The sequence below is a fragment of the Schistocerca gregaria genome, chromosome X (assembly GCF_023897955.1).
Source record: "Schistocerca gregaria isolate iqSchGreg1 chromosome X, iqSchGreg1.2, whole genome shotgun sequence".
In the NCBI taxonomy this organism is placed as follows: Eukaryota; Metazoa; Arthropoda; class Insecta; order Orthoptera; family Acrididae; genus Schistocerca; species Schistocerca gregaria.
The window spans coordinates 231,445,517-231,589,695 of NC_064931.1; the positions used below are offsets into that span (position 1 = coordinate 231,445,517).

Here is a 144,179-nt window from a genome sequence, read left to right on the forward strand (position 1 = left end):
AGCATTCACAAGATAAATCTACCTTTTAAAACTCTATTCACTCGTTTTCTTTCTACCTCAACCTTGTAAAATAATTTATTATGATATAAAACTGCCAGATCATAGAATGTACACTTGCATTTGCATTGCACATGTCTTTTCTACAAGAATGGATGTGTTTACATTTCATTAACAGTGTTCAAATTTGGCACGTAATGGCCACCTACAATGTCAATGCACATGTAGAAACATTAAATATGAGCATAGCAAATGTGGACTTAAAACTTAAGACAAATTAGTTTTTTAATTTCCTACAATTTAAACTTAGAATACGATTCTAATTTCATAATAGATGAAATGTGACAACCATACAGCTTGCATCCATATCTCTCGGTCGAGTTATATTGGATTCTCATGTCACTGGGCTGGGGAAAACCCCAAAAAATCTGACAATGATGGAGGCTGCACCCATATCCTTAGGTCCATCATCTTGAATCACCATCTTCAATTTTGACATGGTAGAACTATGTCCATATTCCTTGGTCCACTAGCTTGGATTTTTTTAATTTCACACCAACAGAACAATGGCCAGTCTTCGATTCTGACATCACACAGGCTCCTTTAAGTTCAGGCATCTTGGATATTATTCTTAGGACAATTGAGATAGGTCCACCATCTTGGATCCTTGAATGTCCCATAATTTTGGGCGTAGCACAATCGGGCTGTTTTGAATTTCCTGCCTTGTTTCGAATTTCTCTCCGTTTCATACATAGGAAAATAAACCTGTGACATCATAGTAGTGGAGGAGGGGAAATCTGTCAACACTGGATGGTGACATCATGCAGAGGGGGGGGGGGGGGGGGGAAATCTGGCAATAGAGCAGGCTGTGCTCAGATTGGTACTGCCCCCTCTACTCAAGAGAACTATGATTTGTGCAGAATCATTATCACACAAATTTGCAAATTTGAGACACACAATACTGTACTGCTTTTCGACATAAAATCTCTGATTTTAATAAAAAGTGAAAAGAGAACAGAAATTTTGACATTAATCTGTTTTATGTTGGCATCCGGTAGGTCACGACCAGGCTGACTATTTAAAGTCTGGTAACGTTTTAAGTTCTATAAAAGTTACCACTGATTTGTGTACCACTTTGTATTGCTATCAACACCATACACAAATGGGCCAAAACACTGTGACTACCAATTTAATAACGTGTTGTTCCACTTTTCAAACATAATACAACAGAGATTCTGCTTGACATGGATTCTACGAGCCCTTCACAAGATTCCAAAAGTATGTGGCACCATATGGTCTACAGACAGGTCAAGCAACTCCCACAAATTACAGGATGGTGGTTTACGGGCACGCGGCTGGCGCTCGATATATATCCCAATGGGCAAAGATCAGGCACATTTACTGGCCAAGACATCAATGTGAGTTCACTATAATGTCCCTCAAACCACTGTACCATGATTATGACCTTGCAATACGGACAGTTATCCTGCTGGAAAATGTCATCGCAATAGGGGGAGACTTCAAGCATGAAGCGATGCAAGTGGTCCACAATAATTTTCACATAGTTCACTGCTCTCATGATGCCTTTCGTTACCACCACAGATCTCATGGAAGCTCAACTCAATGTATCCTATAGCATAACTCTGTCCTCACTGGCCTACAACTGTGGCGCAGTGCACGTTTTGTGCAGCCATTCGCCTGGATGATGGCGTATAAGGACCCAACCATCATTCTGATGTAACAAGAAATGCGATTCATTCGACAAGCGACACGTTTCTATTGATCCACGGTGAAAACTCTGTGATGCTGTACCCACTGCAATCAAAACTGACAATGTCGCTGGGACAACACAGGAAAACGTAGGAGTCATATGATGTAGCTCCACGTTCAACAATGGCCTTTGAACAGTGTTCTGCAAAACACTTGTGCCTGCACCAGCATTGTACTCTGTCGTCAGAACTGCCACAGATTGCTGCCTATCCTGGATTACACAGTGGGGGATCCTGTAACCTGTAAATTTTATAATGAGACGTGACTATACGCCCAACTCGTTATTTTACCGTCTTTCCTTACTGCCTCGTGTACCACCACCAGGAGGCAGTCATCCTCATAGTTGGCAGTGGTCATAATGTTTTGGCTCGTCAGTGTATGTCCCCAAGCTGTAAGGTTGCCTCCATGACTCCAGTATGGCCATACAATGCAGCAATAGCAACTGTCGAATCTTCTCGTTTTCTCTGGTCAAGCAGACAGGCAGGTTGTCCTGGGTACACAGAAATAACTCCTGTCGTACAGCAGCAGTCAACACCCCACCATATTTATCTTACATGGCTAGGTCGTGATCTCCACCAATAATTTTTTGTTAATGGCGAAAATGTGTTATTCCTCTCTTATCATTGAAGAGAATTCTCCAACTCTCTTCTGCATACCTTCTCGACTATTTTGTTTAACTTACACCATTCTGTTTAGTCTCATATGATGTGTACTATTCCAAGACCTGTTTCAACTCTTTCATATTGGGCGACATCTCTAAGATTAACAAAGTGCTCAATAATATGATCTGGCTTTCAAAATATCTGTAGTCACAGTCACCAGTAAGTCGACATCCTATTCTGTTTAGATACTTGGGATAATACTTGTGCCCTGTTAAGAAACTGGATCATACATTTCAGTGGTAGAATGTACCTCATTTGAAGTTTCTCCTGCACATTAGGAAATAACTCATAGATATGTCGTCCTGTTGTTCCTGCATCCTAGTCCTCTGGATATTCTCGCATTGTCCACAGGCTTATACCTCGTTTGGTGTTTATTCTTTAGTCTAATATCCCTGTCACTTGTTCTGTGTTACCTCTTCTTAACCATTACTTTGATCCCTTCTTTCTGATTACTAGGTCTATGGACATACTGCTATGTAGTGGTGTAGAACTGTAGTGTCACAGATAGCTCAGTCTGCTAACTGGACATCGCCCCCGCCGATACCACAATTCAGCAGACGCCGCCACTTCCATACTGCTACACTTGTGTGCCAATAAGCTGGGAGAGGAATATCCTAAAGGAAGCTTCTGCAGTTTCACCAACTGCCTACAGAGCAAGGTGGCGCATTGGTTGCCACACTGGACTCGCATTCGAGACGACGACAGTTCAAACACATATCTGGCCACACAGATTTAGGTTTTCCATGATTTCCCTAAATCGCTCCAGGGATATACTGGGATGGTTGCTTTGAAAGGGCATGGCCAATTTCCTTCCCCATCTTTGACACAATCTGAGCTTGTGCTCCATCCCTAATGACCTCGATGTTGAAGGGACATTAAACCCAATCTTCCTTCTTCCTTCCTTACCAACTATCCAATGACAACAGCCAGAACCAAGCCATTGGTCTCTGTTCCATAGGCTTCCAATCGACACAGAAACATGGCTCTTTGACAAACTTAGCCCTTGTTAGTGGTTTTATTTAAACCCACAGGTCCCAGCCATTATCATTTGGCACAGCTGAGCCCTGCTATGGTGTACAGCCCGTGCCACTCATCACCGTACAATGATGCAGCTTCGTGTGCCATCTCCAGGTCCATGTACTACCAACTGCAGTCTGCCTGAGCATGGGCCATCAGCCACCTAACGCCTCGTCCATGGTTGGCTGCAAATAAGTTCCAGTCACCTCCGCGCCGACCACCTCCCGCCACCGCTCTGTGATTTGCAGTTCCGTGTTCATCATCCAGTTAGTCCCGTTAGGTCCTCCTACCTTGTGCTAGCTACTGCCTGAAACATCACTGCCAGCCGCCTTTGTCTGCGTGTTGCAGATGCACTGTCCTACATTTATTTACGACAGTTAACAAAGATTTTTTGCAACAGAATGATTGCCTACATCGTGTGCAGCTCCACCCCCTCCAGCAGAGAAGCACTCACCCACACCTTCGCAAAGTAAGACCCCATTACTCTGAGGCTGTAATAGTGGACCAATAAACGCCAGAAATGACGAGGTTGCAGCAGAAGTGACAATCAGCATAAGTTTTCAAGTAAGTGCCGACTTAAAGTTGTTTTTGGGCCTGTAGGTTGTGTTTTTCCTTTCCTTTCTATTTTACTCGAGTTTTTTGAAGACTTGATGGTGGAGGGATGAGAAGTTGCCGGATGCGCAGTCCTTCACAGACCTTCAGGAAGGGTTAGTTGATCGTTACAGACGAAAGAATACATCTTCTGTGTATTATCACAAACAATTTAATGGTATAGTGTAAAAAACAAGGAGAATCGGTGGAAAATTTTGTTGATCAAATCAGAAAAATCAGTATTAATACAGACAAATTGATGTCTGATGATTGTGCCAACAAGGCCGTTCTGCAAGAAGCAGAACAATGGGCTCTTGATGTGCTTCTATGGAGTCTGTCGGCTGAGATATCATGAAATGTGTACATACAATTCCAAAAAGCCTTGGACGAAACAGTAGTAACTGTAGCAGCTTTGTCTGGAACTGACCTGGTGACTACACCAACGGAGAAGCGAGTATTTTTTAATATGGACGTTATATGTTACAGACGTGGTTCATTGGGTCACATTCAGTGATTTTGTAGGAACGTTCGAAAGTGTCCGCAGGCACGTGGAATGTACCCTTGTTTTGTAAATGTAAATTCATTTAGTCTTTAGTGCAGCAGCTGCTCATTTGCTTTGTTTTGAAGACAAGCGTCCGTTCGAATAGTGAGCCATTTAGGCCATCAGCTGTCACCTGTTCACATCCCCACAACAGCAAGTTACGGATTTACCTTTTGCTGTGTTTTCCTAGTGGTATATTTCTCAAATTTCTCGCGTTTTTCTGTTTAAGAGGTCTAATCTTGCGTTTTAAACTGTGAGTGGACATTCAAGCAGTCCATAGCAAAGTTTTCATTTCTTCTGAACAGCCAGCTACACAGCTCATTAAGGCATCAGCGTCCATTGGTGACACGTCAGGAGGGTAGAAAGTTACATATCTAGGTACCTGTCTGCTTTTATAGTTTAGTTCTTCAGTTAATCTTGATATCATAGGTAGGATATGTGCATGCTGTGTGCAGAGGCAGGAGAAGCTGACCAAAGTTTATGAACAACTGAATGCACTTATGGTTGCGATCAGCCACCTTGAGGCTGCTGCCTAAGGGCTTGGCAGTGGCGGGGAGTCTGACATGTCGTATGGGACATTTCAGGTGTCACTTGTTTCGCCCACAGGCTCTGCTGCCGAGGAACCTCCTAGTGTACCTCACATGGTGGATTCGCTCTCACAGTCGGGTGAATGGCAGATAGTAATGCACTCGCATCACCTGAGGCAGAGAGCCAATGTGGAGGCTGGCCATCTGGCCTCATCTCTTCGCCCTGTGAGTGAACAGGTGGCTGTTCCTTCAGCAGGGTCTGAGCAGACACACATGGGCAGGGGTTTGCTAGATATTGGGAACTCAAACGTTATGGAGTGTTATGGAGCCCCTTAGGAAGATAGCACTGAGGGCTGGAAAGAAACCCAAAGTGCAAGGTCTGGCAGAGGGCCTTATCTGAGATGTGGAGGAGACCTCACCTGCAGCTATCAATCATGCAGGATGAAGTCGTCTGCAAGTTGTGGCTAACATCAGCACCAACAATGCCTGTCACATGGGTTCTGAGACCATCCTCAGTAAATTCAGACAGCTGGCATAGATGGTGAAGGCAGCTGACCTAAAGTGCAGAGTGCAAGAAGAGCTCACAATTTGCAACCATGTTGTAAGAGTTGATTGGGGTCCTTTGGCTTGGAACCAATTGGAGGCTTTGTCGATTCTGTGACAGTCTTGGCTGCAGATTTATGGACCCTTGTTATCAGGTGAGGAATTGTACGGCTCTCCTTGATAGTAGTGTGGTGCACTACTTTGGTAGCAGAGTACCTGTGGAAAGCAGATTTTTTTTTTAGGCTAGTCAGTAGTTTCAGGTACTCTGATAAGCAAATAGCGAAATCAGACCGTGTTCAGTGTAAAAACGCTTAGCCTGTCAAAATTTATCAGTAAATTATTGAAGTATTCATAAAAAAGTGCCCAAATATACTGCCCTCCAGGAGAGTTCTGGCGCTCAAATTATTCTTGGGAGTAAGAGCAGGCTGAAACCCCAAGTGGAAAGCTCTGAGATATTTAGCAAATCATGCAACGTATGTCGGAAAGACAGATTACATCATAGGAAACGGAGTGTTCACTGAGCTGACAAAAATATTGTCACTATTGAGGTCAAAATTGAGTGTGACAATGAGGTTATCTGGTCACGTATAAAAGGTCTAGGTGAAACCAAGATAATTACTGGATGTTTTTACCAGCCACTCGACTTCGCTGTGATGATTCTAGAGCCATTCAAAAAAAAGTCTGGTCATTAGCGTGTAAATGCCTAGATCATGCAATACTAGTCAGAGGCGACTTTAGCCTACTCAGTGTAGACTGAGACATCTATGGCTTCATTGCAGGGGGTGTAGAGAGACAGTTTTGTGATGTGCTTTTGAGCACATTATCCAAAAACTACCTTCAGCAGCTAGTTCAGTAGGCACGCAGACGCGCGTGTGCGTGTGTGTTTTTTATACTGATGAAGGCTGTGGCTGAAAGCTTTGTGTGTTGTGCCTGTCTGCAACTTGATGTGTCTTCTTTATGGTATGTAGCAATCTGTTTTTCACTACATTGCTGATATTCCTAAATAAATAGTTCATAATCCTTACCTAAAACTAAATTTTTTCTGGACTTCCAAATCTCTATGATAATCTGAAGTATTCTTGCTCTCAAAAGGTGTTCCAATCACCTAGTAACCTTCAATCACTAAGCAAGTGCTTTTGCATAAACTGTTAAGTAACTAACTGGTTACAAAAATCATGACTAACAGCACCAAGTGGTCTGTCGAAACATTACCATCAACAATGTATCACTAGTAATTTAATTATATTTATGATAGTATGTTGATCTAAAAGCTGCTCAAAGACCACCTATTACACATGTTACCTAACCCACAGTGAGATTAAAAATGAATTGATGAGCTGCTAGCTGTGCATGTGTTTGAATTTTAAGCGACGTGACACACTGCTTTAATTTGTACATGGTTTGAAATCCAATACTAACTAAGCAAAATGTTAGTGCCTGATTGAGACTTGACCACAGCACTGATTGTTATTGCCGATTATAATAAAGAGATGTGATTTAACACATTTTAGCCAGTATCCACTAGCAAATCTGAGCTTGAAATTACATGACAAAAAAAATTTTTAACTGGACTGGGACTCCTATCCAGAAACTGTTGTTCCTGTTAACTAACCGTGAAATATGTTAAATATGGTTTCATTCCCAAGTAACAAACCTGAAAGTTTAATTTACAAAACAAGTATGAAATGACTTAATTTGTGTGTTGGACAGAAATATGAACCCAGCACCTCATCCCATTGTTATGTAAGGGCTATTAAGTGCCAGATATAGAATTTTCTGAACAATAACAAGATGTCTGAAACTGCAATTATGAGAAAAACAAATAATTTCTGCCTTCTCAGGATTCGAACCCGCCACTTAGCGCCATTGTTTTCTAGCCACAAACAAACATTAAATATAGGTTTCTTTCACCAATAGCAAGAGGTGGCCAAGTCTGAACTAGATGTGACATGACAAAGAGCACAATGATGACTGGAAATCGAACACCACACATATTGTCACTGACTATGCATGAAGATATTTTAACTATCAAATTCTTTGTCACCATTAGCTAGGAGTGATAAGTTTGAACTTGAAATGAAATGACGAAAAGCTCTGTGTATTTCTGGGAGTCGAAACTGTAATATATATTGTTACTGATAATTATGAAGAGATATTAACAATCGAAATAAATTTCCAGCGACACTTAGCTGAGCTCGTTCTAAAGCCTGAAAGAACATTATGGAAATTTTTGTGTCAAGCCAGGATTTTAATAGTGACATGCACATTACATGGAGAAATGGATGAGTTTGGAATTTTAAGCAAATAACTAATCGATGGCACTGTGTTGTAAGGAAGGGATCAAATCCACGAGAGAGAAGATCCGGCTTCAAGTCCTGAATCAGAACAAATGTAATCAACACCTCAGGCTTTGCCACTTATTCCTCTATCATGACCCAACCTAACCCCTAGTTGCTAGTGAAGGGACATAATGTATAATGTGAGCCTGGAGCCATGGTGGAATTGTATGTTCTTCATTTGGCATAGCCAGGGGTAAACAGGCTCTACTAATGCCTATTAAGAACTTTGGTCCAAAATGGGAATCAAACCCTGGACCTATGTATAACACCCTAGCATCAAGCACCCAGACCACTGAACTTCACATATGGCTGCATCATGATTTTGTAGTAGCAGAGCTGTGCCACACAATGAGAATACTGACTTCCTGGTTCTCTGAAATGGATTAGTCTGGCCAACAGATTCATTTTTTACTCATTCGAATCACCATTAACCAAATTCCACAGCTACCCACTGCATACGTTCAACCTTCTTTTGTAATCACTGAAATAAAATCACATAACAGCCAGCTATACAAGCTGCTAACACTGTAGGATGTGTAAGTTTATCAGGAAGTGGTGTCTCTCACTTGAGCTACTCTGATGCAGTGCCTGTTCATGGTAAACTTCACACTGTGCAAAAGAAAATCTCAGTTACTGAACCCAAGTCTTCCACAATTTAGTAAACCACAACTTGCAGGTCTCCTGCCATTATCAATCTGAAACTTCCTGACAGATTAAAACTGTGTGCCGGACCAAGACCTGCCTTTTGCGGGCAACTGCTGTAACAATTTGGACCATGTAGAATGACAGTCAAAATACAATTACCAACGATGTTATATGTACCTCAGTCAACCTTAGACAATATACACAGAAGTAGCAATCCATACTCAATGTTTTACTGTAAAATAAAAATGCATAATGAAAATAATGTAACCTACATTGTACCACAGGTCATTCAATAATAGCTGAAATAGATCTGTAGTGAAAGGGGGAGAAATAAACATTAATATTACACAGCAGCAAGTCTGGAAACTCCTTATAAATATGACTTTAATACTATTCCTCATTTTTGCAGACCATTCACTGTAATCTGTCTGAAAAAATCATTAGACAAGGTATAAAGATTGGTATATTTGCTGCTTCACCTGAATTCATTTCTAATTTCTAGTACATGTAAGCAGTAGCTTTCATAATACTCATATATTTCCTGTTAACCACTTTCAAACACATGTAACTCACTGTTAATTGCATAATATGCCCACTTCCTCAACACTGTCATTGCTTGTCTGTCCTACAACATGTTGTTGCATTTAGTTGGCAGCTGGTGACTTAGAGATATCAATTTTGATCTCCATCTCCTGCCAATATTTGTTATTGTGTACTTAAGAGTTCTGAAAAATTCTATGACTTTTCTTGTCAATCAACACTGTATTATTGTGGTAACTTTGCTGTTCTCTACAAATAGATGTGCTTTACATTCAGGATGCAATTCAGTATCTTTTGTACTTTCATTGAGTGTGTGTAAAAAAAACCTGCTTTCAGTGTCAAGTACTGGCTTTGACTGGCACCCAAATAGATGAATTTGGTACATAAGTATGGTGACAGCATGAAAAAACAGCAGAGTAGTCTTCACTGATGTCAAATGGTGTGATGGAGATTAAATAATTGTCTGTAAAATGCTGACAGTCACTGACTGAGTGCAAGATCTGGAAAGTCGACACGCAAAACTTCTGCACTTATTTGTAACTTACTTCAAAATAAAATGCTTCATACAATTTATTTAGTTTATGCTGCTTGTGCCTATGGGAATGCTCTGTACATCTTCCCTAACTCCTAATTACCTAACAATAAACCAGATTGTCCTTCACCCCACAATTTTAAATTGGCCTGCATGTGGAAGTAACACATTTTAGGTCATTAATATAAAATAAAAATATTTATTTGCAACAAAAAATTTAATTGTCTCCAAGTTTCAACATTATTAACACACAAACACACAAGTATTAACATTTCAGTTTCCTCAAAGCCTGCAGAGAACAGGCTACATTATGAATTCTTGCACTGCCCAAGCATTCCTGATTGGTGTAAAACACAGCATACTGAAACAAAATTAAGATTTGATATTAGGTGCTACATAACACAGAAATTGCAAATGTCATAACAGTTAAAACAAAACTAAAGTATGTGGGTGGCAAAACATATTAAAAAACTATCAAAGGTAAAGGGGAGCAGCAAAAACACATGCTACACTTAACAGCAAAAAAAAGTGGACCACTGCTGAATGCAACCAATGTAACATAGCTGTGTCACAGGTTCTCCAAATGCCGAAACCCTGAGGGGTGCATTCTGACTATACACAATGGTAAACACACTAGACCACCAGAGAACACTGCTCATTATGGCAGTCAGTCCAGATGTAAAGAAATGCTAGAAAACATGTTATTAGAGAAGACACAGTCCTCAATGCTTGTAAATTAAACTTCTATACAATAAGTGACACTACAGAAATCTTATCCCACTCATTAAATGACATGATGAGTTTTTGTTTGTGATACAAATTTGAACCCAATATTTACCAAACAACGCTTACGTGTCTGATTGAGACTTGACTAGGCATAAAGAGACACAAAATATTGAAGGTTCACCAGCATCAGTTTGCAAGGCCGAGTGTCCAAGCCTGGAAATAAATCATGACATGTTTAGCGTTGTACCAGAAACCCCATGAAGCTTATATTGCTCCTGAGAAGTAACCATGAAAAGTATGTAATAAAGTGCAACACATGAGTGTGAAACATAATGAAGAAAAGCTTTGGTGATGGGCAGGGAGTAGAACCCTGTACCCATACAAATTGTTAACGAAGCAAAATCAGACATCAGATATTAAATATCTTCACCAACAGCATGAAATTGGAACCTGAAATGTCAATACAAATTATTTCCGATTAGCACGGATTTGAACCTGGCACCTTTCGCGAGTGCTTGTAGGTGCAAATAGATGTGAAATATTTATTGTTTCTTCACCAGTAGCAAAACGTGCAAATGTTTGGCTCGAGGTAATGCAGCGAATAATACTGTGCTGTCTGGGACTCCCACGCCACTCATATCATCATCGGTGACCCCACACAAAAAGGTGTCAACTATGAAATTCTCTTTCACTAATAATTAGGATCACACTGTTCATAGAGACCTGGAGGAGTTTGGCATCATGACGAAACAACTAAACGATAAGACAGTATCATCTCTAAATGTTTAAATCCAGAGAAAAAATTGGAATTGGACCTCGAATCACTGTCCAGTGATAATATTTTCAAAATCTCAAGGTCACTTAAAATTTAAAAAATGAAGGTCCTATGACCTGACATGATGATTGGTTTGTGAACTAAAATGATATCACTAGTGTAAGAAAGCTTACTAGAGACAGAGTTTCTGCAAGCAGCGACTTCCGCCTCTGATAGCCAAAACTAATCCAACTCTGTTCTAGTCCGTAGCAAATGGACATGTTTAATGTTAAATTGGAACCACGACACAGTCCTGTGTTTCTTATTTGGCATTACTGGAGGTGAAGAGGGTATGTTTGTGGCTGTTAACAACTGTTACCCCCAGCGGGAACTGAACCCACACCTTAGCCATTACAAGGAATTTTCAGTTCAACCAACCAACAAATTTGACGTGTGTTAGCATCATATTTTTTGTCATAATGGGGTATGCAGCACATGGTACAAGAGGTGTTGACTTCCACTTGAGCTGTTGTAAATAACCTATTCATGGTCTAAAAGTCAACGTCATGCAGTGCGACCACAAAGCTGCCACATCGAACCCATCATTTTCCTTTCTTTTTTAGGCCGTATTCCATCTGTCTGCTAAGAGCATCAGTCTGACAGAAGATTAGACAATTTTGTTCATTTCCTAACCATCCAGTAATAGAAAAATATTGCAGAAACATGTTTGTGATAGGGATCACAGGTGTCTTTCATGATAAGACCAATTTCAGCACCTTAGCCAGCGGCTGCGTGATAGAGACCGATGTCCGCCTATGTCATTGTGACGCATTGGGCACATAGGCTATGACTCCAGCAGACTTTTCTGCACTCAAATTAGCAAGTATAACAACATATAATGTTGCATATGATATAATACTATGCTTCAGCATGCTCTGTGACGGCTTTGTATGGCATGTAGCTGTAAGCATATTTAACTGTGGTCTTATTTTGTTCAAGTTTGTAGTATAGCTCATGCAATGACAACTTGAATATTTCTCATTTTGATGTTATAAGGAGCATCACTTATGCACTAGAAAATGGAGTCTAAAATTGAGTTAAGTCTAACATTTGAGATATTGTGTTCCGTTTGTGTTTAATAAAAGGGTGAAAGCAGTGGAAGCAGGTTGAAACACATGTGCCCGGTACGGAGTGATTGCTAGTGGGAAAGCCAAGTTGTATTGTTTCCAGTACGACCGTTCTGAGAGAGGCGAAAGTCGCTGCTTGCAGAAACTCTGTCACTAGTAAGCTTTCTTACACTAGTGATATTATTTTAGTTCACAAACCAATAATAATGTAAGGTCATATGACCTTCATTTTTAATTTTAAGTGACCTTGACATTTTGAAAATACTGGCACTGGACTGGGGTTTGAGGACCAATTCCAATTTTTCTCTGGATTTAAACCTTTAGAAATTATACTGTCCATCATTTTGTTGTTTTATCATGATGCCAAACTCCTCCAGGTCTCTACGAACAGTGTGATCCTAATTATTAGTGAAAGGGAATTTCATAGTTGACACCTCTTTGTGTGAGGTCAATGATGATGATGTGCATGGCGTTTGAGACCCAGGCAGCGCAGAATTATTCATCATATTACCTTTAGCAAACATTTGTATGTTTTGCTACTGGTGAAGAAACAAATATTTCATGTCTATTTGCACCTACAAGCACTAGCGAAAGGTGCCAGGTTCAAATCCCTGCTAGGCAAAAATCATTTGTATTGTCATTTCACCATCCAATATCATGCTATTAGTGAAGATATTTAATATCTGCCATCTGACTGTGCTTCGTAAATTTGTATGGATACTGGGTTCTACTCCCTGCCCATCACCAAAACTTTACTTCATTGTGTTTCACACTCATGTGTTGCACTTTATTACATACATTTATGGTTACATCTCAGGAGCAATATAAGCTTCATGAGGTTTCCGTTACAGTGCTAAACATGTCATCATTTGTTTCCAGGCTTTGACACTCGGCCTTGCAAACTGATACTAGTGAACACTTAATATTTTGTCTCTCTTTATGCCTAGTTGAGTCTCAGACATGTAAGCTTTGTTTGGTAAACATTGGGTTCAAATTTGTATCACAAACAAAATCTCATCGTGTTATTTAATGAGTGGGATAAGATTTCTGTAGTGTCACTTATTGTATAGAAGTTTAATTTACAAGTATTCAGTACTTTCTCAGCTGTAATAATGCATTTTCTGTTATTTGTTGCATGATGGTATTGGTTTACATCTAGACTGATTGTCATAAAGAGCAGTGGTCTCTAATAGTCTTGTGTGCTACCCATTGCATATAGTGAAACATCTGTAGTGCACACAATGTAGAGGGCCGGCAACACAGCTATGCTGTGTTGTTTGCTTACCGTCAGATGCGGCCAACACATTGGAAGTCAGGGTTGGCCCACTTTTTGTGCTGTATAGTGTACATCATACATGTCTGGAGAACCTTCAACTTTGTAAAAATGATACAAAATCAAAATGTACTTAAGTACAATATACTGAGTTATTAAGAGGTGTATGAGGGCTATATAGCACAATTTAAACAATAATATTGCAATTGTAGCTGCTTCTACTGTACATATGCATCACTGAAGTTTAACACAACAAGATTGGTGTATTTCAAAAAATACAAAAATGTTTTTGTAAACTGGATTCTTTGCAATGCAATGCTTAATGAATTTCTTGGTTTCACATCTCTCACAATTGTTTCTTTTTTTAATAATGGCAACAGTAATCAGCAGTAATGCAACTAGGGGAAGAATACAGTAAAATGTTTGGCAAAGATAGAAAAACTGAACGAACCATGGTCCTACTGAAGTTATAGACACAGTACTTTCATGATATAAATTAAGAAGAGAATGAAACAATTAGTATTGTGTGAGGGGTCCCCCTATACTACTAATAGGTTTTCTACTTGCACTATTTTGTGTCATAGTATCCCATTAAATGATAACCATAGACTATATTGTGTCCTTTGTCACTGTTGCAGCACAATGCTAACCTGACCAGAAAGAACATTTTGTTATACATACACAAAAATTGAGTAATTTCGATAAAACTGAACCGTCAGATGGCTTGCAGAGTATGGATGTAGATGTAGAAAATGTACATGATGCTCATAGCATAACTGAAATTACAGTCCTAAAAAATTTCCATAAAAATTAATAATCATAATACTGCACAAGTTTTGTACAGTCTGGAACTTGCCTGCTCTCAAACTATAGTCAGTTGGTGACATACTCTTGATTTAGTAACTTTCAAATTAAGCACCACACACAGAATTTTTCCATTTGGGGAAGATTTAACAGATACTTGACTTTATATTGAGACCATATGATTGATGTTACAAAATGCCCATTGATATTGTTGAAGCAGTTCTCAAGTCTACATCAAGGACAGAGATATCAGTGTTATGAATGACAGCAACTCAGCCAGTAAAAAAAGTTCATATTATGTTCAGGCAACATATGAGCCGCAAATGAGTCAGACAGTAGTCTTCCAAGTTGACTGCAGCACTAAAGGAGAGGGGAGGGGGCAGGGGGGGGGGGGGAGAGGGGGGGGGGGGGAGAATGGAAGCTAAGTAAATTTCAGTGTCCTGTGCTCAAAAGCAAGTCAGTACCAGTTTCTGTGTTTTCAGTATCTGCATTTTTGGTGTTGTTTCAAAAGGAAAGATTAGGGTTGAAGTATTTCTGACAATGATGTCATTAGAGATGGATTTTTGTTTTGCTGTATAATCTTACAGCTGTTTCGTGTGAAACAACAAATTATTTCATTAAGTATACTGTTGCTGACTAATTTACCAAAATTACTGTTGCATTTCAGTTGGAGACTCTTTAGTGCTGCAGTCAATGGTTTCCTGCTATGCGCATTTCTTATCGCTACACACATTGGCAATAAGCTAACTTCAATGAAGTAATACAGCAGCACTTTTCATGTGATTGAATTACAATCTGTTTGTGATTAGGAATTACAAATGCAACTACAGTAAAACTACAACTCTATTAGAAATCGGAAATTACAATGAAGACAATTGCAGTAGGGGAATTACAGTAATAAAACACACTTGGTTCTCTTGGCATGTAAAACTTGATGTGGCAAGATACCTGAGAGTGTTATTTAAAAGGATGTCATGATAAAATATTTTGAATATCTGCATTACAGTAATATTATCAATTAGAAGTGTCATTTCTGATCATTTGGTATCTGAAATTTATGGTACCACTACACAAAAGTAGATACTAGGAAATTACAGAGAAAGATAATTCAGTGATTTAATTGAAACTTATTTAGTTTAATGGTAGAGTCCTCATGAATAACACACAAGTCAGAAGTATGTAATACTGGATAAAAAATTTTGCTCTGATTAAATGTGTTATAGGTTTAAATACTATGATTAAAATTAACAGCCAAGTTCAGGAGCAGGTTTTCCCTAAAATCAACCAGCTAAGTTACAATGAAACACAAAGAACAGAAAAAATACTATAATTTATAATAAACTGACTGAAACTAGGATTCACTTGCAAATACATTGTCTTAAACATATGTCATGATGATTTTACAGGCATTGACAGTACTGTTTCTGCAATGTGATGGTCTTGACAATTTTTTTTTTTTTGCACCGACACACTTTTCCACTTATTTATTTTCACGCTATCAGGTCATTGTTCACTTTTCAATGAGAGCAAGTGAACACTGTCGATGGTGTCTTGCAGCCAGCAATGCCACCTGACTAAACTTCTCTCCTTTTATCTCTTATTTCCTCTGCTTACTTTTCTTGTTCCTCAACAATATTTTTTTCAACATTTTCTTTCTCAGATCTCCTGTCTTTCCTCCTGACTCTCTTACTTGTTTCTTTTCTGTCAAGCCTCCTCAGTATGCTTTCTTTCTAATGTTTTCTAGTCTTGGGCACACTGCTGGCTGACACTGCCACCTCACCTTCCAATACTGGATTCATCCTGGTTTGATGCTTGGTTGGTTTAAAAGAGGGGGGAAGGGACGAAACTGCTAGGTCATTGGAGAAAGGAAAAACCACAAGAACGACGGAAGTCCAACAAAGACTTAAATGGACAAAAGGGGACAAGAAAACCACAGAAACACAAGAAACAGGTAGAAGAGATTAAAACGACAAAACAGATTACCATGGCTGGCTGATCATCAGAATGAAAAGGTGAAGCCAGCCACTCTGCAACACATTAAAACCTCCACCCTAAAAGCACTAGGGGGGCAGGACACAGAGAGACAAAGGACATGCGATAAAACTTAGATCAAATGATAAAACCCACCCTCATGAATAAAACATAAAACTAAATCAGCCTATGATGCATTGTCAGATAAAATTAGCAGCAACGAGTCTGGTAACCCGAAATTTTGTTGCAGCGCAGTCAAAGTGGAACAGTGCACTGAGGAGGAAAGGGGGGGGGGGGGGGGGGTTGTCTTCACAGTGCAGGAGGTAGCCGTGGGTCGCTCAAACGTGGCCAATGTGGAACCAGCAGAGAACCACAGAGTCCCTAAGAGAGGCCCGCATGGAGGACTGGCACGCATTTGTAGTCTCCTTAATGGCACACAGTTTGTTTTGCATACTGAGACTATGCCATTCCATCTCCCAAAGGCGAAAAAGCTGGTTGTGTAAAAACGAACTTAGGTCAGTTATTGGAATGCTGATCTCCACAAGCGGTTTCCGTGTAGCTTGTTTGGCCAGCCTGTCATCAAGTTTGTTGCCTGGGATTCCTACGTGTCCTGGAGTCAACACAAACACTACTGAACGATGGGACCGTTCCAGGACATAGATGGGCTCCTGGAGGGTCGATGCCAAAGGATGACGAGGGTAGCAGTGGCCAATAGCTTGTAGGCTGCTCAAGGAGTCAGTACACAGAACAAACAACTCGCTAGGGCATGAACGGATATGCTCGAGAGCACGAGATATAGCCTCCAGCTATGAAGTGAAAACACTGCAGCCACTGCGCAAGAAATGCTGTTCAATATGTCCTCCATGGACATATGCGAAGCCGACATGACCATCAACCATCGAGCTATTGGTGTAAACCACTTCATGGTTTCGTTACATATCAAGAATCGAGAGGAAGTGGTAGCAGAGAGCCGCGAGGTAAACTAAGCCCTTTGGGCCATGTGAAAGGGCCAGGCAAAGCAGCGGCCTAGGTGTACACCATGGAGGTGTACGCGAATGGACCTTGAGTATAGATGGGAAAGGTAAAGACTCCAGTTCAGATAGAAGGGATCGGGCACGAACTGCAATTGTAAGCCCTGACATGGGCCACCGATGCGGAAGATGAAACACTGGGTGGGAAAAGGACACGGTAATTTGGATGCACAGGAGAACTACCAACGTGTGCAATGTAACTGGCGAGTAGTTGCGCACACCTGACCTGCAATGGAGGGACTCCAGCCTCCGCAATGGAGGGACTCCAGCCTCCGCCAGGACGGCACACGTCTTTGGGCCAAAAACTGGAAGCCGTGGGCTAGAGCCCATGACAGTGCCTTGTGGATAGCTCACTGCAGGTGCCGCTCAGCAACACCAGTACCGGTGGAAAAGTACGAAATGCAGAAGTTGTCTGCATACAGAGATGGTGAGACAGACGACCCTAGAGCTGCTGCTAGACCATTAATGACCACTAAAAATAGAAATACACTCAATACAGAGCCCTGTGGGACCCCATTCTCCTGGATTTGGGGGGGGGGGGGGGGGGGGGGAGGGACTATGGGAGGCACCAACTTTAACATGGAATGTACGAAGCAACAAGAAATTCTGGATAAAAATCTGGAGCGGGCCTTGGAAACCCCACTCGTATAATGTGGCCAGGATACGATGTCGCCAGGTGGTGGAACACGCTTTTTGTAAATCAAAATTACGGCAACAAGGTGTTGGCATCTGGAAAAGTCTGTTCGGATGGCAGAATCAAGGGACACAAGATCATCAATGATAGAGCTAACCGGACGAAAACCACCCTGGCATGGAGCCAGTAGGCCACGTGACTCCAGGACCCAACCCAATCACCAACACACCATACATTCCAGCAGCTTACAAAGAATGTTGGTGAGGCTAATGGGCCAATAGCTATCCACATCAAGCGGGTATTTGCCGGGTTTGAGCAGTGGAATGATGGTGCTCTCTCACCATTGTGATCAAAAGATGCCATCACACCAGATCCGGTTGAATATCATGAGGAGGTGTCACTTGTAGTCAAACAAGAGATGTTTAATCATATGACTGTGGATCCAATCTAGTCCAGGAGCTGTGTCAGGGCAATGTGCAAGGGCACTGAGGAGCTCCCACTCTGTAAATGGGGTTTTAAAGGGTCCACTGCAGCGTGTAGTGAACGAGAGGACTTTCCCTTCCATTCGCCATTTGAGAGTGCGAAAGGCTGGGGGGTAATTCTCCAATGCAGAGACACGAGCAAAGTGCTCAGCAGTCACATTTGTGCCAGTAGATAACATGCCATTTATGTTAACGCTGTGAACATCTGTTGGGGTATGGTATCCAAAAACTCGTTTGATCTTTGCCCAGACTTGGGAAGCTGACATATGGCACCCAATGGTCGAGATGTATCTCTACCAGCACTCCTGTTTCCGTCCTTTGGTAAGCTGGTGAATGCGGGCACGGAGCCGTTTAAAGACTAGGAGGTACTGCAGGGAAGGGTGCCAATCATGCCACTACAGAGCTCGCCGATGCTCCTTAATTGCCTCAGCGACCTCCGGCGACCACCATGGGATTGTCTTTCACCGGGGGTACCCTAAAGAATGAGGGATCGTGTTTTCTGTCACAGAAATGATCATTGTAGTTACCTGCTCAACAACCGCATCGATGTTACCATGTGGGAGAGATTAAACAGTGACAGCACAGGTGAAAGCGGCCCAGTCTGCCTTGTTTAAAGCCCATCTGGGCAGGCATCCATGGGCATGAGACCAGAGGAGTGACAGGAATATGGGGAAGTGGTCACTACCACAGAGGTCGTCATGTGCTCTCCACTGGATAGATGGGAGAAGGCCAGGACTGCAAACCGAGAGATCAAGGGCCGAATATGTGCCATGTGCCACACTGAAACGTGTGGGGGCACCTGTATTTAATACGCAGAGGTCGAGATGTGACAGTAAATTTTCGACAAATCTGCCTTGGCCAGTAAGCATAGTGCCATCGCTCAAGGGGTTATGAGTGTTAAAATCTCCCAAAAGTAGGAAATGTTTAGGGAGTTGATCAATCAGTGCAGCCATTGCATTAAGGGGTACTGCACCATCTGGGGGAAGATACACGTTGCAGACAGTTATTTCCTGTGCCATTTTAATCCTGACAGCCACAGCTTCAAGAGGGGTTTGAAGGGACACAGGTTCACTGCATACCGACTTCAGGACATAGACAAACTCCACCTGACACTCTGTTAGAGTCACTACGGTTCTTATAATATCCCCTATAGCTGCAGGGGGCAGGGTTCCGCGTTGCCTGGAACCAGGTTTCCTGGAGGGCAATGCAGAAAGCAGGTGTAAAACTTAATATCTGCTGCACCTCAGCTATGTGGGGGAAAAAACCGCCCCACTTCCACTGGAGGATGACATTATCGTGAGGCTGCACGTCCTGCCCTCTGGGCAGTTGATACGAGCAACAGGACCGAGAGCCTCCGTTCACCACTCCCCACATCCTCAGAACTCGCCCGTTCAATGCTCACCCCATCGTTCTCGACTCTAGCCAGAGCGTTGAGAAAAGCAACTCAGGTATCACTCTGGTCTCTGCGGTCTTAGATCACGCAGTAATACAGCTCGCGGCTCGACCTGCTTGACTCAGCGCCTCTGCGTCTTATTGTAGTACAGATTTTGAGATTTTAGGTGTCTTCGGAAGGAAACATTCACTTTAAAAATATATGGCTTGCGATGTATTTGTACGAGGTTAATGAAATTTTAATACATTATAGCCAAATATATTGTTAATGTAAATCTCAAGTTACAACATTTTCCGATCACCCAAAAAAAAGTTCTTATTATTTTCGTAACTAACTTTTTCTTATCACAGCATAAATATATAACAGAAATCGTGGGTTCGTTTTGAAGGTCTCTTTCGTGGTTGTAAGAAGCTACAAACCATTGCGATCATACAGTGGGGTATGGATTTTATACGTTATCAGCATGTTATCGTTATCAGCATGCTATTTTAGCTTTGTAGCCATTATCACGTGCAAAGGTGAAATATTTCTTACATATCTGACATGTCTGAATGATTGTTGTCACAATATTACAATCATTCAGACATGTCAGATATTTTATGACTATTTCATCTTTGACCATGATAATGGCTACAAAGCCAAAACCACGATATTGCAAAATAAATCAATAATCAAAAACTTTGTCATATCGTGGAAATTTCAATAAACAATACAAAATTCTTACTCATTATATGTGTTACTTCAAAATAGGATCAAATAAGATCAAAATACAGGTATAATACTGGAATAAAGCAAGTTTAAAGGGCAATGTGCCTTCCATTATTTTCTGTTGTGAATGAGTGGTGAGTCATGAAAAAGAGCTAGTTCATTTCAGGGAGTGAACAGTTCTGATCCGATCTCTGAAAAGAACAGTTTTGCTCATCTCTAGCATTACGCACACAAGGAGGCAGGTTATGCTTCAGGGTCACCTGCTGCCACTGATTGAGTATTTGTAACCATTTCTATGGTGGATGAGGCATCAGTGAGATGCAGGTCCACAGGGGATACTAAGATCTCCACCTTATCTTCAGATACAGAATTGGTAGGGAGTAGTGGTGTTGGGGTAATTCTTCCTAGTTTGCTTGCTCTCTCGCTTCTCTTTAGGGGCTTGCTGGGAAGATTTCTCTGAAGCAGCTTCAGGCATGGAGGAAGACCATGAAGCTTTTCATCCAGCAGCTGTTGGCTCCTTGAGCCACTGGCGAATGTCTGCCGTGGCATTAGTGGAGACCTTGGGAGAGAGGGCCCCAATAGACCCCTTCCACATGAGAGGAGCTGGAGGAGGCTGTTGCTTCTCTGGCATGGGGGTGGGGACCAATGTCCCCTACATTTGGAGGGGCCTTGCTCCCAAAGTAGGTGCTTTGGGAGCAACGGAGGAAGATTTGCCCCCTACCACCAAGGGAGCGGATGTATTCTGGTGGCCCGGAGGGTCAACTGTTTGTGGCACAGAGTGAGGAACCACTGGCACTTGGGACAGCAATGGTGATGTAGCTGCAGCATGTCAATATCAACAGAATGGGGTTTAGTCTTTCCAATTTACATTTAGCCTCTGTGTAAGTCAACTGGTCCAGGGTCTTGTACTCCATGATTTTCCGTTCCTTTTGGAGCACTGGGCAGTCGGCAGTCTGGCAAGCAGGGGGAGTGGTGCTCTCCACAGTTGAGGCAAGTGAGAGGAGGTGCACATGGAGTATCTGGGTGCAGTGGATGTCCACAGTCTCGACATGTGGCGCTGGAAGTGCAGCAGGAAGATATGTGCCCGAACTTCCAGCACTTAAAGTACCACAGGGGGGGAGGGACGTATGGTTTAATGTCACAGTGGTAAACCATCACCTTGACGTTTTCAGGCAATGAATCACCCTCAAAGGACAAGATGAAGGCACTGGTAGCAACCCTGTTGTCTTTCGGTCCCCTGTGATTGCGTGCTGGATGAAATGAACACCCCGCCATTCTAAATTGGGGCGCGGAGCTTGTCGTCAGGCTGCAAGAGAAGATCATGATGGAAAATGATCCCCTGGACCATGTTGAGGCTTTTATGGGGAGTGACAAACACGGATATCACCCAGCTTGTCACAGATGAGTAACACTCAGGATTGGGCTTGGGATGCTGTCTAAATCAAGACTGCGCTGTTTCGCATCTAGGACAGGGCTGCCACTTCTCCAAACTTATCCTCTAAGGTGTTCAATGAAAAATTGAAGCTTCGTAGGTAGAAAGGAGTCCCCATCAGTTCTGCTACAGACTAAAAACCGAGGCAAATATGGCTCTCCCCCTTCTGTATCCCTACGTTCCTCCCATGGTGTAGCAAGGGAGGGAAACGATTTAGTGTCATACCACTCGGCATTGTATTCAATCTTGCCCTTCTTAGAGACTGCTGCTGCTGTACGATCACCAGCAAGAGATGACTAAGTGCGCTTCATTGCGGGTCATCCCACCAAAGCAAAGGCCAACTGGCATGATGGCCGTTGCCGGGAGTCCTGGCGCCCCAGAAAGACAGGAATCTACTCCTTGGCATACATGGGGACTTTACAGCTCAGGCATCAGCAGTGCAATCCCTGTGTTGTCAGATGGCTACCACCAAATGGGTACATGACGGCCCCACACAACAGACTGGCTACCGTGCTGGATATTGGTCGCAGAGAAATACAATATTGTCATGGGGGCAAAAGAGGACAGGAGAGAACGGAAGAAGATGACATACCCCGGAAAGTGTCCTCAGCCAAATAGTTGAATCGGAGGTGGAGATGCAATGCTGTGACAAGAGATTTGAAAGTGGCAGGCCAAATCATAGAATGGGACCTGAAATCATAGGGCCAAAAAGTGAGAGACTCCTTTTAGTCACCTCTTACAACAGGCAGGAATACCTCAGGCCTATTCAAACCCCCAGACCTGCAGGAGGGCCTAGTTTGAAGCTTTGCTTCATATGCCATTCCTAACACCATCTCCACATTACTCCACCTGTCACTATAGATCAGTAGAAAATGTTTCTAATATCTGAATGTTATGCAATGGCTAATGTTACTAGGCTATAGGAGTCAATGTAGCTTCTTTTACCCCTTACCTTTCTTTGTCCTTGGTTCTTTATTTCTGTCAAGTAATGTTTTGTCTCTGTATGTTGGTCTAGGAAGCTGACAAACTTGTCATGTTGAAACCTGCACTGTGGATTTTTTTACATACCCACTGATAATAAACTTAGAAAAAAATGCATACACAAAAGAGGTGCTGTTAACACAAAATGGAAGTCAGTCATGCAAGCACTGATGCATCAATTAAATGCAGTCAAAAGATAACAAAATATATGGAGAGAAATACAAATTTTCATCTATAACTTTCTTTCCAAATTGGTATAAACTGCATGCACACAAAAATGAAATTCGTAGCACATTTACAGCACGAACATAAAGGATGACAATTGACAGCTCTGCAAGTAGCAGACATATTTCCATATTTTTACAGAAAACTGGGCCATAGTTAGGACTGAGTCTTGTATAATATCAGCGTATTTTGAAGTGTTCTTCATATTTAATCATATTTTGAATCTGGAGAGAGGAAAAAAATAGGGTGATAATGCTTTCAACTTCAGAATATCACAGTGATAGTCTGAACACTGCATAAATCTGTCAATAGCAATTTTCCATTCTAATGTTCGGTAAAATACATTTCACAGACACAAAAATTCTCAGTCTGCTGTTAGAAGTACTTTCGTCGTACTAGATGAAACCTGCACTATCTGTACATATTTGTCACTGTGAGTTCAAAATGCAACTGATAATGATACAGAATTTTTATTACCAAACCAAGAATCTAGAATAAGGTGTTTGTTTTCAGAAAATGGGAAAAAGCATGGAAAATGAAAAAATATAACATAGTTATTTTGCATTTTTCTGTCTGCCGCAAAACGTTCTGTGCAGAACAATACTCTTTTCACACACAGTGGAACGTTTCTGGTCAATTCTTGAAAGTAAACAAATAACATAGTTAACAATGAACCATCCAGACCAATCACGGGTATTATTGTGTATGAATGTGTGGGTGCAGACATGAACACAGTTATCTTTATGTGTTTTTCATCTTTGAATTAAAGCCTTATTTTACCCTGCATTTCATTTTTAAAATTAGACTGTTCTCTAATGTACACAAAAGATTCACTAAAACCAATGATATTATTCTTTGCATCTGTAACAGTCACCTTACAATTGAGCCAGCAGCCTCACCTCAGCTAGCACAACGTCTGTTGTGGCTAGTACTTGGATGGATAACTCCCTGAATACAGCATGTGCTATTGGCTGCTTCCCCTTTTACCTTTATAGCAAAGGAGATGAGGGTGGTGGGCTAAAGTCCCTGATCACCAGTCTTTGCGCCACTGTCCTGGATGAAATTCCAGATTTCTCATACAGTGAGGGCATGTAACAATGTTGTTGTTGTTGTTGTTGATCTGTCTGTCTCATGGGAACATTAAGCTCAGAGGCACCACCAGTGCTATTTGAGAGTAGTAGGCTATGAACCCGCATTGGGTTTGTTGGTTGGTTTGGGGGAGGGGACCAAACAGCAAGGTCATCAGTCCCCACAAATCTAGCACAAACATGACACCGTACTCCTGTTACAGTCACCTACACTTACCAGATACGGTGAAACACACAACTCTTGACTTTCACAAAAGAAAGGTGCCAATGTGCACAAGGGATAGGAAAAACTCTTCAAATTAGGCGGCTGAACCTGCTATTCAGGTCCCCCAACCAATCATGCCATATGACTTTACTTTACAATTAGATCACCCAATGCTCTATCTTTGACATGGTAATTTTAATTTCAGATTCTTCTTTTGGAGATAAATGTTAATCAAATGCGGCAATACCACTCACAACTTCTTCAGGAGTACAACTATCTTTAGTTTCTTCATCAATTGGTGAGTTTGCAATCTGTAACACTGGGTGCTTCAATCATTCCTAATTGTATATCTACAGTATATAAAGATTCATCTAAAAGTTTAACTACCTTTCACACATGACATAATTTTCACCCATTTTCTGTTGATAGCTTCAGTTGGTGTCTGTTACATATATCCACAGCAAATAGCAAAACATTCACAGTGATCACATCACCTGTATTGTATAATATTTTTTTGAGTCATCGGTATGGTTAGAATGAAGCTTCAAACATTTACCAAAAATTAAAAGAAAGTAGAGCAAAAAATGAATACTAGTATCTATTTTACACAAGCCTTGGATCAAGTTCACTCTTCAAAGAGCATCATGCTGGCTGGCTGCAATTCACCGAGCATGAGCAGTGCGTACGCAATAACAGTCGTTCATTATATCCATGTGTCTCCATCTCTTAGTTGCAGATGCCACGACAGAAAATAGCAGTTTTCTCATTTTTTAAGTAACTTCCAGGGCATATTGGCATGTGAAATTCATGTGTATTTCAGGAGGTGATAAGTAGCAGCAAGGAAAACAATTATGATAGTTATTGATAACTAACAGTGGCAAAAACTTAAGACAGTTTTCAACAAGACATATCAGACCATTCCCTTGTGAGACATTTCCAAATAAGTTACAGTAAATCAGCAAGGCCCCATCGTATTTTCAGCATGGTTAATAAATTGTGGGGAAGCGGTGTATCATACACACACATTGAAATGATTTGTTACAGTAAGTAATTTTCATCAACTTCAGTTTATCTTGAGGAAGTCTGCCTCAGTCATGACTGCACTATTCTTCTCATCAAAGACTCCAATTAGATTCCTCATTAAAGGAAGGTTCTTCTCCATATACCAGTTCCACAAATAAGAATTTTTTGTACTCTGCCTGGCAATTTCTTGATCATATTGTTTTACAACTTTTGATCATATTGTTTTACAACTTGGTCTGTTTCACAGATTAAATTATCTTCATCGGCTTACATGTTTTACCTTCATCTATTCTTAATGGTGTTACCAGCTATAAGGTGTTGCATGAGCAATGTGTGTGAGGTATGTTTTTGTAAACTGTTTATCTTTCATAACAAACAACTATCTGCCACATCAACATTAGCTGTCTTACCATGTAAAACAACACAGAACTGTCCGTTATATGTCCATGCAGTTTAAAGTTCACAATCGATTGTCAGAGGAGTATTACTCATTACAAGAACTTTTAGACACACATTTAATGCATGGTGCAACAGGATGTAGTGCCCAGAAAGTTGAATGAATATAAAAAGGAATGTTCCACAGTATTATCATCATTGGAAGAAATTTATGATCATGGCTACAAATGTACAAGGAACTTGTTTGCTCAGGCCATAGAGAGCTGGCCAAGAAACAGATATTCCTTCCAGACATTTGAGTCCTTACCTCAAAGTTTCCAGATTAGGATAGGATAATCTTATCATCAGTGCAATTTTAATCATACAGACTTGGGACACATCGTATATAGAGTAAGTTATTACACATAAGATAGCATTTCTAGTGCAAAACACTACCCAATGCCCTGAGAAATAGGTAAGTGCCTTACCTGTCCTGGTGTAAGTGCTCTCAGACTTTCTGCAAGTTGTATCAGAACATCGTTTTTGTTGATAAATGAGACCTTGCATGGAGTCAGTGGTTTTGTATGCTGGAAACGGAACATACAATTCAACACTCCATTTTTCCTTAGAGATTTTGGGACTGAATGAATCCAGTTCATTCCAGATGCCAGCATGAATTTGGAATAGAGACAGGGATGGTCTGTACCTGCAGCCTGAAAAAATCATTGGTACAATAAGCACTTTGGAAAACATTAAACATTGGTATGTTATCACATGATCTTTACATATTTTGTATTCTGATGGGAAGTTCCTTTTACATATGAATGGTTCCATCAAAAGTCTAAAAAGGGAGGAAATGAAACTTGTTGAGATCCATAATCCACATAAATTAAGTTCCTGTCTGTTAAACAAGCTCCGTCGCAGAAGACAGCTTAGAGTTGGATCTAAGGGGACTTCATGGAAACTGCATACAAAAAAATGTCAATAATGATTGACTACAAACATTGTTAATAAAAGAAAATGCTTAAAATTTGATGACTTAAGTGTGCTCAGGTGCACAAACCTCTACAAAAATTATCAGAACAATCTCAACCTGAAATAGTTGTATGAATGTTGGGTGAGGTGATTTCTCTGTGGCAAAGCATGAATAATGCATCAGAGGTGATTGGTATTTACTACAAACAAACGTTGCAGATCCTGACATTATTGTATAGATTAATGTTCAGTACAGCAGCCTGAGAAAGAGGGAGGTGATGTAAACTCAGATTTGTGTACCACAATAATAACTGTTGGACTGGCACACAGGTCAGCTTGAGTATGATTTTTAACTATTTTCTTGCTGACCCAAGTGCAGAGCTGATCTCCAATCTCTACCTCAAAAAGTTATACGACAAATACAAATAGAACAAAGCTCACAGTATTCATGGGAAAGGCTATACACAGGACTTTCCTCACAAAGAAAGGACACCTGGCCGCAGAAAAAAGAAATATAATTACCAAGGCCAGGAAGAGCAGTTGTCTATCATCAGTGGTGTCTGTCCTGCAGAACAACTATGTAAATTAGAAAAAATGCTGTAGACTTGAATCTGGTGAATGGTAATGAATCATGACACCATTATCACACACTTGAGAATGTATCCCAGAGTAAGTACACATCCAGGTAATCCTTGGACCTAGAAATCCCATGCTGCATCAGATACAAGTAGCCATGTGGTCATTAAAATACTATAGTGGCTTCCACAGGCAGCTATGTCAATGCAAGGTCCCAAATCATTAACACTATGACCAATAGTATGGCAGATTTGAATTTTTCCATGGTCCATTATCGGATTATCACAAAGATGGTGGAGTTGCACTGATGTTGCCTGGGAGTCTACTAAGTAGTTCCATGGATGACTGAGTAAGTGAGCAATTAATTTGATGTGAAATAATACTAACATAAATCAGCATAACACAAAATCCCTTCAACATACAGAAACCAGATGTATCATCACTTTAACAATTGTGAAAGCTAGTCATTCAACAACCGGTTTCTGTAGTTCAAGCTGATAAACAGTGTCTGTCTGAAGGTCGATTTCTGACCGAAGCCAAAGCTGATTAATCAGCTATCACCTTAAACTTCAGCTGAAGACAAAGCCGAAGGTTTTTCCCCAAGAAATTCCATTCCAGATTGGCAAAATGTGAATAAAATAATGATTTTTTTAAATATAATATAAACAATTTAATGAGATGATTAAAATTATCTTGCAAACTGTCAGAAATAACAACACTTTGGAATAAGGTCCATTATATTATTTATTTACTTAAAAAAAGTACTTTAACAATTAAAATTGGAAAAATACATAATAAAAGCCAAATGAATATTAACTTTCCATTAGCATTTTAATATCTATCAATGAAAAAATTAATAAATGAAGTTAAACAAACTTATGTAGTAAGCTAAAAATATGAATTTGCCCACATTTACACCCATCACCTTCAACTGTCTGTCTGCATATATCTGTCCCACTGCACTGAACAATTGTTCACTAGGAACACTAGTGGGCAGAGAAGATAAATATTTAAGTGCAATTGGGCCTAGATAAGTACATGGACTAGAACCCCAATATTCATAGGTGTCGACATTCCTCAGAAGCAACGGTTCTTTTAAATAACATGTTAAGATTTTCTTCACCATTTGTGACTGGTAATGCAAGTTTATCACCTGAATTCCATAAATCATCACCATTTTATGAGGATGCATATTCGATATCTGCACCTGACGCTGAACAGGAAGGGCTAGGCTCATCAATATCTAAGTCCATACGAGCTATTTGACTTGACCTAGACCCATTCTGTTGTAGAAATGATAATATTTCAGTCTTCATGTTCTCCGTTTCATCGCTAGTCCAATACTTCATTTTAAAACATATCTATTAGTGTTGCAATCAATAAATGTGGAGTATTTCTTGCATACGAAACTCTGCTGTTAACAGTCTCACACAACTGTGTCGAACAGTTTTATGTTTTCAGTACCTTCATCTTTTGTAGTCAATTTTGAATTAAGCATGACAATCAATGGTATTATTAAAGGTACTGATGAAGAGTTACTTGAAATATCAAGTGTTGCTTGATGAAAGCACTTAAGTACTATCTATCTATCATACAGTAGCTCATTTGTATCCTTTTTCTGCAGTTGGGATTATTATCCCACTGTGTTCTGACGTGCATAAATTGACAGCAGTTTTTTGCTCTATGAGTCTTTCCAACATTAAAAAAGTACTATTCCAGTGGGTTTCTTCATCAAGAATCAAAACCTGTTAGGGTAACTCGCATGTTTCTTGAAACTTGTTTGAATTTTTTTTTTATTATTATTATATCAATTACAGCAGTGTCTTTGAATACATCATCATGAATAACTAGCTACAGCATATGAGCTATGCATCCAATATAAGCAAATTTTCCACAACACATGGCTGCTTACATATTAAAAGCATTGTCACAGATACCCATGTGGATTTTATTTGTTAAATTAAATTAGAGAATAATTTGGTTAAGTTTCTGTGAAATATGCTGTCCTGTGTGATCTTGTTTCAAGACACTTGTTGTCAGTATAACTTTTTCCCTTTTGGGGCCTTTAATGAAGTGTGTTGTGCAACTCAGAAATGAGCAGGTCTTTGTTGGATTACTCCATATGTCAGTGGTAAAGCTGCCCATCCAGCCTTTTCTAAAAGTAGTACAACTTTCCCTTTTCCATATATTGCTGGCATTAAAGTCATTCTAAAGTATTTCTCAGACTTTTTTCTGTACCTAGATGGCGTGTCAGGGTCAGTCAAATTGAGCCTATGAAAAATCTCCTTCAACAACATTGTATGGCAGCATGTCAACGATAATGAGATCCATAACATTTTATCGATTCACAACAATATCAGATGATTATCAGGCCATGGCAGAGCTACTTCTTTTCTTCTTTCCTTAATTGTGTCTGGTAAAGTAGACTGTTTGACTACCTTTTCGCTTATGAAGAGTTAATTGTATCTAGATCTTTTTCTGATCAAACTCTAGTGTTTTTCATTTGTCTTACAATAAGCTGACCATTCACTTTTATGAGTTTTCGACAAATGATTTTTAATATTTGTAATGGTCTGTGTTTTTGTTAAGGCAGTACCAAGAGACCGTGATTTACTACATACTTTACCAGTTGCTTTGTCACTGTTTCTCCAAAAATATTCCCAGATGGGGTTTAGTCTCACAGGAGCCATTATGTACATTTCAGAAAAGATAATAAACAAATAAATCTTTCAACAATCACACCAACCACCTCTAGCCCCAAACTAAGCCGAAGCTTGCACTATGGCAACTAGACAGCATAATACACATACTTAAATACAAAGAAAAATCCATGCTACTGATGTAAATGCTCATGCTTATCACACCCATATTTATCCGTGATATTCGAACCAGCAACCCCTCGGCTTGATAGTTCGGAGCGCAAACCACTAGACCAGGACACTGTGAATATGAACTTTTGATTAATTAAAAATTTAAATCCATGCACTAATAAGGGTTCGGTCACAGTGCAACTGATGTCGGTCATCAGATTATTTTCGACAGATGTCAACTGATATCATTGGTTGATTGTGTTGTTACAGAGCTTTCAACTGTATTGGTTGATTACATGGGTTTCCATGTTTGCTTTGAATCAGTGATTGTGGTCTATGAAATGTATATTCCAACTTTTTTTAGCAAGTTTTACACTAAAATACAGATTAATAAAGGCAAGGCAATTCGCAATGGTGAATTTATTCCTACTAGAACAAAAAAACAGAAAATTTTGTGTGCTGTTTCAACTTCTCTAAAATTACAAATTTCTTGGGAAATTGAAAAGTTAATTTATTATTAGTATTTTTTTTTTCCACATACTGCTCAAACGATCTGACCAAATAAAAAAGTGTAACATCTGAGTATCTGCTGTCATTAATATATAAGTATATAAAGATAAAGAAAAACGGAACTTCGTATTTTGGTGCTTCGAGTATATAGAACAGTAGAATACGCAATACGACACATATCTGTCACACACAAGCCCTCTTCTAACCAAATAAATGCTCTTTGGTTTAAAATTAACAATCTTTTTTTGTCAGTTTGCAGATGAATTGTCATATTACGACTTAAAACTCTTCATTCCTATGTGAACAAGGACATAAGATCCTAACCTTACAACACATAAATGTAAAGGGAGACAAGAAGAATATTTTGAGCAGCCCATGCATAAAAATGCATTTATTTTCAGAAATTAATTAGAATATAGTGCCTACGCCTGCAGAACAGTGCCAAAAATATGTTGCAATAAATCAAAAATTATGGTTCCAAAATGCAGCATAAATTGTTGTTTCTTTAGTGTCAGGGCCAATACTATGATATAAATATCGTTGAGCTTAAACTGAAAGACAACTAAGGAAATGTAAATAAAAATGAGTAATTGTGTAGTTCTTCAGTGTCAGTGTGTGCCCCTCTGTATGTGATGTATCTCTAAGACCTGTGAATATCAACTGGGAACAATGACCATGCTAGAAGTCATAGCATTTAGAATACTGACCTGTATACTTTCTGGTAGAAATTTTCCTTTTTTAATTTTATTGAAAATTAAAAAAGAATGTTGCAAAAAATACCTGCAAGTTCTAATTTACCCTGACGTGAGGAATGGGCACCAGCTATGTTAAAAATCGAACAGTATAAATACTAATACATATTTTTTTCTGGTAAAGGTTAAACAGGGTACATTTTGAGATTTTTTTTAATTCCAAAAAGAAGACACACACACACAGTCTTTCAAACATTGTTCCTTCTTTGCCATTGCTGTTGGTGATAAGCAAATATGATGAGAGTTGAGACGATCAAAATGCACATGTCCAGCTTCGAGATATATCGCATGTATATACCCTGTAAAGTTTTTCTAGTTTCCTGGGCTGAGACATACACATGGTCACAGCCAACGTAACAAAGGTCTTTTCCAAGTATAACTCCTCCTCTTATGATTTTTGAACAGTGTATTCACTATTACTAGCTGAAATTTATTGCAGAACTCAATTAGTCTTTCTCTTCTCTATCCTACTACCAAGCCCATATTCTCCAGTATCTCTTTCTTCTATTCCTTCCCCTACTTTCGCTGTCCAATATGTCATGATTATTAGATCGCCATCTCCTTTTACTTACTGAATTACTAATTCAGTGCCCTCATATACACTGGTGTCCAAAATTAAATCAACAAACAGCTATTTTCCCATGCTGTGTCTAATTCATGATATAATTATACAAACTGTCAACAGATGTCAGTATGATCATGTTCTACATGGAAGATGGCATTTCAGTCAATGGGAAACCACATCAATGATGACGTCAGGGCAACCATCAAATGCAGAGTGTTTGGTGGGTAGTCCTACATCCACAGTTGCTGTGAAAAAAGTCACAGACTGTGCAGCACTGCACAGAGAAGATGCCTACCAGAGTCTCTGCAGTGGAAGGCCATAGGAATATCAGAAGCAGGACAGTAGCAAACTCATGTGGCCCAATGGCTTAACAGGAATTGTTCTGTTGTTTCTCAGATGTGGTGGCAGTTTACAGAGACTGAAACTGTATCACGAAGACCAGGACAGCACCGACCACATGTGACATCAGAAAGAGAGGACCGTTATGTGGCTGTAAAGGGCATGATGGTACTGCCTTAGTACTGCACAGCAACTGGCATCTGTACTCACAGCATCCACCGGATGTGTTGTATCAAAGCAAATGATGTAGAGAATGCTTCAACAACTTTATTGTCAGAGAGCTGCTGTATGTGTGCCTCTGACGTGTTTTTGCGAAAGGGAACGTCTAGAACGAAGTTGCTCAACATGCCACCTGGACAATCAAACAGTGGACAAAAGTTCCTTTCATACATGAGTCCCAATTTGGTCTGGAGAGTTGTTCTCAATGGACTCAGATCTGAGGGGAATGTGGAGCATGATTTCGAGATCCAAACATTGTGGAAAGAGACTGATATTGAGGAGGATTGCGAATGGTGTGGGCAGGGATGATGTTGATCACTCAAACATCTCTTCATGAAATTGTACAGGTGACTCAGAAAAGTTTAACTGCTGAAAGGCATCATGATGAGGACTTGGGGCCTTATGTATGGTTGTTACAAGGTGCTGTGTTCCCAGACTTTGTACTGACGGATGCTAATGCTTGACCTCATATAGCACGAGTAGTTGATGTTTTCTCGAAATGGAATGTGCTGCGCGCATTATGTGGCCTGCTTGTTCTCCTGATTTGAATCAGGGATGCACCAGGGATACAAGTTGCAATATGTCAGCATCCACTAATCACTCTCAACGACTCAAGCTGCTCCACAGGAAGAAGGGCGTTATGGCCTCAACATGACACTGATGACATTATTCACAGTGTGTTTCATCACTGTCAGGCCTGCATTGTTGCCAGGGATGGTCACACCCCATAGTAAGCACATCAACCAGTTGTCAGAATGTGTGTGCAAATCTGTTGAATTGAAAAAATCTAAAAACATTTTCATCTACTATTATGCATGTTGCAGCTATATACATTCTGTATTCTTTACATTGTTCCTACTTTGCTATCAACTGTTTATACTGATTTGTGGCAAAATAAACTCAATCTTGCAAAATTTCCATTTGTGCTTTAATTTTCGACGCCAGTGTACTTTCTGTGTCTATTGACATTCTGCTTGTATGGACATGTACACCTGAAGCATAGTTGTCATCTTTCGTTTGCTGTCAATTCTTATGACAAAAACCCTATCACTGAACTGTTCGCAGTAACTCCTGTCTTTTCGTTGTGCCTGTCTGCAGCTCAATGTCTCCTCTATATGATTAACCGCAATAATCCTTTTCATAATATTGTCTCTAACCTACATTCCTACTCTACTGACAATGAATCCTACTTCCATTATACCATTTTCTGTTGCTGCTGCTGCTGCTGCTGCTATCATCCTTTATTTGTCTAACCAGAAATCCTTATCTTCTTCCCATTCCATTTCACTGACACCCCACCCCCGTTCTGCACTGTATCTACACTCAACCTCTGTATTCGCCTTTCCAAATTTCTAACTTCCCTACCATGTTCAAACCTCTTACATTCCATGCTCCTGATCATAGTATGTTACCTTTTCATTGGCTGTTCAATCTTTTTCTTATGGTTAGCTCCTCCTTGGCAGTCCCTTCTTGAAGATCTGAATACAAAACTAATCTGGATTTATTTTATTTTATTTATTTTTTCCCAATGGAGAGATGATGACGGCAATTTTCGATTATAGGTCATGTGTCCTGTGTACACACTCTGAGTGTCTTTAATGTAGTGGTTTCTGTTGCCTTCTGCACCCTCATGTCATTGATTATTGCTGATTCTTCTGTCTTTTAAGGGAAGTCTCCCATCTCAAAGGCAAAATGTTGCCCTGAAACTCGATCTGCTCCTCTGCCCTCTATGAAAAGGTTGTTGGCAGAATGAGAATGACTCATGTACCAAGAGTCTTCGACCACCATTGTTGACAATTTTTATTCAAAATTTAATTAGTGGCAAAGTTCAAACTTGGAACATTTTGGTTACTCAAGATAGATAGATATACCCTGGCTTATAGCCAGGTTGCTTTTACAGAATTAGCAATACAACCAAATCTGTCTGATAAATGAAAGTAATCTCAGTTATACTATGAGATCACTGTCCAGACATGCAACTTTGAACAGATGTTTACAACTAAACAGCAACATCTCACTACAAATATCAAAAATTCATTGACATCAAGCTATCACATCATATAGAACTAATTACTCAGTGCAGAGGTTGGAGGGCTTACACCAGCCAGCATTTCCACTGGGTGTTTATGAGTAAAGTATGACTACTCCCAAAGGTCCAGTGTGGGCTGTAATTATCGTACGGCAGCTAATGTGTTAATGCAGAGCCCATTTATGCCAATTGTAGCCATTAGCCATCGTGTGCAAATCTGTCACTGTACACTGTTTGTATGACATCCACACTTTAATTTGACAAGCCACAAGCTGACTGAACAGTATGGCTATCGAGAAGACAGACCGTACACTGTTAGTGAAACTGTTTTATGTGAATGGCAGTAATTACAGTGCTGCATTGAGAGAGTATCATCACCTGAAAGATCCATGTCATTAAATAGTCTAAACAATATAATGAAATTCGAAAACACGGGTGAGCTTAGTGTGGTACCTGGAAGAGCAAGGCGTCCTATCCCAGTGAAAGTTTTTGACAAGGTTGCTGTTGCTGTAAATGACCATGCAGCATGTGCCTGGGTAGTACTACTGCTAGTGCAGTGTTGACAATAGTCCATCCCATCATCAACAGTATGGAAAGTTTTGCAGTTTATTTTACACTAGTACATGTACAAGATCCATGTGGAACAGCAATTGAAATCTAACGACCCGCAGCAACATTCTGAATTTGCTCTTCAGCTTCTGGCACAGAACAAAGTTGATGACATGTGGCCGGGCAATATTCTATGGAGTGACTAGGCACATTTTACAATACAGCATGCAATGAATACACAAATCTGCCAAATTTTGGGTACTGTTAAGCAACATGGTGTACACGAAGAGCCATTTCACTCACCGTATGTGACTTTGGTGTGCATTCACAAACTCCTTTATTCTTAGTCCATTCTTCTTGAAGAGAGTACACCCAGAGGGCATGTGAGATGTACCATGACATCTGCACTTTATCAAGATCTCCTTGTACAGCATGTGATTCCCGCTTTGCAAGTGCACAGGTGTGTGGAAACCACGGCTTTCACGCAAGATGGGGCAGCACCTCATGTCACTCACCCCATGAATGATCTGCTTAATGCAACATTCTACGAATATGTTCACTTTGGAGGTTTCCCAGATATTTGGCCTGCAACATCACCGGAACTGAATCAAAAGGGTCAAATGGCTCTGAGCACTACGGGACTTAACATCTGTGGTCATCAGTCCCCTAGAACTTAGAACTACTTAAACCTAACCAACCTAAGGACATCACACACATCCATGCCTGAGGCAGGATTCAAACCTGCTACCGTAGCAGTCGCACACTTCTGGACTGAGTGCCCACAAACGCTCGGCCACCATGGCCAGCGGAACTGAATCCATGTGACTTTTGGCTCTGGGGATATCTAAAAGAACACATTTAGCAGGGACACATTCAGTCTCTATCTCATCTGATGAACAGTATACAGGAGCACGTTGCTCAGATTCCACTAGAATTGCTGCCAGAAACTGTTGATAACATTGGTTTTATGGACGCACTTGTTAACATCTCTAGTGCTTATATTGCACAAATTGTGTAAACGCAGTGATTAATAATGAAATCAACATTATATCTTTCTCACTTGTTTGACTATTTCTGCCCATGTCTTGTTACTAATCTATTACAGATGGAAACATTTTTATACATATTTCTTGCATTCACAGCACCGTATCTGCAACTGCTGGCCAAACTTGGAACTATATTTTTCCCTGCATAAATCAGTTTCACATTAATGTATCAGAATATCTCAAGTTTCACTGTCATATGCTAATTACAGCCCATGCTGCATCACGGTGAGCAGCTGCACTTTATTTATAACCACCCAATACATAGTATCGACTTTTTATAGATTACAGTTAGTTCCTCTGTCATCAACATTTCCTACCATTTCTCGTGTGTGCATAATGCATCTGTATAATAATGGGGTACAAGCAGTGTGACTGTTTAAAAGTTTTGGACAGTAGCAGCTGATAAAACTTAGGCTGACAGGCAAAAATGCTTACAACAATGTTGGATAAGCCTCCACTATGATTACTAATCATGTGCAGGTTGTGTTTATATTACCAAAATTCCTACATTTCAAACTATGTGCATAGCAAAGAAGACATCATTCTGCCAGGTAGTAAGGTCCATGACAAGTCTGAGGAAACAATTAGCATCTTACACCACAGAGAGGCATGTACGAGGGTGTGCTGAAAAGTAATGCATCCAAATTCTTTATGGGAAATCTTTTTGAATAAAACTGTTTTAACACCCTAAATCTTTATTCTTCACGTCTACACATTTATTTCTCAACAGTCACCCTGGCAACAATCACATTTCTCCTAACAAGAGACCAGTTTGCTGACAGTGTCACTGTAGAATGTTTGATTTTGTTGACAGAGCCACAGTCTTACCTCTGCTTGCACCACTTAATCACTATCAAAGTGCAGTCCTCAAAGGTGATCCTTCAGTTTTGGAAACAGACAAAAATTGGATGGGGCCACGTTGGGACTGTATGGAGGATGAGCACATGACAGTGAACACACGGCAATGGATTGTTGATGATGTCGCAGTGCTCGTGTAAGGTCTGGCATTGTCATGCTGAAGGAGAGCATGCTCCATGTGTGCATGAACTCTTCTATGGTTATAAATTCAATTACAGAACAGTGTTTCTCATGCAGCAACATAGTTACATTACACAGCACTATGTTACACAATACAATTTGGAGCCCTCTAGCAGCAGAGGGTTGCAATGTGGGTCAGTAAAGCAGGAAAGTTGACCACGTAATAAGCATGACACATAATACCTCAAACAACATTGAGAACAGAATAAAAAATGCAGAGGCATCATTTTTCAGCTTGCCCTCATGGACTATATAACATACCATTTGTCCTTCAGTACGCTGTAACAGAGTAAATGAGTAAGTGGCTGGAGAAGTATGTTGATAGCATCACAGAGAATTTCATATAATTTGAATGGCAGGCACTAAAAGAGAGTTGTCGGCATTACTGAGAGATTTACTATTCAAATTCTGGCTCATACATATCATTAAGAGCCAAGCAACATATTACTACTTTCTACAGATAACTTGCAAAATGGCCATAATGGTAAATTCAGAGAAATGCAAGCTCATTTAGATACTTACTGACTGTTTAATTCCTGTACCCCATTCACAAATTAAACAAGAGAGGGGAAACTGATAATGGAACACAAAGTGCTCTCGACCACATGGGGTAATATTGCTGACTGAGTGTAGACACAGGTCTATGTGTGAGACAAAACCTTCAGGCCATAAAAGAAGCAATAAAGCTGAGGCATATCTCCTCCCAGTTCACAAAATGTTATGTCTCCCTGAATTGACTTTCAAAAGACTTTTAACACAAAAAATGCAGTGGTGCTCAAAAGTATTTTGTTGAAAACATTAATTACAATTACATAAAGTAAGTATGTAATAGGAAAAACTGCCAGTGGATGCTTGAAAAGTATGTAATTATAATCCATTTAGTACAAAACTACATTTAGTTCAAACAAATTTACCTTACATCAAAACAGAAATAACAACTCTTCTGGATAAAAAGTTATTTGTAGGTCTAAGTACGAAATGATAAAAAAAAAATATTTTGGAATCTGAAGACCAAGTCAGTATTTTGTTGCATACCCAGGGGCTTTGATCACAGCTGCACATCTGTTAGGCATTGAATTCACAAGTTCTTGTAACAGGTCAAGTGACAGTTTTGACTAGTCGTCCAATAAGGCAGCAGCAAAATGATCCTTGTTTGAGTAACTTCTATGATTAAAATATTGATCCAATGCATCCCAGAGGTGTTCAGTTGGATTTAGATCCAGACTCTGTCTTGGTCACTCCAAAACTCTGAATTTTTCATGTGAAAAATGGTCAGTGCTGTTTTGAATCTTCATCTTGCTGAAATATCCAATTATGTGGCATATTCTTTCTCCCATGCAAAACCATACTGTTTTCTAAAATGTCACTGTGCAGGAAACAATCCATTCTGCCTTCTATTTGAACTAGAGGATCAAATGGAATCCAGAAAAACATCCCCCAGTTTTACACAGCTATCAACATGCTTAATGATCGGCATCTGGTACTTTTCGTCATCCCTTTTGGATTGCTGGGTGACCTATATACTGTACACCATCAGAATAACATACATTAAATTTACTTTCATCACTCCATAAAACAATAGACCAATCTGTAGCACTCAAAAAATGATATTTCTTTCCATTTTTTTGCATTTATGTGTTGTTTATGCAATGGTCACCTACAGTTTTAATCAGCTGCTACATTTTACAACAGAGACATTTATGTACAGTCCGTGATGCTGAACCAAATCATCCCTAATTTTTCAAGCCAATTTTCATGGATCAGGAGCCGGCAGCTTACAAATCATTCTGTCCTTCCTCCTTGTTTTTCGAGGATGACCTGACTTTGGCTTATTGGCTGTTGTTCCTTCCTCTTTCTGTCGTTGATTCCAGATAGTTATTAGTTGATGTGATATGCCATAGTCTCTTTCCTTTTTCAAAGCACACAAAACAGATTTTCTCACATCAGCTGAGTATTCTTTGTGTTTAGGCATGCATCTAATTACCTGTACAAATGAATAAATACTTTTTGAATACCGTAGTAATGATAGTTAATGAATACTCTACCACCAAATCAAATTACAAAATACTTTTCAGCTACAAAAATATATATTTACAGTGTTATTCCATGACTTTGCTTTTTTACTAGATATGTAACTGCAGCAATGTGAAGCTCTTGATGGAGTGGCACAGCTACATACGATGATCTGCTGTGATTGCATGCAAACTGTACTGATACCATAACATCAGAACTACAGAATACTTTTGAGCACTACAGTATCTTCCCAGGAAACAAAACCTTTTACCTCCATGACTTCATTCCCAGGTCAGCCCCAGGACCAACAGCTCTTGCCTCCAGGGATTGGAGACAGATTGTTGGGTCATACTGATTTCAAAGCACATCATCATAACTGACTAGATTTTATTACTGACAATAGGAGAAATGGTTCAAATGGCTCTGAGCACTATGGGACTTAACAGCTATGGTCATCAATCCCCTAGAACTCAGAACTACTTAAACCTAACTAACCTATGGACATCACACAACACCCAGTCATCGACAATAGGACAGTTTTTGGTTTTGGAAGATGTGTCCCAACTATCTTATGTGAAGAGGTGTCAACCTCATAATGGCTGTGTACATTTTGAAATTTTGTGTGGTGTCAGATATCCTCTTCAAATTATTTCGGTGCTGTTTTAATAACACCAGATTGGCTGGTTGATTGTCCCCCCACCCCCCTCAACCCCTTTTCAAAGTGATCGATCAGCCACAGATAGCTGACAAATTATTTTAATATTCTCTTTTAATTGTCCATATTAAGACACGTTTTTATTGCCAAACACATCATAGGTGTTTTTTTCCTTTCCTTTTCCTTTCTTTGTGTGTGTGTGTGTGTGTGTGTGTGTGTGTGTGTGTGTGTGTGTGTGTGTGTGGGCGCGCGCGCGCATGCGCGGCCATCCTACAGTGTGTTGTTTTCCCTGGAAGCAATGAAGAAAGATAATGGTTTAAAGTCCCATCAAAGACAAGATCATTAAATGGAGCACAAGTTTGAATTGAGGAAGGACATGGCAACAATTCAGTCATGTCCTTTAAAAAGGAACCAACCCAGCATTTGCTTCAAGCAATTTAGGAAAACTATGGAAAACCTTAACATGGGTGACCAGACAGTGATATAAATCATCGTCCTTCAGATTTTGTTGTCACTGTCTAAAAAACACTGCACTTCATCACTTGGTATATTACTTTAACATGCTGTAGTATTAAATCTCTAATCCAAAAGTATTATTCCTGTAGACAATGTTACACATTTTTACAATTATTACACTTACCACATAGATGATGTTTCTTTCAACATCTTTTTGGGCTATAAAATACGGTTTCTTCAAACCACCAAAACGACACCTTTGTCCGAGTGTCCAGTGGTGTATTCCTTTATGTTCACCAACAATATGCCCAGTGTCTATATCCACGAATGCACCTTGTTTATCTCTGACATACTGAAATAGAAATCAAAATAAATTAATTACAATTGTTTGCCTCAAGTCCATAACAGATATCAATATATGGCACAGTCAAATGAAAATGACACACATAGAGAAAGTAAAGAAACTGTTTATTATTTAACAAGTGATCAGTAATACACCTACCCCACTGTGAGACAAGGTCAATGTCTTCATAAGAAGATGTTTGCAATTATCTAAGGAACTATGATTTACCCAGGCATGCATTTCTGAAGCAAATTGACTGTCACAGATGTCTTTCCTCAGGGCTCCAAAAAAATAAAAAATCACATGAGCAGAGATTGGATCTGTATGGAGGATACGTAACGGTTTTCCAGAAAAACTTCTACAGCATAGCAAAGGTTCAAAATATCACTTTAGTTGTAAGAACCTTACAACTGAAGCGGTATTTTCAACCTCTGCCATAATGCTCAGTTGGGGATGTTCCTCCAGCAGGATTGTTTGTTCTGCAGAATAGTCGAACCCACCTTGGCAACATGTGGGCTGCCTCATGAAGTCATTGACTATCTTGCCTTACAGTGGGATAGATGCAATTAACAGTTATGGCGATTACTTTTGAAATAATGAACAGTTTGCTTACTTTTTTTCCAATCTGTCTTGTTTTCATTGACTGCCCTTTATACAAGAAACCTTAAATGACCTGTGCCTGAAATACACGCAGTAATTTGATGTAAAATGAGAATAGCAAAACACCAATCGATAATGAACCAAATAAATCCAAAATCTGATGTGTGTACATTTCAAAAGGCTCTGATCACAAGTATCTGGACACCAAAGGTATGTGGACACCCGCATGTAATGCGGAATTGACCAAGAGGTAGACCATCCAGTACAAAAGAAGGCAGGGAGTATTTTTTTATCAATAGGGAAGCTATAACAGCAGAATGAGAAAGTATAGGGGAGATGGTGTTATGATACAAGGATGCTTCTAATGGTTATTGCACTTAAGAAAATGCTAAATATGGAAGGATATGAAAACATTTTATACCACTGCGTGCTGTGTACAGGAGAGGAACATTTCGGAGATGTTGATTGTATCAGCATGACAATGCACTCTCCATAAAGCAACATTTGTGAGGCAATAATATTCCTGAAACTGACTGGCTTGTCCTGAGTTCCGACCTGAACCCAAAGGAACATCTTTGGGATGAATTATAAAGTCAACTTTATTCTTGACCCAGTGTTAAACATCAACATCCCTACCTTCTCTGGTTTTAGTTCTTGAGGGAGAATGGGTTGCCATTTCTCCACAGACATTCAGATACCTTACTTGAAAGTACTCCAGCAGAGTTCAATCCATTACAATGAAAAAGAGTGGACACATCCAATATTAATGGCCATTAACAGATGTCTGGATACTTTTGATCAGATAGTGCATTCACTGAAGTTTATGCTGCAATAACTGCGATTGCTCATGGTTTGCCTTAGAAGATTTTCTAGTTTTTCTAATTTTAAAGGACATTAGATGCTGAACTGTTCAAAATTTAATAGAAAACTGCTAAGGAATTTCTGTAACAGCTTGTCTTAACTTCATGCCAAAAATTTTTTGAAGACAATATGATTATTTATAAGCAGTAACTTACAGATTTCTATGATGTAGTTAGAAAACCCCCATCACCACATTAACTATTTCTCCGTATTACAGGAAGATTCACTAGTTTCTGACACTACAGCTGCAGCTGTCAGCACAGGCAGATGTCCATACAAGACTTGCTTAATTGGTACATGGAATTCTTGTGGTTCATATGGTTCACACAGGAGATGAAGTGGTTATACGCTTCTAGGATGATGTTTTAGTTCTTAGACCGTAGTGTAGATGATATATTTCGCTTATGACTTCACATATGGAATGTGTTTTTAATTGTATGCCACAACATATTGCATAATGTTTCTATATATAAGTGTTTGAAAATGACTTAAGTGTCAAAATTGGTCAATCGCACAACGAATAAAGGGTAACTTTACATCTCACTATGGATAATGTTTTTTTCACAACATTCTTGGAAGCCATGGACCCACATATGAACAAAATATTCAATGGTAATGTTATCTATGACAACGCCATTACAGCAGAGTTACTAAACATCGATTTATGAAATTCCAGAATTCAAATCAATAACTGCAGCCAACACAAGTAACTTAGAAATACATACTCTTCCTGTAGTGAAGCAACTGAAGTCACTAAATAAAAGCAAGTCTTCTGGTCCAGAAGGTAAACCTCTTAGGTTAATGAAATAGCTCCATTTTAACAATCATATACAACTGCTCACTTGACAAAAGATCCAAACCTTAGGACTGGAAAGTTGCAAAGATCACACCAGTATACAAGAAAGGAAATAGAGGTAATCCACCAAATTATAAACCCATATCACTGAAATCAATTTGCAGTAAGATTTTGGAACGCATGAGGTACTAGCCAAAATTTTTGGGACCGGTGTTGCCATCTGTTGAAAACCTTACCTTTGGACTAATGGTCACCATCACCCTCGAAGTAGTTCCCACCCGCACATACACACCAGTTCCAGGGCTTCTGCCACTGGTCACACGTTTTCTGGAAGTCCTGTTCTTTGAGAGTGTTTATCACCGCCAGCAATGCTTCTTCAATCCTCTCTGGAGTGTCAAACTGACAGCCTTTTAACTTGAGTTTCAGTTTTGGGAATAGCCTGAAGTCGCAAGGTCCCAAATTTAGCAAGTACTTTGCGTGGGGTACAACTGCCATGTTGTTTTTTGCCAAAAAGGCCCTGGTGAGCAAGGCCATGTGACAGGGCTTGTCATGATGCAGCAGCCAGTTCCCTTGATGTCAAAGTTGGGCCATCGTCACCGCACGATTTCATGGAGCCGTTGCAAAACATCACAGTAGTACGCGGAATTCACTGTTTGGTTGGGTGGGACGAATTCTTTGTGCACAATTCCCTTGGTATCAAAGAAAACAATGATCATGCTCTTCACCTGTCTCGCTTTTTTTGGGTCTTTGAGAGGCTGGTCTCTTCCACTGGGATGATTGCTGCTTTGTCTCTGGGTCATAACCGTAAATCCAGTGACAACCCATGACAAGAAGGTTGGATCATCAGATGCAGTCTGATGAAGGTCCATGCACATGCACTGTTCTGTTCATGGATCCATCATAAAATCGCCACACACAAAACACAGAGTATTACGGAAATCACTGTGGACACGCAACACATCCTCCCAGCTGAATGCCACTCTACACACTTACTCATCAGATATGCAATTCTCGCCACCTAGCAGTTCAAAGATCTACTACTTGTACTTTCCAGATGGCAGCACCAGTCCTGAAAATTTTGGATTCCACCTCGTATATCACATTTGAACATTATGAAATTTTCTCCCTCAAATGCGAAAATATTTTGCTGACTCACTCACATAAACAGGAATGACCTTGCAATAAAATATGAGAAACCAGAGCTCATACAGAAATATTTAGGTGTTCTTAAAATCCCATACTATTCAACAGTCAAGAAATATGCTGAAAGTGGTTCCATGAACACTATGGACCAAGCACTTAATCGAGTATTGCAGAGCAGTGATGTAGATGTAGATCTATGTTCCACACAACAGTTGTGATTTAGTTGCAGACTATCAGACTGTAGGCATACTTGAATGGCTCGATTGTTATGGAACTGTTTGTACAATGCAAATATCAAGATTTGAATCCCGGTCCAGCATACAGTTACTTCGGTGACAGTTCAAAATATCATTCAACAAACAAACTTACGCCATAGCTAAGTCAATCTCCATCCTGCCATTTCTCACGCTGTTGAGGATACTCTTCTGAGGAGTATGGAACTGAAGGAAAAATTTAGGAGTATACTGAAGCTTTGAGTGAGTCTATGTAGTACAGACAAGTAGATCAGTAGGTAGAGAAGGGCCCATGAAATATAGAGATCCAGGATTAAAACAGGATATAAATAAGAAAAGTAACATATTTTCAATTTACATTCGTACCTCTGAAATAAATCTCTGAAAATTTCTTGTTCCGATGAAACAAATACCAGTGCTTTCTCTCTTATTGGCAATGATGTCAAAACCTGCCTCACAGGCAATCAGTTTTGTTCTGTCCTTTGTTAAATTGCTAAGTGGAAACAGTGTTCTCTGGAGAGATTCTTGCTTGACCTGGCTAAGGAAAAATGTTTGATCTTTGAATCTATCAACTGGAATCAGTAAGTGTACACCTGCAAAATGCAATATGAGTATTATGAAGCATTCAATAACATGTACATTTGAAATAAGATTTACTAAAACCAGATGTGAGGTACTTTCCTAGAAACAAACTAACAGACTGCAGATGTTAGATGTTACAACAGTAATTTATCATTGTTAGTAATAACCATTATTATTATTATTATTATTATTATTATTATTATTATTATTGGTGGTGTTGTTACTACCTTTAGATGGTTTATAATCCTCTAAATACTCTCCAAATGATGTTCGAGCATAATGACCAGTAGCAACTGCATCACAACCAAGTGTTTCCACTGCATATTTAAAAAATTTGTCAAATTTTATATGTTTGTTACACAATATGTCAGGATTTGGTGTGTATCCAGATTCATAGTCCTTCACCAGGTTACTGAAATAGGTAATTCAATTTTAAACATGACAAAAATACAAAATAACACAGTACTATTTACACTTACATATGAATCCAAAACAACAAAGTTGTGCCTGGGGGAATCATTGGTATTCTCTGTGTTCTTGTATGACTGCAAGAACTCGACCATGAAAGCTAGTGACAAAAGCCTAATTGATACCTTCGATACGTAGTGTTTGAGGAAAATGTTATGTGCATCATAGACAGAAAGAAGAACCAATGTTTCGTTACTGTAGAACTTAGCATCATAAGAAGTTCATCTTCCAATGCCGGTCAACGTTAATTTCAGATACTAGAGCACATTTTGAGAAGAGAAGGGATGAACTTAAAAAAGATCATATTGCAAGGAAAAATCCAGGGCAGAAGACTACGAGGAAGACCACCAAGTAAATAACTGGATCGAACAAGGAACATTACCGGCCTATTTCTTCACATTCTACTGAGAATAGTTGAAGATCGCTGTGGATAGAGGCAGCTAGTTGAAGATTCTGTTGTCTAAAACATGAATGAAGAAACAATGTCACAACACTCAGCAATGAGTAAATCGACTTATGACGGCGACATTTCAAATAACTGTATTTGGTTTGGGATCACAGTTTTGTAGAATTTTTTAAAGGACATTATGTTCGCCATTGGCTGCAATCAAGTTACAAGACTGCAATTCTGACCTTACATAATTGTCAAGTTAAGTTGTTATCAATGCATACACATGAAAGTTAGACATTTTACTGACAAAACATATAGATTTCAGATTACATATAGGAGATGTCAAAAGATACAAACTTTCCCAGTTGCAGCAGTACTAAAAATCCTAAATTTTCTGTGAGGCTTCATAATAATTATGGATTGTATGTTTATCCTAGTAAATGTAAAATTTATTGATTAGGCTTTTCAACTTCTTACAACACATTCAACATGCACCTAAAAGAGAATAAACATAATGCAAATCTTTCACACCATACATAAGGACAGAACCATGAATATTTTGAAAGATGGAAATTTATAGTTATCTAAAGACTCTCCCAGAAGATACATTAAACAAAGTATCAGAATTGATTTATAGAAGATATCTGAACAACTTCAATTCAGTGCTTCAAAAAAACTGAATGGTAGTTGAACAGTACATGTAACTTATCAGAATCAACACCTCATCTTGTATCCCATTCCTTTAGTGGAACACTTCATTTATTTCTATGTTTTTCCATTACTTATGACACGAGAACTTGTGGAGATATATTATGCCACTACATCTTTGTGCAAGAGTGAAGTGTTTCACTTATTACACAGATATAAGAATGGTGTTTCCACCATAGTTAAAATATGATTGTATTTTTATATTCAATACACAAGATGATGATGGGGCATGTCGTCTTCATGAGCCATACGCTATACATTCCCTCCCTCCAGTTACGCAATACATGACATTTTATATACTATCTGCTAACCTGCAATATATGGGAACTTTTGTATCTTTGCCATGATATTGTATGTACCTTCATTACTATGTAGTATTTTAATTTATATATGTGAGTTTTTTTACCATGGTTAATAAAGTGTGATAGGCTTCACTCTCTCATTTTACTCCACAAGACACCATATGGTGCATGGTGGAGGGTATTTTGTACCACTACTAGTCATTTCCTTTCATGTTCCACTCACAAAGGGAGCCTGTGCTAATTTCTCTTATTTGCTCCCATGCTCCTTATGCGAAACACATGCTGGTAGCAATAGACAGCTCGTGAGTAACTCACATTTACAAAAGTGGCAACGAATCAGGACCTGTGAAGTGTGCCAATGAAACCTTGAACATTTTTGTAAATTTTCTTATGGTAGCTGACCCCACAGTGGACAATGTTTTAGGAGACAGGCTCTTTTCACACCTTCTGGTATATAGTTCATGAAACAGTGCAATGCCATGCAACCCAGCTGCCTTAAACACCCTCTGTGATAGATATGCTCAAATCTTCACACCCAGATTAGGGAACACAACTGATTTTTAAGTTCATGCCACCTGTAAGAAAATGTCTAACACTGCACCTAACCCCTTCTGTGGTTTTCTAGCAAATTGCAGGGCCATTCTGAATGAAGGATGCAGCTTATTGGAGCAGCTTCATGGCCACTCACCACTGGATCCTCTCAGATATGTTGCATCTGCCACAGGCACATGTCATCACTGTGACCTCTCTCTTCTGGAGGGGCACCCTGGCATGGGCCTACAATCTCCGACACCACCCAGCCTCAATCCATGGGATGATCTTCACCCCCTACAATCTGTGGCCTCCACCCACAGACTTCAGTGGCCACACCGAAAACAATATCGCCTCTTTCATCGTGGTCAGTCACCTTTTACTGCACCCCCAGAGGACCCTCCTGTCCTGTGGCAATTCATACAACTTTCATCAAGATTCAATCTACCTGGGCTATCACAGTGACATCCATGGACATTGATCCACTACTGGACAACACATCAATTATGTTCTTCTGCCCCAGTAGTCACTGCAGGAGGGGGAGGGATAGGGGGTGGATGTAGTGGCACCACCCAAAGTTACTATAGAAACAGAGTAGCTGGCACAAAAGTAGTGTCAGTACTATAGCTGCACCTGTAATGAGATGGTGCTTGTCATGAAGAGTGCCCTCTGCCAAGATCACAAACGAAAATGGTATATTAAGTCAGCCCAGAGCTAGCCTGAGTCAGTTGTGATGCAATCTCTGAAGTGTGAGGCAAGGGTATATTCAGGTAGGCTCAGTGCTACTATCTATGGACTCTGTCTTGATACAGTGAGAATTGGATTTTATGCTTTGAAATAAAGACTTGTTAACTTTTACTGTTTACAACAGGCATCCGGTATCTCTGTCTCTTGTTGTAAATAAACCAAGGCGAGGCCTCCCTAGCCACAGAGTAACTTGTCTTTACAAAATCCACCAATATTGTGTACACATTTCCCTTAGTGAACTATAACAATTCAGTTATCCCCAATTAAAGCCCTATACACCACTGACACTGATTATAAACAAGTCCTTTGCTTCATCACGCATTTGGCCATGAATAATTCCCTGTCTAAAAGCATTCTGCCTCGAAAACTTTGGTGCTTTTGGTCTCGTAGTTTAGGCGGCTGTTAACATTGTTTCCAATACAATTCTATTCCAATAAGTGCACAGTCTCTGCCATAAATTTAGAGATGTATTCTCTACAATATCAGGTTGTGCAGCAAACTACAAAGCCCACACACAGTGAAATAAGGCTGCCCTTCCTGAATTTAGACACATTCACTCAGTGCCATTCTTACAAAAACTAGTGGCCAAGAAAGAGTTACACAGATTGCAGGCATAAGGCACCAGTGACCAATGCATCAGCTCACCAACTGAGAACCAATAGGAGCTCTACATGTAGATAGAGCTCAAAAGCCCACACTGAACACCCAGTCAATTACCAATTCTACACCAATTTCTCACTTTACTGAATTAATAGCTAAACTACCAGGAGTATCTCTAAAATGAGTTGCTCAATGCATATTTACAGTTACACAGACTATATCAGCAATAAAACATACCATTCAGCCTACACTGCTACTAGATTCTACCTTTCACCATAGTGAGTGCACCCTTAATTTTGCAATGATAATCAGAAAAATCCTGTACTAATCTATGAGTCTGGTCCACTAAGTTGAAAGAAGCAGGCCTAAAATGTAACTTTTTTTTCAACTACGTGATGATCTTCCTAAAAATGGTGTCAAACCTATGAAGAAACATCCAGCTTACACTGAGAACCAACAAAATCTGTGGAATTAAAAAATACTACATTGTATTTTGGGAAAAGTCAATTACTATGCTAAATATATTTCTCTAGCAGCACACATAATAGGTAACTTGTGAAAGAAGGGCACTTATTTTGAATGGACACATATTTCTAAATCTAAATTCGAGCTAATCTGATATCTCACAACTTTCATTCCCGGAATACACATTTTCTAACAATACGATAATGAGTAAGAATTGTCCAAGTGCACAGAAAATCGATCTGGTCCAAGAATCTAATTGTCTTTGTCTCCAGAGCTTTAACACCATCATGAATTTTCTGTTTCTAAAGAGAAAAAGGCGGCCTTTGCTGTAGTCTATGCTACACATAAATTCTCTTTATTTCTATACAGAAATTAATTCCAACTGGTTATATATATATTTTTCTTACTTTTTTTTTTGGGCTCCGACATTTTCAACTTCCAAAAAGCCTAAAAATTTCACACGAGTCCAGTATGCAAGTATTTATAACTATGAACGTCACTGCAAACCAACAGTACAATATGCAAATGCTGATACATAATTACGAGTTTCAATGAGCCCACACTCATCAGCAGAGGCCATCCATTAAGCCAACATCCTCAATCAGGTAGCTGTAAGCTAAGGTAAAGTTGTCTTCAACCTGATGGCTGGTTTGAATACTGCAGTACTTGACCAGGCATAACCCTACACGAGGTGGCATATCCTGGGCTGCTTCTCAAATTTGAATTGACTTTTCCAACCAGCTACAACTTGTCATTTTCAACACATACACACTATTGCTAGAAAAGAAAGAAATGATAAGCAGCAGTGTTAAGACTACACAGGCTTGAACCCCAGACCTATGGATTTGATCTCTCTCTCTCTCTCTCTCTCTCTCTCTCTCTCTCTCTTAGTCACATGCAGATAGTCTTCAATGTGCAAAATGGGTGGCTGAAGTGCTTACCAACAAAAACCATGTATATACAGCCAGCAAACTGACACATTCCATATCACGATGATAAAAATTGTGTATCAAATACATAACTAATAACTAAACCACAAACAAGCTTGCATGGGTGTAAAATGCCTAGATATCTGCTCTGATGAAAGCCAGCAGGATTTCTTAGATGGAAGTGATACTGAATACCTCAAAGAAAACCATATATTGATAAACAGTACAGATTCAGAAAGTATTGTTTTTGTGAAACACAACTGACTCTTCATTCATACAAAGTAATCCGTGCTGTCAACAGGGGATCTCAAGTTGATTCCATCTTTCTAGGTATGGAGAAGGCTACTGACACTGTTCCTCACAAGCATCTTTTAATCCAGTTGCGTGCCTATCACAGTTGTGCAATTAGGTTTGTGATTTCTTGTTAGAATGATCACAGTTTGCAATACTTGATGGGAAGTCACTGAGTAAAACAGAAGTGATATCTGGAGTTCCTCAAGCAAGTGTTATATGACCTATACTATCCTCAGTCTATATAAACAAGTTAAGAAATAATCTGCACAGCCCTATTAGATTGTTTACAGATGATGCAGTCATTTACTGTCAGGAAACTTGTCAGAAAATTAATATAAATTCCAAAATGATTTACATATTGTATCTATATGGTGCAAAAAGTGGAACTTTACCCTGAACAACAAAAAGTATGAGGTTCTCCGCATGAGTACTAAAGCAATTCTGTTACATTTCAGTTACATGATGTATCACACAAATATAAAGATTCTCAATTCACCTAAATGTATGGGGATTACAATTACCAACAATTAAAATTGGAGCCAACACATGAGAAAGATGTGGGAAGGCAAATCAAAGACTGTGTTTTCTTCCCTCTGTACAGACTCCTATATGGAGGACATAGACAGGCATCACTAGCATACAAAAAGCAACTTAAAGAGCTGAAAATAAAAGTAAATAAGTCCTCAGGTCTGGGTGGAATCCCAGTTCATTTTTACAGAGAGTACTTTCTGGCATTTGCCTCTTACTTATCCTGCATTTATAGTGAATCTTTCGCCATGCGAAGTCCCAAGTGCCCAGTAAAAAGTGCAAGTGCCTCTTGTATGCAAGAACGCTAAAAGAATGGACCTGGGAAATTACAGGCCAATATCCTTTATGTCAGTTTGCTGCAGAATTCTTGAGCATATCTCATGTTCACAAATAATATATTTCCTTGAGACCAAAAATCTTCTCTCCATAAATCAGCACAGATTTATAAAGCATCACTCATGCAAAATACTGCTTACCCTTTTCTCTTACGATGTCCTACAAAACAGACATGAAGAACAACACACAGAGTCCATATTCCTACACTTCTGGAAAGTGTTTGACACAGTGCTCTACTGCAGACAAATAAAGGTCTAGTATACAGAACAGGTTCTCAGATATGTGAATTGCCCAAAGACTTCTTAATTAATAAAATAGATGTTGTCCTGGATGGCAAGCATTCATCAGAGAGAAGGGTATCATAAGGAGGGCAGTTTGTTTTGTATTATGGCAAAATAAGGGAGAACATGTCACGGATATGATAAGTAATTTGGGGTGACAATCATTAAAACAAGCATTCTTTGTTGCAGCGAAATCTTTTCATGAAATTTCAATCAACAACTTTATCCTCCAAATGAAAAAATATTCTGTTTATCCCCACCTACACACAGAGAAACGACCATTGTGAGGAAAAAAGAGAAATCAGAGATCACATGGAAAAATTTAGATGTTCATTTTTTCCACATGCTGTTCTACAGTGCAACGGTCAAGAAATAGTCTGAAAGTGGCTCTATGAACCTTCTGCCAAGCACTTAAGTGTAAGTTGCAGAGTAGTCATTTTGCTGTAGCTGCAGATGACAACTGGTATTTGTCAATGAGCATACCATGTTACACGCACTATGTGATGAAATCCCTAAAATTGATAACTTAAATGATATTGTTTTTCAAGTGGTTGGCATCAAACCAGGTCTACAACAGGCAATTATCAAGCACAGTACCATGTAAAAAGATAGAAAAGAGGATGCCACATGTCTGATGTCAAGAATGTAATCATTCGAACCACTGAAGTTATTTGTAATTTGTATACAAATGTGAACCACATAGAAACCAGATATTTTAAGATCACTTGTCAGCTTAAACAGAGCTAATGTATTGTGCTGAAATAGGTGGAAGACACAGTACTGCTCAATTGCATGAAAGGTGCTTATTCACTGGGAACAGTCACAACCGTAAAATAACTAGGTGTGTATTTAATGTGATTCAAAGTGAAATAATCATGTAAAACTAATTATAGGAAAGGCAGATGCTAGACTCAGAATCACTGGAAAAATCCTAAAGAAATTTGATTAGGCGCCTTACAAAAATTCTTGTTAGACCACTTCTTGAGTATTGCTTATTAGTCTGCAACAACTGCCAGGTATGATTAATAGAAGAGAGAGAACTCCAGAGAAGAGCAGCACATTTTCCCATGAAAATATTTATCCAAATCCTGTAACAGGCACTTCAAGAGAAGAATTTTGCATCATTGAGAAGTTTGCTGTTTAATTTAATTTTGCATCATTGAGAAGCTTGCCGTTTAATTTCCAAGAACCCACATTCCAAGGAGGAGTTAGTGTGGTAATATGTTCCATTCCTTCATTAGCACAAATGACAACTGATGTATGGTCATTAGTGCATGTAAACATGCTGGGCAGTCCATTCGCCGAACATCCTCTTGTTCCAAGAGCTTCTCCACCTGCACTGTTTGATGTGGCCATGCATTACAATCCATAAAAATGATGTCATGGGCGAATGCACCCCATTCAAAAGTTATTTAATCCTTAAGATTTGTGCGCCAGTGCACATATCATGAAATTTATTATTATTATTATTATTATTATTATTATTATTATTATCATCATCATCATCATCATCACCATCATCATGGGTGGAGAAAAATTGTTCACGAAATTTTAACCCTGGATAGCTAATTCCAGTAGAAACAAAAATTGCTTATGTCATGTAGGTTGACAATGCACCATTTTTAAACTACGGAAACTTGGTGCCACTCACTCCGATTGGCCGTGGGACTGGCCTGTTGCCATTCGTCAGTTGACAGACAGCACTATGGTTGTCAGTTCCCACAAACAAACATCCCTCGCCCCGTCACTGCCCCAACGTGATACGCATATATGTCGAATAGGTCTTGCTGTTTGTCTCCATCTCACGTCACAGGCATTCAGATGTAAGCTTTGCTTAGGAGCACACACACATCACCTGTGATTTAGTCATACAGTAAGCATGGCAGCACAGTATTTGTTTGAAGAAAAATGAAATACGGTTTTTGTTTATGGACTAGCCGATGGTAATGCACATGAAGCTGGAACAGTATATATGAGGAATAGTACCCAGCACGATGCGACCCACATGCACAAACATTTACCGAAATTCACCGGTGACTTGGCGAAACAGGCTCGTTAGTGGGATATGATGGTGATGCTGGAAGACCTCTACCATGACAGGATGCTGCATTTGAAGAAACTGTTCCCAAGCACTTCGAGGAAGCACCTATGACAAGTACTCAAGCTCTCTGGCACGACATGGGGGTCACCCATCGGTTACTCTGGGAGGTTTTGAGGGATGATGGCCAGCATCCATTTAGTTTCCACTCTGTCCAAGACCTAAATCCTATGGCGGACTATAATCACAGGCTAGGGTTTTTCTGGTGGTTTCTGCAACATGTTGCACGAGATCCCAACTTCCCTGCCATTGTGTTTTTTACAGACGAGTGCGCCTTCCATAGGGATGGCCTTTACAACACTCGAAACATTCATTACATCACATATGTCCACAGACAGCACAAACAATTTTCGCTCGACTTTGGGCAGGCATTGTGGGTGATCATCTGATTGGGCTGGTCCGTCTACCTCCTCGACTTACTGGGGCAAATTACCTACGCTTTTTGCAAGAAACTCTACCCAGTCTGCTGGAAGATGTTCCCCTGGACATACAGCTACACATGTGGTTGCAGCATGATGGGGCGCCTGCAAGTAACAGTTGTGCTGCACACGAATATTTAAATGAACTCTTTGATGACCGGGTAATTGGCAGAGGCACTCATAGGACATGGCCCCCGCGATCACCAGACCTCATACCACTGGACTTTTTTTCTGTGGGAATTCTTCAAGGTTCTAGTTCACCCACCCGGATGCAAACCATCTAGAAATGAAGAGGAATTAATGGATCGCATTAAACAAGCCATCAATCACATCAGAGCAATGCCATGAATCTTTGAAAGAGTTCGGCAAAACACCATTCGACGTTACCATGCCTGTGTCACGTCAGAGGGTCACCAGTTCAAGCACCTGTTTTAAGTAAACAATGTCCTAGCTACAAAAAAGGCTCTTTGTAAGGCCGACACAATTTGCAAAAGGCTTTCTGTACATGAGCTAACAGCTGTTGACAGGATTGTTCCCAGTAAGTCTTATCCTGAAACTACAATGGATGTGTGAGGACCCTGGCGGATTTGCCCCAGGCCCCCAGAGTGGAAGGCTGGCGTGCTACCACCGAGTGTGCGGCCTGCCTTGGATACATTGCCATCTCCAGCAGGCAAAGTATTCACAGTCATACGTTGTCCAGAGCAGCCAGCAACAGGGCAATCCCACGGCTAATTGGAGGGCATGGCAACAAGTTTCCGTAGTTTAAAAATTGTGCATTGTCGATCTACACAACATTCGTAGTTTTGGTTCCTATTGACATCAGCTATCCAGGGTTACAACGTTGTGACACAATTTTTCTCCACCCTGTATATCAATTACAATGACAAACTTGGCACAAATTAAGCACAAAAATACCCATGTGTATCTAGTTATTTTATATAAATTATGAAAGGCGCAGGCTACATACAAATGTCAGAAGATTCAATCCAGTGAACACCTCATCGGATGCTTCATGCAGACCATTTATACTACCACAGAAATGTGTGTTGGGACACTCATTTGCAATGTCGCTCACTGTCTGAATTCACCACAGTCACACTTACTACCAGTGCAAAAGCCCCACTTATACATGTTGTATTTGCACGTCTTCCCTCGTCTGGTATCTGGAAAGCTGTACCACATCTTCCTAAAGTGATGGAAGCCTGGAACTTTAACAGTTGGGCTGTCAATAAATTTAAGCTTCCGGGTTTTCATGGACTGTCACTCACGTTTCTACTCAGTGTCATGGTTGAACCCAGTGGAGTGCATTTAGACTCCCTTCTTCGTATGCTGGCCCTCTGGATTTGAGACATTTCCTACGAAGTGAGAGTACATCTCTGAAAAAAGGGATTGATTGATTTTTAGAAAGTTGTTGGCAAGAGCGGCAGTGAGCCTTTCAACAAAGATGAGCTGGACAGATGTTCAATAGTCTTGGCAGCCAGCACATAGGTGTAGATCTGACTGTGCCACTAATGGTTCTCATAGGTGCATTCAAATGAGGGTCAACTTTCTTCATACGTGTGCAGCACAGACAAACTGATGTGCAATATTCTGCTGCAGAGTACACCAACGCAAGTGAGGATCCACAGAGAAAAGATGTATTTGCTTCCCACGTACTGCTTGCCAGTTTCCTCACAAGGTTCGCTTGTGTTTGTAACTTCTTCACTGTGTGGAAAGATGTTTATGATATGTCTGTGTTCCATCTAATGTGACACTGAGGTGAGGTATTTTGGTTTATCACTGTATTTGACTATGCCATGTGGACCAAACCATAGACTGATCTTTGCTGATGCTAGGTGATTAGAGAGATGGAAAAGACATACTTCTGGTTTAGAAACACTAGGCTGAAGTCACAGTGGTACTGACATCGGTGGATTCCACCAACAACCAACATTGTTGGAAGATGACAATCGGTAAATTTCAAATCAGTTTCTTTTATTCTGTTACAATTGGCTGACATTCTCACACATGAAATATGAACTGTGAGAAATAGATAAGTTTAGTCCATAGAAGAAGGAATTTGTGGCATACTTAGGAGGAAAAACATCATAATCAGGATAGCTCAGAATCTATAGACCAAAATCACAGCTTTATTGGAAATCACAAGTAGACAAAATCTTTATCAGAAATTTTTGTCATACATTACAACCTTAAAAAGCAATTTGTTCCCGCAAGACAGGTGGTGTATCTTATGCTTAAAGTTACTGTGGTGAATCTTTTCTAGGGTGTGGTAGGTGGGCATCAGCTGTCAATGAATTATTAATATTGTTCACTTTCATTTCTGTGCCAAAACAGTAGTGATTTTGTTAGTTTAGGTGGTCTGCAAATGTGGCATGTGTGTTTCAACTTTTCATTGTTTTAGGTGGTCAGAGTACCTTGTTCTGAAATCTATGTTTGTCTATCACATGTATGCCGAATGACAGTCACTGAAGTTTAATTGACATGTGTCTGTTTTTCTGAATTTATTTGAAGGTGTGCAGAGTATTTGTAATCTTGCTTTTCAATGTCACCATGAATCATATAGAGTATGTAACAGAATGTTTCTCTGTTCATTTCATATATTTGTAAACTTGTCTGGCTATTCCAGTAACTGAGGACACAGTGTACAGTGCCCACCACACTCATTCTGAGACAGATCTAGCTCATTCACATGTATTCAGAGTCTTTTTAATATCAAACGCAACAATGCAGCATCTGTCTCCAAGCATAGAGGCATCAGGGCACCCATCCAACCCAAGGAGGTTAAAATAGATTCTAACTGCCTTAATAGAAAAGATTCTAACATAATCACCTTCATCCTGCCAAAAACTTGGCAAAGGAGAGCATATGAACTACGACCAAGCTCTTGGCCGATATTACCAGGCAAACTCTGATAATCATGTCTGGTGACCTCTGTCGGTGGCACTGTGAAAGCAGTTGCCATGTCTTGAAATACTCAGAGCCTAGTGAGGCTTTTTTTGTGTTCTTCACATTTTGAAAGATCTTCACTCGTGATACAGAATTGCATGGTCATATGTACACTCCTGGAAATGGAAAAAAGAACACATTGACACCGGTGTGTCAGACCCACCATACTTGCTCTGGACACTGCGAGAGGGCTGTACAAGCAATGATCACACACACGGCACAGCGGACACACCAGGAACCGCGGTGTTGGCCGTCGAATGGCGCTAGCTGTGCAGCATTTGTGCACCGCCACCGTCAGTGTCAGCCAGTTTGCTGTGGCATACAGAGCTCCATCGCAGTCTTTAACACTGGTAGCATGCCGCGACAGCGTGGACGGGAACCGTATGTGCAGTTGACGAACTTTGAGTGAGGGCGTATAGTGGACATGCGGGAGGCCGGGTGGACGTACCGCCGAATTGCTCCCCAATGAACCATGGACCTTGCCGTTGGTGGGGAGGCTAACGTGCCTCAGCGATACAGATAGCCGTACCGTAGGTGCAACGACAACGGAGGGGTATCTGTTGAGAGGCCAGACAAATGTGTGGTTCCTGAAGAGGGGCAGCAGCCTCTTCAGTAGTTGCAAGGGCAACAATCTGGATGATTGACTGATCTGGCCTTGTAACAATAACCAAAACGGCCTTGCTGTGCTGGTACTGCGAACGGCTGAAAGCAAGGGGAAACTACGGCCGTAATTTTTCCCGAGGGCATGCAGCTCTACTGTATGCTTAAATGATGATGGCGTCCTCTTGGGTAAAATATTCCGGAGGTAAAATAGTCCCCCATTTGGATATCCAGGCAGGGACTACTCAAGAGGATGCCATTATCAGGAGAAAGAAAACTGGCGTTCTACGGATCGGAGCGTGGAAGAAAATTTAAAAAGGGAAATGGACAGGTTAAAGTTAGATATAGTGGGAATTAATGAAGTTCGGTGGCAGGAGGAACAAGACCTCTGGTCAGGTGACTATAGGGTTATAAACACAAAATCAAATAGGGGTAATGCAGGAGTAGGTTTAATAATGAATAGGAAAATAGGAATGCGGGTAAGCTACTACAAACAGCATAGTGAACGCATTATTGTGACCATGATAGATACAAAGCCCACACCTACTACAGTAGTACAAGTTTATTTGCCAACTAGCTCTACAGATGACGAAAGAAATTGAAGAAATGTATGATGAAATAAAAGAAATTATTCAGACAGTGAAGGGAGATGAAAATTTAATAGTCATGGGTGACTGCAATTCGGTAGTAGGAAAAGGGAGAGAATGAAACGTAGTAGGTGAATATGGATTGGGGCTAAGAAATGAAAGAGGAAGCCGCCTGGTAGAATTTTGCACAGAGCACAACTTAGTCATAGCTAACACTTGGTTTAAGAATCATGAAAGAAGGTTGTATACATGGAAAAACCCTGGAGATACTAAAAGGTATCAGATAGATTATATAATGGTAAGACAGAGATTTAGGAACCAGGTTTTAAATTGTAAGACATTTCCAGGGGCAGATGTGGACTCTGACCACAATCTATTGGTTATGACATGTAGATTAAATTGAAGTAACTGCAAAAAGATGGAAATTTAAGGAGATGGGACCTGGATAAACTGAAAGAACCAGAGGTTGTACAGAGTTTCAGAGAGATCATAATCGAACAATTGTCAGGAATGGGGGAAAGAAATACAGTAGAAGAAGAATGGGTAGCTTTGAGGGATGAAGTAGTGAAGGCAGCAGAGGATCAAGTAGGTAAAAAGATGAGGGCTAGTAGAAATCCTTGGGTAACAGAAGAAATATTGAATTTAATTGATGAAAGGAGAAAATATAAAAATGCAATAAATGAAGCAGGCAAAAAGGAATACAATCGTCTCAAAAATGAGATCGACAGGAAGTGCAAAATGGCTAAGCAGGGATGGCTAGAGGACAAATGCAAGGATGTAGAGGCACATCTCACTAGGGGTAAGATAGATACTGCCTACAGGAAAATTAAAGACACCTTTGGAGAAAAGAGAACCACTTGTATGAACATCAAGAGCTCAGATGGAAACCCAGTTCTAAGCAAAGAAGGGAAAGCAGAAAGGTGGAAGGAGTATATAGAGGGTCTATACAAGGGCGATGTACTTGAGGACAATATTATCGACGTAAAGAGTTTGACAGAGCCCTGAAAGACCTGAGTCAAAACAAGGCCCCCGGAGTAGACAACATTCCATTGGAACTACTGATGGCCTTGGGAGAGCCAGTCCTGACAAAGCTCTACCATCTGGTGAGCAAGATGTATGAAACAGGCGAAATACCCTCAGACTTCAAGAAGAATATAATAATTCCAATCCCAAAGAAAGAAGGTGTTGACAGATGTGAAAATTACCGAACTATCAGTTTAATAAGCCGTAGCTGCAAAATACTAACACGAATTCTCTACAGACGAATGGAAAAACTAGTAGAAGCCGACCTCGGGGAAGATCAGTTTGGATTCCGTAGAAATACTGGAACACGTGAGGCAATACTGACCTTACGACTTATCTTAGAAGAAAGATTAAGGAAAGGCAAACCTACGTTTCTAGCATTTGTAGACTTAGAGAAAGCTTTTGACAATGTTGACTGGAATACTCTCTTTCAAATTCTAAAGGTGGCAGGGGTAAAATACAGGGAGCAAAAGGCTATTTACAATTTGTACAGAAACCAGATGACAGTTATAAGAGTCGAGGGGCATGAAAGGGAAGCAGTGGTTGGGAATTGAGTGAGACAGGGTTGTAGTCTCTCCCCTATCTTATTCAATCTGTATATTGAGCAAGCAGTAAAGGAAACAAAAGAAAAATTCGGAGTAGGTATTAAAATCCATGGAGAAGAAATAAAAACTTTGAGGTTCGCCGATGAAATTGTAATTCTGTCAGAGACAGCAAGGGACTTGGAAGAGCAGTTGAATGGAATGGACAGTGTCTTGAGAGGAGTATATAAGATGAACATCAACAAAAGCAAAACGAGGATAATGGAGTGTAGTCGAATTAAGTCGGGTGATGCTGAGGGAATTAGATTAGGAAATGAGACACTTAAAGTAGTAAAGGAGTTTTGCTATTTGGGGAGCAAAATAACTGATGATGATCGAAGTAGAGAGAATATAAAATGTAGACTGGCAATGGCAAGGAAAGCGTTTCTGAAGAAGAGAAATTTGTTAACATCGAGTATAGATTTAAGTGTCAGGAAGTCTTTTCTGAAAGTATTTGTATGGAGTGTAGCCATGTATGGAAGTGAAACATGGACGATAAATAGTTTAGACAAGAAGAGAATAGAAGCTTTCGAAATGTGGTGCTACAGAAGAATGCTGAAAATTAGATGGGTAGATCACGTAACTAATGAGGAAGTACTGAATAGGGTTGGGGAGAAGAGGAGTTTGTGGCACAACTTGACCAGAAGAAGGGATCAGTTGGTAGGACATGTTCTGAGGCATCAAGGGATCACCAATTTAGTATTGGAGGGCAGCGTGGAGGGTAAAAATCGTAGAGGGAGACCAAGAGATGAATACACTAAGCAGATTCAGAAGGATGTAGGTTGCAGTAGGTACTGGGAGATGAAGAAGCTTGCACAGGATAGAGTAGCATGGAGAGCTGCATCAAACCAGTCTCGGGACTTAAGACCACAACAACAACAACAACAACATGCCATTTCCAACGCAAACAGCTTAACACAAGAACTTGCACATTCGAAGGCTGTTTTTAAGGAAAATGGATACTGGGAAGCAGATTCATTGGGCTATGGAGTTTGGACCATCACGGGGGGTGCACGAAGAGGAAAATAGAGCGATGGCTTTTATCCTTTATGCTAGGAGTAGGAAGAATTTTAAGGAATTTTAACATTAAGAGTGTGTTCTGTCCACCTTCTAAGAATAGGGCACTACTCGGCTCTGAGAAAGATAGGCTTAGGAAACCCAGTGTATACAAAATTCCACGTCAATGTGGGAAGGCTTGTATCGGCCGTTAGATTAACACAGTTCATGACAGGTGTGTGGAACAGTGCCGTCATACGAGGCTACAGCAGCCAGAAAAATTGGCAGTAGCAGAACTCTTGTTAAATGAGGGACACAATATGAAACTTAAAGAAACTGTAATAGTTGCCAACACTTCCAGTTTTTGGAACAGTGTCTACAAAGAAGCAATTGAAATTAGGTTGGAAGATAATTTAATTAACAGAGACAATGGGTTTCCTCTTAGCACGCTGTGGAATCCTGTGCTATCCCACATCAAAGCAGAATATTCTTCAGTGCGGCCAGTCCGAGTATTCAAATATCATCCCTTAGTGCGACATATTGTTGCCGCCAGTGTTCTACTAAGGGCAGCGCCACCTGCCCAGTCTTGGACAGCAGCAACTGTGATGGGTGCCGCACGCATCATGTATGGTACGGTGGCCTATATAGGACGTCAATTGGCAGCTTGGTGTCAGTGCTCAGTGGAACTCATCAGTGGAAGCAGCATTCTCCTGAAGAAGGCAACCAGTTGGATCACTGAAATATCGAATGGAGTTGATTTTAGGATCCAGCAGCAAACCTGACAAGACTTTCAAGATTTACAAAGTATTGTTTTCAGAAATTTCAATATTAGACTTGTGCCACACCATGTCACAAGCTGCTGATGGGACACAGGAAACTACCCCAGTCTTGAGTTTCTTCTGATAGCCAGTTTCTATGTGCGTAGCCAAGAAGAGAATTTGTTCACAGCAGGTTCTACAAGGTAATCCAGCTTGTTGAGATGGTACCACTGAATTAATTTGGCATTGTATTCAGCTTAAGATCATTTTTTCCTACAGTTTGTAAGCACAGCTAAGTAGAGATATTGGACAAAAGTTCTCTGCAGCTGCTCTTACTTCCTGGCTTTTTGATAGCAACAGACAATAAAATCAGAGCATTCTAATCATGCCTGGAGGCTTACTGACAGTGACTCTTCCCACACACCCATTCACAAATAGGAAAGGACAGCACATACAAGATAATGGCATAGGAAGCAAATTCAACAATACTACATCTCCATTTTTATGTAATAAATCACTGTGTGGTGTACTAGCCTAGGGCCCATTTGGTGCTTGTATTATTTATCTCACTTTTCATAATGCTAACAGCTGCTGAAGATGGAAAATAATATTCTGAAGATCTCTGTATGTGCCATGATTTCTCATTTCATCACAGTTATCTTCAGTTCTTTATGTTGATAAGTAGGCTCTCACAATTATTTACGAAGAATGGTTTTTCAAACTGCCTGATGAATGGCATTTTTTTGTACTGTCTCTCAATAGAGACTGTTGACTTCTATACAAGAATTACATTCCTAACACAAATTCCTTACAAATGTGTAGGATCTGTGCAAAGAGCATGGAGTAACTCAAAAGACAATCTTCCTAACAAAAGATAAAACATGGAGCACTAACTGAAGAATAAAACATTACATACTGGATGAAATACATATAAAATGAATTTTGAATTCTATAATAAGTAGATTTAAATATTAGCAACAGCACTCATTGTTTGTTAATATCACTTACCACAAAGTACAGCTGATGGAATTATTGTCCGAAATGGGAACACTGACTTCTACAAATACATTCTTCAAGATTTTTTTCTATGGTACAGATGCAGCAGGAAACCAGATCTGCAGATAAATCAAACTGGAAGGTAACAGAGCATCCCCTATATTAAGATGAGATACCATTGACTGGTTACTAACAAAGTAAAAGTGAGATTTTACTACACATATAAATCAATAAAACTCTCCTCAGAAACCCATCCACATTACCTTAAGCCCCATAATAACATAAATCTGAATTATGCCTGACTAGCTGCAAATAACTCTCTCATTCTGATGAGTCTGAAAACTGTAAAATCGTATATCTGTATATACATTATTTCTCAATGTAAAAGCCACTGCAACTTTCATATGACTGATACCACACCAACTTTTCCATAAAACCATTTCATAACAGAATCCCATACATTGTCGCTGATAGCGAGTGTTTATCAGAGACAAAGGTATCATCAGGAGAGCTCAGGAAAGTAAGACAGACCACAATTGTTTTCTACATAAACAAACAAGCTGTTGGATAAGGTGAGCAGCAAGCTGTGACGGTTTTCTGATGATGCTGTAGTTCACATGGAAGTCACCTTTGAAGAATTGGATAGAATTGCTACATTGTGTGATGAATGGCAGCATGCTCTACATGTGAGAAAATGTAAGTTAGTGTACAAGAACAGAAAAAACAATCCTGTAATATTTGAATACAGTATTAGTGATGTGCTGCTTGATACAGACACATAGATTAAGTATCTGGGCACAACACTGAAAAGCAATATGAAATAGAATAGGCATGCAAGGTCGGTAGTAGGAAAGATAAATTGCTGATTTAGGTTTATTGGGAGAATTCTAGGAAAGTGTGATTCATATATAAAGGAGACTGCATATAGAAAATTTGCGTGACCCATTCTTGAGTACTGCTTGAATGTCTGGGATCTCCATCGAGTCAGATTAAAGGAAGACATTTGAGCCATCCAACTAGATTTATTTCAGACAAGTTTTCATCAACACAAGTATTTCAGAAATGCTCCATGAATTTGAATGAGAATCCCTAGAGAAAACAACAGATTCTTTTCACAAAACATTATTGATAAAGTTCAGAGAACTGGTATTTATGACAGATTTCGGAATGATCTTACTGCTACCAACACACAACTCACTGAAGGATTACCAAGACAAAATAAGAGAAATCAGGGATCACATGACAATATATAGACAGTCATTTTTCTCTCATTCAATTTGTGAGTGGAAAAGTAAAGGAAATGATTTTAGTAGTGGTACAAAATACTCTCCACCACCCACTGTATTGTGGCATGCAGAGTATATATGAAGATGTAGAAAGTACTCTAGTTTTCTTTTATTTGTCATATCTGCTCAAATATTTAATTACACGCAGAAGTTGTTACCACAAAGCCAATGTATAGAGTAAGTTCAATGTCATAGAGAAGAAAATTCACCACTCAAATACATCCTCTTCCCTTTTTTTAAAAAAAGGGAGGGGGGGGGGGGGCACTAACAATGATATATTACATCCTTCTCGCAGATCTGGCCACATTCCCCTGTCTGGGTCAGCTCACTACAAAAATCATTTCATTAATCTAGCAGATATGCAACAAAACAAGTGCCATTTTGTAACAGCGTAAAAGCCATGTTTTCCTGATAAATCATTCCTACAACTCCACTGAAGTAAAACAGTACACCAATTTAAGAATTTAATATATATATGGATAAACAGCACCAAATAAAATGTTTTATATGAAGTCCTTTATGTCAATATATATACAGGCAATACTCAATGTATAGACTTATAAACACTAACAGAAATAATTTGTTTTGTATCACACAAGCAGAATATTAATTTAAGCAGCATCAATAACCAGTTTTTAATATTGCCAAGATAGCACAACACACAAAGTGTCACGGGTTTATATTCATTATCTTGCATTAGGGCAGTATTCAGAAACGTTGTGCAGTAATAAAAGCAAAATAGGTTCACTGTATACAAAATCCAACAGCGAAAACTCCCTTTCTCTATAGCAAAATATGAAGGTACAACCATTAAAACTAAAGTTTTAGTAATTACAAATAAATTTCTGAGTAAAAATGAATACTGTTGTACTGCAGTTAATTTACTTACCACGGTTGAGGAAAATTTAGACAATGCCTACAGCTAATGTAAGATGTTATGGAAGCAGACCAGTTCAGGTGAAGTTACATCAGGGCTACATGTTAATATGGCAAGTACTGTTTCCGAGGCACTGAGGCAGTTACCACATGCTATGGCCAAGCGGAGGGACTGGAAGTGTAATAGCACTGATGCGGCAAAAAGTCAAGAGCTGCTGTGATGTGAATGACCTGACTGTTTCATATCTGAACCATGGCTCTATTCTGGCTTACTGTGTAGGAACTGCTGCTTTAGAAAATCAAGGATGGACCAAGCCTGTATAAATAATATTAATTTCTAAATAGGGACAGTGCATTATTCGTAAAGAAAAATGTTCCAACACTGTGACCTTCCTGGGGATGTTTTTGGAATTTACATTTCTTAAAAAATTATTTTAATGTTTTTCTGAGGATTTTAAAAGTGAGAATACAAAATTTGTTTCACATCACTTCAACTGCAGCAAAAGTTCTATCATACAACATCTCAAAATCTGTGGTTCTGACTTTTTGCGTTACAACTGGTATGGTACACCTGTGCATATCATCACAAATCAAGCAATGAGCTGAAATACTGCAATCAGTCAGCCACCAGCTCTGAGGGAGGTCCCACGACAGTCTACAAATCTACACAGAGCAACAAGATACCACCTTCACACTCTTGACGCCACCAGCTGCAAACCTGCTGTTCATTCTGAGTCTGATGCTGTGGACTTAGCTTCCTCCAACTGGCTGGACACCTGCAGGGCCTACCTCAGCCACTGTTATCCTCCCACCCTGATGGTCTACAGTTCACACCCGAAATCATGCAGCCACTGAACTGTCATTGCTCATGCAGACAAACTCCCTGCTGCCTGCTTCTACTCATGTGAGCGGACTCTGCAGAGTAAGGAAAGGTGGGGTGGCATCCTATATATTGACTTCTACGAAGTGCTATCCAAAATTTTCGGGACTGGTGCTGCCATCTGTTGAAAACCTTACCTTTGGACTAATGGTCACCATCCCCTTCAAAGTAGTTCCCATCCACACGTACACACCGGTCCCAGCACTTTTGCCACTAGTCAAACGTTTTCTGGAAGTCGTATTCTTTGAGCATGTTTATCACCGCCAGCGATGTTTCTTGAATCCTCTGTAGAGTGTAGAACCAACGGCCTTTCAACTTGAGTTTCAGTTTTAGGAACAGCATGAAGTCGCAAGGTGCCAAATCTGGCAAGTATGGTGGGTGGGGCACAACTGCCATGTTTTTTGCAAAAAGGTGAGCAAGGACAGGGTGCGTTGTCATGATGCAGCAGCCAGTTCCTTGGACACCAAAGTTTGCACCGTCATCACTGCATGTTTTCATGGAGCCGTCGCAAAGCATAACAGTAGCATGTGGAATTCACTGTTTGGTTGGGTGGGACGAATTCTTTGAGCACAAATCCCTTGGTATCAAAGAAAAAGATGATCATGCTCTTCACTTTGCTCTTCACCTGTCTCGCTTTCTTGGGTCTTTGAGAGCCCAGGTTCTTCCATTGGGGCAATTGTTGCATTGTCTCTGGGTCATGCTCTGTCCCCCAAACACTTGTTGAATCATTGCAAGCGTTGACGTAGTACTTTTCCCAAGATTCACACAGAATTTGATACACACATGCTGTTTTGTTTGCAGATCCATTGTAGAATGGCCACACACCAAAAACAGATTATTACAGAAATCACTGTGGACATGCAACACATCCTCCCAGCTGAATGCCACTCCGCACACTGACTCATCAGATATGCAGCTGTTGCCACCTAACAGTGCAAAGATCTACTACTCCTCTACTAGGTCAGGAGTTCACTACACTCAGCTGGCGGCAACACGAGTAGCGGAGGCTGTGTGGCGTGGACTGGGCGGTTTTTTAGGTTAGAAGGCCTCGGGAAAGTACGGGGTGGGCTGCAATGTCAAAGGGTGCATGGCAATTACAGGACGTGCTTGGATCAAAGAACAGTCGGAATTATAGTTGTAAATTGTTGTAGTTGCGCTGGAAAAGTCCCTGAGCTTCAAGCGCTAATAGAAAGCACAGAAGCTTATATCGTTATAGGTACAGAAAGCTGGCTAAAGCATGAAATAAGTTCTGCAGAAATTTTTACGAAGTCTCAGACGGTGTTCAGGAAAGATAGATTATGCAGAATTGGTGGTGGAGTGTTTGTGTCTGTCAGTAGTGGTTTATTTTGTAGTGAAGTCGAAGTAGATACTCCGTGCGAATTGGTACGGGTGGAGGTTATACTTAACAGCCGAATTAAGTTAATAATTGGCAGACTCCGATGATACAGTTGCGGAACAGTTCAGAGAAAGTTTGAGACTCGTAACAAATAAATACCCCACTCATACGGTTATAGTTGGTGGGGACTTCAACCTACCCTCGGTATGTTGGCAAAAATACTTGTTCAAAACCGGTGGTAGGCAGAAAACGTCTTGCGAGATTGTCCTAAATGCTTTCTCCGAAAATTATTTTGAGCAGTTAGTCCACGAACCCACGCGAATTGTAAATTCGCTGATAGAGAGCATTATGACTGATACAGGGATTAGTGATCACAAGGTCGTTGTAGCTAGGCTCAATACCATTTCTTCCAAATCCATCAGAAACAAACGCAAAATAATTTTATTTAAAAAAGCGGATAAAGTGCCACTAGAAGCCTTCCTAAAAGACAATTTCCATTCCTTCCGAACTGACTATGCGAATGTAGACGAGATGTGGCTCAAATTCAAAGATATAGTAGCAACTGCAATTGAGATATTCATACCTCATAAATTGGCAAGAGATGGAACGGATCCCCTGTGGTACACAAAAAAGGTCCGAACGCTGTTGCAGAGGCAACGGAAAAAGCATGCGAAGTTCAGAAGAACGTGAAATCCCGAAGATGGGCTAAAATTTACAGACGCACGAAATTTGGCACGTACTTTGATGCGAGATGCCTTTAATAGGTTCCACAACGAAACATTGTCTCGAAATTTGGCAGAAAATCCAAAGAAATTCTGGTCGTATGTAAAGTACACAAGCGGCAAGACGCAGTCAATACCTTCGCTGCGCAGTGCCGATGGTACTGTTACCGACGACTGTGCCGCTAAAGCGGAGTTATTGAACGCAGTTTTCCGAAATTCCTTCACCAGGGAAGACGAATGGAATAATCCAGAATTTGAAACACGAACATCTGCTAGCATGAGTTTCTTAGAAGTAGATACCTTAGGGGTTGCGAAGCAACTCAAATCGCTTGATACGGCCAAGTCTTCAGGTCCAGATTGTATACCGATTAGGTTCCTTTCAGATTACGCTGATACTATACCTCCCTACTTAGCACTCATATACAACCGCTCGCTCACCGATAGATCTGTATCTACAGATTGGAAAATTGCGCAGGTCGCACCAGTGTTCAAGAAGGGTAGTAGGAGTAATCCATTTAACTACAGACCTATATCATTGACGTCGGTTTGCAATAGGGTTTTGGAGCATATACTGTATTCAAACATTATGAATCACCTCGAAGGGAACGAGCTATGGACACGTAATCAGCATGGCTTCAGAAAACATCGCTCTTGTGCAACGCAGCTAGCTCTTTATTCGCACGAAGTAATGGCCGCTATCGACAGGGGATCTCAAGTTGATTCCGTAATTCTAGATTTCCGGAAAGCTTTTGACACCGTTCCTCACAAGCGACTTCTAATCAAGCTGCGGAGCTATGGGGTATCGTCTCAGTTGTGCGACTGGATTCGTGATTTCCTGTCAGGAAGGTCGCAGTTCGTAGTAATAGACGGCAAATCATCGAGTAAAACTGAAGTGATATCAGGTGTTCCCCAGGGAAGCGTCCTGGGACCTCTGCTGTTCCTGATCTATATAAATGACCTGGGTGACAATCTGAGCAGTTCTCTTAGATTGTTCGCAGATGATGCTGTAATTTAATGTCTAGTAAGGTCATCCGAAGACCAGTATCAGTTGCAAAGCGATTTAGAAAAGATTGCTGTATGGTGTGTCAGGTGGCAGTTGACGCTAAATAACGAAAAGTGTGAGATGATCCACATGAGTTCCAAAAGAAATCCATTGGAATTCAATTACTCGATAAATAGTACAATTCTCAAGGCTGTCAATTCAACTAAGTACTTGGGTGTTAAAATTACGAACAACTTCAGTTGGAAGGATCACATAGATAATATTGTCGGGAAGGCGAGCCAAAGGTTGCGTTTCATTGACAGGACACTTAGAAGATGCAACAAGTCCACTAAAGAGACAGCTTACACTACACTCGTTCGTCCTCTGTTAGAATATTGCTGCGCGGTGTGGGATCCTTACCAGGTGGGATTGACGGAGGACATCGAAAGGGTGCAAAAAAGGGCAGCTCGTTTTGTATTATCACGTTATAGGGGAGAGAGTGTGGCAGATATGATACACGAGTTGGGATGGAAGTCATTACAACATAGACGTTTTTCGTCGCGGCGAGACCTTTTTACGAAATTTCAGTCACCAACTTTCTCTTCCGAATGCGAAAATATTTTGTTAAGCCCAACCTACATAGGTAGGAATGATCATCAAAATAAAATAAGAGAAATCAGAGCTCGAACAGAAAGTTTTAGGTGTTCGTTTTTCCCGCTCGCTGTTCGGGAGTGGAATAGTAGAGAGATAGTATGATTGTGGTTCGATGAACCGTCTGCCAAGCACTTAAATGTGAATTGCAGAGTAGTCATGTAGATGTAGATGTAGATGTACTTTCCAGATGGCAGCACCAGTACCGAAAATTTTTGATTCCGCCTCGTACATACATTCACTTGTTTATTTTTTATGTAAGATAATTATCTGTCCCCTATCCCCTTCAACACCCCTCCCCCTTTTCTGTTAACTTCCTCTATTGGGATGTCCAGAAAAAACCGTGCTTGGAAATCAGATAATGACATTTACTAACTAAAGCTGGATTTACAAAACAAATGTTTGTATCATATTCGACATATTTTAAAATAACTCTCCTTCTTATGCCTCTTTGTCTGCTTTCCTTCCCACTCCAAACCCCCCCCCCCCCCCTCCCCCTGCCTTCACCACCACCTTTGCCCACTCCCTTCAGCCCCTTCTTTCCCTGTTGTACGAGATTTAATTACAACTTAGAAGTTACTAACTTGTGTTATATCTTTCTTGAAGGTCAATAATTCTTTATGTGGGCTTTGGCCTCTATGTGGCACTCACACCAGTGTGACCAAGTAACAGTTATGCTTCAACATCACCCACTTCAGTGGAGCCTGTTGATGTGGAATGCTGATTAAAATAATAGTGCAATTTTGTCATATGATCACATGGTTGGCGACTGTTGCAGTTTCTGATGATGTTCCAAATCTGCATCGAGCGAGAGAAAAATGAGTATCTGAACGCCTCAGTACGAGCTCTAATTTCTCTTATCTTTGAATGGTGATCACTGTCCAATTTGAAAGTAGGCAGTAATAATATATGTTCTACATCATTGGAATTTAGACTTTTGGAATTTAGTGAGCAGCCCCTTCCGTTTAGTGTGTCGTCCATCTGCAAGTGTGTCCCACTTCAAATTTTCTATGAGACCTATAATTCTCTCGTGATGGCTAAAAGAATCAGTCACAAATCTTGTCGCTCTTCTTTGGACCTTTTTGATCTCTTGAATCAGATCCAGCTGATAAGGGTCCCATACAGATGAACAATAAGACTGGACGAACTAAAGTATTGTAAGCAATTTCCTTTATTGAAGAACTGCATCGATTCAGGATTCTACCAATAAACCACAATCTAGTGTTCGCCTTACCCGTTACTTATGTAATCTGATCGTTCCATTTGAGATCATTTCAAAAAGTCGCATCCAGATACTTGACGGATGTTACCGCTTCCAAAGACCGGGCATTTAATTTGTACTCGTACATTAATGGAGATTTTTTGCTTTGTTATACACAGTAGGTTACACTTCTAATATTGAGAGATAACTGCTAGTCATTACACCAAGCATTTATTTTCTGCAAATCCTCATTGATTTGTTCACAACTTTCGTGTGATACTACTTTCCTGTAGACTACAGCATCATCAGCAAACAGTCTAATGCTGTTGTCAATACCATCAACCAGATCGTTTACATAAATCGTAAACAGCAGCAGACCTATTATGCTGCCCTGGGACACACCTGATGTTATGCTTGTTTCTGTTATAGTTTCCCCATTCAGGACAACATACTGCTCTCTGTCTGTTACAAAACTTTCTATCCAACCGCATATGTAATCGGATAGACCGTAAGTGCGCACTTTTTGGAGCAAGCGACAGTGCAGAACTGAGTTGAACACCTTTCGAAAGTTGAGGAATATGGCATCCACCTGGGGGCCGGTATCTACAGCCTGTTGTATATCATGCACAAAGAGGACCAGCCGTCCCTCACATGACAGCTGTTTCCTAAAACCATGCTGGTTTCTTCAGATGAGCTCCTCACAGTCTAGAAACTTCATTATGTCTGAACACAAAATATTTTCCATGATTCTCCAACAAATCGATGACAGTGAAATTGGCCAGTGATTATGTGCATCCGATTTTCTACCCTTTTTATAGACTGCTATGACCTGGGCGTTCTTCCAGTCTCGTGGAACTTTCTGCTGTTCCAATGATCTCATGGATGATGGATAAGAATGGTGCTATATTTGTAGCATAGTCAACATAAAAACTTACCAGGATACCGTCTGGGCCAGATGCCTTCCTGGCCTCTAAGGATCTTAACTATTTTACAATCCCAAATACACTAAGCACTACGTTGACCATCCTTGTGTTTGTTCGATAATTGAAAGGGGCAATGGTGCTGCAGTTCTCTACCGTAAATGAGTTTTTGAAAGCTTGGTTTAGAATTTAACTATTCTGTTTATCGTCATCCGTTACATTACCCATACTGTCAGCGAGAGAAGCTATCGAATTATTTGAAGCGTTCATAGACTTTATGTATGACCAAAATTTTTTGGGGTTATTTTTAGAATCTGCAGATAAAATATTGGTTTCATATTCATTAAAAGAATTTATCGTTGACCTTTTGACAGCTGCTTTCATTTTGCATGAGTTCTGTTTGTCAGTGGAGAAGTGACTATGTTTAAAATGACGGTGCAAAATTCTCCGCTTTCTCGGCAACTTCCTAATATGTTTGTTGAACCAAGGTGGATCCTTTCCCACCTCTATATTTTTGCTAGGCACATATTTCTCTAGCATGTGGTGGACAATACCTTTAAATTCCGACCAAAGATGCTCAATATCTTTGTGTCCCGTGGTGAAAGCTTAGAGCTGACTATGAAAATATTCATTAATGACACTTCTATTTGCTTTCCCACACAAGAAAACTCTATGCTGTTTTTTTTTTTTTTGTGTCGCTAATACCTTCTTCTAGATTAACTTTTTCCAGAAGATCAGATCTGTTTGTGCCAAGATATCTATTATGTTCCCATCTCGAATTGGTTTTCTAACCAATTGCTCAAGGTTGTATGTTGAGAGCACTCCTAGCATAACTTCATATGAATCTTTGCTTCTTCCCCCTGTGATAAACATGTAATTTTCCCAGTCAATGGACACCAGATTAAAGTCTCCACCTATAACTAATGGATAATTTGGATATTTATTTCCTATGTACTCAAGAGTTTCCCTGAAACATTCTTCGACGTTTTTTGCGGATGCTGGTGGTCTATAAAAACATCCTAACACTATGGTCACTCCTTGTCTGATTAACAGCTTTATCCAGACTATTTCACAGTCTGCCTCAGTATCAATCTCAATAGCGTTTAAAAAGCTTTTAATTGCAATGAACACACCACCTCCCATAGAATCAGTCCCACCCATCCTAAACATTGTCCAATCCGAGTTCAAAATTTCACTGCTATTTATGTCTGGTTTCAACCGGCTTTTGGTACCTAATACAATATTGGCATTACTACTGTTTATTTCGGAGAGTAACTCAGGGATTTTGCTACAGACACTTTGATAATTTACTAAAATGAAATTTAGCCTGTTTAAATCCTTTGAAATGACCTGTTTAGATGAACTAACAATTTTTACAGTTGGCACACCCACATCAGTGTAATGAACTGGTAATTTTTCAGGTCAACGGTTTGTTTCCTTTGGGGAGGAACCTAAAAAAAAAAAACCTTTGTGCATGCCACAAGTACTGTGTTACCCACGAAGTTAAGCTGCTTCCTGTGTGTAGTGCACCCCTGATCTATCAAGGGGTGTCCTACAATGTTCCACCCCATAGTGTAGGTCGAGGAACCTACAACCATTTTCGTCACAGAGTTGACGGAGCCTCTGGTTTAGATTCTCAACATGACTCCAGACCACAGGACCTCGGTCCACCCTGGGTACAATGCTGCAAATTGTCAGCTTGGCTTCCACTCCTCGAGAGATGGAGGCCACCTAAATCAATTTAGCTAGACGTTGAAAGGACCCAAGGATTTCCTCGGAATCCCAATGACTAGCATCATTGGTGCCAACATGTGCAACAATCTGCAGCTGGCTGCACCTTGCATGCTCGATAGCTGCCGGAAGAGCCTCTTCCGCATCATGGACAAGCCACCCCCCCCCCCACCCCCCCCCCCGGGCAAGCACACTGAGTAAACGTTGGGCTTCTTCCTTGTCCTAGGCACTATGTTCCCAAGGGGCTCCATGACCTACCTAACATTGGCGCTCCCAGTAACTAACAAACCCCTACCTCCAAGTGCCTGTCCAGACCTTGCTGAAGGAGTGGCCACTATCCTGGCAGACGGTGCATTCTGATTCGGCTCAGCCTCCCTCCTCCCCACAGCATCAGATAGCACACTGAATCTATTAGCCAAGTACATGGGTTTTGGGAGGAGCCTGCATCCCCCACGCAGCCTTTGCCTTGAAGCTCGAGACCTCGACACAGTCTGCCACCCGCACTGAAGTGAGAATGAGCCAGCCAGCTCAGTCGCACCTGAGGTTGGCTCAGTGACAGAGCTGTGACATGCCTCCCTGCACATCTAGTACAGCAGAGGCTGCCCCAGGCACCCAATCCCCACCTCATCTCAAGGTGGCATTCTTGAGCCTGCTGACTGTGACCAACAAAGCTTCCAGCTGTGTTTGGACTGTGGCCAACACCTCCTGCATCTGCACACAACAGACACAGTCCCTATCCATCTAGCTAATATGTGATTTACTTTAAGAAACTTAAGGAAACCTACTGCCACACAAGGTTAACAACAACACTCTAGTTGGCAGAAAGGACACTCAACAATGAAAAACAATAAAGTAGTACAGTAGAAGCTAGATCTGGAGCTTTTTTTCCTGCTAGGGGCTATCTAGTGAATATTATTAAAGAATTAAAGAGTAACCTACGATAAGCTACACCTACTGATTAGTACTCATATTTATAATGTAAACAAACACGCGAAAAAGACCTAATAAAACTGTAAAAACTACTACCTTCAATGTATCGAGTCTAAATGACACTAATAAAGGTAAATACTGAGCATTGTACACTGACAGATGCAGGTACAAAATAAAACCTATAGCTAACAATAAGAGTTCAGAAAGTAAAGCATAAATACGAACTCTACTCTACAGGAACCGATGGGCTTACAGTACATGATCACTAAAGCCCACAACAAGCTAAGGAATTTAAGCAGATGGCGAGGTGAGTTTTAGCTTTCTGCTAACAAAACTGTATGTAAGAAGGGCTCAGCAGTTGTATTACAACACAGATTTGCTCAGATATTGTAGTGTAACACTAATTTACCATGTATTTTATGTTAGCTTAACTGTTTACACTCGCAGGTTGTGCTAGTCAAACGTATAAAAGTGAGGTTAGAATTCACTGTCAGTTTCACTTTTCCTAATGAAACGTATAAAATCTGCTACCTTCAATGTATTGAGTCTAAATGACACTAATGAACATAAATACTGAGTATTGTACACTGACTTAATTGATAATCTCGTGTATTTAACGTCAGTTAAAAATGTAAACAAACGTTTGCGTACACGTGAAACTGTCCTAAACAGAAACTTCACTTTTCCTATTCAGATGCAAATAAAAACTGAAACCTTCAATTCATCAAGTCTATCTGACACTAATGCATGTAAATACTAAGGAATATACAGCAAAAACAATTAATTATAGCTAAATTACTTATCTCTTAACACAGCAAGCGAAAAGCACTCATAGCGTAGTAGTTTTCATCCAACTATGAAAACAAATGCTCCAAACCGACATTTCACGTCAGTCACACCCAAAATGCAAATCTGTAATGCAACCATCTGTGTGGCGTGCTTACAATTATGTATTTATATTTTAGGACAACTAATCAATAAAAAATGCACCACATGTTCTAATGAAGGTACGAAATCTGTCTGACGATGAATTGTAATGATTCGAAACTGGTATAATGGTACCTTCTGAATAAAGGAACCTAAAATAAATTTGTGGCTGGTTGCTGTCTCAACACCATCAACATTTGTTTTAAATAATAGTTATTTTGTTGGATTGCCACAGCCAGTTTGCTATAGATCTGTTTTCACTGCAATTTTATTTCTGGATAATGTTAACTAACCTCCATTATACACTGCCTCACAAAGAGAGTGAAGCATCAAGAAGACATACTTAGCTGTCAATATAACTTCATATTTGTACACACCATCAGCAGGTATTTAAATGATTGGAGTTGCAACTTTCTGTGACAAGTAGAAGAGCTACCATAATGTATCAGTTTTATTCATGTTTAGTGTTGTTACCAGGCCTGGCAGGTGATACAAGGGACGCAATAGGCGCCAGAAGTTCAGTGATCACTGTGAAGGACAAGGAGACACTGAGTATTCATATGAAACAGTGTTATCATCTCCTGACAGAGTTTGAAAGGGGCCTCACTGTGGATCTCATTTGATTGACTGGTCAAATCATGCAATATCCATATTTTTGGGGCGTTTGTAGGTGACAATGTCTCGATGTTGAACTACTTGGGAATGTCAGGACAGGTATACTTGTCATCACAGTTCTGGCAACCACATCTGACCACAACAAGTGAGGATCACCATATTGTGCACCAAGCCCATTGCAACTCTTTCACATCTGTGTCTACCTTCTGAGAACAAGAAATGGCCTCCCTGCAAAATTCTGTGTCATCCCGCACTATGGTTGGAGACTAGCAGCAGCCAGACAAGCGAATTACCATCCTATCCATAGTCTGTTATTAATACAACATAAACGGCTGCGCTTAGAGTGGTTCCATGTCCAGGAAGCATGGACTGCTGATGACAGTCATTGCATCATGTTCAGTGATGAATTGCAGTTCTGCACCCAAATGACCATCATCGGCAAGTGTAGTGGTGACCTGGAGAGAGGTCCACTATTCCAGTCTTGAAGAGGTACAGCAGTGTTACTCCTGTGCATCACTGTGTGAGGAGCCACCGGGTATGATTTCATAACTAAAGTGATATTTGTATGATGTAGCTGCTTTGGGCACTGAAATAATTCAACAGCTCCACTTGAAAATTTGATTAAATTCCAAGTGCTGCTAACCACTGCTCTTGTGAACCCATTCATTTTCATGCAAATCATCATTTTTCCCCTTGTGGGAAAATGATGACACTACAGGCAATGACAAAAGTGAATGGGGTCACAACATCAATGGTGAGCAACACTTGGGAATTTGACCTGGATGAGAAGCATGTCTGGATGGCCAAGGCCGTCAAAGTGACCATTTGTGAGAAGCAGAGAAACTGGGTTCAAGTCCCCATCCAGTCACAAATTTTCAAGTGCAGCTGTCAAATTATTTCAATGCCCAAAGTAGCTATGTCATGCAAATTTCACTTTTGTTTGAATGTAAGGCTGTGTAAGTCGATTGTTGGGTCTGTCTAAAATAACAGACACGATATAATAGTGGTATAATTTCAGGTCATGACTGGTAGTGCTTGAGGAAACTGATGCCACTACACTAGGTCATGGGTATCCTGCATCCTCATGTGTTACCTTTCATGCAACAGTATCATAGTGCCATTCTTCAATAGGTCAGTGTTGGTCCACATATGACACACATCGCTGTGATCTCTCAGCATGATGTTGAGATATCCAGATCTATCCCTAATAGAAAATATATAGGACATACTTGGAAACATACTCTGTTCCGCTGCCAGCATCCAGGATATCAAGGACCTTTTACAACAGGTATGGTTCAGCTTACCTCTAGTGAGGGTACAACTGTTATACAATGCCTTTCCCAATCAAATCAGTGTGTATATCCAAGCTAGAGGGGGTGCAACATCATACCAGAAAGTGGGCTCAAATTGCCAATTTTTTCGTAAATTTGACTTGGTATCATAATCATCAGAATAACATCATACACACTCTCAATCCATGAAGTTTTGTTTTCTCCTCTCCTCTTTGATGCGTCACTTTTTTTTCTAGGCATTTTATTTTGAAACCCACCTCTGCGCCTCAGTGGTCAGTGTACGTGGCTATCACATGTAGGACCCAGGTTCGGTACCAGTACTGCCAACGATTTTTCCATGGTGGGAGATTGGTACCGGATGAATTCAACCTGATGATGCTTACTGAGGACCTACCCTTAAATGAGAAGTAGCAGCTCCAGGATCTGGGAAGTCAGCAACACAGTCAGGAGAGCAGTGGGCTGACCAAATGCCCTCTACACTGCTTCTGCATAATGCCGAATGGCAGAGGATGACACAGAGGCCAATCAACATCTCCTGGGTCTTCAGGGCATGGATGAGGAGCTGGTTTCTTTTGTTGTATTTTGAAATAGCAAGCAAATTATCGATCATGATTATCCATAACAGCTTCTGCAAATATAACTAATTGTGTGGATTGTAGAATATTACCTCTTACTTTTCTGGTTTGCATTTTAAGACATTTCAAAATGGGCAACCATAAAGTAACAAGGCATATATGGAAACCACATACACAGCCAGTTGTCCACAAACATCGTTAAAATGTCAGAATTAAAACCGAGTGAAAAACTAACACACCCTTGTGGAAGACTGGTTCATGAATAAAAATAATTGAAAATTAGCATCCTACACGTATATTTAAAAATGGAATCACAATAAAATATATGAGTTTTAATGTCCACACTTTTTATGCTTGGTTACTCATTAGGACAAAATTACAAGCAGCCATGTCCACATAACAGACTAAAAACACAAATTAAAAGTCTGGTAAAAATGGACAGGTCTGACAGCACTTAAAACTCAAAACATAAGTGAACCAAAAAATTGTTTACACAGAGTAGGGCACAGAAAAAAGGTATCCATGTATTTCATTTGTTTTGTTCTCTGAGAGACTGGAATAATTATTACCAAGTCGAAGCATACAATGCAACTAGCTGTGAAAAAACCTCATTCATTAGTAGAACTATTCTAACCCAAGAACACTAATTTATTGCTCAAACAGTACACACACATGGAAGACAAAGTACAATACAATTAGCAATACACAAGTGGCTGGCACAGCCTTGCGCTCTGGCCTATATAGACATTAATTCCCAAATGGTGCGCAGCCAGCAGGCTGCACACACAATTGCTGTCATATTAGTACGCTGTGTGTCTTCTAGTGGATGAATCAAGCACAAACTTCACGCACACACTATGTAGCAGTGTGCACACAAAACTGGAAGTTACAGCAAGAACCTTCTGAGACAGGATTCTTGACCATATGTGATTTGTTATCCCGCTGCTATGGGCAACACACACACATCACATCAGCCCAACTACAGTTCAATCAATGCTAGAAATGCCCTGCATCCGAGAGGATGGCACTTAGCTGTTGAAGTGTTACAGGTAGACTATTACATATGTAATGAGCTGAACACTAACCAGAAGTGTCTACAATGAACTAAGGAATCAACTTGTTCTAGATGAAGCAACAGAATGAATTCTGTGGGCCAAAGTCTTTGAGGGGGGAAGAGTGTAAAGACATGAGCCTATGCATATGGACACTATGCCATCAAATGGATCACTTGCGGCAATATACTGACCCAGCATTGCGACATAGCATTCACCAGGCATCACCATTCACCTGCTGGCCAGTGCCAAGATGGTTATCGAAGCTAGGAGGCACTCTGTCATGCACCATGGAGTCAATTTTTAAATAACCACACAAAAGATGGATGGACAACAACACTGACTGACAATAAACTGTAGCATGTTTTGCAGGTAGTGTCATACTGCAAGAGGTGATTCTGCTGCTGCAGCACACACAGCAGATTCAGGGACAATTCAGTATGCAGTAATTACCATCCTAATGGCCTCTTGGAAGACCACGACAAGAATCTTCAATGGAATGCTCTTGTCAGTACACACATGGAGTCAACGTCCAATTTGAAAAAGATCAGAATATTTCCCCAACGAGCTTCATCATCCACTGGATGATGGGGTGATACAAACAAAGGAATTATCTTTATCCGCTCAAAGATTTCAACACATGTGTCACTTGCCTTAGAGTTTGTTGGACACACACACACACACACACACACACACACACACACACACACACAAATCGATCTTTGTCGATGTTTTTCCTAAATCCAATGATATTCCAGTACAACAAAAGAGCCAAATTACCAATAAAATTTCTTTTTATCACTATGCATTGCTTTCTGGTATGGTGGAGAGGGCACAAAGATAACAGCAATGGCTTTTGGATGTGTTGGCTCCTTCTCAAAAATTTCAAACCAAGTAACAGTATTTTCTGCCAGAGAACTCTGCCACTGTGACATCTACACATATCAATTTCTCTATTTGCTTAACTTTTAATGTTACTGCCACCTTTTCCTTTCTTCAGAGAATATATCTACAACCTATAGAAGGGAAGACATATAGTTAGCTTTTTTAGCATGTTTTTAATAACTCGCTTTCTTATCTGTCTGTCTGCCTGTGTCTGTCTGTTCCGTACTGTTTTCTAGGCAGTTTTGTTTTTCATAGGGTGATGGCCGCAGCAGTCTGGCCTAAGTAAACTCTAGTCTGCAACATGCTCACTGTCTCTGTAAAAGTCTTTATGCTCTTTAGCATGTGCCCACCTCATAGCATGTGCCCGCCTCTCCTTTCCTCCTTATTGAGGTGTCGTGTTCACAAACTGCTACTATTGACATCAATGTCACTCCTCATGTTAAGACACACTGGCTGCCCTAATGGGATATGCCTCCATCATGATGCACACTACCATTCTTCCCCCAGCCAGCCCTTGGGCTGGAGCTCCAACAGTGTTAGCAAAATATATGTGTCTCATCTTGGTCAGATTGTGTCACTCCACTCTTGTGCATCTGGCCTCAAAACTTGTGCACACACCGGCTCTATCTAAAGCCGAAGTGTAACATCTCCTGTGTTCCTTCCCACTCCAAAATATTTACTAATGTTTAACTTACTTTCTTGTCAGTCTCTTCAGTAGGAGTTTGGGTGGAGGTGAAAAAGACTGGCAAAGCATGACATGCTGCAATGCATGAGGTATACCTGATGAACAGAGAGAAGGGGGGAAAAGGAGAAAGGTAGTGAGAGGGGGAGCATGAGATGGACAGAGAGAGGGGGCAAGAGGAGATGGACAGAGAGAAAAGGAGGAGGAGTAGACAGACAGGCACAAAGGGGAGGAGGAAATGGACAGAGAGAGGGAGTAGGAAGAGATGGACAGAGAGAGAGAAGAGGAGATGGGCAGAGGAATGTTGGAGGAGGAGATGAAAAGAAAGGGGGGGGGGGGCAGGAGGAAATGTACAGAGAGAGGGAAGAGAAGGAGAGAGGGAAGAGAAAGAGACAGACAGAGAGATGGACAGAGAGAGACAGGGAGGAGGAGATGGACAGGAAGTGTGATAAGGAGGAGATGGACTGACAAGGAGGAGATGGACACGAAAATGGTGGAGGAGGAGATGAACACAGAGACGGGCAGGAGGAGGAGGAGAAGGAGATAGGCAGATATTGGGCGGAAAGGGAGGAGGAGATGGAAAGAAAGTGAGGAGGAAGCAATGGGCATATGCAATACATAATAGTATAGGGTTGAACTACTTGTACATCAATTATGTATGGCTTGAGCACCACATTTTTTTGTTTTAAATCTTAGAAGTATTTTCACAGCTATTAACAATTTACAACCACAAATTTTCAAGTTTATCTGTAGGCTGTTAGGAACCTCTATGGGGCTAAGAGAAATGATTTTATACTTTTTGATCCAACGTGGAAATGTGTCTTATTAAAAATTTATGTTTATTTAAATAATTATTAGAGTACCAAAAAATACTGTTATCTTTGTGACAGTTTACTGAAAGTTTCTGTCACTCATTTTGAGGAACCAGCCTATTTCCTCATGGGTACAACTTTTTTCAATTACACAAGTGTAATTAGACACATTTGTGTGACAAAGGTTTCTTTCCTAAATTAATCAACTCTAGTTTATAACTGTGGCATCGACCTACACTACAAGTGATTTAAAATCTGGAGTTGACATATGTCTGCAGGAATTTTCAAGGCCTTGCAGGTCGTCTTTGCTTTAGCATAGGCTATTCATCTCATTTAATCCTCTAGATACCTCACTAACATTACCTTCTGCACCTTCTTCTTCTCAAGGAATAAAGGGCATTGTTCACTTATTTTTGATCATTTGTGATAATTTAAAAGTGCATGCTCAAATGGGACTCAACTCTGCCCCCCCCCCCACCCAACTCTTTATGCGATTTACTTCTACATTTGCCTTATTTCAACCAAACTATCCATACAAAGTAATGATTCCAAGAAAAATTACCTGAACACATCAATCCAGTACTCTTTGACAAAATTTACACGATGAAATGGAATTTGTAGCTTGTTACAAACCCATTCTGCAGCCTCTTCATCTTTCTGGGATGTACAGGCACCAGTCTCATCTATTACATCCCAATTCTTCATAAAAACTCCGTGTACATCATAACCTGCAGGGAGAAAATAAACAATAGTAGGAAAAAAGGGAAACTGTAAAACAACCTATTTAGTTAAGAGGCCTAAGTACTGAATAACAAGTCAATTCTGAATTAGAGAGTGTTTTCTTGACTTTGTGGACTGTGACCCAAAGATGGTCTAAATCCATAAAATCATTTGCAATGAGCTGAAATGTTATGGCTTACAGCACAGTTAAGACAAAATGAACTACACTCATATGAGTGGCGACTATAAGGGAGCTCAAGCACAAATACCACAAGAAAATCAATTTGTTATTTTTATTTTTTCTCCTTGCTGTGCTCATTCATTAAGTCTTTGTGGTGTCCATGCTGCAGATATCTGTGAGGATCCAGTCACTTCTTTCGAAAACATAATTTTTTTTCCATTCTAGTCCCCAAGGACGAAAAGTTTTAAGTGACCTGCACACGTTCAATACTATTGACAATACTAGTTTGTCAAACTATCAACATATTGAAGCAGCCACACACCTTCAATAATATTGACAAAAACTGTCATCTGGCAACATGATTTCATGAGGGTAAGACGCCGAGTGCCCAGAAAAAAGCATGTGCTGCAATTATATTAGCTATCGCCTGCAAGCAACAGAAAACAACAAGAATGAGGAAATGGGTCCAAGATTGGTTGAAAAAAGGGGCCACTGGTCACATGTTAATTTTCTGAATGAAATCAGAATCCTGGACCCAAAAGATTTTATACATTATTTTCTGATGAGTTCTGCAATGTATGACAAGTTATTAGTGTTGGTACAAGATAAAAATAAAAAAAAACAAAATATGTTAATGACAGATGCAATTGCATATGACACAAGAGATTAGGATTAACTTAGAGATGTCTGGCAACAGAAAGACCATTCTAATGCTTGAAGTTTAGTTCTGTAATATCAGCAAGCACAATTAATAAAATTCTATGGAAACCTATGAAGCAATTATATCTGCCTGGCAAGGACCTGTTCAGGAAATTAACACCAAACTTTTTGTGCTTTCTGATAGTTTGGTGAAACTAACATGCATTTCCCAGACATCTTACTAGTCACTGCAGATATATGGCGTACTTTTCGTAATGGGAGTGTTTTGCAAAACTGCTGTGTGACACAACAATCTATACTATACTTCCAAATTACCGAAGTAATCCATGTTATAGAGAATCCTCCACGAATCATCCTGAAGTGGCATATACAATGATTACCCTTGCACAAGCCTATTAAAAAATTTTTCTGTTATAAGACTATTCAAAAATTGAACCTAAGGTATGATATATACCATGGCAAATTGAAAAAAATAACTGTGCACACAAACACCACACAGCTGGTTCATGAAGCTGTGGCAACATCTGAATGAAGAATATTGTCAAACAGTCAATATTTGACCTAAAACGTTCACTGTGTATTGACAATATTGAGAATATTTTGAGGTCCATCAATACTGCTCATCAATATTTCTAGGACTGACAATACGTCAATACAAGCTCTCAGGTGGTCAGTATATTGACAGTTTGACAATATTATTGAACATGTGAGGGCCCCTTTAAAAGAAAATATTGGATCAACCCTTCATAAACTGCTGGAAACGAGATGGTCTGTGTGGATTGATGCCATGTGTCCAGTTGCTATGCATTTGCAGAATTACAAAGGGCAGTTGAATTTTCTTTTAATTTTAATTTGACTGCAGGGGCATGTGCTGAACTACGTGAGATTCAGAAATATTTGGAATCATGTCAGTGTGTCTTGATGTCTTCAATGTGGTACAAAGTATTAGCTGCAATACACATAATAATGTGCTTCAAGCCAGGGAAGTGACAACAAATGCTGAAAATGACCGTATTACGAGTCTAGTGGAAGAATGAAGTAAACTGAAAAATAGCTGGGATACTATTTACACAAAATCTTGCAAGGGAGCAGAAAATTTTGGAATATCTCTAGACTTAAACATAAAGACTCACGGTACAGAGAAATGGTAAGGCAATAGAAACCACTCTGTAGATGAAACACCAGGCAAAGATTTCAACCGGAGCCCAGAGGACAGTTTTAAACTAAATGTTTTCAATGTTATTCTAGATACAGTTGTAGCAAACTTAACTATAAGATATGCCACAGACAACATTATGGACACATTTGATTTCTTATGGAACTAAATAAACCTAGACAATTTTACACTATCAGCAAGCATAAAAAACATGGGATCTATGTACAGATAGATGTTAATAAGCAGGATTTGAAACAAGAAATTTTGCAATCAAAGAAGATTCATGCAGCTAATTTTGGGTCTGAGCCACTTCCCCCTCTGGCCTTTTCAACACACTTCATAAGTACAATTTTTATAACATGTTTCCATATATAATGGTAGCCTTATTATTTTCTGCACTTTGCCTGTTACTGTTGCCCAAGCAGAGCAGTCATCCAGTGCTCTTGCAAAAGTTACGAACTGTTTCAGAACTGTAATGGGGCAAGAGTACATTGTCACATTAGCTGTGATTACAATAGTCAGAGTTAAACCTTCTCATTAGATTACAGTAGGATTATAAAAGAGTTCACATCTAAAAAATGCTGGAAAGAGTATATAATTTTGTACAGTATCAAATGAATGTAAACTGCAAGCATTGAAAATGTTTCTAAAAAATGTCATTGTTTCACATTTCATATTAAAACTTTCTAACTTAAAAAAAAAACTGAAATTAAATTGAGAAAACATATTGGGGGAGGGGCCTAAGAACTCTTACCTGGGGCCCAAAAATCCTAGCACCGGCCCTTTTTGTGTGCCTGTTGATGTCTCAATGCTCATACAATTCCGTGAGTGGTCTCCTTTAGTCCTAAATTACTCACATTCTGCCAGAATGTTCCTACTATATTTACATCAACAAGTAAATAAAAATATAGATGATGATGGCAACAACAAGTTTTATGTTAGATCATAAAACTTTCAAACTATGTGTTGTGTTACATTATAAAATAGTGAGTGGAGAGACAGAAATGAACAGTGTAGCATTAGCCCATTACATTATTAAATAACTTACTAGCAAAACAATATGGTACATTTGGAATAAATCAATTGAGGTAGCACTGGTTTAAACAGACAGGCCTTGAATTCGGAGGGATGGAGATGTCAATCTACAGCCACCTGTATATGTGAAATACATTACTCTGTTGTTCTTAAACTGTAATGCTTTTACATGTCCAATATCCTTCAAAAAGTGATAGATAAATGAAACTACTACTACTACTACTACTACTACCACTACTACTACTACATAAGGCTCATTCCACATCGAAACACGCTATAATTCAAGGATTTGTAACCTCAATTTCAGATTTTCACAAAACTATGCACATTTGCTTATACTTATAACACAGGAACTTCCGCAAAATCATTTTCATCTCAGACTACAACTTTATTTTATATCAAATTTTAAATGTAGTGACATTCTAATAACTGGGCTCTGCAAGGATGTCAATGCAAAATGGTACTTATCTACATAACCGCCCATAACCCTGGTGTTTATGGAGCTTTTGATTTGGATTTTTTTTTTTTCAGAAGTAAGGCATTTAGTCGACAGATATCCATTTATTGAAGCAGTAAAGTAACAAAGAAATATTTAAAAAATATTAATGTATGTCAATTTTCGATTTCAGGAAAATTGCAAGGATTTGGAGAAATGCTTGTGTCACATTTCTCCAACCTGCTGGGAACCTAATTTTGGTCTTAAATAAGCGCCTACATTTTAACCTTTCTAATAAAATAAAAATTTTAATGGGTCTTCTGATAACTGATACACATATCTGAAATCAAAATACTGTTTGGTGTGATGGGAACTGGTCATCCACTCACTGTCTCACTGCTTCAGATGCAAGGGTATCAAATTAGCATATTTAAGTATAACCCATTCTAGGCAGGCTAGTTGACTTAAAGTGTGGAAATTTATTTCATTTCATTTGACTATACAATATTACTTGAAAGTATTTGAAAGTCATCAGAGAACTTATGAAGCTTTCAAAAAACACAGACACACAGTCCAAAAATCTTTGAGGTCAGTTTCCTTGTCTTTGTCTAAAACATTAAGTGCAAAAAGAATCTATGAAAAAACCAGGCTAAAAACTGTGCACAACATGTCGTAAGATTTTTGAACAGAAACTAACATCAGTGATAAGAAATAAAAGTGATGCCACAGATGACCCAGAAGTGAATTTCATGAATCAGTACTAAAAAGACAAAGTATCGAGGATGCAAATAAAACTTTATATCATATTGGGTGCTCTCCCTTAACACTTCACTCCATTCCAAATCACAGCAAGGCTACATATGGCAAAAAGAAGCTAGAAACAGTGAAGCATGTTTTGGAAAGGAAAGTGTGTCGGCCATTGATTGCAGTACTGAAGATTTTGACTGCAGAGAAGAAAAATTTGATGATGAAATTGTTAACAAAGCCCAAGATTTTGATGCCATGATATTGTTAATGAAATAAAAAAGTGGCTAGTGTAAGAGTGCCAGAAAAAACTCAAATCTGAACTTTAACTCTGCCCTCCTGGTCAAAAGAAAACTGTCAGAATTCAATGTGAGTGAGTGTGTGGTTTGACAAGCAAGGAAACTGAAAACAGAAATAGGTATTTTATCAATCCCTAAACCAAAAACGGGGAAGTTATTGCTGATGAAGTGGTAAAGATTGTCACCGATTTGTATCAAAATGACAAATATACTTGAATGTTACCAGAAGCAATAGACAAAGTTAGAATTCAGGAGAATGTGTATATGCAAAAGAGACTCATCCTTTGCAATTTAAGAGAACTGTATCCCTTTCTAAATTTTCTTCACTAAGACCGAAGTGGTGTATTTCAGCTGGTGCTGACAGTGCTCATTCTGTGTGTGTGTGTGTGTGTGTGTGTGTGTGTGTGTGTGTGTGTGTGTGTGTCCTTTTGGATGCGGAACACACTTGCTTGTGGCTGATGATGAAATTCAGTTCTGCCACTAGATAAACACAGATCATCAGGCAGAATTGGTAAAGCAGTCTGCAACTGTTGGTGAATATATATTGTTGGTAACAAAATTACAGGCACTTAAACCACACTCATTTCATCTAAGTGTCATTGAAAATATTGAAAGAAAATCTAACCCCAGAAAAAGCAATTCTGTTAATGTACTTTGCTGAAAACAACTGTTTTGTAATTCAGAATGAAATGCAGAGTTATCACTGGGCAAGAAGCAGCTGTACAATCCATCTTGTGTGTGTTTATGTGGTAAACGAAAAAAGTAAATTGGTAATAGCGAACCACTGCTTTATAAGTAATGATATGGGAATCCTGTCCAGAAAGAAATGGTTATGTGGCTGGCAGAGCATCTCCCACAATCGAAGAAAATGTATTATTTCACTGGTGGATGTGCTTCTCAATATAAGAACAGAAAAAGATTTAAAAATTTGTGATAGCACAAAACCAATTTTTCCATTGATGCTGAGCATTCCTTTTTTGCTACTAATAAATCAGCGGTAGCGGAGCATTGCCTAGACATGGGACATAGTACACTTTACAAACAGATGGAAATTATATCCCCAGCATCATCTCTATGGGACTGTTGTTAACAAGGCCATACATATCCATACCGCGGACAATCTCATCAACATGGATGCAGGTTTTCAACTAAGTGCTGCCTGGAATCCAGCACTGGCTGCCCCTAAATCAAAACAGCGAAAAAAAGAACTTCTGATTCAACAAGTGACACAATGCACAATGGAGATTTAGTTCAGACTTTAACCGCAGGAGCGTCCGGCAGCACAGCCATTGCCCATAGCACACACGCTGATGGCCTTTCTATGTCTCCGAGCAGGGGGCACCAGGAGTGCTGCTTTCCTCCAACTACCAGAGTCTTCCTGCACACACGTACTGCCTGCTCCCGGCACGATAAATTCCGATGCCACCGAGCGATTATCATCAGTCGCGCCTTGCAGCAGTGACAGCAGCAGCAGCTTATAATGTCGAGCAGTTGCATAGATGAGATATTGTGAGTTACACAATATGATCCGGTGGCAAAACCCAAGAAGTGTATTTGCAACAGATCCGGCGGGAAAGCATGAAAAGTTACATTTTATGTGCTGTTGGTGTACCTAAATCAACATCATTAGGCAGAATGTATTACTTTAATGATTAAAGATATGAAGTTACCAGAGTATAATTTGTCTCAGCGGATTAAAAAAAATATATTCTCTTAAGAAGTTTCATTGACAGTTTCACTGCTGAATATGTACATTTTAAATTAACACAAGTGTTGCTAGAATAACTGTAGTTCAAAGATGCTAATTTGACACCCTGAATAAATTTAACCCATGTAATGAAAATGTTTCAATTAAATTTATAACTTTTGGCTCCGTACTTTCATGATGCAGCCTTACTATAAGTGTCAGTTTACATAATCTGATCTGAACGATCTTCTGAACAATGATGTGATATATATGTCAAATGAACATCCAATATCTATCAAAACTCAGGGTGATTTTTCTATTTTTGTTAATAATATCAGAGTTTTGATAAAAATAAATCTTGTATCAGCTGTCAGAAGGTGTTTTACTTATTTAAAAATCATTGTTTGGACCACACCACCTTAAGGTGATTTTCTATATTTCCGTAAGTCAAGAATCGTTATTAATTTTTTTCCAATAAAGATACATCCCTTCTGTAACATCTGGGGAAATATGACAGTGATGTGTTGAAAGTAAGATAGTTTCTGTTGTTATTACTTTTGTCTGACATAATGCAATCTAAATTACAAATTTCACCAGCATTTATGTTTGTAAAAAATTCCAATTTTTTCCCCTCAAGCTACAAGAAGTATGTGCAAAAATTTTGCACTGGCAATTATCATGCAGAAAGTAGTAAGTACAAAAAGTTTCGTGAAAGTCTGAAGCAATGGGTGTCAGGTATGGATGATCTTAGAATTATTTTTTTCATCAAAACACACAGTATTGTGATTTCAGATTTATGTGTGTGTCCACTTGTAGAAACCCATTAATAATTTTATTTTGTTACAATTTGTACTGTCTTGGGAATTGTGTAAGACCAATTATAAGTTCCCACCAGGCTAGTGAAATGTGATAAGCATTTTTCAATATGTCTGGACATTTTCCGGAAATTGGAAAGTGACACACATTAATTTTTCTTTGTATTGTTCTTTGTAACTTTACCGCTTAAATAATAACATGTCTGTTAAGTATGTGCTTCTCTTAAGGGGAGTTGGAACGCCCTATCCCAACAATGTTAAATTTAGTGACTTGACTTCCCTGTATTCAGGAACCACTGTAGCCATTGACAAGAAAATTTTACAGGACATTAAACTACATGTTCTGAGTCTACTGAACTACAATAATTACATTTCAGCCACTGCTTTCGGAAATACAATTTTTTAATTACCATTTAAAATTTTGTGTACTTTTTTGTACATTATTCTAAATAATTTTAATTATAAATAACATTATGTTGTTCTTTTAGTTCAGTAGACTCAGGATATGTATGTTATTACTCCCTGAAAATTTTAATACTATACTCTAAGTGATTTCTGAGATTTAGCAAAATATGCAACAGAAAATGTAAATTTTCAGGAATGGCTTCTAAAGTTTCAAAAGACTGACTCACTCAATATATGCTTAATTTTTTTTATTTTTAGTCACTCAGAAACACCGTGCACCATACTGTATATCATCCTCTTGATCTTTTTCTAAGATTTTTCTTCTTTCTGGACCCCTTAGTGGTCAACTGTGCTGCACACTCAGCTTTATCAATGCGAACCTTGTCCATCTGTTCAAGTTCTCTGATGCAGCTTGCCCCAGGATTAATTCCCATATGGTGTAGCACTTTCCCCCTACCAATGTTGCCATCATTAAAAGAAATAACAGCATGATTGATCCCCCACTTTAGTGTCTTCATTCCAAGAAAAACATTTTTTGGTATGCGAGTCCATATAAGATTACTGAACGACTCATTGGGATTTTCTGTCTGACTATGCAGACAATTCTTCAGTAATTCAGGATTTGCCAGGTCCCTGTAAATAAATTTTATGATATCCAGGACTGCTGCTGGGATGGAATGTTTATGACTGTATGAACTGTTTGAGTGCTGGGCATAAATCGGGTCCAGGAGGGCAAAGGTGGTGTACTGGTTTTTCATCAGTTGACAGTCTGTGGAAGAAGTAGCCCATACTGCCTGCTTCATTTCCACCAAATCCTCAGTATTATTTCCAATGGCCATCCCATAATACTGCTGCAGTTCATCAATCACTTTGTCTGTCATCCTGCCTCTTATGGTTTTACCATCAGAAAGTTTCTTGCCTCTCAAACTTTCCTTCAACTTCCTCAACCTGGTGCCCACCCTCTTCTGGACATGACCAATACAAACACATAATTCAGACACGTACGAAAGAACAGATACCATCTTCATCTATATAGTTAAGGCTCACCAGCCATTTGACCATCTTCTGTGCGGATGCACACACATAGACCGAACTCTTACGGGAATCAGTAAAGCCACGAGTAATGAGTGTAATGGGCAGGGGCACTACGAATATAGAGCGGGACAATAAATTGGGAAGGTGGGTCTCACAGAGGGCATGCCAGTGATAAGTCCCTACAGTCGCACTATCCTCTGTGTCCTCAGTAGCTCAGATGGATAGAGTGTCTGCCATGTAAGCAGGAGATCCCGGGTTCAGGTCCAGGTCAGGTACACATTTTCAACTGTCCCAGTTGACGCATATCAACGCCTGTATGCAACTGAGAATATTCATTCCATTGTACTGATTTAATTGTAAATTCAATTTTCCCTTTGCCTTTACAGCAGAGGAAGCAAGACGGGTGGTGGCATAAAGTTCTTGATCACTAGTCTGAGTGCGAATGTTCTAGATCAAATGCCAAACCTCTCTGCAGTGTCTCGTGAAATGAGGGTATTCAATACTGTTGATGGTGATGCATCCGTAAGATGGGGAAGTTAAGCTCAGCAGCCCCCTCAGTGCTATTCAAGAAGAATAGGTTATATGCCAGCACCAGGTTTCACCGTCTCTCTTCTCTCAACATCATCATCATCATCATCAACACATGCGTGACACCACACTCCATACATGCCCATTACAGTCACTGAAACTCAACACTTATACTTCAACAATGCACAACCCTCTCCTTAGAGATCTCCCAGTCAATCATGCTGTATGACTTTACTATACTTTTATTATGCTACATCATAGATGCTATACTGATTGATAGTGTCACCAGTCAAAGCTTACAGGTTGTTCCGTATTCTTCATCGCTTCCACTGAACATGTTAATGTTGAAAACTATCATTACTCCAAGGGTGTGCAGTAAGTCACCCTTTTATATGCTGCAGTGATTTTAAGTCTTTTCTTCCAGTGTACCAGGCGCCGGAAAAGCAGGCCATAGCTGACATTAGCTGTAGAATAGAGCATAGTCTATTTTTGCCTGATAATATTGTGATAAGATGATGTCTTAGGTTTTACCCAGCAGCAATTATGAGCTTGGCATCTATTGGAGAACACAAAAGAAGACTCCTGAAAGAACGAGTTTGTAATTCATTTGGGCATATCCTGGGCAACAGTATTAACTACCAGCTGGTCATTTCACTCCAGAAACATCCTCGTATCCACAAACACCTTACAACAGCCATTCTTAGCATCAAAGTTCACACAACATCTAAAAATCAAAAAGAGATACTCAACCACGTGTGACATGCTTTGCGTTCAAGAGATTCACAGAAATATGAGACTGCTTGTCCAAAGATATATGTATCCCCCTTGCAGTTAATCATTCACATAGACAATAAGGCAGCATTATCTTTTCCGTGCATAGCACAGGTTCTCTTTATGTGAGTAACAGCAGTAAAAAATAAATTACTCTCTTACAGTGGAGGTGATTAGTGGCATCGTGACCACAGTTTATAAAACCACTTTCAGAACCAAATAATCATGTCTGTGATAGTCAACAGCCATATATGGCATGGATATATACGGGAACTGGTTCAAATGGAAATACTATTGTGGTTCTGGAAGTATCAATCTGACTCTGCTTACTTGAAAAGAGGTTACAATCCTCATCTTTTCTTTGAAAGTGAGCAAATCAGGCAAAACTCAAAACAGTAAGTTGGGCTGCAGTACCTAACACTGCATAATTGTATGCCAAATAAATGCAGAAATTCAGACAGATTATTCCCTTTCTTAAAAAATATAATTTTAAGATAGCTGACTGTAAAAAAATTTACTTCATCCTTGGATGAATATTTACCCATATGTAGCCCGGCCCAGTTTCATATGACGAGTTTGTGAATACTGAGGAATACTGTTCATGGTATTGTAATACTCAGAGGTTGGAGACCACAGCATATGAAATGTTTATCATCAGACACTGAAAAGCTACTGAAGGTCTATTTCAATCATTGCAATAAATAACATGTCAGGATGAAAACTCAAAGCTGGGGAATGATTCCTAACATCAATATCTAAAGACAAACAAGACATGGGGGTAAAAATGATGAAGGCAAAGGATCGAAGCTAGAATAGTCAGAATGCATGGAAAGTTCTTAAGAGCTTCTGTAGAGGTTTGAACAACTATTATATGCATCCAAAGGTCACTACCAATCAGTTAGCCCATGCCTGAAATTCTCTCTGCCTGGGGACTGAGTGTTTGTGTTGTCCTCCTCATTTCATTTCATCATTATTCATGAAAGTGGCTAGACTGGACTGTGTAAAGATTGGCACTTTGTACAAGCATTGATGACTGCCCCGCAAACCAAACATCAAGCCTGAAAAACAGATAAGAGTTCAATGCCGTAAAAAAGGCAGCCTAAAGAACATAAAACTTGTACTGAAGAACATAAACAGCCATTCAGTATAGAATCAGCAAGCACAGATGACAACAGTGTGGAGCACATAAAACATTTCACAAAGAAAGTAAGAGAATGGATCATGGAACTGTACAATTACTACTTTGAAACATATCTCTCAAAAATCACATGTGACATCCATTCTGAAGCCATATAAACCACCAACAGATGCCAAAAGCTTGATACCAACATCACTACTATGACATTTATACAAAATCCTTGACAGACTGTTGCTGAATCACTTACAGCTTACAGTGCTTATCAACAAGCAGGTTTCAGGCCGGGAAAGAAATGAACATATCAGATTCTTAATCTCGCCCAGTATATATAGGATTGGTTCAAAACAATGATACAAGTGCAGCCTTCATTGAACTAATAGCTGTCAGTACTCAGTCAGTCATTGTATATTGATATAAAAAAAACTCTATGGATTTCCTAAGGATTATGGTTTCACCACACTCATTGAACAATTACTCAGAAAAACAGAAGGGTATATGTATGCTTTCATGGATAATAAAGTTGACAGCAATGCATAAAAATTGTGTTACTACATGGAAGTGTATTGGTCACTAGTTCTTTTAACATCTATACTTGTAATTAACCACCTCCAGAGCACACCAGGAAGTTTCTCTATGCAGGTGATATGGCTTTGGAAACTCAAGTTAAGTCCTTTGCAGAAGTGGAAGCGCGCCTAAAAGGTGCTTTGAACACAATGAGTAAGAATCAATTTCATCCATGACCAGTTAAAACTCAAATTCATGTTTTTCATGGTAAACACAGACTTGAACATCATTGCCTTGGGAGCTCTTGCCGAGGAGTGCTATTGGATACTATACAACAACCAAAACACTTGACTGCACCTTGTCATATGAGCAGCATAGCTATACCACAAGACTGCAAGTGGAAACCAGAAAAAGTATCCTTAGGAAGCTGATCAGAAATACATGGGTCTCCAAGCCACAAACTATGTTTGTGGTCTACACCACTTGCCAAAATGTATCAGCTGACATGTAGTGCTCCCCCAAACATCCACCACTAAATTGCTGACAGTGTGGAAAGAACAAAGCTGGGCATCAAGTCCATTCATCCATTATAGATCATGTAGCAACTGTCATGAGACTAATATTCAGGAAACAGTAAATGAAAACCATCAGCATCTTGCAAATGACGCCACCGAATGCAAGAATGAAAATGCAGAAATAACAAACAATAAATAATCCTAGATGGCCCGAACCACCGCAAAATATCCCTCCTTACCACCAAGAGAAGTGGGATACTGGAGCTGGTGGATCCATGTGCAATGGAAAAAAAGGAGATTTCCAATTGTTACAACCTGCTGCAACTGCAGAGATGCTCAAAGCATGAACCACTTACTCTGGTGCCAGTCCACCACCAAGTAAGATCTATTTCAGGCAGCTCTTAACTCTACTGAGGTTTCACACTTCTGGTAATCTATGGTGTAGTTTTCCATGCACTAACAGCCAGAAATGTTTAAGTAACTCATTTTGTGTGTTCTTTAATTTATTTTTTATTTTTCTTTATATTGAAGCTTCTGACATGAAAAGCAATAACACCAGTTTATTGAGCATCCTTAACTAGTTCATTTCTTGCATGTGATAAAATAGTTTAGCAACTTCTGCATTAACACCCACTTCCATGTCATGCAATGCACTGTATTTTCAATTTATTCCAGTCAAATAAGTTATTGTCCTTGTAAAAAAAGGACAGGAACTTGTGTAGTGTCAAAACAAAATTAGATCATCTGCAAATTGCAAAATTTGAAATCACACTGTTGAACAAAACTTAGCAGAAACAGAGAAATTACTGAAGAGCCATTGTATATGAAATGTTATGCTCTCCCATTCATGTACACAGCAGGCTATTCATATTGCAAAATTAGGAAGGATAGTGAACAAAGAGATTTTACTTACTGTGCACATACTGCAACATAATAATAGTACATGATTTTTTACACAAATCTGTCATATCTAGCAGCAATAATGGCTCTCATTTGGCTGGGTATTGAATGAAACTGAGCTTGTATGACAGATACAGGTATGTCATTCCATAGTGCTTCACCTATGCCAGAGTTTACCAACTTTAGTGGCTGGCAAGTGGTGGCAGCCAGTCTCTCTGCAACCCATGACCGGATGTTTTCAATGTGTGTGAGATCTGAAGAACACGCTAGCCTGGGCAACAGTCTAGCGCTTTCGGTATTGAGAAAGGTAACAACAGCATGGGAAACATGTGGTTGAAACGTAATGTCACAGAGACCTCAAAGATAGGGAACAGCCACAAGCAAAAAGTTGTGGCTGCTGTTCAAGTTACCAGCTATGTGAACCACAGACAATTGTGCTGTGTTGTGTACCCAGTGGCACTAGTGATTACCTTAAACCACTCCACATAAATGCCGGGATGGTTCCTTTGAATGGGTACAGTCAGATACCATCCCAAGCCTTGCAACAATCCAAGCTAGTGCCCCATCTCCAATAACCTTGCTGTCAACGGGACATTAAACCCTAATCTTCCTTCCTTCCAATGGTACCACAAACCTTCGTTCCCATAAACATAACAAATGCAATCTGGTGATGTTCATTCTCTTTTGAGTCTTCACACATCGATACGAGATTTACATCTACGTAAATACTCTGAAAGCCACCACACGGTGCATGGCAAAGGGTACATTGTACCACTGCTAGTCATTCACCTTCCGGTTCAATTCACAAATAGAGCACGGGAAAAACTACTGTGTATATGCCTCCGTATGAGACTTAATTTCTCTTATGTTCATGGTCCTTACAGAAGATGTACGTTGATGCCAGTAGGCTCATTGTGCAGTCACTTTCAAATGCTGGTTCTCTAAATTTTCTCAATAGTGTTCATCAAAAATGTCATCTTCTCTCCAGGGGCTCTCATTTGAGTTCCCAAAGCATTTCCACAATATCTGTGTATAGATAAAACACACCTTTATCAAACCTAGCAGCTCACCTCTGAATTGCTTCGATGTCATCCTTTAAACCAACCTGGCAAGGATCCCATACACTCAAGCAGTACCCCATAATGCATCATAATGGTCTTCTACATAGTCTCCTTTTACAGATTAGCCACACTTTTCTAAAATTCTCCCAATAAACCGAAGTTGACCATTTGCCTTCCACACTACAAACCTTACACGCTTGTTCCGTCTCATATAGCTTTGCAATGTTACACCTAGATATTTAATACACCTGTGTCAAGTAGCACAGTACTAATGCTGTATTCGAACATTATTCAATTGTTTTTCCTACTCATCTGCATTATCTTACATTTTTCTACATTTAGAGCTTGCTGCCATTCACCACACCAACAAGAAATTTTGTATATGTCATCTTATATCCATTTATCGTCACACAACAATGACATCTTCCTGTACATCACAGCATAATTGGCAAACAGCTGCACCTTGTTACTCACCCTGTCCGTCAAATCATATATGTATACCATGAGAATAACAACTGTCCTATCACACTTCTCTGGGGCACTCCTGATGACACCCTTTTCTCTGTTAAACACTCACTGTTGAGGGCAACATACTGGATCCTATCAAGTCTTCCATTCACTCATATACCTGTGAACCTATTCCATATGCTCGTACCTTTGTTAACAACATGTTGTGGGCCAGCTTGTCAAACTTTTTTCAAAAATCTAGGAATATTAAATCTGCCTGTTGGCCTTCATTAACAGTTCACGGGATATCATGTGAGTGAAGGCAAGCTGAGTTTCACATGAACAAGGCTTTCTGAAACCATGCTTATTTGTGGACAGAAGCTCTTCTGTCTCAAGGAAATTTATCATACTTTAACTGAGAATATGTTCAAGAACTCTACAGCAAAACAATGTTAAAGAGATGGGTCTGTAATTTTGCAGGTCTGTTCTTTTACCCTCCTCATATACAGGAGTCACCTGCACTTTCTTCCAGTTGCTTGTGACTTTGTGCTGGGCAAGAAATTCCTGACAAATGCAAACTAAGTAAAGGTCCAATGCCGCACAGTACTCTGTGAAACCTAACTGGGATTCCACCCAGACCTGGCAACTTATTTGTTTTCAACTATGGCAATGCCGCACACAAAACCATAACTAGTCTGAAAAGATGACAAGTTGCATCCTGTGACCAATGTCGTCATTGGGAGACACTGCTGCTACATCAAAGGAAGCCCCCCACCCCCAATAATGGTCACTATGCCAACAGCTTGCAGTGCTCCAGAAATCGTCTCACTGTCTGTGTAGATACTTGACTTGCAGCATAGCATTTAGTATACTCAAAATCAAAGCAGCAATATTGCACAACAATAAACCATAGCCTGAATGGGTCACGATATTGTCACTGTCCAACAGGTTCTAACACACTGGTTAATAGTCCTCCTTACACAAGGGATAATACAATCTACTCACAACCAACCTACATTGAGATACGATTTCTCAATGAGTAGTCTTACCTTATATACAGAATGTAGACGGCATTACTCCTGTGCCCTGAAATGCTAATCATTTGGACATCCACGCATGCAGTGCATTTCCGGCCAATTTAATACTTTCTGCATGTTTTCTTCATCGTATTATAATTTTAATGCCCTTAAGTGTACACTGCATTGGTACAACACATTTTCTGTTTTCCAGCTATGATTTAAGTGGTCACGGCAACCTAACGAAGTCCATAGCAGATTGTCTTGCTAAACAGGACCTCGTGGAAAATGCAATCAGGTGCCCCACTATGATCACTACCTTGGGAATTCTTCTTTTTTTCCATGAGTTTGAGTCATCCCTGTTTCTGATTTCCACATTGAATTTGATGTAGACTTTCCCCTTTGTTTAAAAAAAAAAAATCATACTGGCTCACTTTGTACAGTTGTCGTAATGTTTGATTTAATTTTTTTAAATGTGTTGCAAGGCATTGGCTTTATTACATTGGAGGTACCAGTAATTTAAGAATGGAAAACAAACTTAAAGAGTTAAGATTTTCTGTAGGAGGGCTACACAGATTTCAGAAGCTTGAAAAATCACAAGAAGAGAGAAAATTATTAATCACTTCCACCAGTGACTCAGGAAATTTCATAAAATATTTTCATCAGTACAACTCAGGAAAACCTAAATAATAATTTTTGGCTTTCTACATCCTCACAACAGGAGGTTCTCTCTCATCATGGAGTCTGACCTGCTCCTTCTTTTTAACCTTTACCAGTCTACCCATCTCTCTTCCTCAATGAAGAAACTATTAGTTTTGAAATCTAGGCTAGTGCATATACTTTTGTACATGTCTATCAGCAGTGTATTACTGACATTGCTGCTGACAGTAAGCACTGGCTAGAATTTCTGTCTGCTAATTTCATAATTTTCTCAAATGAATATTCTGTTACACCAAGGAGTTATGAAAGACGAAAGCCACCTTTTACATTTAGTGACAAGGTCCATGTAGCCTTACAAGAATTTTAGATTTCTTCAATAAATTAATATGTTATTTTTGTTTCTAATATTTTAGAAGGTTATTTTTCATTCTAATATTTTAGAAGATTTTTCTAACTAGCAAATAATTTTGGTAGAGCGCATTCTTAGATCCAGAATTCTTAACTGCCTTGCACCGATCAATATCCACACAGACTGTTCTGTACTATGTCTGTTCTTACCCAATGTTTTGTTTGCCCTTTGATTCTCTTTGTCGTAAGTTGGAAAGTATTGTTCTTTATCACATATTTTAATGCATAAGACAATACTTTTCTTCTTCTTCTTCAAATTGTTACTGCAGTTCCGTGACATCTAATCTACCTTCACAACTGACCTGCTGCTGAATGCAACATTAAAATGCCTGTTACTTTCAAAGTACCAAGAACTCACACTCCAACTGCAGTTAGGAAACACATTATATACTCCAACTTAAAATGTATCTACTGTAATTACTAAGGAGGTAAAATTTGAGAGATCCAGGCACATACAGAGGAGTCATGAAATCTTTCTTTCTAGATAGTATAGGAAGGGAGTATTTACTATGGTGAATGAAGGTTAACGGAAACGTCCGATTCCACCCGTCTGCTTTGACCAATGACGTCACCAATGTGGCAGAAACAACCATTCACAACAACTCCCATATCACGACTATGACGTCATTAAGTAAACATGACAACACAAAAATAGATCGAAAGACCATCAAACACATATTCCTCCAAAAATATAATGAAACAAACGGGACAAGCCGGGAAAATGGGGGTTTGTGGGTGGGGACAAACTAAAAATAAACACATGCCACAAACCAAAGGACAAAAACGATAAAACAAAATGACCACAACCTTCCCAAAATCAACTAAAAACAATATCCACTGGAATCGAACACTTCTCTTGACCTAAATAGGTCAACAGAAAATACCTATACCAAATCATGAAACCCAAAACTACAACCACGTCCACAATCATCACTACCTCAAATAACACAACAAAATTGGAATCAAACACTTCCCTTGACCTATATAGATCAACAGAAACCACTGAAACAAAACCACCCACAGCCACAACCAAGCATTGAAACTGAATACTTCCCTTCACTTATAAAGATTGACAGCAACTCACAATACCAAATCACAAATACCAACAACAAAACCCCCCACACATAACCACCCAATCATCTAAACAGACAAAAAATAAACAAAAACTGAACAACTCGCCACAAAAAAGCTCCGGTGCTGCCCTCTAGGTCAGACACCACAATCACACCCAGCCACACACACAAACACCACTATACACACTAACACACCAAAAGAGTAAACCACAACCAAATAAAATTCCCAACCTCCTCTCCCCCCCCCCCCCCACACAAAAAATTAAAGACTTTGAAACAAATAATAACAAAAAACAAAAAAAAGTATCACACAACAACTAAAAAAAATTACAACAAAATCAAAAATCTATGACCCCCCCCCCCCACATAGCTTCCAAAAATTTTCCAACCCCCCCCCCCCAAGCCATAACCAACACCCCCACACCCACACCTAACTAACCTACAACCTTCGGCCTATACATCTTACTCACCGCTCTTAAGACAACCCTAAAAATACAATATCCCTCAGGGACGCTCTTCCGCCAACAGTACTCGTCTAAATGAGCCTGAAGGTTACAAGAGCACCTCTTCCCCCTCCCAATAACAGATTTAACAGCCCTCAAAACCCCTCTATAGTATTAGTACAGGCCCCACTGCCATAATTCTTAAACTCGACACTGTGGTTAATTACTAAATGCTGGTACCCCTCCCGACCCAACTCGCTATAAGAAGAAAACCCATCCGAAACTACAGTACTACCCTCTTCTACATATTCCTGAATCAAACCCACTAACTCCCTTTTTGTGTTATGCCCAACCACCCTAAAAACACATTCTGAAGACCCAGCCCCCCCACTCCCATATACCAACCACAGGCTTGCCCCTCCCATACTTTATCCTCCCAAACTGTGACTCGCCAAACTCTACAACTACCCCAGGCCCACCCAACTTATCCCTGTATTTAATATATTCAGAACAAACCTCACGACAAAAAGAATACCAGTCAAGCACCGTTCGCTCACTCACACCCACTTCATGTGCACAGAAACTGTGAGAGGATTGATAACAAAAATAATAACTCATCAACACAATCGCACACATGCCCAACCTAGATTTCTCGAACCAGGAACCTTGACATATGGAGCGCCATACGTTATCCCTCCGACATCTCCCACACTCATTGAAATCACCCTTGCTGGTTCTAATATGCTAACGCGCACGGAAGACACGACTGTGTGGTGTCTGCACATCATAAACTGGATTGGCAGAGATCAATTGCTTCATGTGACCCCATAACCAAAGTCTAGTGGATTTGGGTCTGGGAAACAAGCAGGTCAAGGTATGGGGGCCTCCCCGGCGAATCCACCAGTTTTCAAATGTATACGTCTGGTGCTGACGCACAATGCACAGAAAATGTGCTGGTGGTTCATGCATGAACCACATCTGTAGGTTGTCCTGACATGGCACATCCTCCAGCAAGATAGGTGGTGTGTTCTTCAGAAAGCGGAGATAACGAGTACCTGTTAATCCCTGCGGTAGCACATATGGCCCTAATAATCTCTAGTCACGAACGCCTACCGATAAACTGATTGAGAATCGATCCTGGAGCCTTGTTTCTTGATGTCTTTAGCAAATCTACTGTACGGTTTCCCCACTTTAAGTGTTCATCAATATGTACGCCAGAAAACTAATATATTTCTACGCAGTACATTATTTTTCATTGGTAGATTAACACGATATGGTGTTCTTGCGATAGGATTTTCTGCAAAACTATACTGCGCTACTGTGGGTAAAGATTTCAAGTTAATGACACTGCCTATTAATATCGCTATTCTTATCGTGGTCAAAATTCTGATATCGTGATCAAGAAGTTGATACTTAAAGAATTACTAGTTACATACCTTTCGATTTTAAATAAATACCGGCAACGGCACTATCTACACCGCCAGAAACTGCAAGCGCAACTTTTCTGATTAACATCACAGCACACTTTTAACATAACAGGGCATAATTATGCATTACGAAACTGTGGCATGTAATTTCATAATACAAACGAGCAAAACAAAATAAAAACAATGTAATGAACGAATCCAGCAAGATCAAAATAAACAAATGAAACTCTTTGTAAAGAGAATCCCAAATACAGATAATTTCTATATCGATATCACGAAGTAAACGGCCGATAATCTACCAGAGTTTAAAGCTGGTTCTCATCACTGAATAGAAACGAACGAAAAGACAATTAACAATGCTGTTCAAATTGCGACATTCACATAGACCATCGACGGAAGAGAACGGGATGGGAACTGCATGGATTCTCGCAAAGAAAATTTTCATGTTGACGTTTAGTAGAAGCTTAAGTGGCGTCCGTAAATTAATCTATTCTCGCCTCACTCAATCCCGTTATAGTAGCTGATTTTGTGATATTGCGGAATGTTAATCCTTATTTTATTGATTTCCTTGATTTTGTGACACATTGCGAAGGATACTTGAAGACTTGGGCATATTTCTATGAGTGTTCTTCCACAAAGGAGGTCAAATACTTGAAAGCAAAAAATGGCTTAGGTTTTAAAATATCTGGACCATGAAAAACCTTACACTGTGCATAAATAATAGGACAATTAAATTAAAAAGTTTTCATTGCTAACCTGTTTCAACAAGTAAAAAACACAGCTCTACAGCAGAGAAAAACACAGTTTCTTTTGATTTATCAGCTGAGTAGGAAATTTGCCATAGAAACTTTATCATGAACAAACGTTATGAATTTAGCTTTTACAATTAATAAACATTACTATTATTACCATTTCTTTAAATATGGTAATATACCTCACTTTTACCATTCAGTATTGGGCTAAGAAAAGTGACGTCGTGCTAATTTCCGTCTTGTGTGTAGTATTAAATATTTGAAATCATTACAAATTCATTGAGTAACCCACAACACTTAATGCATCATATAGAAGCAACCTGTTGTTCTCAGTATTTAGTCTTACATCAGTATTTAGAAGACAGCTCGCCTCATTTCACAGCAGGGATTCAAACGGATATCGGTTGTGAGCACACTGTCTTACCACGTGTTTTGTAGATTGCTCCAACTCTAATGACCTCGTCATCACCTGTGTCTTAAAATTCAATTAGTCTTCCTTCCTTTTATCGTACGCAGCTTAACAGACGTCGCTTCATAGACTAGTAAAAACTCATGTACATAGATGTGACAAAATTCATGTGATGACTGACTATATATACATATACAGACGATGGTAGCATCGCCCACACAAGGTGTAAAAGAGCAGTTCATTGGCAGAGCGGTCATTTTCACTCAGGTGATTCACATAAAAATGTTCCTGGCGTGGTTATGGACGCACCATGGGAATTACGATACTTAGAAAGTGGATGGAAGTTGGAACTAGATGCTTGGGGCGTTCACTTTCGCAAATCGCAAGGAAATTCATTATTCTGAGATCCACAGTATCAAGAGTTTGCAAAGAATACCAAATTTCAGTTATTGTCTCTCACCACAGACAACGCAGTGGCCGATGGCAGTGGCGTTTGCATACAGTTATCAGTGCTAATAGACAAGCAACACTGCGCGACATAAACGCATAAATCAATGGGCGACATACAACAAAAGTATCCGTTAGGCCAGTGCGGCGAAATTTGGAGTTAAGAGGTGTGACAGCAAAAGAAGGTCGTGAGTTCCTTTGCTAACTGCACGACATATCCTGCAGCACCTCCCCTGGACTCGTGACTATATCCATTAGACCCTACACGAGTGGAAAACAGTGGCCTGGAGAGATGAGTTTCGATTTCAGTTGGTGAGAACTAATGGTAGTGTTCGAGTGTGGCGCAGACCAATGAAGCCACGGACCCAAGTTGTTAACAAGGCACTGTGTAAACTGGTGGTGGCGCCAAGACAGCGTGGGCTGTGTTTACATGGAAGGGACTAAATTCTCGGATCAGTTGCTACTGTTACACTAGTTCTGAAAAACAGGAAGAAATCAAGATTAGAGTTTAATATCCCACAGATTTCATTGTAGTTAAAGGTGGAGCAGAACCTAGCATTGGAGAGCTATGGGAAAAGAAATTAACTATGTAACTCTTATAGGAAGCATCCTGGCATTTACCACAAATGATTTAACGAAATCATGGAAAACCTAAACCTGGATGACCAGATGGCGATTGAAAGTGTCACCCGCCTAAATGCAAGTTTATTGTCTTACCACTGTGTAACTTTACTTGATCACAAGTTATGGGTTGATGACATTGAATATTGTCTTGTTGAAAGGTTGGCTAAGGAATTGAGAGCAAGAATGGTCTTCGAATAGGCTGGGGAATCTCTTTCGTAGAGTAGAATGCTGTGAAGATGTACAACATTTGTACCACAATGTCTTAGCACTGAAAGCATTCACACCTCATCTTACGGCACCAAATGTTTGAGCAGTATGGCTCTCAGGCAGAAACTATATCACTTGTCATTGCCCATGATACATTCATGATAAAACTCGTCTCTCATTCCCCATCTCCCTATACAAACAGTGTTGTTAGTAGAGTGACAGTGATAAGATAGTAGATGCACATTCATGAAAAAGACAACTGATACATTCAGGAAAATGGTAGACCAAATCTCCATTCCACCTTCATGATTTAGAGCTTCCTTTTATTCCTTACTTTGATTCAGCTGAATTCCAGGATTTTTTTAAAGAAAAGTATTAGCCAATTTCTTTCCCCATTCTATCTAACGTGAACTTGCATTCCGTGTCTAACGAGTTCGTCACTGATAGGATAGTGAATAATACCCTTCCCTCTTTCTTGCTTATTCTCTAGGTCTGTATACAAGAAGAATAGTTCATTAGGTGTCTGTCATACACTAACTGAGTTCTCTGTCATGGTCTATATAGATCTTCCGAGGACTTCCCTTTGTAGGTAGGTATCTGCTGACACTCTCTGCTTTCATTGTGTAGTCATATATGCATGGCCTACATATTTTCAATGTGTTGACAAGGACAACGACTTTCTGTTCAGATCTTTATTGTTCTGATTCGACCTCGCCCACAGCTGCTTCTTTTACAGGCCAGAGTTGTAAATCTGACAGTGTCATAGCTTGTGACATCAGTCAGCCAGCTAGGCCAAGATCACATTTCAGATCTCACCAATTGCAGCTGAGTGTACACACACAATTTCAAACTACACAACACAATACAAGCACACCAAAGTTTTGTCTGTGGAATTAATTACATTCAACACCTATTATGCAAGGGTTGGAACATAAATAGTGGAAACTATTTATTCACAACCGATTCAAAAGAGTTACACGTGTGCACCTATTACTGTTCTTCAAAGTTATACCGTTAGCAGAGCCTGTTCTGTTGATGCTGCGAATGGAGTCAGGCAGTAGTAACTGATCGAGACAGATGCAGCAACAGGGAAGTAACCGATTTTGTAACATTTACGAGTTCCTAACCAGGAGAGAATCTTATACCATCTGTGTGCTTTAATAGTTTAGTTTCTTGAGTAATAGCCACTGTTCTCGCGTTTTCGTTTGAGTCGGAAAGTAAACCGATTTTGTGACATATTACAAGTACCTAATCAGGGGCGAATTATTTAGTTTCACCTGAGTTCTTCGGTAGTTAGGTATTTGAATATCTGCGTGTTATTACACACAGTTTCTGCGTTTTCGTCAAGGTCTACAGTAGAGTTGCGCAGCAGGAGCCGATAGTCCATTTAACTGCATAGTTTAGTTTTCCACGGTCTTTAGTATGGACAGGGACTGCGATTGTTGTGTGCGGATGCGAGCCGAGTTGGTGACACTTCGCTGTCAGCTTCAGGCTGTGACGGCTTCGGTTACACAGCTTGAGGCTGTGGTGGATGGGCATCACTGTTGTGGGCCAGCCGTGGGGATCCAACGGACGTGCAGCACGTCCGAGTCCTCCGATCAGTCCTCACTGATGGCCAACCCAGTTACTGCTCACACTGAGGCTGACCCCTCACCTTTGGTCGAGTGGAAGGTCGCCCCGGGGCGAAGCAAGTGGCAAAAGACTTCGAAGGCAGCCGCACATAAGACCTCCCCGGTTTGTTTGACAAACAGGTTCCAGACGCTGTCTGTGGCTGACACTGTCGTTGAGACAGATGCTGTCGCCTGTCCTGTTTCAGAGGAAACCACTCAGCCTGCAAGATCCAGGCAATCACAGAGGGTGGGATTATTGGTAGTTGGGACCTCCAACGTTAGGCTTGTTATGGAGCCCCTTAGAGACTTGGTTGACAAGAAGGGTAAGAAAACCAATGTGTACTCCCTGTGCATACCAGGTGGAGTCATTCCAGATGCAGGAAGGGTTCTCCTGGATGCCATGAAGAGCACAGGGTGCAGACAACTGCAGGTGGTTGCTCACGTCGGTACCAATGATGTGTGTCACTTTGGATCTGAAGATATTCTATCTGGTTTCGAGCGGTTAACAGAAGTGGTAAAGGCTGCCAGTCTTGCTTGCAAGATGACAGCAGAGCTGACCATTTGCAAACATAGTCGACACGACCGATTGTGGACCTCTGGTACAGAGGCAAGTGGAGGGTCTGAATCAGAGGCTCAGACGGTTCTGTGACCGTGTAGGCTGCAGATTCCTCGACTTGCGCCAATGGGTGGCTGAGTTTCGGGTTCTGTTGAATAGGTCAGGTGTCCACTATATGCAGGAGGCGGCTACACAGGTAGCAAGGGCTCTGTGGCGTGGACTGGGCGGTTTTTTAGGTGAGAGGGTCTCGGGAAAACACAAGAAGGGCTTCAGTCACAGAGGGTGCAGGATGAACACAGAAAGAACGTAGATACAGGAACCACTGGTATAGCAGTTGTAAATTGTCGTAGCTGTATTGGGAAAGTACCAGCGCTCCAAGCGCTAATAGAAAGCACTGATGCTTAAATCGTTATAGGCACTGAAAGCTGGCTAAAGCCAGACATAACAAGCTCAGCCGAAATTTTTGCGAAGAACCTAATAGTGTTCCGAAAGGATAGGTTAAACACGGTTGGCGTTGGCGTGTTTGTTGCTGTTAGAAGTAGTTTAACTTGTGCGAAATTGAAGTAGACACTTCCTGTGAGTTAGTATGGGCAGAGGTCATTGTCGGCAACCGGAATAAAATAATAATTGGATCCTTTTACCGACCTTCCAATTCAGATTATACAATTGCTGAAAGGTTCAAAGAAAACTTGAGTTTTATTCCAAACAGGTACCCGACTCATACGATTAATAGTTGGTGGTAACTTTAATTTACCCTCGATATGTTGGCAAAAATACATGTTTAATCCCAGAGATACACACAAAATATCATCCGAAATTGTGCTAAACACATTCTCTGAAAATTATTTCGAGCAGTTAGTTCATGAGCCCACGAGAATAGTAAACGGTTGTGAAAACACACACGACCTCTTACCAACAAATAATCCTGAGTTAATAATGAGAATCAAAACGGATACAGGGATTAGTGAGCACAGGGTTGTCGTAGCGAGACTGAGTATTGTAATCATCAAATCCTCGAAAAAAAGCTAAATATATACCTATTCAAAAAAGTAGATAAAAATTCACTTGAAGCCTTCCTGAGAAACAATCTCCACTCATTCCATATTAATAATATAAGTGAAGACCGGATGTGGCTTAAATTCAAAAAAATATTATCGGCAGCAATGGAGAGATTTATACCAAATAAATTAACAAACGACGGCGCTGATCCTCCTTGGTACACAAAACGGGCTAGAACACTGTTGCAGAAACAACGAAACAAACATGCCAAATTTAAACAGACGCAAAATCCTCAAGATTGGCGATCTTTTACAGAAGCTCGATATTTAGGGTGGACTTCAATGCGAGATGCTTATAACAGTTTCGAAAACGGAACTTTGTCTCGAAACCTGGAAGAAAACCCAAACAGATTCTGGTCATATGTGAAGTATGTTAGCGGCAAGAAACAATCAATGCCTTCTCTGCGCGATAGCAGTGGGATAGTGTCGAAGACAGAGCTGCTAAAGCAGAGTTACTAAACACAGCCTCCCTAAATGCCTTCACAAAAGAGGACAAAGCAAAAAAAAACAACAGATTTCGCATCGAGAACAGCTGCCAACATGAGTAACGTAGAAGTAAATATCCTCAGAGTAGTGAAGCAACTTAAATCACTTAATAAAAGCAAGTATTCTGGTCCAGACGGTATAACAATTAGGTTCCTTTCGGAGTATGCCGATGCATTAGCTCCATACTTAACAATCAACTGTTCGCTCGACGAAAGATCCGTACCCAAAGACTGGAAAGTTGCACAGATCACACCACTATTCAAGAAAGGTAGTAGGAGTAATCCACTAAATTACAGGCCCATATTGTTAACGTCGATATGCAAGAGGATTTTGGAACATATATTGTGTTCGAACATTATGAATTACCTCGAAAAAAACTGTCTATTGACACAAAGTCAACATGGGTGTAGAAAACATCGTTCCTGTGAAACACAACTAACTCTTTATTCACATGAAGTGCCGAGTGCTATTGAAAGGGATTTCAGATCGATTCCGCATTTGTGAATTTCCGGAAGGCTTTTGACACTGTACCACACAAGCAGCTCGTAGTGAAATTGCGTGCTTATGGAATATCGTCTGAGTTATGTGACTGGATTTGTGATTCCCTGTCAGAGAGGTCAAAGTTCGCAGTAACTGAAGAAAAGTCAACGAGTAAACCAGAAGTGATTTCTTGCGTTCCCCAAGGTAGTGTTATAGGCCCTTTGCTGTTCCTTGTCTATATAAACGATTAGGGAGCAATCTCAGCAGCTGTCTTCGGTTGCTTGCAGATGACACTGTCGTTTATCGACTAATAAAGTCATCAGAAGATCAAAACAAACTAGAAAACGATTTAGAAAAGATATCTGAGTGGTGCGAAAAGTGGCAGTTGATCCTAAATAACGAAAAGTCTGAGGTCATCCGAATGAGCGCTAAAAGGAACTCGTTAAACTTCGGTTACACGACAAATCAGTCTAATTTAAAAGCTGTAAAATCAACTAAATACATAGGTATTACAATTACGAAGAACTTAAATTGGAATGAACACACAGAAAATGTTGTGGGGAAGGCTAACCAAAGACTGTGTTTTATTAGCAGGACATTTAGAAAATATAACAGACCTACTAAGGAGACTGCCTACACTACTCTTGTCCGTCCTTTTTTAGAACACTGCTGCACAGTTTGAGATCCTTACCAGTTTCCACTCGCCATACGAGACTGGAATAATAGAGAATGGTGAAGGTGGTTCGATGAACCCTCTGCCAGGCACTTAAATGTGATTTGCAGAGTACCCATGTAGATGTAATTGTAGGAGCAGTCTAAAGTTATGGTGATTCTCATGTATGACTGTGATGGTGTTAGCCTAACGCATTACATTCCTCCACAGCAGACCGGTAACAAACAGTATTACTTTTCGTTTTTGGAGCATCCCCTGCGACCAGCTTTGCGAATGAAGCGGCGACACTTTCTGTGCAACCCACCCATAATTTTGCATAACAGTGCGCAGATGCATACAGCGCAAGCTGTAGCTATTCTGTTCGGTCGGTGGGACTGGGAAGTACTGTACCATCCACAACACTCCCAAGAATTAAGTCCTCATGACTTTGATTTGATTCTGAAGATGAAGGAACCATTTCGTGGCATTCGCTTCAGAACTGTTCCAGAGATTGGACAGGCAGTAGACTGCTCCATTCGCACCATCAACAGAACAGTCAATGCTTATGGTATGCTACACTTCCACATCGCTGGCAACGAGTTCTCCACAATGCTGGTGACTACTTTGAAGGACAGTAACAGATGCAAACATGTAACTCTTTTGTATTGGTTGAGAATAATTATATGCCACTGTTTAAGTTCCAACCCTCATCTAATTTGAAATACTGCTGCACTGAAATCTATTTATCAACTGGATAACATCTCACTTTACGTTAACAAATTTGCATAGGTCTACAAGATGGAACAGCTGCAGACCAAAAAATATTCCACTATGTCTTATGTGCGCAGCATGACCATATAATGGTTCAAACAGTATATAGTAAATGTATGCTAGTTGTATGTCATGGACATTCTAGCACCACTGGAATAAGTTTGATATTCTGGCTCAAAGCTGCATTTTGCGCTAGCATTTATCTGCTGGTCTTCATTACTTTTCTTAACTGATGACACTTAACGAAATTGAAAGGACTGACTTGTGACATAAGGAAGGATAAATATCAATTCTCATGTGCTGCAATAGATTAATAATGAAGTAAACATTTATTTGGTAACAATACAATTGGAATGAGTTTGTCATTGAGTTCAGTATTCATTTTGACCTATGGCATGAGTTAGGTGCAAAAGAATATCTTGCGGTATTTAACACTCCCATTTCCTAGACTATTAATTTTTTATTGGTACTCAGCACACAAACATTGAAAAATTGTTATAATGTTCTCATTTAAACAGGTCTCATTCTTCTCCTACCTTTTTTGCCTGCAGGTATCCCTCTAATTTCTGGATCACACGTTGTTGAAGGCTGAGCCTTTCTTTAATTTATTCGTAACCCACGAAATAATTTTGATATAACTTGTGGTAGAAATAGTGATGGGGTAACTCACGACAGTTCCCATCTAAGTCCTAAAATCGGCCTCTTGAGACATTATGTTCTGAAAAATGTTTATTATGAACTACACTTCTGTCCGATGTGTTCAAGTCACTTCTGGGGTGTTTTATAGAGCGTTTCCTGTTTCCTTCTTCAGTACGGAATCTAAACATTGATACATGAACCTTTTCCTTGGTGAATTGATAACTGCTCTTGCAAACAGGAACACAACACTTTTCTGTGGTCTTCAGATACAATAATGCATTAATTCAGAGTGCTTTTATTTATGAATAACAATAGAGCATTTCAATAAGTTGCACTGTTGTACTACTTCAGCATCGTAAAAATTAAGTCAATGAATTGAGGGAAATCTATGGAAATATTTATTATATTAAAGTACAATCACTTATTAGAAGGTTCAGATAGAAAATTTCTGACTCTAAAACATTATTTTAAAGTTATGTATAAAGTTTTGTTCAAATTCTGTCCGTGAAAGTAATGTAGATAGCACAGCTGTACATGTAAGTATAAAAACACTACAAGCTTTACAGAATTCTGTACTAACATTTGTATTTAACCTTCGATTGCAGTCTCAACAATATGGTATAATTTCAATACACCACAGTTACACTGTTAAGTCTGATTAAACAGAAAACGCAAAAGGTGCACAGCCTCACAGCCACATCATAGGTTGTAATGCAGCATTGCCATATTTCAGTCCTCCAGCCTATAATGCAGGCAACTGTGCCTCTTCCCTCATACACATTGCAGAGCTTTTCCTGCCATAATTATAAAACATTACTTATCTTGTTATTTAGTCTTCTGTGGGGTATTATGCTAGTCTCAAATGCTGTTTCTGATATGAAGAAACACTAACTCGTAAAAGGACTGTGTTACCAAGATCGCGTCCAATCGTTATCCTGTGATACAAAATTTCTAAACTTTGTAACAGTTGCACTCACTAATATTTACACACACAGAACTTGTAACAAAACATTATTCTGCCTTCAGCAATATTACAGAAATACAGTATCTAAATTTGCAATAGCTCAACAACTTTGTCGATAATAATCGCTAATGCATCTTTGAAAGAATTAATAAAATGAATTTACAGACATTTAAATAAAATTCTTGAGCATTAATTCAAATATATGTAATATGAACATTTAAATATGAAGCAACTAATTTTTCATGAATACATTTATATCAAAAATTAATTATACGGAGCTGGATACATCGATATTCACTGATATTGTACGTTTCTTATTGTGTTATTGACTTCATTGCATTACAATGCACAAATACTGTCTGTTTTTCCGTGCCGATTTAGGAACACTGTCCGCCATCTTACAGTTAGGACAGAAAGTTTTGCTTGTTATTAATGATGTGTATGTTGTGAGTATAAAATGCTTATTTGCTGCTCAGCTTAAAACTGTATGCGTTGGTGGAGCAAGGAAAGTGATTTGACTTTAGACAGGTGCTAAGTAATTGTCAATAAATGACAAGAATCTCGTAAATATCTCGAGCATTGCTTTGCATGTTAAAATGCTTGTTCCGTTTTGAACAGGTTATTCTGAAAAAAGATACTTGTTAAAGCAATGGATTACTATTACAAAATGCAAGATTTTATATTTATGATGAACAGTTTTTGTGTGGGCATCAGTTCATTTAGTTATTCCTGGTACTTCAAACAGACATCTCAAATCAGAAACAGTGCTATTATAGTTTGTGTTGCCAATGCATTCAGTACTCAAGAAAAAACATCCAATGCAACAGATCATAATAACAACTGAACAATCTGTTGAAGAAACTCATGATCATATTGAACACGTTAGTCACTTGGATTTTTCGACACAAATCTTTAATTTCTTTTCAGGCTCACACATTTTCTCATTAATTATCTTAGTTTCATGTCTGTACAACAAGAATCTTATTCCTGATTCAGTTCACTCACAGTTTCAAGGTATCTAAGGAGTATGGAACTTACACACATATAGAAATGGTTGATAAGGGCACTGGAATGTGCTATTTTTTACCAGACGTTTTGCAGTTATTGAGAAGAAATTCAAGAGTCTGTATACTTTTTTCGCTGCTTCTGCAAGAGTGATCTGACCCGTTTTGTGTATCATGGAGGATCAGTAGCATCACTTATTAATTTATGTGGTATATATCTCTCAATTGCTGTCGATACTATCTCTTTGAAAGCATTCCACAACTTTTCTACACTTACATGATCAGATCGGAAGGAGTGAAGACTGTCCCTTAAAATGGCGTTAAGAGCATTTTTATCAGCTTTTTTAAGCTGATATACTTTGCGTTTCTTTATGATGGTTGTAGGTGTTACGGTATTCAGCCTAGCACCAATTGCCTTGTGGTCAGTAATCCCTGCATTCGTGACGATACTCACTGTTTGTCCAAGATTATTTGTTGCTAAGATGTCAAGTTTGCTTTTGCAACCATTGACACTTTGAGTGGGTTCATGAACTAATTGTTCAAAAAAAATTTCTGAGAAATCATTCAGTTCAGTTTCGTATGTCGTTTTATGCCAGCTGCCGGCTTTAAACGTTTAATTTTTCAGCATATCGAGGTTAGATTGAGTCACTGCCGACTATAATTCCATGAGTGGGCTACTGTTCTCTCTGACAGACACCGTATCCATATAAATATATCGTTCTGGCAATACCGCCCAGTGTGGATACACACTCTTACAGGACTTGGTAAGAATGTCTTCCACAAGTAATGAGTGTGTTGTGTAGGGACACTCCGAATGTAGTGTGTGAACATATAAGATGAGAATGTGGGAGTCACGGGAGGTGTGCGCGAGATAGTCCCTGCAGTCGCATTATCCTCTGTGCTCTCGGTGGCTCAGATGGATAGAGTGTCTGACATGTAAGCAGGAAATCCCAGGTTCGAGTCCCAGTTGGGGCACACATTTTCAAAAATGGATCAAATGGATCTGAGCACTATGGTACTTAACTTCTGAGGTCATCAGTCCCCTAGAACTTAGAACTACTGAACCCTAACGAACCTAAGGACTTCAGACACATCCATTCCCGAGGTAGGATTAGAACCTGCTACCATAGCGGTCTTGCGGTTCCAGACTGTAGCGCCTAGCACCACTCGGCCACCCTGGCCAGCACACATTTTCACCTGTCCCTGTTGATATGTATCAACGCCCATCAGCAGCTGAAGGTATTAATATATAATTCTAATTCTGATTACAAATATGGCTAAATATAGGGCGAATATGCGCAGCACAGTACTTTAATATTCTGCTAGATACTCCATCATATCCATGAGCATCCTTAATCCCCACTGATTTAGTTGTTGACTCAATCTCCCTCTTGTCTGTATCACAGAGGAGTATTTCAGACATCAATCTCGGAAAGACATTTTCCAAGAAAGTTATATGATTCCCTATAGAAATAAAGTTTTTATTTAATTCACCAACAATGCTCAGAAAATGATTCTTAAGTACTGTACATATATCTGATTTATCAGTAACAGAAATATTTTTACTAAGAACAGATTTTATATCATTGACCTTGTGCTGCTGACCAGACACTTCCTTCAGAACTGACCATATGGTTTTAATTTTATCCTCTGAATTAGCTATTCTATTTAGATACCACATACTCTTTGCTTCTGAGTAACATTTTAAGCGCCTTACAACACTGTTTTTAACAGGCTACTGTAGCTTGATTCTAACTATTTCTAACATTTTGACATAATTTCCGTTTTGTTCTACATGATATCCTTATCCCACTAGTCAACCACCCAGGCTACCTATTACTGCTAGGACCCATTCAGAAGATTCTAATGGATAGTACCTTTCAAAGTGCATGAGAAATGTGTTAAGGAAAGCATTACATTTATCAACTATCTTATTGTCATTATAGATATTCTACCACTATTGTTCAGTGACAAAGTTTAAAAAACTGTCTATTGTTGTTGGATTAACTTCCCTACATAGTTTGTAATTATACGTGACATTTGTTTGAGCACAAAAGACTTTAAGTGTTGAAATTTGTGCATCATTGTCTGAAGGGCCATTGACCCTTTTACTAACAGAATGTCCATTTAGTACTAAAGAATGAATGAAAACCTGTCTATGGCTATGCTACTCTTCTCTTGCACCCTAGTTGGAAAAACACAGTCTGCATCAGATCATGTGAATTTTTTTTCTTGCACCATCATATACAAAGTTTATAATGAAGTCACCACATATAGCTAATTTCTGGTACTTCCTACAAAGTGAATCAAAACCCTCTCTAGCTTGAGCCGAGATGCTCTGAAGTCAGAGTTAGGGCACCTATAAACAACAACAATTAGAAATTTAGTTTCACTAAATTCAATTGCCCTTGCACAACATTCAAATATCTGTTTAGTGCAGTGATATGATACATCTATGGACTCAAATGGAACACTGTTTTTTATGTACATGGCCACTCCCCCATTCTGCAAAGAAATCTGTAACCTGGTAAATGAAGCCTCTGAATTGTCAAATTATTTAAGTGGTGCTTCAATATGCCAATAACTACAGGGTCAACATCTGTAAGCAGTTCACTAACTTTATGTCTAATACATCCTATATTTTTATGAAATATGATAATTCCTTCTCTACTTGGAAACATGATGTTCTCTGAAGGTGAGCCCTTAGTTAGAGGGGCTTCCTTTAAGCAGGTTACCTGCCAGATGATTTCAATCTAAAAGAGGTGCAGCTCTAACACCAACTACTACAGGAATTTTTCTATGAGTAATCCCATCACCACCCACCACACTGTCACCTATAAGCTTTTCCAGCGTCCCCTTCCCTTACCTATTGATGTGCAGGCCTTGCCTAGTGAAACCCAATCTTCTGATAGACCCAACTGGCACCACTAAAATGTGACCCAGGCTCTCTTCAATCAGCGCCCTCTCCAGCCCCCTGTTAATGCACCTATTATCGCATTAAGATGAGACTGATCATGAAGCTCAAACAGTTACATCAAATGCACATTAGTGCCACCAGTTTGAGTCACCACCTATATCATATTCCCTGTCCCTATCAAGACTTCCCTGCTTCACCCACTATCACTATCTCATCCTCCTTTGTAAAATTCCTACATAACTCCCCTATGCTGTCAGTCACCTGAGCCAAACGTGCACCAGTCTGAACTATTTATTTTGTATTTCAATAAAGCAATAAGTGATTTTCCTGGAAATTGAGAAATACTTAACAGAAGTTCTATGCCATTATGTGATAGCTAATTATCTTTCAATATATAATTTGTATTTTATTTTATAAAAATAGTTGTTTGCAGAACTTCAGTAAAAAATATTATACGTAGATTAACATCCTTGGACTCAACGAATTCATGTATGTCACAGGCCTGAAAAAACCCTAGTTTGGAGGTTGTATTTTCCTATTTTGTATCTTTTGCATCATTAGCGTCCTTCTTTTCAATTTATAGTAGTTTGTTGATGAGCTAGAAATACCTCCATCTTTTCTTTGTTTAGATTCAGGCTTCCCAATTGTCGCGCTATTAAGTTTATATAGTGGGAAATGTGTTAGGTTCATTCATCTCTATTTTCCTACTTTGAGACTTGTCTTATTTTTTATAATAATATGATCAGAGACTTTTTATCAAGTACTTGATGCTCGCACATCACATTTCAATTTTTTATTCCAATAATCTTGAAACTGGCGTTCTGTATAACTACTCTACGTCTGTAGTCATTTATAAATTTTAACATGCTTCGTTTTGAGTCAAGAGACATTATTGCACATAAATTGTGTTATAGCATAACCTCAACTAATTACACAAGTAACACACATGGGCTCCAGTTTCCTGGCATCTGACAAACACTGAATGCACATATGAGCATCCATAATTGCTCTGCTAGAAATGTAGGTGCATGTGCAGAGTGGAACAGGAAAAAGTCATTGTTTTGGTGCATCTTGACAGTGGCATGACAGTACTCTTATTTATTTATAAGCTATGAGATGTACTGTAGCTCCACAACTTTGAAAGATATACTTTGACCGAAGAACTTGAGAAACACATCTTGGATTTTGCTGTTTCTTAAAGCTCATACTTAGTTTGTTTTATATGCCCTATGCATATATGCAATTTGAAAAGGCGTGGCTATTGGTACAGTCTGTTGTTATTAAATGTCAGGTATGATGTATCAGCATTTAAAGCCTTCAGGATATCTATGACAAAGAACAAGATCAGTCTTTGTACATGCTCAATTTGGTGTACACCTACTTCTGCAAACCACCTTGTGGTGTGTGGTGGGGGGATAACTTCTGTACCCATGCCACTTACCTCTTTCCTGTCCCAATCACGTAAGGAATGATTTCTAGTAAGTCTCTCTGTGGGCTCAAATCAATCTGATTTTATCTTGATTTCTTTTTGTGAGATAAATGTAGCAGGAAGCAATATATTGGTTGACTCTTCTAGGAATGCTCTCTCTTAGAACTTCTGGACCTCAGAACATCATACCATGATGCAGAATACCTCTCTTGCAATGTCAGCTACTGGAGTTGGCTGAGCATCTCGTGACACCAAAGGAACCTGTAACGAAAGGTGCTGCTCTTCTTTTTACTTCCTCTATTTCCTACGAAATCTAATGCTAATGATTGCTTTTCTTGACCTCCAGATATGTTTTTATTCACCTTCATGTTTCTGAAAGTTCTGGGACATTCTTATTAATTTGTATTAGATTATATGTACTTTCCATTACAATACATCCATGTTAAGGAGATCCGCCAGAGTGAAGAATATGTCAGAAAAACATGAATACACCATAAATATTTACAAAGAGAAACAAATATGCTAATGTACCTTCCACATATCCTAAGTTAAATGGTCCTTATGGATGTGGAATAAGTAAAAAGACATTAAATATATTTTCATGTAAAATGTAATAGCAAATGTGTTGCAAGACATTTAAATGTTCATTACACTGAGGTGTACATGATAATTCTTTGGCTACAACAGCCATGCATCATCAAATAGAAAATTCATTTTACAACTCCTATTTATACAGATCACGTTGCTGCACTGAGTATGTAGATAAGTCAGATTACACTAATACTCGCATTATTTGATATTATAAGTGACAGGCAAATGTAAGTTAATTCTATTCAAAAAATAGCCGCCAATAAATCCTTCAGGCTCCTCTTAAATCGAATTTTACTGGCAATTAAAATCACTATGGCTGCTGGCATGTTACTGGAAAATGTCTGTTCCTGAATAATTGACACCCTTCTGGACCAAATTAAGTGACTTTAAATTTTTGTTAAGGTTATCCCTCTTTGTATTATTGATTCCATGAACTGAGCAGTTGTTTTGAAAAATAGAATTATTTCAATGACAGACTTCATTAAGGAATAAAGCAACTCAAATCGCTTGATACGGGCCAAGTCTTCAGGTCCATATTGTATACCGATTAGGTTCCTGTCAGATTACACTGATACAATAGCTCCCTACTTAGCACTCATATACAATCGCTCGCTCACCGATAGATCTGTACCTACAGATTCGAAAATTGCGCAGGTCGCACCAGTGTTTAAGAAGGGTAGTAGGAGTAATCCATGTAACTACAAAAATATATCATTGACGTCGGTTTGCAGTAAGGTTTTGGAGCATATACTGTATTCAAACATTATGAATCACCTCAAAGGAAACAATCTATTGATACGTAATCAGCATGGTTTCAGAAAACATCGCTCTTGTGCAACGCAGCTAGCTCTTTATTCGCATGAAGTAGTGGCCGCTATCGACAGGGGATCTCAAATTGATACCGTATTTCTAGATTTCCGGAAAGCTTTTGACACCATTCCTCACAAGCGACTTCTAATCAAGCTGCGGAGCTATGGGGTATCGTCTCAGTTGTGCGACTGGATTCGTGATTTCCTGTTGGGAAGGTCACAGTTCGTAGTAATAGACGGCAAATCATCGAGTAAAACTGAAGTGATATCAGGTGTTCCCCAGGGAAGCGTCCTGGGACCTCTGCTGTTCCTGATCTATGTAAATGACCCGGATGACAATCTGAGCAGTTCTCTTAGGTTGTTCGCAGATGATGCTGTAATTTACCGTCTAAAAAGGTCATCCGAAGACCAGTATCAGTTGCAAAGCGATCTAGAAAAGATTGCTGCATGGTGTGGCAGGTGGCAGTTGACGCTAAATAACGAAAAGTGTGAGGTGATCCACATGAGTTCCAAAAGAAATCCGTTGGAATACGATTACTCGATAAATATTACAATTCTCAAGGCTGTCAATTCAACTAAGTACCTGGGTGTTAAAATTACGAACAACTTCAGTTGGAAAGACCACATAGATAATATTGTGGGGAAGGCGAGCCAAAGGTTGCGTTTCATTGGCAGGACACTTAGAAGATGCAACAAGTCCATTAAAGAGACAGCTTACACTACACTTGTTCGTCCTGTGTTAGAATATTTCTGCGTGGTGTGGGCTCCTTACCAGATGGGATTGACGGAGGACATCGAAAGGGTGCAAAAAATGGCACCTCATTTTGTATTATCACGTAATAGGGGAGAGAGTGTGGCAGATATGATACGCGAATTGGGATGGAAGTCATTACAACAAAGACGTTTTTAGGTGTTCGTTTTACCCGCGCGCTGTTAGGGAGTGGAATGGTAGAGAGATAGTGTGATTGTGGTTCGATGAACCCTCTGCCAAGCACTTAAATGTGAATTGCAGAGTAGTCATGTAGATGTAGAAGAAACAGCAGTCAATAATCCTAGTACCCTAAGCAGACCTCTGAAAAATGTTCTTGAGTTCACATCACAAATAATTCTTATTACCAGTTTTTGGACATAGAAAATCTTACTGGTAGCATGGCTTGATGAGTTAGCGCAGAAAAGAATCCTGTATGACATTATGGAATGAAAGTGCTGTATGCCAGCTTTTTTTATTTTTATATCATCTGTGTATCATATATACAGGGTGATTATAATTAAAGTTAAACTTTCAATTCGCTGTAGAAATAATGTCACTGATCAGAATGATGTCAAATTGCAATGGAATATTATCGGAGAAAGGGGAAAGCGTATGCCAGAAGAAAAATAAATAGTTACACAATGCAGCAATAGATGGCGCTGTAAGCACCATAATTTAATAGTGGTGGAGTACAAAAGACAAAGGAATTGTACAACAATGCATAAGGTGTACGCTTGAGGTTAAAGAAACTTTACTACCCAATGTGCATGGGTGCACAGGTGTGATACTGTTAGTTACGTAAGCCCATCCACCACAGCAAGGCCATATCACATTGGATGGGAAAATCGGTTTTTAATTGTCCTGAGCTAAAAACCAGATAAAAACCATCAATTACATCGGTTTTTAATTATCCTGAGGCTAAAAAACTCATAAAAAACGTGACTGGCGTATAGCATGTTCAATATGCTGTTCACCATTTTTTGCAAAAAGTTGAAATCGAGAAGCAGCATGGCACTCCAAAAGCTGCTTAACTGGATTTGCAGTGTGCAGAGCTGCGCCACCTTGCACAAAAATGATCCCTTCCACACATCCACGTTGTTGCAGAGCTCGAACGACGTGGTTGCACAAAAGACACTAACAGCACTTACCAGTGATGGTACTGGCAACAGGGCCAGAAGCACCAGTCTCTTCGAAAAAAATATGGCCCTATGGTGAATGATGCGGTAAACTCACACCACACAGTGACCTTTTCAGGATGAAGTGGTACTGGCTGATTTGCGTGTGGATTTTCCATTAACCATACTCGAGAGTGCTGTGTATTGGTATATCCTGTCCGATAGAAGTGGGCTTCTTCTGTCCAAAAAATTTCCACAGCCAATCATTGTCCACTTCCATGTAAGCAAGAAATTCTGAAGCAAAGATCTCTCTTGCTGGCAGGTCAACAGGAAGCAACTTGTGCAAATGGGTAATTCTGAATGGATACAAAAAAGGACGTTTCGTCGGATTTTACACACCTTGCTCACAGGTATGTTCAGTGTTCAGGCTGTTCTCCATGCACTATATATTTGCACACAAATACTCGTCTCCTCCTGCACTGCTGTGGCCACTGCTTCCAATAACATCGAATCAATTCGTTTCCTTCCTCTACCAGGTTGCACACCAAAAGAACCCATCTTTTCGAATTTCCGAATCAATTTCTCCAGACCCACTTCAGTCATTGGAGCAATGCCTTTTTTCAAACCATCCAGTGTCTGGAACTTCTGCAGAGCACATGTGCACAGTCATAATTCTTGTTATACAGCTTTACAAGCAGAACGCGATCCTGCATTGAGACAGCCATGCCAAACATTGCAGACGCGTGTTTGTACCAACTTCAATGGGTCGTGCTCATTACAGGTGTTTTCATTTACATATTCTGACACACACAGGGCCATCTATTGTTCAATTTTCACAGTATTTTTCTCTTCTTCCATAAGTTTTTCCCTTCTCCGATAATATTCCGTTACAATTTGGCGTCATTCTGACCAGTGATGTTATTTCTACAGCGTCATTAAAGTTTAACTTTAATTATTCCCTCCCTGTATTTCAAAAACATTAAATTACAAATCTGTTCAAGTGTATAACTTTTTTTGAAGCACTCATCAGGCTGGAGAGCAGCGTTTAGTGTGCACATTTCACAGTAATACACAGTTTCAAACCTATCACCTTCTTTTTTGTCTAAGCACTCTGCACAATACTTATGCTTGTTGATAATCTACAACTGTCCTTTCAAGCATTCCAAATCATCAGAAGTTGAACAACGTCCTCGTTTCTGCTCTGGATTTATTTCTTCAACACTTATTTCTTATAACACTTTTAGGGAATACCTTGTGAGACAGTTTTTTCAACTTGTTTTTGTCGCAATGATTCTTGCAGTGGAAATAGCTGTTTACACGCCCTGCCTCCAAGAACGAGAAGTACAGCTTTCACCAACACTTCAGACTTTTCATTAGCAAACCATAACTAGAAATAAACGAATCAATGACTGTTGTTACAGGGCCAAAATAAGGCATCAAAATGCAAGTATAAACGTTCGATGAATCTCTAATCACATAAACCCTGAGCCGCCATTTTCTTGATTTTTGACGACTTTACATTTTGAGTAACACACGATCCTTGAATGATACTGTAAATTCATCAGCAGCTAAATTTCTACATGGTCGATAAATTTTGAGAAACTTGAGAGACAAGTAATCCAACACATTCTTCTTTACTCAGATCTGATTGAACCTAAGTGTTGACATGTGCACTCTCTGGATTAGAAATGTGCACTCTCTGGATTAGAAACACGAAATGCCCCGAAAATTTGCATACACCGTCTGCAAGCAAAACAGTCCAAAAAGAAATCAGAGGATTGAAACCATTCTCTTGAAAAATATTCCTGCAAGTGTTTACACTTTTGTAATCCCCTGTTCAGTAGCACGCCATGGCAGCTTGTCATTTCTGCCTTGCTAATATTTCTTCAGTCACATCACGCAGACTGTTGTGGAAGCCGTGTCACTTTACGTATTTTAACTATAGCATACATTTTCGTTTGGTCTGTTATTTGTTGAAACGGGTGTCTGTAAAAATCAACTGCAAGTTTAACTGATAAATTACACTTCGTATCGTCAAATGAAAAGTCAGTGAACACAGTCATTTGCGCTCCACATTCGCCACGAATCTTCTGCTAAAACACTAGAATAATGGGCATTTTTACGGTTTTCATCGTCATCTTCGCCAGAATTGTTTAGAAATGAACCACTCCTCTAAAAGCTGCAAAATCTCTTCCTCAGAAAGAACTGAACATTTGGAATTAGCCATTGCCCGCGCGCGAACTTGAATGTAATATTTCTGACATTCGTTTCAACAACAACTGCAACAATTTGACACCGAGTTAACACAGGTTCCTGTAGATGGCAGCATTAATCACCATTAATGCATAATACTCTCAGATCCAACACTGAACATGTGAGAGCCGCGAGAAATCGCGTCGAATGAGGCTCGGCATCAGAGCAGAAAACAAAATTTACAGTCTCCAGTGAAAGTCGACGTTAGAGTAGAAAGGGCTAATCTAAGTTGAGAGCGCTCTATCGAATGTGGTCCTAAAATTTCGATTTAAATTTTGTGTATGTGTATGTGTGTGTGTGTGTGTGTGTGTGTCGCATGAAATACATTATGAGCAGTAATTGTCTTAGCTGCATCCAGCTACACAATGCAAAAACGAAATTGCAAATATCAGCGAAAACACTCTTAGCAGAGACACCTGGTACATGCACTGTCCGTTCTTTCGGACATGTCCAAAAGACCTCATTATATTTGTGATCCTAAAGCCATATATGATCAAAATACAAAAGAAATAAAGACATTAGCTACTACTGGGCATTGAAACACATCAATGAGAACAACTGAAAACTTGTGTGAGACCGGGACTCGAACACAGATTTTTCCATTTCTCGTGAAAGCCATATATGATCACAATACAGAAGAAATAAAGACATTAGCTACTATTGGGCATTGAAATGCATTAATGAGGAAAACCGAAAACTTGGGTAAGACCGGGACCCAAACACAGATTTTTCCATTTCTCGTGAATGGTCGCCTTGACTAGCTCGGCCATCTGGATACAGTCGCTGACCAACACAAATTTCCAATTTATTTACACACTACTGACGTAGTGACCCTGCTCATTACGCACACCTCTCAAAGCTATTCACTGATTCACGTAAGACTTTGAGTGAATAGTGTATCTGCACTGGAGGGATCATTGGGCCATCTAACCTTGGTTATATGTTCTTTCGAACATGTGCAAAAAACAGGAGCCACCCATATACACTGTAAACATTTACGAATGTGCAAAGTGTTTCCCACCAATGTATGCCTAAAATATGATGCCAGACAGATAGAAGAAACTGATAGAGTCAAATTATTTGGACTGCAGCTTGATAAAAAAATTCTGCAGGGAGAAACATACCACAGAACTTCCAAAGCTTCTAAATAAATGGGGGACTGATGACCTTAGCTGTTTAGTCCCCCCTTAAACATCCCAACAACCAACAACCACCACCATCTAAATAAATTTCTGTTTCCATGGTGCAAGTTATCAGACATAGGTGATATAGAAATAAACAAGCTGACATACTACACTTACTTTCATTTCCTTATGCCTTATGGGATTATTTTTTGTGTTAATACATCAATTCACCTAAGCTTTTCTGCATCCTAAAATGTGAAGATAATTACTTATGCCTAGTCTGACACTAGGTTTCAACTTCCCCATTGTCATATATCATTGCCCAGTAATAACTAATGTCTTTACTTTGAATTAGGTGTATAGTGTGTATTTTGAAAGTTTAGTGACATGCAATTGGCTAATAACCATTTATGAATGTCCATCAAAATTTCAGTAACCGATCCTTCTAAGACTATACTAATGACCTATTTAGTGCATTTTTTAACCTCACAAGGAAAAGTATGTGTTCTAAGATGTAACCTTATTGGGCACCAAATGTAATTAGTTCCCATTTGGAGGATTCCTGACAGCTTAATTCCTGTCTCTTTATTACTGACACCCTTCGTCTCCTGTCAGAGATGTGGAAGTTGAAACATTTTACAGCATTCCCTGTTGCACCATAACAGAATTGAATTGAATAGAAGTGTGTTTGGTAACATTCGATATTACATACATATAAAAGCGCTCTTTCTCAGAAGTGAGGTGTCATGTCAAACGTTTACAAATTAATCATGCAACAGGCAAACGCAAGTAGATATTCCAAAACAAGTTTATTATCTGCTAAAACAGACTGCTACCAGAATAAAGCATATGGAAACGACTGACATATTTGAAATGTTAATAAACGCTAACTTAGTCTCAGGCATCCACCAAAAATGCAGTAAGATTTATGCATTAATTATTTTAGAAGACTTTTTTCCAAGAAAGAATGTTTTCAGTCAAAATACATATGCAGGCAAACGTATTTTGGTACCAGTACTGTAATGTTCATGCTGCTGTTTTTTCTCATTTCAGTTACTTTCAAATGCAAAGGAAGAATCTTACTTATCTTACAGTGAACGTTTCCTAAAAATTACAACTAACTTCACACAACCAGCTCATTTATTTAGCACTCCTGAAGCTTCTGATTAAGCACTTTTCGTAATACATATGCAGATAACAAGTATATCAAGGAGAAAAGGAGAAAAAAGCGAAAATAACACCCAAAACGGAAAATCATATCCCATTTCAAGTTATAATGAGTCTGCTGCTTTAATTTGTCTGCAAGAATAGCTACCACAGTCACTACAATATTGCGACAACAGATACCTCTATCAGTACATGGGACAAAGCTGAAGTATGTCACTGAAGGGACTGGAGCCACATTACCACTTATTGTTACTGACAGCTCGGCCCAAACAATAATAAGCACTAAGATTTCATTACATTCAGGTTAGATCATGTAATGTTCCTCGCTTGCTACTTTGGTGATTCCATATTAGATGTCATCATATTTTGTTGCCTCTGTATTATAAACTGAGTGTCATGACAGTATACCACTTTAAGGCAATGATGCATCATTGAAGAGTTATCAGAAACGTCACTTTGATACGAGTTGTCACAATTATATATCATTTAATGATACATCAGCACAAGAAAGGCGCTATGACATCCATACATAAACAATACTAATCCAAAGAATTGTGTGTGAACAGTGTGGTATTATGGTTAGAGACATGAGTACATGAAGTTCCTATGTTCTCGCTCAGTTTCCAAAATTTTGATCAAGTCATGAAATATGAACATCATAAAATTTTCGCAAAAGTATGGCGAAACACAAGTTTTTCCAAATAGATGAGAAAATTACAACAAAAAAACGGTCAATGGAGGTGATAGAATGAAGCTGCTGTTTTTTACACGTTTTCATAACATTTCCATTATCTTTCTCAAATATATTTAAAGCTTTTTAGAATATTTTGTCTATTTTTTCAAGTTTTTTCAGCAGATTTTTACGAAATTATTTTTTATGACTAATAATTTCGTCAAAAATTTCAATAATTTTCCGTGACATTTATTTGAAATTTCATGATTTTCTTCGAAACTGAGTCAGACATGGAAACTTCATTTACTTAAAGTAATGATTTAAACAAAAAACATCGAAAATACATGAATCATAAAATCTAGATATTAAAATGTCATATTATCTTATCATTTCCAGCTTTTTTTCGAAGATGTGGATCAGAAAATAGAAAAACTCAGTAAAACTCTCACTCATTTAATCCTTTAAAATTTTTTATTATAGTATATTTTCAATATAAGTGGGTCCCTTCAAACTTATCTAAGAGATAGAAAATTTTAACATTAAATATATTTTAAATAAATGCCAAAAGTGTTATTTGTATACTACCCTCGACTTTGTGTGTTTTGAAACACCTGGCACAGCTTTCATGAAGGGTGATTTAACTGCTTCGAGAGTCCTTGGTTTTTTAGACTCAACTTTTCCAAAATGAGGTCTATTCCATAGGTTGCGATGGGAACTACTTTTGGGGCGAACAAGGCCATGGCGGTTTTCGGTGACAGTCTGGATATTACCTTGATGTCAAACATGGCTTTTGTGGCAGCTGATGTCCGAGATTTTACTTGTAATTGGAATGAGCTGCAGAGTCAGTCCCATATATTCGAAGCTATTGACTGTCATAAGAGGTTCCATCCCAAAATATATTCTGTCTTCCGCAGCTTCTCGACCTCCATTGCATAAGGTTATCTTTAAAGTTTTTCCTCTGTTAAATTCCATTTCGTTCTCATGTGCCCACTTCTCGAGTTGGTAGGTTGCTCTTTGTAGGTTGAATCTGGAGTTAGATCTGACGAGGATGTCCTCCACATATATGTAGATTTTGACGTCCTCCATTACTTGTCTTATCATCTGTACAACATTGTATTTGGAAATATTGAAAAGTAAAGGGCTTAGTGGGTCCCCCTGCAATACACCATTGGTTTGTGTTATCGTTTTCGAAGTACTTACGTCGCCTGTGATCAGAATGGAGTTGGCTATGAGCATGATATGCATGAATGTTGTACATTTATCTTTCTCTGTAATTGGTTCTATTTAAAGATTAGTGTGGGCCTGTTTGGCTATCGAAGTTATCGAAGGCCTTGGTATAATTTACAAAGATTGAATGGAATTTTCCTTGGGGATGTTTTAATGTGTCCTCTATGACACCTGTTAGGTTACTAATGGCGTGTAGCATGCTCTTGCCTTTCCAGAATCCGACTTGTTCTTCCATGATCTTCTGGTCTATTTGTTCAGGAACTCGCTTTCTGACAGCACTTGTTAGTATCTTCAGTGCACATTTTTCCAGGGTAATTCCCACATAGGAGTTCAGATGCATTTGGTGGTCTTTCCTCATAAACGGAATCTTAATTGTCGTCGTCCTCCATTTTTCTAATATGTTGCCCTATTGTGGATGTAAGTTTCTAATTTATGTTACTTATGCACCGCTTGTGCGCATATATTCTAATAAATAAAAGTTTTACCTGATAAATTTGTTCACATGTTAATTTTTGTTGTTGTCTTCAGTCCAGAGACTGGTTTGGTGCTACCCTCCATGTTACTCTATCATGTGAAAGCCTTTAATCTCCGAGTAAATACTACAGCCTACATCCTTCTGAATGTGCTTAGCGTATTCATCTCTCGGTCTCCCTCTACGATTTTTACCCTCCACACTGCCCTCCAACGCTAAATTTGTGATCCCTTGATGCCTCAAAACATGTCCTACCAACCGATCCCTTCTTCTAGTCAAGTAGTGCCACAAACTTCTCTTCTCCCCAATCCTATTCAATACCTCCTCATTAGTTACGTGATCTATCCACCTTATCTTCAGTATTCTTCTGTAGCACCACATTTCGAAAGCTTCTATTCTCTTCTTGTCCAAACCAGATATCGTCCATGTTTCACTTCCATACATGGCTACACTCCAAACAAATACTTTCAGAAACGACTTCCTGATACATAAATCTATACTCGATGTTAACAAATTTCTCTTCTTCAGAAACGCTTTCCTTGCCATTGCCAGTCTACATTTTATATCCACTCTACTTCAACCATCATCAGTTATTTTGCTTAACAGATAGCAAAACACATCTACCACTTTAACTGTCTCATTTCCTAAGCTAATTCCTGCAGCATCACCTGATTTAATTCGACTACATTCCATTATCCTTGTTTATCTTTGTTGATGTTAGTTTTTAGGAATCAAACAACATTAATTGATCTATATTTTAATGAGCAACATAAGTCTATCAAATGCGAGTTTTATAAAAATCATAAATTTCATCAGCTAATTATTTTATAAAGTTCTTATGATAATGTATCTAATTCATTTTACAAAACATATCTTTTATCACCATAAGGACTTCAGGTTTTCCTAGTAATCCCAACACAATAAATTCTTTGTTTGTTCCTTCATATCAAGCTCATAGATCTACACTGCTAGGTATTATTAAACAAATATTCTTTATAAGCTAGTAAGCCTATTTTCTTTTTACAAAATATTTCTTAACTCCTTTTTCTCGAACAGCACCACCAGTTTTCTAAGCACACATTTTTATCTCACACCACAAAATTCTTCCACTATTTTACCATCGTGTTCATATTTCATTTTACCTTCGACTTTTTATTTACTTTAAGAATGTTCTAAATATTATCTTTGGATAACCATTAGGATCAAATTTATCAAGTATGTACTTCATATCTTCATGAACATCTTCAGCTCGTGTGTTATAGATGTATCTTGATAACGAAGTTCTGCTTTTTTCTCCATATTTTCTTTTGTAGAGCTATAGTGCAGATTAGATATAAATTAATTAGATAAGTTGAGTATGTTCATTCCAATACAAATTGGTTTGTTATATCTAAGTATGGTTTTATTCATATGAACCACAGAAACATTTTGATTAAAGATTGCTCTCCCTATAAAACATTGTTTTGCTACAAGTTTTTCACACTTGTTTGCTTCTGAAACTAATTTAACGACCACTCTTTTTGAATTAATTTCCATTGTTTTTCAATATACTGGATCATCATTAATTTGTAAAAACATTTTCTAAAATAAATTTTTGCTTTAGCCTTCATTTCAATATTTAAATTTACATACATTTTCTACATTCAATATTTTTAATTTTAAAACTTCCTGTATTTTTTTTATCTTCATTTCAAGAGACAAATATTCTCTAAGATTCCTATAGTGAACTATATTTATGTTTGGCCCATCAAACTAGTCAGTAACATTCTTTCTTTAGCGCCAGGTAAAATGTCTTTTGGACGTTCAAAATGAACTTCAAATATATATACAAATTAAGAACTATCAGAAATTTCATCTATTTTTCAGAATCATAATTATTTCCAGTATCCTATTCAAATTTGCCATATGGCAAATATTGACTCATAGCCCATAAAAATAAATCATTTACATCTAAATAAATTAAATAATAATGATTTATTATTTGAATCATAATCTTTCAAATATTTATTACTTGTGTGACACATCGCTTACAACATTTAGATCACCTCAAACACCATTTTACTCCATTAATATTATATCATAATCGTATAATAATTACAATTTAACTTTAGATATTTTAAACATTGGATCAAAGGATAATCTAGGTGCTGTAAAATACCAAAATGGATCTAAATCATCTGCTTTCTTACAAGTTTTTCTACAGTTTTAAAAAACAGTAGTTAATAATGAAACATCAGTATATAGATAGAAATCCCTATATGCACTGAGTTTTTTATACTAAAAACTTTCCTAAACTGATTCTGCATCTTTGTTGCCTTGATCATTAGTATCATATTCGTTTGATTTATTATAGGAAAGTCATTTTTATGGAAGATCTGTTTTTTTTAACAATTCATGTAATTACTGGGATAAACACACTTTTTTAAAATTTGACAATAAATTACCAAGTGAGGAAGCCATAAACTTAATTTTAAAATAAATATCATTTGCAATATTTATTGTTACATATTACATCCATTTTTTTCTCATCATAACAGAGCTATTTTATCAACAAATGAGAATGAAATTCAGATAAATTACGTAAATGAATTGCTTCAATGTTTTTGATGCTTTGTTGTATTGCAATTATTACATAATGAATTTATATATTTTCAGGTTAAATGATCATAATCACAAACGTTTATTTGAATAATGACTTCTGCATAATGAACATGTTTTTTATATATTAAGGCTTGATTGTTCTTCAGATGTTAATGTATTCATTTCGTCAAGTTTGGAATTTTACTTCTGCTTTCTTTAACTACTTTTTCATATATTTGGTGCATTTTAATGGCAATTTGGTCCTTTACATAAAACTGGATTTTATAATGTCCTTTTATATATATATTATACAATGACAATTACCGCTCTGTTCATATCTTCTATATTTTAGTGTATATGAGTTTTCTGGTCAAGCTGACATTTTTAAGATCAAACTTTCAAATTTACTGTAGTCACAAAAGGAACTTTTGTAGGAGGCTAATGATTTTCAAATCTTGTATATGAACTTGTATCTAGTAATACAACATTTAAAGGCTCATTTACTGAACAATTTTGAATGTTTCTGTCAACATTTACTGTATAGTTACAATATGCTACATTAACTGAGCTGAAAATGTCTTGACGGAGTTTTATCCAACAATAATGTGAGTTTGTTTGAATTTTAAAATACAATACTTTATAATTGTCAACTTGTTAATATTTAATCATTGTCAATGGCTATACTTGGCATTTTTCATCAAATGAATAAACGTTAGTAGATTCTTTAATTTTAGTTACAATTTTTGAAATGTCACCAAGTGTTGTGGGAAATTTAAGTTTACCAAGCTTCTGATTAATATCAGGTACAACATTTTTATTTTTGGTACTGAACTGTGAATTTTCATCTCAAGGATACAATGCAGATTTTATGGACTATAACCACTATTTTTAACATAATGGAAATACATTCTCTTATGACTAACTGCAATCCAGTAACTTATCCTATACTCTGTAATAGGTGTAGGGATCGTATGTGTAAATATTAGTTATAAAATTAAGTAAAGACTTGGTGAAGGAAGTTACAGGGACTCAAGCACAGATACACAGAAGTGGAGCAGGACCGCAGAGAGGTAATCGTCCGATCGAGTATGCAAACCAAGCAGTCAGCAGTCTACTGGGGGCGTCGTCCGGAGGACATTGCCCACCCCGCTGGAAAGCAGGGAGACAGATCAGGAGCCAGCATAAGTCACAGGTACGATACACGAGGGAACCTTCTAGCATCGAACCACAGAGGTCAGTCACTGTGCTACAAACGTCACGAAGTCAGCAGGAACACGAAATAAATACCCCATAAAGAGGCAGCTCCCTCTCGAAGTTTGCAGCTTCTTCTGAAGTCTGCTGGGAGTCTGCTCGAAGTCTGCTGGAACTGCTGGTCAACTTATGGAGTACGCTGAAATAAATACCCCATAAAGAGGCAGCTCCCTCTCGAAGTTTGCAGCTTCTTCTGAAGTCTGCTGGGAGTCTGCTCGAAGTCTGCTGGAACTGCTGGTCAACTTATGGAGTACGCTTGTAATGTTCCGGGATCGTCGTGACGTTTGCTGGGCGTGCTGATGTACTCCCGATGGTACGCATGAAGAAGAAGTGGCAGCTATGGAGGTCATAGGACAGCATCGAACCTGATAGCAGCATCTACACTCCTGGAAATTGAAATAAGAACACCGTGAATTCATTGTCCCAGGAAGAGGAAAGTTTATTGACACATTCCTGGGGTCAGATACATCACATGATCACCCTGACAGAACCACAGGCACATAGACACAGGCAACAGAGCATGCACAATGTCGGCACTAGTACAGTGTATATCCACATTTCGCAGCAATGCAGGCTGCTATTCTCCCATGGAGACGATCGTAGAGATGCTGGATGTAGTCCTGTGGAATGGCTTGCCATGCCATTTCCACCTGGCGCCTCAGTTGGACCAGCGTTCGTGCTGGATGTGCAGACCGCGTGAGACGACGCTTCATCCAGTCCCAAACATGCTCAATGGGGGACAGATCCAGAGATCTTGCTGGCCAGGGTAGTTGACTTACATCTTCTAGAGCACGTTGGGTGGCACGGGATACATGCGGACGTGCATTGTCCTGTTGGAACAGCAAGTTCCCTTGCCGGTCTAGGAATGGTAGAACGATGGGTTCGATGACGGTTTGGATGTACCGTGCACTATTCAGTATCCCCTCGACGATCACCAGAGGTGTACAGCCAGTGTATGAGATCGCGCCCCACACCATGATGCCGGGTGTTGGCCCTGTGTGCCTTGGTCGTATGCAGTCCTGATTGTGGCGCTCACCTGCACGCGCCAAACACGCATACGACCATCATTGGCACCAAGGCAGAAGCGACTCTCATCGCTGAAGACGACACGTCTCCATTCGTCCCTCCATTCACGCCTGTCGCGACACCACTGGAGGCGGACTGCACGGTGTTGGGGCGCGAGCGGAAGACGGCCTAACGGTGTGCGGGACCGTAGCCCAGCTTCATGGAGACGGTTGCGAATGGTCCTCGCCGATACCGCAGGAGCAACAGTGTCCCTAATTTGCTGGGAAGTGGCGGTGCGGTCCCCTACGGCACTGCGTAGGATCCTACGGTCTTGGCGTGCATCCGTGCGTCGCTGCAGTCCGGTCCCAGGTCGACGGGCACGTGCACCTTCCGCCGACCACTGGCGACAACATCGATGTACTGTGGAGACCTCACGCCCCACGTGTTGAGCAATTCGGCAGTACGTCCACCCGGCCTCCCGCATGCCCACTATACGCCCTCGCTCAAAGTCCGTCAACTGCACATACGGTTCACGTCCACGCTGTCGCGGCATGCTACCAGTGTTAAAGACTGCGATGGAGCTCCGTATGCCACGGCAAACTGGCTGACACTGACGGCGGCGGTGCACAAATGCTGTGCAGCTAGCGCCATTTGACGGCCAACACCGCGGTTCCTGGTGTGTCTGCTGTGCCGTGCGTGTGATCATTGCTTGTACAGCCCTCTCGCAGTGTCCGGAGCAAGTATGGTTGGTCTGACACACCGGTGTCAGTGTGTTCTTTTTTCCATTTCCAGGAGTGTAGTTACCACGACTTACGAAGAAAGAAGAAGATGTCGTCCCTTCGCCAGTAAGTCACAGAAGTCGAGTCTTCGTTCTGAGTCAAGTCATTTAAGTCGAAGTCTCACCAATAGCAATGGAGGAAGATGTATAGTGAATAACCCGGGTGACTGGTTCGGACGAAGGGATGCTGCCGAACCAGTGAAGTCACCTGTGAATTGGGAAGAACTCCAGTTCAATGGACGCCGCCCAGAGCCGCCGAATCTGAGAACACGGGTTCGCTCCTAGCACGGGGCAACTTTCGTCATCGAAGTGGCCGGCCAGCCGCCCGTAATTGCAAGCCAGTACACTCGCCGGCACACAGTCTTGCGGCGTAAGCAGCGCTCGCCACGTGCGGCCGTCGTCAGCTGCTGTTTCTGGGGCATTCCTTGCAGTCTACGTTAGCATCTCCCAAGCACCAAGGCCACTACGCCGTGTTGCTACGGAAGCACTGAACCAAGCGAGCAAAGTAAACCGGTTGAAGTCCGCTGAATGCACTGTTGTCAAGGAAATGTTTGTCAATAAAGAACTCTTGGAGTAAGGGATGTTTTATTGTACCTCAGCCTCTGAGCCAAGGGAAGAACCCATGTAGCCCAGCTCTCCATGCCTGACAAATAATAAGAATAACAAGAAATAAATAAAAAGAGACACTACAACTCCAACATGACCCTGAGCTTTAAATTTAAATATTCATGGCATAATTTGTCTTCTGCAATTTTTATAACATATAATCAAATATCTTACATACATGATAGTGTAATTGAGTGTTTGAAATATAAATTCTACTGTTTTTTCAGATTTCATCATACATTACCAAAATGCATATTTATACATTCTACTCATTTTGTAGTTTTTAATTTTTTCCATATTTAAAAAAATTTCTTTTAGGAGCATTCAAAATGAAATTAAGATACACAAGTTTAGATTGTTCACTAAATTTATAGTTTGTAATCTATTTTCTAATATTTTATTAAGTAGATATTGATTAACTACTAACAGATAATGGAAATATATTTTTAGTTACATTATTTTAAACAACTTCATCATAATTTTTAATTTCAAAATAATGTAATTGTTTCCAAACACTTATCTACATAGTATGATTTTCCATTATAAAATTGATTAAATCACATTTTTCTTAATTTCCCATATCCTGTGAATTTATTTCTTTTGGAATAATCACTCATATTACCGATCATGAAGTCTCACAATTTGCACACAATTTATAACAGAAAAAATTTTATTACAAAAACAACAAAAATTGAATAAAGAAATTATTAAGAATTATCAAAAATGAAATTAATATCATACAAAAATTAATTTATTTGACTCCAGGAAAAAGATCAATTTAACTGTGTTCAAATTAAGATAGAATTGTGGTAAGATCTTTATATTTTTAATGTCAGTTTAATGTTTATTATTTATCACCAGATTCCATAATCATTTATAAAAATTAATTAGAAAAACTAACATTGATAGTTTACTAAGAATTATTTAATTACAGAATATGAGTTAAAGATAATATAACTGGTTCCAAGAATAAGATAAATTCAGAAATAAAATTTTAAAATTTGTTTTCAATTGGGTTGAAACTGATTTTAATAATCACATTTCTTATTTTTTATATATTATAGTTTACAATTCTCACGTTTACTTGAGTCTTTGTCTTTAAAAGGTAGAGTAGCGTAAAATTAAACACAACTTAAAATTCTTGACAGTTAATAGATTTCTTATCTAACTGTGATGAGTTTCAACTAAATTCTGATAGTTTTACATGAATATTTGTGTTATATTCCAAAATACAATTTTTACACTCGTTTTTATATATCTTTAGGTGATGTACTTGAATAACAACATTCTAAATCTTTAGTTCTCTGTCAATTGATATATTTTTGTTTTTTTATTTCACACTCAGTTTGTTTGTAATTTTCTGTCGCTAATATTTTCATTGAATGTCCATCTCTGGAAACATTTTTTAAGTATCCCTTATAATAACATGGAGCAATACATTTTTCACATACACGGAGATGTTATTGATTGTTATACTGTTATTTATGATATTTCTTAAGACTTTCCTTTCATATTTCCCTATAAATTTCTTTCACATGTTTTGTAATTTAAAATTATCATTTGAATTCTCAGTTTTGCATATTTTACACATTTTAGTTTTACTTACGTCGCTTTAATAGACATATAATTTCTAAGATAAAAATTAAATTGCAGTAAAAGTTGCAGTTTCTGTAATCCATTTATACATTTTATTCCTCTTGAATTAATTCCGATTAGTTAATACATTTTATACCAAATAGTAATAAATCATTTTACCAACACTTATTACTTTTTGCATATTCGTTATACTCATAGCACGTATTAGATTTCAGAAATACAGTTTTCCATTAATATATCTGAATATAGAATTAATTCTTGTGATCAATCCAAAAAAATTCTCCAGTTATATGTCAACATACTTTATATTTAGAATTACATTCATCTGATTCTGTATAGAAAAAATTATCAGAAAATAAATTTTTTTTTAATTTTTTGGTAACATATTCAGAGAACAGCTATCTTATAGTCTATATCAATTAGTGGAAAACAGTTTAGATCACAATGGTTATTTTATTTAAAATGACTATTTCTAGCCTGGTCTTATGCCATCTTCAGAAATGCACTGTGAAGGACTCTGGAGATGTCTTAAGGCTAGACCACAACTGATCACTGAAATAAAACAACTACTGTTATCTACATTCCGTTTTACTAATTTCATAAAAATATTCCACTTGAATATGGTGTGCCTACTTCAGTTAAACAGTGGTTTTTGATATCAGGAAATTAACTGTAAGATATCTAAATTTATCATATGTATAGTGTTACCAACAAATAAAACATCATTACCACATGTCCTTTCATATAAGCTGTTATATTTTGTACATTTTGTGATAAAAGTGTTACGAAATTGGCTATTAATTGCGGTTTAAAGCTTATTATCATCAACTATGCTCATCCATTCCTGATAAAAAAAATGTATATAGTCTAATTCAGATGTACAAATGATAAATACTATTAATTTGAAATAATAAATCAACTGGTGTATATGATACAACTGGTGTCGTGTGATTGTGTAGGTGGACTAATATTTTATCTATAAATTTTCTGCAGCATTGATGTCTTCTTGAGTTAAATTTAATTTTCTTCCATTATAATATGGATTCATTGTTGATCCAAAAACATGTGTATGTTGTAAACCTAATGAGTGACCAATTTCATGTACTAATACTTCAAACACTTTTTTTATTTTTAAAAATTAATATCAATATAAAGGTAGCAAATCCAAGACATTTAATGTCACTCTCTATTTATAACTGTTTCTCCAAATATTCATCTGGATTTGTGGTGTTTGTGGGTCTTACTCTTAAGAATTTCATGTGAAATCTTTCAGCTTGTGTGTAATTGGATCTGAAAATATAATATCTTCAGTTTAAAAAAATTCTGTTGACCAACCAGCATTATACCTTTTTATTCAAAAGTTCCTTCCAAATTGTTTATTCTTACTTTTCCTAATATTTGAAACTTTGGTTTGTAATCATTAGATATATTATTAGCCAAGTTTAAATCAAATTTGTCTTCAGATTTTGGATTCATTTTTATTGTTCGAATGTTTTGTATTAATATATTGATCAATCAATATTTATCTAAATCGATCAACTTTTAATTACATTGGAGGAAAAGTTTTTTCCATATTTTTCATTAGTGTTTTGTTCAATATTTTAATTCTGTAACAGTTGTGTAACAGTTAAATTTGTATTATTATGTAAGTTCATCAAAAACTTCATTTAAAAAAAATTCCATTACCTGTTTGATAATTTCTCAGAGATACTGCCACCAAAATTTTTCAAAAGCTTTCTTTACCCATCCTATTTTAAACTGAAGTACCCTAAGATAATTCTGAAAATAAATAAAATGCAGTTACAAATGTTCATATCCTTCTTTTTATTCGGATTGTCCTTATTGTCCAGAATGCATTTCTACTAAATCCACTTGCTACAGATCATTTGCATCAAGGGAAACAACATTTCTTCTTTGAAACATTTTCCTCATTGGCTCGTGTCAGTCATTAATAATTTATCCACAAATTTGTTCTGAACAAATGACAAGTGAATACTCCCAAGTGTCAATAAATTTGGTGGGTGTGTAGAGGGGGGAAAAGTAGGGCAATAAGTTCTTTTTGGTACATGCTTAATTTTACTTTTGACAGGCATAATACAGCAGAAAAAGTAATTGGCCATTTCAGCTGTAGAGAGAATATTTTCGAAGCAATGATATATAAAATCGTTTTTCATAGAAAAGTTGATATATAATTAACTGAATAATCAACTTTTGTTATAATTTTAAATTTTGCAAAATACCTACTATCATCAATTAATTTTGAAAAATGAAAATTTTTGTTGTAAAGTACAATAAGGAAACTTTAAAGCCAAAAACATCCCTGTGTAATAAAGGTTGTTTCAGAAACACCATTTTTGGAAAATAAGCTGTTCACAATATACTGTCGCAGAACTATCAAAACACCTAACTAAAGTATCTAAACATACTTACACTACTGGCCATTAAAATTTCTACACCAAGAAGAAATGCAGATGATAAACAAGTATTAAATGGACAAATATATTATACTAGAACTGACATATGATTAAATTTCCACGCAATTTTGGTGCATAGATCCTGAGAAATCAGTACCTAGAACAACCACCTCTGGCCGTAATAACGGCCTTGATACGCCTAGGCATTGAGTCAAACAGAGCTTAGATGGCGTGTACAGGTATAGCTGCTCATGCAGCTTCAACATGATACCACAGTTCACCAAGAGTTGTGACTGGCATATTGTGACACAACTGTTGCTCAGCCAACATTGACCAGACGTTTTCAGTTGGCGAGAGATCTGGAGAATGTGCTGGCCAGGGTAGCAGTCGAACACTTGCTGTACCCAGAAAGGCCTGTACAGGACCAGCAACATGCGGTCGCGCATTATCGTGCTGAAATGTAGGGTTTCACAGGGATCGCATGAAGGGTAGAGCCACAGGTCGTAACACATCTGAAATGTAGCATGCACTGTTCAAATAACCGTCTATGTGAACAAGAGGTGACCTAGATGCGTCACCAATGGCACCCCATACCATCACGTTGGGTGATACGCCAGTATGGCGATGACGAATACAGGCTTCCAACGTGCGTTCACCTTGATGTCGCCAAACACGAATGGGACCATCATGATGCTGTAAACAGAACCTGGTTTCCTCCGAACTCCTGTCTGTGATGCATCTCAGAGCCATTTGAACAATTCTGAACCGGATGTGACTGACTTTACGTAAGAATACCACATGACTATCATCTCATTTCCTCCACATTTCACCCACAAACTACATCCTCTAGATAAAACGTTTATGGAACCTCTGAAAACGTACTACAGCAGAGCAGTGAGGGTATGGTTGCGCGACAATGGGCGTCCTCTCGCACCTTGTGATGATATGGAGATTTTTGGCCAAGCCTACCTTCCTACCCAATCAGCTGAGGTAGCAATAAACGGATTCAAAGTAACGGTTATACCCTATGAACTGCTACATCTTACATCTTCACTGACGCTGATTTCATAGCTGCTGATTTGGTTGCGGAAAAAAAAAACATGCTCCACAGTGGAACATAGACCTAATATTTCTGAATCACATGCTCCTCTACTTGCTATCTCTAGACTATCGACATCAACTGCTTCTTCTTCAAGTTATTCTGATGTACAGTCACGTCAAGCTCTAGCTATGCCAGTTGATGGAGCCATTGAAACACCGGGTAGTACTCCAGGTACTTCAAAAAATGCAGTTTCACTATTTGACAGATCTCCTGTCATCAAAATTAAGACGAGAACCACAACACGGGGACGAAAAGCGGAAACCGCCGATTGACAAAAGTGCTGTCAAGAAGAGTTCGTTGAGTTTCTCTGGGGTGAGAGACCACCCTGTGGACAGAGGTGCAAAATGCAAAGGCCTTCAAAAAAGAAAATCTGTTCCACAAGACTATCTGATTCATCATAGGACTCTTCAGGCTTCTACAGCTCACACCTTGGGGTCAGAGACCACCCTGTGGACAGAGGTGGAAAATACAAAGTCCTTCAAAACAGAAAATTTCTTCCACAAAAGAGACAGAGCACACACAACTGCTGGGAGGGACCTGCCAAGGGAGAGGAGGCCTGAGAGGAGGGAAAAAAGGGCAGAGAGGAAGGTGCAGCGGAATGGGGGCTGGAGGGAGTGGGGTAAGGTGCACCAAGTTGCTGGAGACAGGTGGTGTGGGAGATAGAGAGGGAAGGCAAATCAGGAGGGAGTGCAGAGAGACAGAAGGGGTGCACTGGAAAGGGAGGCGGTGGAGGAGGGAGGAAAATCGCTCAGGGGAAGGGATGAGGAGGGGAGAGGGAGCATTGAGGAGAGGGAGGGAGGAAGGTAGGGTTAGAGTTGTTAGGAAGGGCAAAGTTCATCATCTGGAAGGGGTAGGTGGAGGAAGATGCGTTGGGAAAGGAGGTGGAAATAGGGCGAGACACCACGTTAATGGGGCGGCAATGGGCTGGCGGTAGAGAGGATAAAATACACCGTGAGGGGGGGGGGGGGTCTCCATCAGAGATCAATCAGAATCCAAGAACGCCTGAAGATAGCAAGAAGTTGGCTTGCCGAAATATCGCACCTTTTGGACAAAGCTACCCAGCTGAATACCCGAGAAAGATTTCTGTATGCCGGGAAAACCTTAGATCACATGCCAAAAAGAATGTTTGTTTATGTAATTAATGGCTTTTTAAAAATGTGGGACAATACATTTTGAATGAACCTTGAACATAAATGTGAAAAGCAAACTAAAAAACCATAAATGTACAATATAAAATAACAGTTAAATTCTAAAAGAAATGTAATAAAAACATATAATTAGAGTACTACACTACTGGCCATTAAAATTGCTGCACCAAGATGATGATGTGCTACAGACGCGAAATTTAACCGACAGGAAGAAGATGCTGTGATATTCAAATGATTAGCTTTTCAGAGCATTGACACAAGTTTGGCGCTCGTGGCGACACCTACAACATGCTGCTATGAGAAATGTTTCCAACCGATTTCTCATACACAAACAGAAGTTGGCCGGCGTTGCCTGGCGCAACGTTGTTGTGATACCGCGTGTAAGGAAGAGAAAATGCGTACTATCACATTTCCGACTTTGATAAATGTCGGACTTTAGCCTATCGCGATTGCGGTTTATCGTATCACGACATTGCTGCTCGCATTGGTCGAGATCCAATGGCTGTTAGCAGAATATGGAATCGGTGGGCTCAGGAAGGTAGTACGGAATTCTGTGCTGGATCCCAACGGCCTCGTATCACTAGCAGTCAAGATGACAGGGATCTTATCCGCATGGCTGTAACGGATCGTGCAGCCACGTCTCGATCCCTAAGTCAACAGATGGCGGCGTTTGCAAGACAACAAACATGTGCACGAACAGTTCGACGACGTTTGCAGCAGCATGGACTATCAGCTCAGAGACAATGGCTGCGGTTACCCTTGACGCTGCATTACAGACAGGAGCACCTGCAATGGTGTACTCAACGACGAAAATGGGTGCATGAACGGAAAACGTCATTTTTTCGGATGAATCCAGGTTCTGTTTACAGCATCATGATAGTCGCATCCGTGTTTGGCGACATCGCGGTGAACGCACATTGGAAACCTGTATTCGTCATCGCCATACTGGCGTATCACCCAGTGTGATGGCATGGGGTGCCATTGGTTACTCGTCTCGGTCACCTCTTGTTCACGTAGACGGAAATTTGAACAGTGCATGCTACATTTCAGATGTGTTACGACCCGTGGCTCTACCCTTCATTCGAAAAACCCGATATTTCAGCAGGATAATGCACGAACCCATGTTGCAGGTCCTGTACGGGCCTTTCTGGATACAGAAAATGTTCGACTGCTACCGTGCCCAGCACATTCTCCAGATCTATCACCAATAAAAAACGTCTGGTCAATGGTGGCCGAGCAACTGGCTCGTCACAATACGCCAGTCACAACTCTTGATGAACTGTGGTATCATGTTTAAGCTGCTTGAGCAGCTGTACCTGTACACGCCATCCAAGCTCTGTTTGACTCAATGCCCAGGCGTATCAAGGCCGTTATTACGGCCAGAGGTGGTTGTTCTAGGTACTGATTTCTCAGGATCTATGCACCCAAATTGTGTGAAAATGTAATCACATGACAGTTTTTAGTACAATACATTTGTCCATTGAATACCCTTTTTATGATCTGTGTTTCTTCTTGGTGTATCAATTGTAATGGCCAGTAGTGTATACCTGGTTACGCCAATTAAATAATCACACACAATTGTTGAAAAACATGGTGATAACAATTATTCACAGTTGATGTAGGGGAAAAGCAATGAACAATGGCTTCCAGTTTCTATTGCACATCTAAGGATGTGATACAATTTTTTTAATGAGTTACTCTTCTATTCATGAATTATGGTGAAATGCTGTAGTTCATTCTTTTCAGCCAAATCATACAACATTGGGATTATGGTAAGGGACTAAATGTGACAACTGCACTGCATATGAAAAAGAGGTTTTGCACCTAATATCTGAAATGATACACACATGAAAATAATTATAAAATATGTAACTAAGATTTCACAGCGTTGTAGTGATATATAGCACTCATCTTATGTAAATAATATTTCAACATTGTCACATTCCGAAAAACTGAATAGTGAAGTTACAATCAATTTGAAAGTTATTCTGAATACCATAGCAATCAGATTTGGGGTTCCACATCCAACTATATGGAAATCCACAGATAGTAGTCGAAGCACTTACATGACGCTGTTCAGGCAAAAGTCTGTGTCGTTTTTGCTTTTGTCATACCAACAACATTCTGCAGCGATCAATCAAATGCTGTGTGGCAACTATGTTTTGAAAAATCATCAAGAGTATCATAAAACTATTAAAATTCAAGTGAGAGCATCTGAAATAATTGGCAATCTTCTAATTTGTTAATAGTGTACCCACAAAATTCCTAAATACTGTGCACTTCAAAAAATGAAATGATGCAGTATTAAAAACCAATCAGTCTATAAAGGAGATTGCTTAGAAAACGTGTGATGCATTCAAAAATATTGTTCAGAAGTGTGGGACCCAAACCAAACAGACCTAACAGGGGGTATTGAAGGCCAGCATCAACGGTCACAGGTTTGCCCCACCCATGTGAGAGCAGCATGGAGTTGCTGTAAAATAAAAATTGAAAGATACTTAAAGAAAAAGTCACATCTTTCCGTAAAGTCTACTTGCAAACCATCACGATGCACTGTTTAATGAGGAATTTATTAATATACTCAACCCCTACTTATTGTTCTTGATGGGACAACAAAGACAAAATTAGACATCTTGCACAGATGAATTTTAGTAATCGTTTTTCCTGAGCTCTACAGGAACAGGAATAATCACTAATTCACAAGAGTTATCAAAGCACAGATGAAGATAGATATGAGCATTCAGATTGTGTGATAACATGTCAACAATGATGAGAACAAAATGATAGAATTTACCACAGCAAACATATGAGTGTCTCTATATTTTATATAAAAACATGCGAACAATTACTTATTTAAGTCATTTGTACATTATAAAAAATCAGTGCTACTATGTGGTTGTGACTAATGGTTACCAGGAACTGAGGTATAAGTCGAGACGTGGAGACCATAGCTGAGCAGGTATAACTACATATACTAACTAGGAAATTGGGATTTTGTGACACTGCAATTAGTGTAAAAGTTAAATTCCTGTGTTGTCGAATATGGAAAATTAAGCGGAAATGGAAATGAAGTCTCATTCTTCTTGACATAGCATAGGGGAACGACGCAGGAGACCTGCACCGTCATACTAGGCAAGGTCATAATGGAGGTGGTTTGCCGTTGCCTTCCTTTGAGGAATATTAAGTACCTAAGCGAAATTTTAAAACCTTAATACATGTACATAACGGTTATTTCTTAAAGAAAAGGAAATTTTGTAACTTGTTACATCTGATTTTGTTCTTAATCTGTAGAATGATCTGCAGTATTTCTCGTTCTCAGTTGTTCCCCATCTTCTATAAGTTTCTTCATGTTGTCAGTTTCAGAAGTTGTTTTTTATCTGCCCAGTGTCCTGAAGTCTTGGTGTTCCTCACGTATTCCCCTCGGGCACTTTCCCTTCTATCACTTTCACAATGGTTGGACAATGTCTGTGTAGGTGTCCAGCTCAGTGGTCAACTCATTCCTTGATAGTCCTCCACAACGAATTTTTATCTCCTATGTTGCTGAAAACTTCTTCTCAGTTACATAAGTTGATGAGCAAAGGCCATTTGTCACTTGACTGAATGGAACATAATGTCCCATCACATTAAAATATTCTGCAATGTATTTCAAATGTCTGCATTCACACTGGCCGTCAACAGCATGGTACAGAATGCATATCGATGTCACCATCATGGTTTCTCAGGTAGAGAGTTCTGATGTTGATGTTGAAATTGGTTGGGAGGAAGGATTGTGCTGTCATCTTTGAAAATCCGAAGTTAACATTTTCGTGATGTGCACTAGTGTAATAGTAGTGAATTTTTGCTTTGGCATCTTATTTGTCTTCATTTTATTAGAGAAAAAGGTGTAAATATGGACATCCTCCTTTGTTTTTGACTTAAAGATACATTCTTTTGTAAGAGTTCTTGATTTTATACCTTAATTAACAAGTATAACAAGCTTAAGGCGAAACAACGATTAGTATCCATTATTTCTATTCGAAAACAAAGATTTACAAAAAAAAAATGTAAAATGGAACTTTAAAAAAGGGGGTGCAAATACGTACATCCACATAAAAGGTGCAAGAAATCTTTTGAAATATTTTAATGAAATGGGTTAAACAATTTAAAATCGTAGACTAGTCTGCAAAAAGCAACTTTCGTAGATTTATGTATGTAATCTGAAATTATTTGCAGTAATTGAAAATGTAAGTAGCTCTGTCACCACAATCTAAGTGTGTCCACATTTGGCACATAATGCGTTTAATTCACACCTCTCCTCTCCTGTCTTGAGAGAACTTTTCATAAGCAAAGATGCAAGTTGCATCACTTGAGTTTGGTGTATCTCTATCGTTCACATCAAGGTCATTATCGCTGTCCACAAGATGAGAGTGCAGAAGCCTAAAGAGTCCTATGATGAATAAGTTGGTTTTGTGGAACAAATTGTCTTTTTTGAAGGCCTTTGTAATTTTCACCTCTGTCCACAGGGTGGTCGCTCACCCTAAGGTGAGAGTTGCAGAAGCCTGAAGAGTCCTATGATGAATCAGACAGTTTTGTGCAACAAATTTTCTTTTTTGAAGGCCTTTGTATTTTGCACCTCTGTCCACAGGGTGGTCTCTCACCCCAGAGAAACCCAACGACCTCTTCTTGACAGCACTTTTGTCAATCGACTTTGTCAACTGATCTTTGTTTGGGGTCCCAGTGATGTGACAGGTGGTTGCCGCTTTTTGTCCCCTTGTCGTGGTTCTCGTCTTAATGTTGGGGACAGTAGATCTGTCGAAATGCGAAATTGCATTTTTTGAAGTACCTGGAGTACTTCCCAGTGTTTCAATAGCTTCATCAACTGGCATAGCTAGAGCTTGACGTGACTGTACATCAGGTTAACTTGAAGAAGAAGCAGATGATGTCGATGGTCCAGAGATAGCAAGTAGAGGAGCATGTGATTCAGAAACATTAGGTTTATGTTCCACTGTGGATCATGTTTTTTTTCCGCAACCAAATCAGCAGCTATGAAATCAGCGTCAGTGAAGATGTAAGATGTAACAGTTCACTGGGTATAACCGTTACTTTGAATCCGTTTACTGCTATCTCAGTTGATTGGGTACGAAGGTAGGCTTGGCCAAAAACCTCCATAACATCATAAGGTGTGAGAGGACGCCCATCGTCATGCAACCATACTCTCACTGCCCTGCTTTAGTACGTTTTCAGAGGTCCCATAAACGTTTTATCTAGAGGCTGCAGTTTATGGGTGAAATGTGGAGGAAATGATATGATAGTCATGTGGTATTCTTACGCCAAGTCAGTCACATCTGGTTCAAAATGGTTCGAATGGCTCTAAGCCCTATGGGACTTGACATCTGAGGTCATCAGTCCCCTAGAACTTAGAACTACTTAAACCTAACTAATGTAAGAACATCACACACATCCATGCCCGAGGGAGGAGTCGAACCTGTGACCATAGTGGTCGC

The 144,179-nt window shown here is 39.2% G+C and overlaps 1 protein-coding gene across 2 annotated transcripts; it reads right to left on the reverse strand.

Moving 5' to 3' along the window:
• Nucleotides 1-9,902: 9,902 nt before the first annotated feature.
• Nucleotides 9,903-101,256, reverse strand: LOC126299064 (mitochondrial tRNA-specific 2-thiouridylase 1-like). 2 transcript variants are annotated; one of them, XM_049990734.1, is made up of 7 exons: nucleotides 101,039-101,256; nucleotides 81,528-81,693; nucleotides 45,254-45,438; nucleotides 44,811-45,037; nucleotides 40,653-40,820; nucleotides 26,425-26,649; nucleotides 9,903-10,065 (listed from the first exon to the last, which is right to left on the reverse strand). In XM_049990734.1, the coding sequence occupies exons 1-7, from the start codon at nucleotides 101,115-101,117 to the stop codon at nucleotides 9,970-9,972; spliced, it is 1,146 nt and encodes a 381-aa protein (XP_049846691.1). In that variant the 5' UTR covers nucleotides 101,118-101,256; the 3' UTR covers nucleotides 9,903-9,969. The 2 variants fall into 2 exon arrangements, with proteins under 2 accessions (XP_049846691.1, XP_049846692.1); XM_049990735.1 differs by lacking the exon at nucleotides 9,903-10,065 and adding an exon at nucleotides 14,447-14,617.
• Between the last annotated feature and the right edge of the window lie 42,923 nt (nucleotides 101,257-144,179).

What these genes read in the sequence shown, in the direction of transcription:
- LOC126299064 (XM_049990734.1), bottom strand. Translation starts at nt 101,117, where the DNA reads ATGTTAATCAGAAAAGTTGCGCTTGCAGTTTCTGGCGGTGTAGATAGT. An exon ending in TACTGGATTGATGTGTTCAG is followed by an intron (nt 45,439 to 81,527) that starts GTAATTTTTCTT and finishes TACCTATTTCAG; the next exon opens with TAACCTGGTGAAGGACTATG. An exon ending in TTCAGAGATTTATTTCAGAG is followed by an intron (nt 40,821 to 44,810) that starts GTACGAATGTAA and finishes TTTCTATTTCAG; the next exon opens with TATGTCAGAGATAAACAAGG.